The sequence below is a fragment of the Salminus brasiliensis genome, chromosome 10 (genome assembly GCF_030463535.1).
Source record: "Salminus brasiliensis chromosome 10, fSalBra1.hap2, whole genome shotgun sequence".
NCBI lineage: Eukaryota > Metazoa > Chordata > Actinopteri > Characiformes > Bryconidae > Salminus > Salminus brasiliensis.
The window spans coordinates 15,931,221-16,075,399 of record NC_132887.1 but is presented as its reverse complement, the minus strand read 5'-3'; the positions used below and the strand labels follow the sequence as shown (position 1 = coordinate 16,075,399).

The window sequence follows — 144,179 nt, the reverse complement described above, 5'->3', positions numbered from 1 at the left end:
TGATGGTTTATCAACATCCATTATCACCCTGACCAAGCTAAACCACCAGTATGACCAAGCTTGAATATGCTGGTTCACCAGCATGACCAGCAAAACCAAGCATGTCGACCAGTATGACCATCATGACTAAGCTGGCTTACCTGCAAGATCAGCAGGACCAAGCTGGTCAAGCCAACCTGACAAATCGAAACCAAGCTAGGCCGACTGGAGGACTGTGTCGCGGGTCAGCTAAAAAAGGCTAAAAACTAACCCAGTCAACCGGCTACAATCTCTTCACCTAGCTGACCACATATCATGCCAACTGGACATGGATAGGACTCAGAAAGGACAGTAACACTAAGACTTAGACTCATGGCAGGTGAACTGGTTGTGCTAAATTACCCCAAGCTGCGAGTGAATGGGTATGTGTGTGGTACCCTGGGAATGACTGGTTCCTTATCTAGATTATTGCTACTTTGTGCCCAGTGATTTAGGGTAGGCTCCAGACCCACAGACCAGCTGACCATGAAGGGTTTTTAATGGGCTTGTTATATCTGAGTATTTTTTGCCCCAACCAAAGTCACACTTACTATTTATGCCTCACAAAAACAACTTAAAATACTTACTAAATTCATTCTTTGACATTCATTCTTGATTTTTAAAGAAATAATTATTTTAAATGCTAGTTGGAAATTTGGTGCAACCATTTAATGCCACTGTATCACGTCATCGATATGGCAGATCTGACCATAGATGTGGCCTAATGTCTATATTTTCTCCAAGAGAAGTTGATCTTAACCTATGTCATGTCAATTGAAATGAATTTGGTTTTCTAATCGACAAAAGTTCAGATGTAATTTGCAGTTAATAACATTTTAGCGAGCATGTAGTGTCTATCTTGCTATGCAATACATTCATTTGGACAATTATGTAACAGAAAGAAGAATTATGATGGGGTTGTGTTTAAACTGTTTAAATTGTTACAAGGCCAGTACGGAAAAGCTGTTCCCAAAAGCCACCAAAAACTGTACTTCTTTTGTCATTTATACAATGTTCTTCTTGGAAAAGTTATGCCCCTCTCTAGTACTGCAGTGTACCACCAAATTCTCAAATCGGTTCTGCAGCCTTGGATGAAACAGCATGCGCTTGTCAAAGAAAGCTGCATCAATCAGAAGTGACTGTTCGGACAGAGCACATATTTCTAAGTCTGAACTTTAGAGACTGGTTAAATGTTGGAAATAGATAACACGAAACAGTTTTCACTAATTGAGAGCACATGTGTTTGGAGGGATCTGAACCGGGATTATAAACACAGAGGTTGTTATATCAAACAGATTCTTCCTTAGGACATTTTGTTATTAATTATTGTACTACCAAATTCAGCAGGTGGCCATAAGGGTTTCCTAGACCAAATATGTTATGATGATGCTTGTTAGTTTGAATATTTTATATATTGCTATTTCACCACAGGTCTTAAATGCCTTATAACAGTGGTCACATCAAGTCAAATAAAAATTAGGCACATGATTCATTTGATTACCTGCAGGCCATATAAAACCTCTAATAGGCCCTGAAACACTGAAGAACTGTAAAGTTGAATATTAGCAGACCAGGGTCAGTACAGAGGACAAGTGCTGATTTCAGATCAGATTCCTCTGTATTTCTGACTTTTGTTTTGTGACACTGAGTGATTCTAGATCAGCACTACACTTTAAGAAGATTAAGAAGATTACGATTATTCATAGTGTTACCTGTTGACATCTGGAACACAACTGAAATCAGAGCTCTCTGTTAGAGCCTCTTTTAGAGCTTCTAAAAGAACACTACATTTCATATGTTTGGTCTGAACCTCAGCTCTCTTTGTTAGTTCAGCTCTCTTCAAAGGTTCTATGAGCAAAACGCTTCGATGTCATGAGAAAATGTTGAACGCTGAAATGTATGAGAGCAGTGCATTCAACCGAATGGGTTTAACAATAGGTCTTGTGTATTCACATCAGATATCACATAATGGCTAATTATGGCTTTGATCTAAAGGAAACCAGTAAATGCCAGTGGTTTTCTAGGCTGTTAGAACACAGATAATACAAAGTATTGTAAAATGCCCCTTTTTACAACTACCAATTTGTCAATCTATTATCTGGGCAATACAGATTCAGTGTTTTACTGATGTTACTGTTTATACTGAATTAGTTTGTCCTTTTATGAAACATGATCATGCAGAAGGATGCATTTAAAGTGAGTACATTCATAGATTGCAGGTTTTTAAAAAATCCAATGTGATTAGATTAATGAGATAAATGGAGCTAGAATCGTGAGTATGCTTTTTATGAGAAACCGAAAGGGGCACTCTATGACTAGCATTTAATGTTATTTGTCAGGAATCAGAAGGGAGTTTTCCTATTTTTGTACCCAGAGAAGCCCACTCTACAGACTATTGCAGCACCACTGGGATTTCATCTTTCATGTTTCAAGATCATCTCCCTTTATCTCATTCTCCCTTTTTAAGTTTTCTAAAAACTGTTACAGAAGAAAGGTCAAAACAGATAGACTGACACGGGTTAAACATTTTCAGTAGTTTTATTGAAAAATGCCTCTTCTGATTCAGAAATAAATAAGAAAAATAATGCTGTGGAATTCACAATGTGCAGTTAAAACATAAAGGCGCAATTCTATGACCATAGCCTTGCAACAAATTCCAACTGCATTTGAGATTGATAAAACAAAAAGAAAAACTATATTCTGATTTTAAAATGTACTTACTAAATATACAACACAGTCATGCAATTCCATCTTTGGTAACAAATGAGCTGTGAGTTGGTATACAACAGATAAATATTTTAGGATAATGAAACAAAAGCCAGGTCTAACAAGGTTTTAGAAATGAGGATGGAATTACAACCAATAGCCTTCTCTGATGATAAGGAAGGTGTGACAAACTGCATTGCAAGAAATAAGTCTATTCTTTTTAAAAACAAACAAAAATCTTAAAAAAAAAATGGGAATACTGTACTTAGGGTTAGTGCACTGCACATGAGTCTCATATAAACATAAAAGGCAGTTATGTTACAAGCCAAAAAGCCAAAAACATGTTTGTGGACAGTGAGAGAGCACACATGTTTCTAAACAGGAAATGAGGGTTGAATATCAGGCTTTTTTCCACTTAACCTTGTTATAAATTTGAATATGCATGAAGCGTGAACCAATAACGACATTCAGTTTCAGATGTTGTCCTTCATGCAGTGGAAATGTAAAGATACTTTCTTCTTGGTTTATGTTTCTATCCTTTTAGCTTGCTGTGTCGATAGTGATCTCTTTCCACGCTGGTTTCGTAAACCGGGGGACTGTATCTCTGTCACAGTCTCTTCTGATGGTTCCTCAGGAATTGGCACTACGTAGGTTTCAGGCTCGGATGGGTAGCGGCCTGGTTGGAAATATTATATATTTGGCCAATTCAACATATGCAGTGTGCTTTTGAATAGTTCGCTGAGAAGCGGACAAAATTTCATTGGCACTACATGCAGCTGGTATGGGTTTACAGTCATTGGTGGTTCTATATTGTGAAACTAAAACCTATCACTTAGTACACTGAAGAAAGAAAAAGTGGTCATGTCAAATAAAGACTATCACCCCTTTTCATAGAGCCAACAATGCTCTTCCTCATAACACGCCGAGGTATTATAGAATAAGATAAATTACAATAACAATAAGAGCAAAATGTGACTCTTTTTTAACACAGCATTTTGCAAAAACAATCAAGGAGAGCGTGGTTACATGTACAAATAGCACATGCTACATTTTTCACCTGAGCAGAGGCTTTAATCATCAATGAAAGCAAAAAAAGAAAATAATAATGAAATTAAAGGTATAAAGGTTATGCTGGCAGTCAGCAAGAAGCAAGTTATGAGGCACAAGCTTGATGACGGATGTTAAACCATTTTAGTTGTCTGTGTAACTGAAACTCATTTACAAGGCACAATTAGTTTATTTACAAACACCTCCACCCTCATTCACTTTTGAACTCAGTTATGAAATCTTCATGGTTAGTAGTTTTACATGCTTCTTCAGCAAAAGGAAGCACACTCTCGCTGTTTGTTGCTTTGGAGTTCAAGATGCATCAAGGCCATTGTACGTGGCCATCACTGTCGCCTGCCTGACAAAGTAGCGGTCAGCTGGTGTTAGTGGCAGTCCAGTCCTTTCTTTGGTTTGATTTGGTTTTAGAGTTGGTCAGCAAATGTTCATTAATCAAATCCATGATGGTTACCCTTAAAAGCTTATTAGCAAGTGTGCTGATCTCTCAGGCACTGATCTCTTTTCAGGATTTCAATGTTTAAGGGCAGGCAGGCAGCTTAGAAAGTATATTATGCCGAACCTGAAATGGGTTAAAGATGGTGTTAGTGCATTATTCTCCTTCATGTGTGAAATCAACTCCAAACATGCACTGGTAGTACCAAGTCACTGTTCTTTCCTTGGGGAACTTTTGGCGGTTCTTCAGTTTGAAACTGTGGAGGAACTTCTTAAAATGCTTTGAGGAACCTCCAAGAAAAAGGGTCATTGAAGGTTCCTCAAAGCACCTTAAGAGGTTTCTCCACAGTGTCAAATTGAAGAACTCCTAAAAGTGTCTCAAGGAATGTATACTTTTTACAGTAACTGTATCAACATTGTATCAAAATATTGTATCTCCAAAATGTACATTAATGGAACAAGATTTGGTTCAGAGTCATTTTGAACCATTTCTGTTGATCCATTCCTCCAGAAAGGTTCAAATGATGCATAGGTTTTAAATGGTTAGGTTACAAGGTTTTGATACAACAACAACACTATGTTCATTTACGTTAAATCATTCAGCTAAATTCCCTGTCACTGATGTTCTTACCTGGGTATCCTTGCCCGTTGTAAGGAATGCCTACGCACTGAGAGGAATCACAGTAACCAGGAGGCCCAGGTGGTCCTCTGACTCCCGAAGCACCCTGACGTCCTGGTGGGCCACGGGGTCCAGCAGAGCCTGTAGGACCAGGGGGGCCAGTCTGGGACAGGCCTGGTGGCCCTGGAAGAAAGAAAGAAAAGGGGAGGGGGATCAAAAACCATCAGAGATCTACTGACATCACTCTTAAATCTCAACTGGAAGTGGAAAGGGAAAACTGGTTTCTAGCACTGTAATTTAAATATTTTGACTGCTCAATTAAAAGGGAGTAGGGGGAGAAAAAAAGCTCCCCCTGCCCCCCTGCCCCTTTCTGTCTAGACAGCATAAACCAACTTTGGAATGATTTCACCCCCTTGCTCTCAGTCTCACACACTCTGCAGTCAGCACATGTGTTGTCAATGAGGCCCCTGGAAGGAAAACATTCTGCAACAGTCTGACCCCCCCACTACAAAAGGTGAGTCATCGTGAGCTTCCTCTTACTGTACTTATACAGTCTTTGTCTCAATTCATTCACTGTGAAGTGAGACAAGAGGTCTTGGCTGGGTTCGTGCGAGGGAGAACAGCTTTAGTGGGTTGCCAGACGTTCGCAGTTCTTCTCATCTTTCACTGATAGTCAACCTCTGGGACCAGGAGTTTTCAGGCTAGCATACTGAATAGTAATTAAATTTGGGGACTATGTAGACTGCCCAGGAGCCAAAATGTTCTCGCTAAGCTGTGCTTGCTTTACACATTGCTGTACTGTGGAGCTAATTTTCCATTTTTAGCCCTTGTTCCTTATCAACCCACAAAGGCTGCATCAGTGGTCCCCTAATAATAAAATAAAACTCCACAATAAATGTTTAAAGGTATTATGCTTACTAAAACACACTTCGTCTTATAACTGAGTACCATGGAAACCACCATGTTGTTATAATGGAAACTCCTTGAGTTCAAATAATGGTTTTATTTCAAGATCGTCATGTGTGTCCAGAGCCCAGATTAATAATAGAGTCGACTCCAGAGAGGGGACCAGGCGGGACCGACATAAATTTCAAAAAGAAAGTGTTTTGCTGGGAATACTTGCACTACATGAAATTTATGAAGCACAGCTGCCCAAGTTGAGGTTCATAAGATGCATCTAGGTAAATCTTTGGCCTATGGGGCCACCACTGTGTCTGAGTTAGACTCTGGTGTTTCAAACAGATGGCCTCAGCTTCTTGATTGGGATGGGGGGTGGGAGGAGTCATGATAGGGTAACTATATTTAGAAGATAAGTGAGCAATCAGGGAACTAATTTCTGTAACATTTATAATAAAATATATAAAAAATAAAGTGAAATAATAATTAATTCTTTTTACAGAGGTACATCTGGATTGCAGTTCTAAGAAATTTGACTTGTCCAGACAAACCAATCATTACTAGTGGAGTATCCTTGTACAATCAATGTCCTCTGGTTTAGTGACTGTATGTCTGCATATTGGGTCAATTTGAAAGGCTTACTGGTGAGCAGAGATGACCACTTCTAACTAGCATTTAGCTTAATCAACAATTCTGTTTCCACTGGACTGATAAAACTAGTTCACAGAAATGCGGGCAGTCAGGGATAGTTGAAATCCGGGCTGAGAGCTAAGATTCTGAGAGCTGTGTTGATTTTAGTGCACGATTTACATCAGACAGTACTGTACTTCTGTTAGCAGACTGTCTCAAGCTGAATTGTTCCCTGCAGGGCAGACCTCCCATAACTGAAAACAGCATCTGCTGTTAAGTCAGCTCTTATTAGGAAGCTACTAAATATTCCTTACTGAAGTACAGAAGAGTCCTATTAATTTTTACTATGGTAATAACAACTAGTCAACTAGTCAAGGCATATTCTATATAAAGCTGGTTTACATAAGAAGGATCTACATTTTTAAAGGTCTAAATTCTGACAGGATGCCCTGTATAGTACCTCATTTAAAAAAGTCATCCAGGCTGAAATGTAAAGAAAAAAGTCTGTGTTCAACCTGAAATCCCTAGGAGCACCAGTATAAACGTGACACCTAAAGAATAGATGGTTTCTGCAGCTTACTTTAGACAAAAGACATTAAGGGACCATTGCACCAGCAGAGCGGTGGTGACTTATATTCTATGCTTTGCAGCTATGCTTTACTACGCTAACCGCTCTGTAACTTTACATGGTCTGATACTTTGTAGCTAAGCTACTGTGATTTCCTAAATGCTTTCAGTTTTTAGTAATACCACTTACAGTCGATGGTGGAATATCTAGGAAGAAAGACATTTCACCAGCGGACTTGTTGCAATGATGGCTCCTATTACAGAACCATGCTAGAATTCAGTGGGCTCTTTAAAACATCCATTCTTTTACAATTGTGTGTAAAGGCAGACTGCATGGATAGATGCTTAATTTTATACATGTATGGCAATGGGAATGAATAAGGCACCTTCATTCAATGTCCCAATACGTCTTGTCCATTTGGGTATATACAATGTGCAGATATACATTTCTCATTCATTCTTGTCTTTTTCATGATTGCGGCACAAGATTCAGACCTATCATAAGATCAGGCCTATCTTTGTGTGTAGATGCAATGAATATGCCGTGCAAAACTCTGATCCAAATAGTCAGCCTGGAGGCCGACTTGGAAAAGCTGAGGATGTAGCTAAATACGCACCAGGTGGTCCGGGTAATCCTCTCTGTCCCCGAGTGCCAACGCCTGGACTGCCTCTCTCACCCTTCTCTCCTGGCAACCCTGTAATGTTTGAAGATGTTAAAGCACCAATCACAAGATGTATCCGAGAATCAAAGTCAGCTTTCTCAATGAGATTTATCAATACTTTTTAAGACATAAATATGCATTACCAGAAAAAAATACTGATTATGACAAAATAGCACTCAGGCACACATAATCACCATCTACTAATATTTCAGAAAGGAAACATGTGGATGATATTAAGGCAGGGTGGATGAGATTTTGGCTTCAAAATAAAGTTCAATGAGAACGGCTACTTGGAATAAATCCCTCTATAGAATGGTTATTGGACCACTTATGTACGTATATTGCAGTTTTAGTGCTATTATCTACCATCCAACATGATCCAAATTGGGTATTACACAGAGGAGAGCAGATCTCTTAAAAGGCTCCATGTGTTATAGTTTAACATTCAGTTTTCAATGGACAAAGGGTTTTTTCCCTTTCCTTTTACACTACATGCACACAATAATTCACTGAACTATAAATCAATCAATGGCCAAATTCCAGTGTGTCGGGGCACTCGAAATTGCAGTTACATGTACAAAAGCGGACTGCAATAAAATAATTTTTTTACACTTATAAAACTTGTTACTAAGATACACTTTACACAGTAGAGCACTGTAACCTCATAGCCCCTCGTCTTGCCATCCTCAGGCTTAGCAAGTGCTGTAAGTCTCATCATAAACCGCTCTCATCAGTACTCGTCTGAGCATATATAAAGCACTCTGCCATCAATCACTTGCACAGAGCTATGTAGACTGTATTTGTGGTACATGACCTCTTACCTCGTTCTCCCTGAGGTCCTGGTAAACCAGGATTTCCAGGGAAACCACTGCGTCCAGCCTGGCCTGGTTCTCCACGGGGTCCCTGGTTTCCAGGAGGTCCTGGAGGCCCAGCAGGACCAGGATTGTTATTACGGTATCCACTGGGGATCTGGTTCAGCATCATGTCGATCCTGCTCATTTGTCCTGAGAGCAAATAAAATGTTCACAATTTTGTTGGGAAGCTCCAACATAACAAGCCAATATTATTAACTATTCAGAACAAATGTGTTCAAAGATAATGTTAAGGCGCTAACTCACTATTAACTATTTGTTCACAGACTTGTCTTGCGATGGATCTCATCATGTTTTGGGAGGACGCATCTCCCTATAGAACAGAGACAAGGCCAAATCAACAAAAATCTGCATCAAATAACGTCAAGCTTTCAAATTTGTATTGGCGTGAATGATAATGGTACATACCCTTTCACCCTTTTCTCCTTTAATTCCAGCAGGTCCCTATAATTGATGCAGGATATAGTCAGTGAAGTAAATACATAAACATGCTTTATTAATATGTATATGAATGAATATGTACATATATTATAGTATTGTTTACATAGTTCATGATCAGCTTTACTCTTACATGGCTTAAAGGGACAAAGTAAACTTATTATAATCTCCTTGTTTTACAAGAGATTTTACATACTGGAAGTCCTGGTTCTCCAGCTTTCCCTGTTTTTCCGCTGTTTCCTGGCATTCCAGGAGCTCCTGGACTTCCCTAAAAGGATACAAGAATCAGCATTTATGTGTATTCATGCCTATACATTCGTAAACACTGAATCACACATTGCGTGCAAATGCGCTATAGCTGTTTTACTGGAGGTGGAAAAAGGGAGAGATTTAAACAACATACAATGATCCATAAATCAGGCTTTTGCCTGGCCGCAAACATATGAGACTCTAGATTGGGGCTGGAGAACATTCAGTGTTTAAAACACATAAATGTATGTGAACAGAGTTCTGGCACAATGCCCAAAAGCACTGTGGGGCCATTAACTGGAGTTAAGCAGAAACTGCAGAACAGAAAATGAGATGCATGCAGAATCAGGATCAGAACCCTGGACCTGTCTTTTATTGCTGATGGTGCAGAAAAATCCTGGAGCAGATTACTGTTGTTTTTCATGCATCACAGACCAAAACATTCTTCGAATAGTAACTAAATAGAAAAGACAATGCTTTCATGCTACACACCATTTGTCCAGTTGGGCCTCTAGGTCCAGACGGGCCTTCTGCTCCTGGTGGTCCCTATACAAATAACACAGACCAATGCAAACTGTCCAACATACACATGATAACAACTCTAGACCATCAAGTCATAGAGAATGTTTAAACATTTCCCAGAGCAAAGCCTCATCCAATAGTAACTAGCGTGATGTAAACATAATGATGTTGGAGTCCACATTATGCACAAAGGCAAAGAGCTGAAAAATAAAATGTGTGGGTGTGTGCGTATGTGTTGTAAATGTTGCAATGCAATGTAAATGTACTCCAGCTGAACTGAAAAGCCAATCTTACCCTTGCTCCAGCTGGCCCAACAGGACCAAGAGGGCCAGAAGGACCAACAGGGCCCTAGAAAAGAATGAAGAAAAAGACACATTCTGTAAGCGACCTTGTCCAAATCCAGTACACTGAACATCCATATGTGTATCTAATGTTTCTTCATCTTATCTTCATTCAGATCCATTTAACAAAACTGTGTTTTAAGAGCAACATGGAACAACATACTAAAGTTTTAGAAAGTTGCACTATTAATGGACAGTAGTCCAGGAAAATGAACTAACAAGGGGAAAGAAGCATTTTACTTCTACAGAGGTGTCTAGTACTGGAAAGGTTTCTATTCAACCAGGTTTCTTTTAGACCTCCAAGACCAAATAATGAACTTACCTCTACACGATATAACGATCTGTAAATCACTTCTCAACCTTTTTCTGATTTTCTGATTTCAAACATACTGTGCATGTAAGTACAGATATCAGATATCTACTTTTTGTGGTATCATAAGAGTATGCTCTAATAAATCTAATAGCCCATTATGCAGCAACTATTGGTCAGATAAATATCAAATATTAATATCTCAACATTGCTTTCCGTTCTTCAGCTGTGAAAACTATGCCATATGGAAGCTCTCCAGGGTCCAGTATTGTTGCTGCAAATCTTTTGATTTCTTGGAATTCTTCCAAGAGCAACGATCAAAATAAGCCAAAGAGAAAGAAGCACTTACTCTCTGCCCAGGTAGTCCTGGGTCACCAGGGTCTCCCTTTGGTCCAGGCCGTCCCTGGAAATTACAGGAAAGAAGTGAACTTGTACAGTGGAACCACAAATCTGCTCCAGTAAAACTAAAACACTCTTCCCGGTTCAAAGAGGATGACAAGGAGATGGAGCCAGTGAGTGATGCCTTAGCTAAAATAAATGGGTCTGTAGTTTTGTGATTTTGGCTGTGAATCAGGCCCATGAATTACAGTACAGCTAGGCTTATATTTTCAACCAGCTTACAGCATGCAGCTTCTACTGAGACAGAAATGAAAATGCTAATAACGACAATGGGGGGGTTCATGAAAGAGGGGACAGACAAAGTGTGAACAGACAGTCAGCACAGCTGTGCACGCTCAACTCACAGGTTCTCCAGGAAGAGAGAGTCCGTTGGGACCCTGTGGACCCGGTGGTCCCATTGGGCCTGGGAGACCTTGCTCTCCACGCTGGCCCATTTGACCCTGGAAAGAGAAAAGGGATGTAGTCACACAGCATGTACTCAGAATTAATCATCTTTAGAGCACCCACAAGGCAAGATAAGATTGAGTGCAGGTGGTGAGGTTTAAACAACCTATAGACCTGCAGGATTTATTAAAGAGCATGGAGCTGGTTAGGGAATTGAGGTAATGGATATCGATTGCTCTTTTTGTTGGTTCAGGATCAGTCACAGTGGTCACAATGCACTGAAACTAAACATCAGTGGCTGTTCTTACCGTGGGGCCTGTCTCGCCTCTATCACCACGTGGGCCTTTCGTACCAGGGTTACCCTGAAAGAAAAAGCACAGTCAGGCTCAAACGTTCAACAGCAGATGATTACAGCACTAAACCATACTGTCAAGAGGCCTCTTAGGGGATTAGAATTCTGCTCAGTTCACATCTTCAAAACCTCTGCAGGTTTCTACTCTTTGGCTCCTATAGCATCCGCAAGTTCCTAGCCCACGCTACAATGCCTGTGTTTGAACATCACCAACACGCTGACTTGCCTCCAAGCATAATAATAAAGAGGTGTCCCCTCTTTCATAGCTCTGGACTTAATGCAAAGAGCAGAGCAGCAATTACCGCACAGGGAGGGGAAATGCCCCTCCATCCCTGAAACGCTACACCTCTCTGTCTTCATCATCAGAGGCGAGATTTGCAGAGCTAGCATAATGACTTTAGAGACCAGGGGAAGACGATGAGAATCTAATGGGTTTACCTGAGGACCAGCAGGCCCTTGAGGGCCTATGCTATCCTGAGCACATGTGCAGGAGTGGGGAAGAGCTGGACATTTGGCTTCATCTCTCTGCAAAGAAAAGAAAAGACAGTTGCTGACACTTGAACTTTAAGAATTGTTTCAAGAGTAGGAGAGAAAAGCAGTGAAAGAGAGCAGCGAACAAGGTGAACAAGGGCAACAGCTAGAACGACCTCATTTGGTAACCTTGCAGACTACAGCCCAAGGGCAGTTCACCCCTTGGTACTGCAGGGTCAAGAGGCCTGTAGGTCAAGGCAGCAGTATTGAAGGGAAAATATAACTGATCATAGAGAGCCGGACAAGAAAGGTCTTTACTTGCCTGTTGGCTTTCAAAGATTCTTCATAATTCAACCGTCAAAATGTAAACAGTCATTCAGAGTGTTTTAAATAGTTCTTTGGAGAAGACTCTTCTTTAAAGGTTGGTGACAGGAACCAGTGGTTGCATTGCATACAATGCGAAAAAAGCTTTTGTGAGTTTTATATTTAATGTTATACATCGTATAAAAGGTACAATAGCTTTGGGAATTTTGTTACCTACAGTATTAAAAATGGTGGCATCTTTTAAGGTGTATAGGACCATCTGAATTTCTAAATGGTTGGCTCTTCTTTACAGCACCACATAGGGTTCCATTATTGTTCGAGTCAGTACTACACTATTTTTGCTAAGAGTATACAGCACCCTATAAATATTTTGCCGCCTTGAATGTTTTTTAAAAATGCATTTTAGGCCAAACCTTTATCTCAAAACTGCCAAAAAGTCTCAAAGAGCAAGTAGCATATCTGTAACAATTTAATGTATTAACTTTCTGTGATGTAGCCTTTAGAGGCCTTTCTGTAATAGAAATATGATTTCTTCCAGATGTTCTTCACCAATTTTATGGTAGATTTAAGAATCTAAGTGTTATTAGCTAACACAATTGACAAGCCCTTGAGTAGTAGTTTCCCTTTCATTATGATGATTGATTCTGGCTGGGTTACACAGACTGAAAATACACAGGTTGCACTGGAAGGCATATCTGGTCACATACTAGTATTGTGCTGTACAGCTGACTAGAATCTTCCAGAATTAGTTTCAGTTGTCATTGAACCTCGTCACTGAATGGAGAAAGTTCCTCAAGAATGACAATATTTCACCATTATTTCTGTTCCAAAGAAAAAGAACATTCATTTCCTTAATGACCTGAGGCTTATTGCTGTGACATTGTTAATGAAAGTGTTTGAGAGGATTATGAAAACCCATCTGCGTAATACCATTTCTGAGAAACTGGGTCCTCTGCAGTTTGCTTACATGCCAAGCAATTTTGTGAAAAACACAACACTGTTTGTAATAGATCATATTCATAAGCACCTAGACGTCCTAAAAGCAAAGACTAGTTTGTATAGTTAACTTTTTAACTATTCTGCAGGTTGATATTTTAGCACAGAAATGAATCGATTTTTAGGATTGATCAGCTAGTTTTATGGATTACAGGTTTTAATATAATTGAAATAATATTTAAATTAATAGTGTTTTATCCACATTGCTTTTGATACTTTACACCAACAATTGCAGGATACGTGTTTGTGAGGGGTTTATTTTTGTGCTGTTGGGATTGTGTTTTTTTTCAATAAGGGACAGAGAGATAAATAAGATTTTTAGTCTTGAACATCTCAATTCAACTCAATTTCTTGCTTTTATTATTATAACAACAGTTGTTTCCACTAAAAATAACTGCTTTCGACATAAGCTTTACACACAATATCACCTTGAAATTTGTTAATTCATCAGTGTATAAACAGATTCTGAGCTGTTCATAAAAGATGATGGTGATGTGTTTTCAAAAAGATTTTTGAAAAATATCTTTTTGAAAGCATCACAATTCCACAAACATTCATAAAAGTTCATATGTGATCACATTATTCCACAGGAGTGTGACACGTGCTTTGCATTATAGGATCTGTATGTAGTCCTAACCCTATAGGTCATAGAAACCACATTCCACAGACAAAAATTCATATGATGATCTTGACGCCAGAACGTCTTCAAGAAACAGGTGGCCTAAATCACGCACTCTGGCACTGACTCAGAATGCATTGTATTCCACAGACCAGTACCATGCACCAGAAAATGGTGAGCTGGACACAAGCACTAGTTTCCATATAGCTGCAGCTGATTTATCAATAGTGGCAAAAGTACAGAAGCATTTCATTTAAGTTGCTACGGCTCATTGAAAAGCCTCTCCATCCAAACAACTTTACTGACAACTTGAACCTACACATCTGCAGTGGCTTACTGCATTTGCACGATATGTGATTAAAGCTTTACGCTACCTGAAAAATGTAATCCGCTGAGTCTGATTGAAGTTGACTGATTGAGCCTACAGTGTATGAGCTATTAGAGAATATAATAACACTCAGCCAAATGCAAACAAAAACAAAAGGAAGCTAACGTAAGACACAGGAAAGAGAGCCCTCCTTGTGGGTCAGTCTATACTGAATATCATCTTACCGTTGCTGGCAGGTCACAGCATTTGTCTCGACTTGTCCAGCCCAAGCTGCAGACAATATCAAACATCTGGAGCTGGAACTACAAGAGAGAAAAAAGGGGAATAGAAACGGATGTTACAGATGGCTTCCATTGAGCCCCAGGATTTAGAAACAAAAAAACATGCCCACATGCACAGGACCCACAGCGAGCTGGAAAAGAACATAAACGAGAATGCTGATGGTTGAGCTGCTCCAACCGTAAGGCATTGTCTAGCCTTAACGGTTCAAAAAAAAGTTTGGATCCAGAGAAGTATTGAGAAAGCTTTCGAACTGTTTAAACCTTAAATGTTCATCAAGAATCCATGTTTGTTTACACAACCTACTCACGCCAGCAGACTAAAGAGCAAAGACTAAATCTAAGACACATTCACAGCTCTGGTATGTGGACTCAGTTAATGCTGCAAGCTGCAAGTATCTAAAAAATGAAAACAGTCAACGGCCAACTTTTCCATCTTATGCTCATCTAAAATGGAGCGGTATGCCCGCAGATGTTCAGTAACTGCAAAAGCAAATGCCAAAAAATGAAAGGGGCCAAAAATCTCTACTTTTGTCCTTACGTTTTTACAGAGATGATAAATCTGACGTCACTGTTAAAGTGATTATGGATAGCACTGTATATACTCTGAAATGATTGACTCAAACTATCAAAATGTTCCTTAAGGAAGCAAATGTGGCTCTACTATGGCATCGCTCCAAAGTACCCTTTCATAGGGTATGATCCTTTCATAATTAAGAATTTTATGTAATGTGGAACTTATACTTACGGTGGCTGACTGTCTCCTTCCACCACCAGATTTTGCCATTTTACCAAGGACTTCATAGCCATCTGTGGTGATGTTGTTGGCCTCTTTGATCGGCTTCTCTGCAATCTCTTGGCAGTCGATGTTTAGCTTGACATTTTTCGGTGAGATGGAGATATGAAGCTGCAAAATAGGACAGCATTAGTGATTTAAAAAAAAAAAAAACTCTCCATCAAATGGACTTTTCCTCCATGTCAGACACTGATGTGATCTCACACTTGGAATCTAATGAGCAATCACACGCAACCACATCTTTTCCTTTTATATCTGGATCCAATTTACAGACTGACTCAGCCAATTCACCAAATGTTCACATGCCAATGGTCTATTCAAAACCCACACTGCCTTTAACATACCAAAAAAACTTTGATGAATTTACATCCCCAGTAATCTATATTTAGAAATATGTTCAATCTAAAAGATATTCCTGCCAATAGCAGCACTGCCAGCAATATTTCCTCCTTGTAATTATGTTAATTATAGATTATTGTTGTTATATGTAACCTGGCACTAGTGGTAGAAATTGCATAAGGCAACTCTGGCAGCGACATTAATTATACTTTAAAACCTACAACTACTGTTATTTTCCATTTGCATGAGCTATACATACGGCTATTCATTTGATCCAACCTTCCAGATGCCTTTTTCCATGCTGTTCCTGAAGTTATTCTTTCTTCAGACATTTACAGTCCATAGCAGAAGAGCCACATCTTGATGTTATGTCATTTTGTGATTTTGTGGCTGGCCTTCAAAGGTACCCTTGTTTCTCTACTTTCTTGCACCATTGCATTTTTCAGCTTAAAAGCCTGGCGAGCAGTTACCCAGCTAAACTTTTTACTATGCATCAAACAACTCCAATCCACAAGCTGGCCCATGCATCTTGGCAAACACATGCTACATTACGGTCAACATCTTTGGCAAGCAAACCCACCATTTAACTGCCCACTAGGGGAAGGGTCTGAGGTTCTGGTTTGGAAAGAAGAAATCACACTGCACTTAGTGGCCTCTGAACATGAGCAGTTTAATTACATAGCAAGAGCTGAGAATAAGACTGATATCATCTTCCAAATAAACTTAGAGACAGTAATAAGTATTGAAAGTCCAAGTAGGCATAACCTAGACGAATGGTATATGTAACTGAAGGGAGTAACGATTTACAAAATGTATTTGATACAATGCAACGTCAAATCAATGTGATGAATGTTCAGCAAAACTTTAGACGTTTATTAGAGCGTTCAACATTTTAAAAGCACAGCATTCTAAATAAAAGTTGTGCATCTAACACTCTAGCCACAAGCTAATATCTTAGCCATAAGCTAGCACACTAGCCACAAGCAAACTTGCTGGATTTGATACAGTAATGCTGCGTTCCATTTGCACTAGGATGTCAAATTTTAACCGGAGAGCCCCAGAAAGCCGGATTTACTACTTGGAAAGTTGTGAGAGCCTCATCAACCCAGAGTTCAAAATCCAAGATGGCTGCACCACACATCAACAGTAACAGCAGTGGTAATATACAGTTTATTAGAATTTCTATCTATATGTGTCTCATTGCATCAGTCGTACACACAGTACTGTCCAACTTCTATGTGTTTTCATGGTTATCAACTCGCATTACTAACTTAAGATAAGATAAGATAATCCTTTATTAGTCCTGCATTGGGGAAATTCTCAGTGTCACAGCAGAAAGGGATAGCAAGACACTCAGTTACAAAAATTTGGATAAATAATTTACACTATATAGACAATATAAATAAGAATTAAAATAGCAATAACGATATTATTTACAGCAAATGACTCTTAATTGCACATGTTGGAGGGGAGGTAAACGGAACACAGAATAACATCAGTCATTAGATGGGCTGCTGATACCTTAAAGCAAGATATTCCAGATCTACTTACTGAATCTTGCATTTATGGCCACTGCTCTCATTGGCTGTTTCAGTAGCATGAGCAGGACAAGGGTATATATTGTACAGTGATGGAAAGCTTAACGAGACCATATTATTAGGCTTTTTAAGCTTGTTTATGGTAAAAGAATCATAGAACTCTTGTAATTCAGCTTTGTGTTTTTCTAAATAATGCTAGTCTATGAACAGGGATATTTCGTTGGCTAGAATCCAACAGTGGTGAAAGGCATTTTGTAGAAGCTCACTAGATTAATTGTAGATATTTGTGCTTCTAACAGATATTTAAGTAATGCGTTCTCTGCTTTGGGTGATACAAGGGGTTTGATTGTTGACTCCTTAAGGACACCTTAAAGATTTAAACTTAGCCCCTCTCTCTTAGCTAAGCCATATGAACAAAATGCCCAATTTAGTTTAGCGAGGATAGAATGATGTCAGATGATATCGAAGATCAGACGAATCGAAGATCAGATGATAACACAAAAATGTATTGTTTGTAAGCTGTGACACTGCATCGCTGTTCTACACTGCCCTGTCCAGAGATATCTGTGCAGAATAGGGTTGCAGCTGCAACACTGGGAGTTTGTGAGCTGGCTTAGTGAGTGTGTTTGCTTGAGGGGGCAAGACACTTGCTCACTATAATGTTGGAATAAGCAGAAAATCCAAACAGCCTGTAGAAGCACATGCCTTTTGTGAAAGGGAAATAAACTAAAATGACAGAGATTTCACATTTTCCAATTTCTAGGATGGTAGATCCAATGACAAGTAACGTAAATGAAAACTGGCACAGAAAATGCAGACTTGTTTACTTGCTCTCTTTTACATGGACCAGGCCAGGGCAGAGTAGAGCGTAATCCTTTACTCATGCTCTGCTCAATTCTGTCACACTTTCTTGAAGACTCCCACTCTGGCTGTTGCATGTGCCTGCATGCAACCAGCATGTGGTTTCATTTTGTCTGTATTCTTTCTAGCTGTCTCTTCTATCGCTTTCATAATGCCACTATTTCACATTTGCTGGTTAGCCTGCCTAGTTTCATCTAACTAGAACTTTAATGACAACTGAATCAAAACACTCTGTGTCCGTTACCTATCATCAGGCCCACCCTTCCTCAGGGTTTAGCAAGGAAAGAGTTCACAGCCAAGGAAGTGTAAAGTCTTAGGACAACCTCTCTTCTTGATAATATGACAATAAACACATGTAATATTACACACTAAAGCAGCTGATCCAGCTTTGGGCTCCGAAAGTAGCTTTAAATGTGGAGTGTTGGGGCAGAAAAGCATTATATTCACTCATTTACTTTGATTTGTGTAAGTGGGTTTATGAGTCATCCCACCACGGTTAACTTCATTTAAACAGAGGGATTTATAAAAGGGCACTGAATGGAATATAGCAATGTTAAAAAAGAGAAATGGTCTGTGCTATGAGGTATTGGGTTGGGTCAATCAAAGAAGGCCTTTAAAAGCTGCACTGAAATGAATGTGAACACTGGCAGAGCGGATCAGGAATATGAATGGAAAAAATGAAAGCTTGAAACCACACTGCAAATAATGCAGCAATTGTAAGACTTCTGTCTGGGAAAACATACTGAACAATGTAGCCAACTACTGAAAGTCCACCATTCAAAAGAGAAATGAAACCAGCAGTCCGGGTCAGCTCTATGTTAATTGGGATAATATCAGAGCTCAGAATTTCACTGGTTCTGTGGAAAATGTCAGCCCAGCATTAGCGGTGTAAGCAAAACCATAGCCAACAGCTACAGAGCTGCAGGAAAACCACCTGGCTTGAGAACAAGAGGGACCCTAAAAACCTTCCCAGTAGATTTACTAGTAGGAAGCCCTAGAGAGTAAGAATGGTCCTGCAAATATTATTTCCAAGAGCTTCAGTCACATTGTTGAGTTCTGTGTTACTCTTCCAAAGGAAAACACGAGGTAAAACAGTCTGGACTCCTACGCATCATGTAATTTATAGCTCGCACCCTATACAGTTCACTAGCTTTGGCAGAGGCATGAAAAATCAGAACTGAGCATACAGTACCTTAACATTACAGAAACAAGCCCCCACAGGATTTTTCAGTGGCACTTTATGATACCTGGGAATGCATGTTCTGGACATAGCTGAATGTAGCCATAAAACAGAAAAAGGCCACTTCTTCTACAATAAACAGATATATTATGGTTGTTCTTCAACCAGGAGGTTTCCCCACCATTTAACCAACGTGCAATCTTTTGGCTATGCTGGTTAACTAAATACATGAGTCTCTCTAGAAGCTTTCTCAGTGCTGCAGTCCCCAGCAAAGCCTGCGGTGAGAGCAGAGGAAGTCACTGAATACAGTAGACCACAGTAGCAAACCAAAGGCCTTCGATTCCAAGGACTGTGAACTCTAGCACTGGACCACAGCCTGATGACACCACAAGCTTCAATAACCTCCCAAATGCATTAGGCACTGTACTGAACTTTAATTCCAGTCCCCAAGAATTGATTTTACCACAATACGTACAGACATAATATATTCATCAATTAAAGTTCTACAAGTTACTCCATGAGAGTTAAATGACTGACTCCGATGACAGATACTCCATATGTATGTGTGTGTGTGTGTATATATATATATATATATATATATATATATATATATATATATATATATATATGCACAATAAAATAAATAGTTATAATGCCATACAAAAACACATCAATAGTTTTAGTTAAACAAGTTGCAGTTTCACCAGAGATACAAATAATCTGCTAAAAATGTTTAATATATGTAGTTTGCTTCTGTAGTTCAGATATCTCATCTCAGTTAGTTTTGCCCCACACCCAGACCATCATTTGGTTTTGTTCAGTCAAATCAGTGTAGTTTAGAACACAGTTTAATTGTGTCAATAAAATATTTGAACATGTTTATGTAGCTTTTCATGAGATTTTTGAAGTGATTTCTTGTGTGAGAGATTTTAGCATGTGCGTACTCAGACGAGATTGGTGACAGCTGGCCAGTCCTTGTTAGCCACGTTAGCCTAGCATCATCAGTCATAAACTGAAGAAGTTCAATATTGAACATATGGCTGACTGACTATGTTTGCGCTGATAAAGTGCTAATGCATGTTAACTTAACTGTTAATGTTAATAAACATTCTAACAAATGATACGTATATCCTAAGACAGGTCTTTAGGAACTGAAACAATTACAAGCAAATGTAACAACCTGAGCCACAATACATTCTAAGACCTTCTGAATGTTTAACATTAAGACGCAATCCTCAGTGACAAATTACAGCCTGACATACGATTACACAAACACAAGTCTCTCCTTAAACCCTTCACGAAGCAAAAGTAACCCTGAAACCTAGCAGAGTGCTAGATTTATGAACACAGTCACCACTTCAAAGATCCAGTTGAGCTCCTAAGAAACTCCCTAGATTCCTATTAAATTCTGACGGACACATAATGGCTCACAGTAATTGCTATGTGTCTAAACACATCACATTATCTTTCCTGCCATATGTTTTGAAAACCTGTGGCATGTTTGACTTTGGTTCTTTGCCACATCATGTTTTATCTTGTGTACCGTACTGTTAAACACTGCCTTGTATGATATTTTTACAACAGATCTTACCTTGTGGAAACTTCCGTGAAAGATTTTCTTCACATGGTCATTATCAAAGGTAACCTTCTGTATTTCGCCTCTAGTGTCCTTGTTGTAAAATGTGATGGTTCTGCTGGAAGCTAAAAACAAAAGTAAAGAAAGAACATTGGCCAGGCTTTAACAGTCTGTACAGACATAACACAAGACTAGACTGTATAAAAAACAATGATATCAATACTTCCCAAGTCTGCCAAGTCATGATGGGACTGCTCTCAGAAAATCAATTTCTAAGCATATTAACCCTGTCATGAACGCTGTAATCCATTTGCATGGTCTAAGTTCATAAATGCAGATTTATACCAAACGAAGGTAAACTGGTAGCTTAGAGACTTAAAAAACTGGCAATCTGGATATACAAAAGCATGTGTGATAATGCAGAATGAAGAAAGTGGCTCTTACGGTTAAGAGTAAGTCCAACTTCAGGGTTATCATTCTTATCAGAAATCTGCCACAGATCAAAGGCATCTTTCGTGGTGTCAGGAAGCAGGCGGAAGAGGAGTATAAGGGTGTAGGATGGAGGCAGTCCATCTGGATGAATTTCCCTAGAAAGCAAACCTTCTTTAGCATTGTTTCTATATATGTAACAAGACCTCAACAAAAAACCTACCAAAATATTAAAGGGGCCATATCCTACACTTTTCTTGCCTTGTAATGTGTCTCCTCTAAGATCTACCTAACACACTTTAACCAACACTGTGCTTATTATAAATGATTATTTATGTTACCTCACAAGGGTAATTGTTTAAAATACTGGAAAGTGAATGGTACAATTTGGACCTTTAAAAATGTTTACATACTTTATCAAAAAATGGGATTTTCCATTATATTAGCCCTTTAAAACACCCCCCCCTCCCCCAAAAAAAGGAAAAAAAAATTAAAGAAAACTATATCTAATTGTTTCTAACAGTCCTCCCATTGTCATGCCAATAACAGTGAACAGAGCACAACAGATTTTTGCAGGGTAAACTATTAGGGAATGTTCCACATGTCTGCTGAATGTTAAGTGAGAATAAGAGACCTCACTATCCCTAATCCCTTGAGGTGGAGAACCAGACAAAAAGCTGAGTGTGGAGAATGGAGAAAGTCTCCCAAACTATCTTCCAACTAAGACACAGAAAAAAAAGCTCTCAGCCTTAAGAAATTGCAACACATTGAAAGCATTTTCCCCTCTGCTGCTAGAAGTGTTTCCATTTACACAGTCGTCTACCCACGCACAAATACCAATCATTATGGACAAATTAATGGATCATGCTTTGGCCAGAGACCTTTGGACGGAATTCTCGAGTGGCTTCCCAACTGCCTGAACACGTTTTAACAGCCACGATAAACTACACTTCCTGACCTCAAAGTGCCTAGAGTGCTTCCACACTGATATACAGTACATAGTATAGCTGACCCTGAGCTTTTTTTATTACATGCACAACAATCATTTTCTCCATCTGGCACCTCATTTCTATAAGCTGTAAAAAAAAAAAAAAAAGAAAAAAAAGACAAACAGGGCCCTGTGCTGCATCATGCGGAAGACACCACAATTAGGTGAAATCTTCAAAGATCTGGGAACCATTACAGTGTGTAAGGGATCTAAATGTAAAGAGGAAAGAGACAGAGGGGGGAAAACACACACTTCAACCTACTTTGTGGGCTGTGAGATGAATGAATCCTTATGAAGTCGATAGGTGATGAAACTGTTGAAGGAGCCTGATTCCATAGACACTCCATTCATACCAGCAAAAGTCCGGTCAGTGATGTTAAAGGCTTCAAGCATTCTAAAACCTGGATACGTTAAGATTCATAAAGTTATTCAAATGATTATATTTAAGATGTAGAAAAGTCTCAGGCATCTAAGAACATTATAAATAAAGGTATTTTACACACTATTATAATAAATATAACATTATAAAACAAAATCTAGATTTTCAGTGTGTGAGTGTGATAGCATGACTATTCAAAAAGCTAGTCAGTTCCCATCCAAAATCTAGTTTATAATCAGTCCTTCATTTAGAGAAAATCAGGTGAGCTGCTGGACAAATCCATACAGTGTCTGGAGTTCACAGATAAGTCAGCAACCAAATCTTCTATGTTCTTCTACTCAACATACTGATAACTTTTTACAGACAAACAACATGTTACTGTCGTTATTGTTTATTTGTATGTACTGTAATATAATATACTGTTTTCTATGCAGAAAAAAACATACTGCTGATATCCTGGAAACTTTTTTTGAAGACATCTGCACAGTGCTGTACACAATCCCTTGTAATTTCATTTGCCTACAATTAGCAGCCATGTGGAGTATTTTATCAGCCGAAATGAGTATTTTGACCAAGACTGACCTGGTGAGGTAAATCCATCCAGGTAGATCAGAGGACATGCTGTAGGAGATAAGAGAGTATACAGAACACCATAGTCAGTTCTATTCTCCTTTCAATGAGAGAAAGTAAAAACATAAATATATATATACATATATATATATATATATATATATATATATATATATATATATATATATATATATATATATGCAAGAAGAGCAGCATACTTGATGTTGCTGTTTCACAGATAAATGTAATGAGGTTGTCTTGTATCTTTGCAAATGCGTCGTAGTCATCAACAACAAAGACATGTCTCTCGCTGGGCTTGCTTCCAATGTTCCTCAATTCCACCATGTCCACATCGGCAACACCCACGACGAACATGCTGTATCCTGGGTAGAGAGATGGCAATGGTATGTTTAGAAGCTTGCCAATTGTTTATTGACACCCATTCTACTGAACATATACAGCTACTTTGAGTTGAACCCATTGTTGCGATACATGTGCAAAAGCGCAGACACAGCTTGTTTACTCATTGTAGAGAAGTACTGCCAATAGAATCTCTGGAGCAGATGATAGAAATGAACCATGCCTAATGCCATTCTAAAACAGTGGAAGTGTGTTCTCTGTAATGATGGTGCTCCATCTAATACTTTTAGGAGGAGTTGGGGATAAGGTGGGGTGGTGATTATCCAACGTCCTGATTACAATAATGTTGTTGTAGCTAAATGCAATCAAATCCTCACAGCAATGCTCCATAATCTAGTTAGAAAGCCTCCCCTGGACAGTACAGACAGTTACTCCAACAAAAGCAGAATAACCTATTTTTAAGTTACTGTTGATTTCAGAAAAAAACAATGGATGAGCAGGTGTCCAAATATGTTTGTGCATCTAGTGTATTTATGAATGTCTGAATGCAGAGACCGAACATGTTTTTAACCTAGATCACAATTTTGTTGGCATGTCTTTGTAATTACCTGAATGCTGCAGTTTGGAGGCACTCTTCTTAACATCGTCCTGAGAACGGCCATCGGTGACAACGACCAAAACCTTTGGAACGTTCCTCCTCATGCCACTGTCTGAGGTGAAGACCTTATCTCCAACGTGCTTCAGAGCAGCACCTGAAATGTTTTTTTCACAAACATTACGAACACTCCAATCCATAACTCATGACCAACAGTACTGACAGTGATTAACACTGCAGTGCAAATCAATACACTGGGGTAGTTTAATTGCTATCACTGTACTTTAGTAAGGAAACTTCTCAAAGCAGGAGTAATACTAGGACCTATTGCCTTTAACCTTGAAACTCCATGAAAGCCTACTGTCTAAAGCCTCTGAAAACCTTTTGTAGACCAATTCAATATGATTAAATGACAGATGATAAAATCGTCAAACTCGGAGATTAAGAAAATAACCTGTTTTCGTGTTTCCTCCTCTGTAGCTGATCATCTGCACAGCAGACAGAGCCACCCCTTTGTCGTGGTATGTGTTCAATTTGAACTCTGTCTTGGCATCATCACTGTACTGCACAAAGGAGACCTGTTTCCCAAAGGAAAGGGTTCAGAGGTTTCCCAAACAGAACTTGGATGGCACTTCAGCAAGCATGAAAAGAGTTATGTGCACACATTGATCAACATGAATATCACTGACAGCTCAATTACCTGCATGCCCTCATGGCTGATGACATCAAAAGCTCCAATCATGCTGAACACGAACTGGAGCACCTTATTGAAGCTCTCGTCCCCAATACTCCAAGAGCCATCAATGAGGAACACCAGGTCAGCTTTAGCACCTTTGCACACTGTGTTGAACAAGAACATTTAGTAAGGCCAGTAAAACCTCTGCTAAGGCAGACTGAGTAAGAATACTCAGTGCAGTCAAGTAAAATGAAAAAAGAAGTTAGTAGTCACTGAGTTCATCTAGAATTCTGAGCTCTTCTTACCCTCAAGGGCATCAGGGATGGTAGGCGGAGGAGGAGGAGTGGGAGGTGCTGTGGGGGCTACAGTGGGCTTCACCACTAAAAGAAAATAAAGGCGTCAATAGAGCCACTATAGATGGGTGAGATTAAATGCTTGTTGAAATTCACTTACGAGTGCGCTCTTTAACACTGACTCCAGGCCCTTCCAGGTTAGGTGTCTGAGTGTACACTGTGGCATTGTAGAGCGCATCCGGGGTCAGGCCATCAAAGCAGTATTGGGTCTCTGCAGCTGTGATTGTGACCTCTTGGGCTCCCCTGTTAGAGGCTGGTAATGACAAGGAGGAAGAGAAGAAGCCAGAAGTGAAAAAAGTGAAGGACATGATAGTACCAACAATTTACACAACATCAGTCACAGGATTTGTGGGTTAATGCAACTTTGACCCTTTTTGAAGAAAGATATTCGACTTACGGTCAAAAGGGTTGACTTTAAGTCTGTAGGAGGTAGCAGCTCGATGTGGAGTCCACTTAAGGCAGAATGAGTCATAGCCAACGTTGTATGTTGTAAGGTCAGTAACATTCAGGTACACTAATTGGGAAAGAGGGGGAAATCAGCAAAGAGTAAGTGTACAATGTTCATCTTTAATAAAATAAAAATATAATGTAAAAAATATATATATATATTTGTAAGCTGTAATGTGAACATACAAGTGGTTCCTTGGTCGACAAGAGGTCCACTCGGGCCAGCATCATACTGGGCGAAAACCTTCAGATCGTATGTGGTGCCAGGCTGGAGATTGTGCAGCATATGGGTGGTCACATCTCCAACAAACACCTCCGTGAACTGGTCAGTACCTGTAATACCCAATTCATAACATGTCTTAGATGCTACCGTGGAGATCACAAAGGATCTGTGTAAATGGAACAGCTGAGAACATGTGCAAGACTTAGCTCACCCTCCACGGCATAGGCTAGCTTGTACCCATTGACTCTGGCAGGTGCAGGGTCCCAGGAAGCACGGAAACGAGTGTACCACTCATCTGATACACGCAGGTTTCGCGGGCCCAGGAGCCCCACTGAGAACGAGACAGAAAAAAAAAACAGATTAACTATTTAACAGTAAATTTAATTATATAATTGACAGTTTTTTTTATTATATTAAAGTTAATTAAAAATTCTGATTGGCTAAGTAATGTTTTGAGCCTTTGTTAAATAATCAATACACACACGCACACACACACACACAAACTGAATAATGTATTAATATGCCAAGATGTGACAAAATGTTTGGTGTTAGTGGAAATTTTTTTTTGTTTTGTTTGGAAAATAGTTGTGTTGTGTCTAGAATTCCAAGCCAAACATCTGCAAAGAAGAGCCTAAAGGAGACTGCTGAGTCTGAGGGAATATTGTCTTTTTTGGTTCAGGGATTGAGCGCAAGCACTGTACTTGTGTTCAAGCTCTACATCCTCAGTTCAGTCAGAGGTCATGGCCTGATTCTAAGACAACAAGAGAATGCTTTGGAGAGGAGCCATTTCTGGCTTCCTCACAGACAGTTGTCTTCCCAAGGGATGAGATTTTAGATTTTTTTCTGTAATTCAGTCCGAAGTTCATAATTTATTGTTTCTATTCCAAGTATCATCTGGAGGCTTCCAGTTCTTGTATTTATTTTTGTGCATTATGTGTTTGTGCAGCATGTGCTTCTGTCTGCGTTATGTCTGAAATGTGCACGCATTTCTGAATTTGGGTGTGATTACATGTGTGTCCATCTCCAGAAAGATCTCCTCCAGCTCCATCTGGGTACATAGCCACCACGTTGATTGTGTAGGGCGTGTCTGGCTGCAGGTTCTGCAAGATGACGTTGTTTCTGTTGCCAGGAACACTTGTCTATTGGAAATTTGAAACAGATACAAGACCATTTTTCTAATTGTACAAAATGAGAGTGAAAGAAAAATTGAAAGAATAATTAAAACCCACATCACAGCTCAAATCAAGGTCACAAGTTGTTTACTGCTGTGTGGACTGCTTGCACTATTGCCAGCTACATTTTTCCCCACTTACAAACTCCTCGATGGGATCCCCAGTGGTCGGTGCATAGCTGATCCGGTACTGCTGCACAGGCCCGACTGCATGCTCCCAGCTGACAGTGAGAGTGTTGGTAGTGGGGTCATACACACGCATGTTTCTGGGTCCACTCCGGGGCACTAAAATGAGCAGCCGCAAACAGTCGTTATTCAACAAATGGTCTGTACACTCAGTTAGAATCACTTTTATTAGTTATCCGGTCAGAACCAGGACGTACGTGTTTTGCCGTTATCAGTTACTGCTTCACCCTCTCCGTCAGGATAGATAGCAACTACTCCAACTGAGTAATCAGTGTTTGGCACTAGCTGCTCCAACAGGGCGGTGTTAGTATTCCCTGGTACAAGGACCTGAAGGACGATATAAAATAAATAAAAACCTCAGGTTTACATACTGATTATTAATGCAACCTTATGAAGGCAATTCAACTCAAACGATGCATATTCCAAATTACAAAGAAGATCTGATACAAGATACATGGTGACCTCTCATTCATTCCTGTAAGAAAGTTCTAGAAAAAAAACTGAGCTAATTATTCTTATTGAAAGAGGAAGAATATTCAAGATTTTCTGTAAATCTTATCTTTTAATTGGACTTTTCCAGGCTATGGGTTTAAATGTTGGCATTTCCATTACCTATAACTATGATATCTGAGAAATGACCAATCAAATGATTTTTGCTGATTCCAGTTTGCCAATATCGTGCTAACTTTGCCTCAGTGAAATACATTGTGCTAACTAAACCACTGCTCAGAAGCTGCAACAAATACGAAGCAGACTATAGATGAACATACTTCATCACATAACCATCATATTTCTCTCAAACTTGTAATCTGAAACAAAAGATTCATATGCTTGGGACAGTTGCTACAGTTCTACTTAGAAAGGATTTTAAAAAGGTTTCAAGAGAAATTCTCCCACTAAAAGATTCTTTGAGGAACCAAAACCATCTCTTCTATGGCTTCACTCCAGAAGATCTGCATTTTTAAGAGTAAGTCGATATTGGTGACCTTTGGCAATAACAGTAGCTGTTATTCTTGAGGTCTCTTGTGAAGTTAAAAGCAACAGGTGTTGCTATAACAGTGAGTGTTGTTGCTTTACAACAGCCCAAGCTCAGCCTCAGCCCTCAGCCCTCAGCCAAAATGCCTTCCAGCAGTGTCTCTGAGATACAGCTCAGTAGCAGTGACTAACTCATCTCTCTCTCTCTCTCTATCTCCCTGTCCGCTAAGACGTCACACATGAAATTTAAGCTGTTAAGGCACAGGGTCAGCTGGCATCAACTGATGCTAACCCTCCACTCCACTCCACTCCACTCCACTCCACTCCACTCCACTCATCAACCAGTCTTTATGACTGTTCATTATTTCTGACAACTAATCATATCTCCTTAGTACACAGACTTTGGTGTTAAGACTGAAACAGTTAAGTCTCTTTCTGCAGAAAGGAGGCTTCAGTGTGAGCAGAATGTCTGAAGGCTAAATCTGTCAGCATTATGTGACACTTGTCACATTCAATGGAAGTGGAAAACTGGCTAAAACATTGGAAAAACCGAATCCTACATCCATAACAGTTTTCTCAGAGGGGAAAAAAAGAACACCATGGCTATGGATAAGAGAGCACTCATGTTAATAAAGTGGAGCAACACCCCTGTTCAAATCTTGTTTTCTCAAACTCTTTAATAAAAAAAAGTTTGCGCTAAATATTTCTCACAGATGTGGATATTCACGTTCATGTGAATGCCGAATGAAATGAACAGCACGTTCAGTCTTCTTATGATCTGATATAGAGGTTATGCTGAAATGTGATGGCAAGCCATAAACATACACAATTCCAATCCAAAGAGTGTGAATCTGTTAACAGGATTTGGTCAGACATGTGATAAAGTTTTAGGACAAGCATAAGTGTCCAATTCCAGTCCAAATCCAGAGAGGGTTGGCCTAGCACAGTTTGGTTATTCACATTCTCAAACACACCTGATTCAACCCAGCAGTTTGTTGCCAGGTTTAGTAGGTATGTTTGAAAAGGAAAATCACAACACTGTGGTGGACACCAGCCCTTCGAGACAACTGCAGGGCTGTAGGGGCTGAGAAATATGATGGTATTTTGTCAGCATGATAAATGACATCTCAGCATGAAGATGCTACAAAAGGTTATTTGAATGATGCCATAGAAGAACCATTTTTGGTCTCATAAAGAACCATTTTTGTCAAGGAGCTGCGAGTATAAAGAACTTTTAAATTGGTAAAGAACTTTTAAATCAACGTCTTTAAACCTTCCAAAGGTTCTTTACATGCACCTTTTTTCAAAAATGGTCCATAATGGAACCAACAATGGTTCTTTTGTGGCACTGCCAAAAGAACCCTTTGTAGCACCTTTATTTTTAAGACTGTATTGTGTATTCTGATTTAATATTCTTGCTGTATCACTCAACCCAATGCTTAAGCCATTCAGACTGGGACAAAATGTTATTTAATAATTTTGTGCATCCATATCCTAACTTTTAATAAGATGACTTCTCAATCTTGTTGGAGCATGTATCGTACATGTAGAGCAACGTGTTGAAAATGTTTCAAAAACTCTAATTCCACTAAAGGGACACAATGTTTGTTTCTGAACTACTGCAGTGCATCCAGCAATAAGGGTAGCTTTGTGATATTTTATGTAGGGATAGAAAACACAGGTGTCAAAAAAAGCTACAACTCTACATGCTGATCAGTTTTACCTCACCTAACATAAAAATAATATCATGATATCTGAAGTCAATGTGATGATACACAATACTGCATGTTTCTAAAAGTTTGGTAAAGGTGGAACAGAAAAAGTCCTGCTGTAACATTAATAAAAAATAATACATGCAGTATGGTTTTAGAAAGCATATTTATATATATATATATATATATATATATATATATATATATATATATAACCTGGTAATCTTCACTGTGGCAATAAAACATCATCATATTGCCCACCCTTACAGCCCAGCTACTAGTGTAAAAGACACTGTGTGGACTCACTGATTCGGATGGGCGAGTTCCAGTGAGTGGGGCGTAGTCGACCCTGTATTGCTGCACAGGACCCGATGCATGCTCCCAGCGCACATTCAGAGTGTTTGTGGTGGGATTGTAAACCTTGATGTTCCTGGGAGCGCTACGTACCACTGCAGGGAAGACACAAGGAAGTGTCGTAAAAAGAAAAAAAAGCAAGAGAAAAAAAAAGGTTAAGAGTTGCCAAGGAAAGAATGTTCTTCATCATTTAGTGGCACCTAAGCACAGCTTTCATGGAAAAATACAAACACGTGTCATTAAAGCTGGCATTTAGTATTTGCAGCTGTGAACGAAAACCATGAGGAACCTCAAAGCTGATTTAATTCAAATGGAAACCAAACAAACGTCTCTGATCTTTTATTTTAAGCAAATGTCACAAATGTTTCTTAGTGTTAGCTAATGTTATTGACGGCTTACACAAAGCTATCTCGATGTTATCAGTTAAGCTATATCACTGCGATAATCAGTGTGAGAGTGTTGTAAAGGTGAAACCTGAAGGTGTGATGAAATGGATCAGATCTGTTTGGTCAATTATCAGAATAATAAAGAAGTTAGAATAACTTTTATCAGTTAGAATAAAGAATCATAAAAAACAACTATTTATTTTCTTATTTTGGTAACAGTAATCAATTTTGCCTTTTATACTCAGAAGTTTCAAAAAAGCCTTTTATACTCACAAGTTTTCCCATTCTCAGTCAGGTGTCTGCCCTCTCCTGATGGGTACACTGGCACTACAGTGACAGCATACACGGTGTCAGACTGAAGATTCTTCAGTACAGTGTTAAAAGTCTTTCCAGAGACTTGAACCTGACCAAAAAGAGAAAGCAAGCGCAATGGTTTATGGTCACTTTTGCATTTTGCAAGTTTTCCCAAGGTGCTGAGGTGATTCTTGACAGTACAACTGGAACCTATGAACAGATGGTATGCAACTGGCTGGTATGCACTAGCTGCACTGGAACTGGCTGGTATGCAATTAGGTCAACATAAAATCTCAGACTTTTGAAATGCTGTTAAGATAACTGAAGAGATGCTGTGGGCTCTCATACCATTTCTTCTGGGCCTCCCTGAGCCACCCGATATAGGATCCTGTACTGACGCACGTTGCCCTCAGCTGGCTCCCACAGTACATTCAGAGTGCTGGGTGTGGGGTCGGTGACTTGAAGGTTCCGCACTCCTCCAAGTGGCACTGAGAAAACAGATGCTCCAAAAGGTCAGCTCTAATTCAGCTCAAATAAATATGTCACTTATGATTTCCATTTTTTCCTTATTAAGCAATAGCATAACTCTAAATGTTCTATTGCTTTAATACAAAAGTTGCAAAGTATAGGATATAGTAAAGCAAAAATGCCCAAGATATCCATTGATAGATCTGTATATAGAATACTTTTCATAGAATAGAATACAAATAGTATCATTCAGAACTAACTCGAGATGTGCAGCATTACACAGAAGACACAATGGAAGGAGGGGTCTTATATGTTTTGAAATCTCGATCTCCAATATTATGACCCATTTGTATTGAACAAACTTAACAAAAGAGAGATGTTTTACGTTCATGGACACACAGTGTCACTGACATGGAGTATTACTTTTTAGGTCCATGGCCATTTCCATGATCGAAACTTTAGCTGAGCCCATTAAACCTGGGAAGTGTGTCAAAATGTCTTAAAGCATTGGCATATATTTTTTCCAACTCAAATAAGTAAAGAAATGTTGACGATGAGTCCGGACATCCAACAATTCGAGGAATGTCCGCCACCCTCAAAGGTGCTCAGCCAGGTTTGTTTCAAACCTTTCAGAAATGCTGCAAGGAAAAGAACTTTCTGCATCATTTGATGGAACCTAAGCACAGCTTTCTTGACTGAGAATAATACACAATGATGCCATTAGGGCTGGCATTCAGTGTCTGCAGCTGTGAATGAAACTGCCCTAAAATATGAGAGGACTCAAAGCTGATTCAAAACACCTCACAACCAAAGAAGCTGCTGCTTTGACGGCAACTCCCTAGCAGACAGTGAAAATGCTAAAAAGGGACGTAAATAGGACATTTCAAATGAAAACCAGACAATGTTTTTGAACTTTTAATATAAACCAAATGGGTCACTCTAATGTTCAGCAGGTCTACAGTACTAAGAAGACCACATCACTGCTTTTAAAAATGCAAAGCACAAGAGCTAGAAGGAATAACAGACTAGGATCTGTGACATGCTATACTCAAAATAATCACTAACACAATCTCAAAAAGACAGGATTTCAGTCTAAATATTTCAGTGTGTTACAATTCTTTACATATTAGGAGGTCTTGTCAGTATCTATCTCTCAGTTGCTGGTGATAAAGGTACTAGCGTTGCAAATGCTGCAGAAGCATAGGAATAAAGTAACACATATTACAGGAAACCCAACTCTGACATAACTGAGCAACTGGAAAACAATGATGAAGATTAACTTGTTAGTTAGAATGAGGAGCAGACATCTGAAGTTCAGTGAAACAATGTCTTTTATGTCTTTGCATCTCCCACGGTTTTCCATTTAGGGAAGGAGATTACTCATGGATCCCTTAAACCCCTGCAATGTCACTACTACTCATTACAGCTGATAAATCGGGCCTTGTTAACCCCAGCATGTAGGCGCATTTGTGGAGTCACCAGCACATCAGTAGTTCTCCCCTACTGATCAGTCCAGTAAAGCCTACTCACTGTGGGGTAAGGCTTTAGAGTCTTTATTTATAACCCTAATGAACAGCTACCACAAGGATGGAAGCTGACCATGCACAACATATCTGTATTTACATGGAACACAAAGGTTTGACTACATGTGTGCGCAGAAACAACATACTATCTGATTCTCTGAAGTGTACTGTATTGGAGACACTGTTTAACATTAAGCCTCTCAGGATATGTGTTCTTTAATTTTTTAACGAGAGTATCCTTTCCTCTTCTGACCAATTGGGTATGCATCATTGATTTTTCTTTAATGTTTTTTGGTGTTAATAAAGGCTATTTTGATGTTATGAGTTTAACTCTCTTGCTATGGCAACCAGTGTAAGTGTGTTGTAAAACACTTGCAATTAACCCCTCACTAAGAGGCGCAATTAGGCAATTAAGGAGATTCAGCCGCAATGTCCTTTAGTTCACCCCCTTAGCTCAGGTAAGGTACTTCAATGGTACTTCACTAGATAGTACAGCACAATGTAGTTTGTACATGCAGATGCTCGTGGAAACTTGACTGACTGAAAGAGGTGTATTAAATTAAAGGTTCACATATAATGTTTGAGTAACGCCGAATTTACACCAGATTAAACACGTCAGAATTACGTAGGAATTCAGTCTACAATGAGTGGTGAAACGTTCTGTAATAAAATGAACTTTTTCTGTTTGTTTCAGATATAAACGTTTCCATTGGAGCTTACCTAAACTACAGGGCCACCAAGAACAGTTCAGTATATTATAATTTAGTTTAATTTAGTATAATTTAGAATACTATAGAAAGTGGGAATGTGCAATTTGACTGGATCTCTATAAAACCTCACAAAAAATATGAAGGCGCGTGTTTAGAAAGAAGTAAAGGAAAGACTATATTGCACGTGTATCTGTTCCGTCAGATGGACGACTGAAAAACACTTCAGAAAAACACATCTGGTGTGATGTGGTGTGCCCTTTAGAGTACATCACTGCAAACTAAAGAAATATTTTTAAAAATTAAAAACGAGTTAATCTGAACTCCAATAAATGTGTTGTGTTGGTTCCTGGGAAATATATTTGGAACCTTTTTCAAATATGGGTGAATAGAAAGAAAGAAACTTTTATACTCACAAGTCTTTCCATTCTCAGTCATGCGATTTCCCTCTCCTGCTGCGTATATCGGCACTACAGTGACAGCATACACAGTGTCAGCCTGAAGATCCTTCAGTACAGTGTTGAAAGTCTTTCCAGAGACTTGATCCTGAAAAATATAGAAAGAGTTTATGGGTTACTCATTAAAGCTATTTATGGTAGTAACACTATAAACAGACTTTTGAAATGGTGTTGAGATAATTGGAGACACATTCTGTGGGCTTTTTCATACCATGTCCTCTGGGCCTCCAGTAGCAGCCTGATAAAGGATCCTGTACTGGCGCACATTTCCTTCAGCCGGCTCCCACTGTACATTCAGAGTGCTGGTGGTGGGGTCGGTGACTTGAAGGTTCCTCACTCCTCCGAGTGGCACTGAAAAAACAGTGTTCAAAAAAGGTCCCTCCTGATTTAGCTCAATTTAAACTTATGGTCCCATTTTACTGTTGATTTAAGCAAAAGAGTACGAGAGAGAGGGATAGGGCGTGGCCTCACCAGTAACACTACACAATCAGATATTTTGATGTATAATTGGTTGCTGTTGACACAAAGCTGTGAATGGAAAGACGTAGGATACATACGTGTTTTTCCTTGACCAGATATGTCCTTGGCATCTCCGTTTGCATATATGGCTGCCACAGTGATGGAGTAGGGGGTGTCAGGGTTCAGCTTCTGCAGAGTGATTGTGTTCTTCTTTCCACCGATCAGAGTCTGCATAGGAAAGGGTGACAGTCGCATGAAAAAATGCTCTCAGAAGACTATTGGGTTTGTTTTCGTTTGGGTTTGTCTGCTGAGATAATGCAGGGATGAGTTAAGAGTAGAAGAGCTCTCTTATCAGCCATGGTCTAAGGCCAGTCATTACTTCTCTGCATTTCTGATAGCTTAGCAACAAATAAACCATCACCCGCACAAAGAGCTGCTTACAATGTCTGTCATGAGAGATCATCCACAGACTGGGTGACTCAATGATAGCCCCAGCCTAAGCCAGCTCTGAGGTCAGCCTGCAGTTGAATTGATATGTTGGATTTTCTATTAGAGCCTGAAGAGACATTAAGAAAAATGAAGTGGGGGAAAAAGCCTTGTTTGCACAGTGCTCTGGCTAAGGGATGCAGAATGCTTCCTGCTCAGATAGCCACTGACAAGCAATACATTAAAAGTATATTAATTACTCTATTGATATTAACAATCAATTTTATTTGCTTTAGGTTCTATTGACTATATTTCCGCTCCTTCTACCAGAATTCTTGATTTTTAGTTTTTGGCTTTGCCAATGTTAGTCTGTGCAAAACAGCAAGACTGTCTGGCCAATTTGACTAGTTCATTTGTAATTTATGTTTAGCAGAAGAATAAATGCTTTTTGTCACCTTCCAAACAAAACTTTGCATCTGCAGAATCTTAACTTTAGAGAAAAAGGGAAGACTTTACGTTTTAGTAAAAGTTATTAATAAAATGCATGATTCAGTGTTATTCTGGGCTGTTCCTGCTGATCCAACCATTATAGAACTGTGTAAAAATGACAAAGATGGAAAAACGAGGCTTTGTTCTGACAGAGACGTTATGAAAATTGATCTGCATTAACAAATCAAATGTGTGTCCTCGACAACCTTGCTGTTACAAAGAGAAGAAAGTATTGTTCCCAGTGGGCCTTATACTTGGTAAAAGACTAAAAGGACAAGAAACTTTGGCTGGCTTCAGCTTCTTTACTTCCAGATTTCTGGCAATGTCTCAAAATTTAGCTGTTTTTTGACTCCACTGCTGCCATGGACTTAGTGCTATCTTGACAAAATAGCTTTTCTCTCATCTTAAAAATCCACTCTGGTCCAAACTCAAATTCTATGTTGGATTTTCTAAATCACCAAATAAGGACATAAAACAGCACTGGGGCAGTTTTACATTTCAGAATTCAATTGGTTGACATTGAAAAATGATAATGATAAAGAAGTATTTGGCCGTAGCTGTACCTGAGTAAAAATCAGACAATAGCCAACGTGACGATGTGCACAAATTAAGAATTTCTGACAAAAACATAATTTTGAAGACTGCTGAAGGGTTTCTCATGTATTCAGTCTGTAAAGCTAACACATTTGTTTAAGCAAACACAGGCAAGCACACAGTAAAGTCAATTTATCAGATGATTTACCGACTGGGTCCTGCCTCCTGCTACAGGCACATATGAAATTCTGTAGTTCTGTACTCGGCCTGGGGCATGATCCCATTTCACTGTGAGCGAGGTGGTGGTGGCATTGTACACCTGCAGGTTCTGAGGGGGGCCGCTGGGAGCTGTGGAGGAAAATAGTCTGATTAGTTCCTGCATGTCTTATAATCACCACAGCCTTGTAATATATAGTGCGTGAGATCAAAATACTCACGAGGTGTAATTACTATCTTGGATACTATAAAAGGCAGAGAAAAGAGAGAAATAGAATACTTGTTAAAATTCCAAATTAACATAAAATTAAAAAAAGACAATCCCCCTTTCAGATGAAAGTCTTTGTGGTACTTATAGAAATGTTATTTGCATAAATTGGTAGATATATCTAGCATATCTAAAATTGATCCCAACTTGTCTGATGAACCCAAACTACATGTCTTACATGTGCGCTGTCTTCCAATAAGGTCCTCGCTTTCTGATTCATCTGGATAAATAGCAGTGACAGAAACATCATACAGAGTATCAGGCTCTAGGTTCTCCAATAGGTGAGTGGTATCTTCATTGCTCAGGATATCCTATGAGAGAGACAATAAGAAAAAGGTTAAGACATCAAACAACATTCACAGAGCTACTATCCTTATCTCTTATCTCATTAAGGGTTCGTACATATATGTAGTTGTTCTCTCCTGACTTTGTCCAGCCAATGCGGTAGAGCGCTACATCAGGGGCACCATGCTCCCAGTGTGCCCTGAAGCTGGTCTGGGTTACTTCAGAGAACCTCAGGTTCTTTGGAGCTGGGACAACATCTACAAAGTTGAGGACAAAGAATATGATATATTGTAATATAATCAATAAGAAACACAAAGAAATGCCAAATAAAGAATTCTGTAGAGAGCCTAGAGCCTCTAGAGAGATTGCTTCAACTTCTAAGCATTTACCTGTGATAGCCTGGTTGAGCATTGGACTGCCAGTTCCAGAGTCATACACTGGAGTTACAGCCACATCATATTCAGTCTGGGACCTGAGGTTATCCAGGCCTGTTGTCGTCACATCTCCATTTACTTCAAGCTACATGAAACCAGATTTAAAGTTTTAAAGAATGTACAGATTTTAAAGTAATCTGTTTTTTTGCTTTAAGAATTTGGCTCCCAAAAGTGGTCCAGCTGCCTATGCGTAGGCACAAAGAGCCTCACTCTCTCTAAGGGGGAGTCCTAGCTTCTAGGTAGGAAGACTTTATATGAGAGAAGTTGCAGAACATCACAGCCCACATCATGAGATTAAAAAAAAAAAAAAAAAAAGAAAGAAAGTTTGATGTTTGATGACATACACACAGGTAAAATTTCAAAATACACCATTAAATCTTCAGTCCACACCATCAATGTATAAAAACAAGCCTGGAAGTATTTATGTGACATTTATATCCACCTATTCAGCCTAAAACAGTTTAGTTATAAGGAATGTTTCTGTCTGTGCTTCTTTTTAAATAAGATGTTAGTAAAAAAATATTATTTTCTATAAAAACAGTCTATACAAACTTCAGTATGACAATTGTTTTCATAGGTGGGCATCAGAAACCTCAACCTTTAGATTAGGTACCAAAACATCCATATTTTAGATTATTAAAATATTATGAAGCTAACTAATACTTATTAAATATAGTAAATATTAAATATAGTAAATATTAAATATAGCGGCCTTCACAATCACAGGCTCACTTTACAATACAGTGCAGCAGTATTAACAAGGGAAAAAAAACCCATGAAGCACAGGAAGAAGGGAAGTGTTGTTTAAAGAGGAAAGTCCTCAGAGGAGATCTGAAGAAGGAAATAGACACACAGTCTCAAAGAGTTTGGGGTGGGAAATTCCAAAGTTTAGGAGTTACAACACTAAAACATCTGCTACCCACTGAGGAGAGTCTGGTGTAGGGGACTGCGAATAGAAAGCGTACTATAACTCTGTAGCTATTAGAGTCAAGAATGTAACTGTGTTCCAAGAGAAGTCCCTTGTAGTTTAAGGATTTCAAGCAATCTATGTCTTGACATGTGCACATGTCTCATTCCATGCCAGTAATTTTTGTAAAGCTCTGTGAGGGTCTCCAGCATTTCAAACTCGAGTAAACACATTGTTTTGAGAAGTCTTGGAAAACAAATAGAGAACACAATCCACAATCCATAAGAACAACACTTGTTGTTCTTATATAACTAGACTTTGTGATTTAAATGTGCTCTACTATCTATCAGGTAAGAGGAGCTGCTGCTGCTTGAAGGCTGAAGGTGCTTTCTCGGGCCCGGTCCACCTGTGATCCAGCCTGTGTGGGGGTGTTTACTTCATTTTTTCGTCCCAGCGCTTAGAGTTACGAGCAGCGCAGTACTCAGATTTATGCCTCAGGATGTAGCTCTTCTCTGGCCAGAGCCGACCCAGCCAGCTCCACAAAAAAAAAAGATCCAGCAATAAAACATACATCCAAAAGCACAGAGACTGACATGGTTGCTGCATGCCACTCAAAAATCCACAAGCTCCCATCCTCATTTGGTGGCATCTGCTCTCTCCATTTTCTGCTGGTAGCATGATCCCTTCTTTGTACCTGTCTTTCACTCCAAAAACAAAGGCCCTGGAGATTTGCTGCATAGCCTGTCTGCAGCTGCTGCTTCCATTGGGTTGTGTAACTCATTTGCTAGGGTGATAAGTTAGGGGACTCGTATCCATCAACAAATGTCTCCTCCTTTGGTTGTACGTCTGGTGTATTGCACAAACAGGTGAGGATCTTTCCAGATGAGCCACTGATGAGCCATGACCCATCGAGATGTGCTATGTCAGTAGATATAGACAATGGTGACAATTCATGGCTTTGGCCTGAAAAAGTCTTTTACAAATGTATTCCTGCTGACCAAAATTTTGGCCATGTGCTGTGAGCCTCTGTATGGGTCACTCCTTAATACATTACCATTCAAAAAACTATGTGGTTGCGATAAAATGGTTGTTATATGCTCGTTCTGTGTAACTTTACAGGTTTCAGATAATTAGTTGAAACCTAGAAAGCTGTAAAAATGAATTCTCAGATGAAAGAAGATGAAAATGAATTTGAAAACTGAATACCATTGAGAAAGTCTGGTATTTTAAAAGTGTTGTTAACCTAAAATATTGAATAAATCATGGGAAAAAATTGCATCTAGTTTATAATTTGTTAATAAAGTTCAAAAATTGTAAATCAAATGCCAAAATGATTTTACACAGAAGCATAGGAGTGTTATTGGTTCCAATCTGGTCAGTGACAGGCTCACCTCTTTTAGCTCTCCCTCCTCTGGTTTGTAAGTAATGATGTATTTGCGCACAGGTCCAGGTGCAGCGTCCCAGTCCAGCAGCATGGAGCTATGGGTCACATCCGTTATCCTCAACTCACCGACCGGAGGCATGGGCACTGTGGAACAGGGAGAGATAGGCACAAACACACAAACAAACCAGCAATGAGAATCTCAAGGCCATGGCAAGCGTCCTTGCTTGGGGTAGCATGCTCTATCGCCACCTACGGGTCACCCCCTGATTTGTGAGAGGGTCGCTGGTCGACGCGCCGTGCATGGCGAAGACGGTGATGGCGTAGGCTGTGTTGGGGAGGAGGTTCTTCAGCTGGACGTCTGTGATCTTGGCTTTCACACGCATCTGTGAAAGTTAACCATATCATCAGTCAAAGCCTGATGGTAAGTATCAAGCACTTGTGGGATCACTCCAGGAGAATTCGTCTAGGACAATGATGCCAAACTGCATTTCTGGTGGACCACAGATTCAACACATGAAAAGTTCAGTAACTAGCTTGTAGGTTCATTTGATTGTGTTAAGTAGCTGCCTCACCAATAATGCAGTTTGAAACTTTGTCTTGAATAGAATTAGAAAGTCATTTTTATGTATTTTAAGCAGGGTTAAAGGTCTAGGTCGGGAGCTCATAATGTATAATGTATGTTTGTGAATAATAATGCATCATGTATGTGCCTTTTAAATGCTAATATTTGTTCTTTTACAAACACCTACAGGTACACAAGCCATCTAAATTTTGAACCATGTGTTTGGAATCAGTGTTTTCAACACTATAAAACTGTTGGTGGATAAACGATCCTATAACCTCATGTAACTTCACACTTTCATCTAATTACAAATAATATAATTGAATGTAAGAAAGTAATCAAAGCAATAAATAAATAAATATAAATAAAAACAATATTTTGAAATTCTAGATGTGTCTAGGACGACGAACCAGGCTGCAGATAATACTGGGGTTAGGGCTGAAGTTAATGAAGATTAATATTCATTAATCATTAGTCTTTTAAAAGTGGTGATCACAGATAATGCAACACAACAAATCTCATAGAGTTAATTACAGTATATTATCTTTTCTTTAATAAATTCCTCTTGTTACCAAAATATTTAGGCACCTATTATTATATAGTTCAGAACTTGCAAATCTGCGGTGTATTTTTTGCATGGCTGTTACTGTGGTTAATATGATTAATATGAACCTGATTTTATTGTAAATGGCACATAATGGTAGTGTATATCCCTGTAGGTATTTGAAAAGGCCAATAAAAACAATCACACAAATGAGAATATATTACTTATTCACATGTTCATAAGATGGAAAGTGTGAATGTCTATGTATAAAGGAATAGTATGATCTCTACTCATTGCCCTGACCTCCTTTTTTTCAAACTGAAATGAATTACCACTTTCTAAACACCCTAAAGTCCTTGGTGGAAAGCTGGATTATGACTTGTGTATCAGACAGATGTCAGCATTGACCTCAAAACATAGTTTCCTTAATCTTTTCATCACATAAGTGATGGCTTCTCTAAGATTTAAAACCCCACCATGGCCTTATTATTTGCCTAAAAAAGACAGAAATGATTTGTAGGACATTAGAGCTGTGCAGTATCTACATAATCTTGTTACCAACACTGCTGGCCACTGTTTAATATGTTACTAAAGCAGGCCATATTTGGTTCTGCAAAGTCACAGTGGTAAATAAAGTCTCATAAAGTCTCTACTGTAAATTTACTATTATTAGCAATAGTGTGACTGTATTACTACACTGAGGTAAAAGACTTTCCATGTGGACGGATCTTATTGAGATTAAAATCTGACTGGAGGAAAATACAGAATCTTTGAAGAAATGTAGCTACACTGAACCTTTTCATTTGGTCAGTGTCTAAGTCTGGATCTAAGTCTTCATTTAATTTCGTTAAAGTTCTGCTGGCTTTTTGGACATGTCCAGCTAGTGTATCAAACCAAAAGCAGTGCTACAACAGCTTGTGTTGATGAAATGATGAATGATGTGGGCAGCAGATGCAGCAGCACCGCAGTGGATGCTGTACCGGAGTGGAGAGCTATAGCACCGGTCGTACCTCTTGCTCGGAGGTGGGTTCAGTGGCGTTTTTAGCGCTGTAAAGCACCAGGTAGCCCGTGGCTCCTTCAGCGGGCTCCCATTTCACCCTCATGGAAGTGGTGCGCAGTTTGTAGATGGTCATACTCCTCGCCGTATTTAGAGGCACTACAGAGGGGGAACACGTCTTTTCTCTTCTTCTTTAGTTCATTTTCTCCCGTCTATCTAACTAACTGTACCTTGAGACTAGCAGAGGTGCGGATGGATGAATGACGCATACTGCCGTGGAATAATGGGAACATGGACACGACGGAGGCATGGAAGACAATGGATGGATGGCTATGGAGTTTGCATATCCACAATGATGGATGATGAATGATGATGACAGACAAACACAGCACACACTGAAACTGAACAGATAGACCAACAACACTGCACAGGCCACACAATGACATGAACACTGAAGGCATGGATAAATCAATGACACTTTGCCGTGCCATGCAGCATCATGCTGGTAACATTCATGACTCTGTGAAGGGAATGATGATGGTTATGTTTAGGCCGGGGCTCGTTAAACATAACATCACATACAGCAATAGCAATGGACACACAGCGTAGCATCTGAAAACTCTTTCCTAGTCTAATCAGTATCAAGCTGAAGTAGCAAATCTTTGTTTGAGCTCAAACTAAACGAATGTACTTGAATGTAAGTTACATTAGACAGACTAAAGTATGTTTTAATCTCAGAGGATGCATTTACAGCTGGTATTATTCAGAAAATATTCATATCTGATTATAAAGTTACATGGTTATATATATGGCCATTTTACTCTTCGCACCAGTTACCCCTTATGCATTTATATTTTGCATTCAAATCCATGCAAATGTGTCTTTGCTACGAGCAAAATGATCAGATTGTTGTTGTCCCTCCAGATTTCCACTAATAGAGCACTTTTGGAATCTTTGCAAATGTACACTTTGTAATAAGGCCACAATGCATCCTGGGCAGCATCAGTGAGTGGGTCTAAATGCTGAAAATGCTAATTTTCATCTATTTATGACTGGATTCAAATACAATATTTTGACCATTTACACTACATCTGCCTATGGACATCCCATTCTCAGAAGCTACAGGGACATATTTTAATATCAGCTGTAAATAAGCCCCAAGTTTATAGGAACAATGTTTTATTTAAAACAAATCAGGTATTCGATATCTGCTACTGTATACTGGAAAACAGTGTAACACAAAAAGAGCATTAGAAAATAAAGTCAGGACTGTGAAATGGTTTTGCAGTCGAAGCAACACTACTTACAAAGATTTGCTACATCAACAATGGTTCACATTTTTAAGTCAAAGGAATTGGCAACTCTGAGCCAAAGCCTTGAAAATTACACAGAGAATTGAGTTAACTCTGGATAATATTTATATATTTACTTTTCAGAATAAGAGTACTTATTCTTTTTTTTACCATTAGATGAGAACCCAATGGATTCAATGGGGACAGTATTAAGGCTTTGGCTCAGTTTCTATTAAAAATATAGATAGAACTGAAATTGGTCCTTACATGTGGTCTCTACGCCAATCAGTGGCTCGCTGCTTTCTTCTCCAACCACAGCGTAAACGCTCACTGAGTACTCGGTCAATGAATCCAGACCCTCCAACACCACCGTGGTCACTGCCCCATCCACAAATAACTGTAACAGGGCACACAGGGTCAAAATAAAGCAGCAGAGCACATGCTGTAACTACAGACGTAATGACGAAAATTCGCTAATGGAAACGTATGCTGGAGACAAGCATAAGAGAGAATTCCAATCTAGTACCTAAACTCACACAATCCAAAAATGTGTGCAATTCAAAGCAACTGCTTTTAATTTCACCACTTATCAGCTCAGGCTGATCAGGCCTGCCTGAGATTATACTCAGACAGAAGTCAGAATCCTACACAGTACCGTGAATACCATGAAGGCAAGTTTAACTAAATCATATCAAACTGAAACTTGGCCCTAAACCACTGTTCTTCAGCGTCTGCAGCCAACATTCTGCTGCTCATTTAAGAGCTGTCTGATAGGGGAAAAAAACACAGGCCTAGCATTCGTGTGGACAAGTGAAAACTCTTTTCCTTTTATCTCTCATGTTTTTGGCCATAGAACAAATGTGCTGTACATATACTGCAGCGAAGGTGGTTTTATCATTATTCATATCATTTATAACTGGACATAATGAGGCGGACTATCGTAAAACTATGAGATCACAATCAATTACACACACATTTTTGGATCAAAGAAAGACTTGGACATCAAAGTCTAGATCCACTCCGTAGATTTTAATGTAACCAAAATAACATCATGGAAACATAGTGGTGTGGTAGTGACCCATGTCTAAAGACACTTTAATTCACATTTATAGCACTTGGAGGACAAAAGTGCTTTAATCAATAAAAGGTTCTCTTTAACATACAAAAAAGAGCTGCCTTACACTGCTTATCCACTGAAGGTAACCTTTAGTGAGCTAGAAGCACATCTCCAACCAATAACTCCTAAAATAACATTTTGGGAATTCCTTGCCGCCCCTTGCGAATTTGCACACTAGCTCGGCAGGCTTCCACTGCTCAGAGTGATTACAATAAAAGGGTTATTGACTAAACGAAGTTTAGTAATACCAGCTACAGCCATCAAACCCAATTGTGCAAAACCATGTTTTAGTGGCTTTAAGAAGACATACTTTGGGATTATGGTTTCTTTGTCTGAGAAGATAAAAATAATACCTGCTGAGTTTGGCCTCCAGCCACTGGTACATACTCCACACGGTACTTTTCAACAGGGCCCTCAGGTCCGGTCCAGGTGGCGCGGAAAGAGTAGTGGGTCACTTCAGAGGTCACCAGGTCAGTAGGTGGTGCCACTCCTCCTCCTAAAGTGGATTATGGTGGCAGTTTAACATCTGACCTTTTTAAAAGCCCTAATTACACTGAAAGGGGACTCCCTTGCAACTAGGCTTTTTAGGTACTATCCTTTCTGTTTTGCATAAACATCACTAGGCAGAATTTTCCTCTACACCATTCCATGACCTTTCACTTATGGGCTTAGACAGACTCCCACGAAAAGAAAGTGTGCAGCCACTGACAAATCCTAGCTCGATTACCCAAGAGGCTTTGACAGAAGAGGAATCCCTGCTCCTTTAATGGAAACGAATCCTCTCTTAATCCAAAAGTATTTCATCATGACGTAGAAAATTATGAAGCATCCTTAGGAGATAGAGGCTTGGCCACAGGACAGTCTCTCAGATTTCCTCCCTCGGTGAGGTAGACAGATTTACTCAGCACTCACTGCTATTTCGACAACGATTATAAACTCAGGACATCTCAGGCTGAATATCTGACCCAGCCATCTGACGTTCTTTCATCAGCCCTTCTTAAATACATGAATAGGTTCTATTTAGTCCCAAGGGCTCCACATCTTTGTGCCAAAACTAAGATTAATACACCAGAGTACCTTTCATTACCTTGGTCATAAGAGCATGTCCTTAGACTTACCTTCACCTTTGACGCTCTTACAGAGATTGTCTGACAGCTCGTCAACGATGTCCAGAAGGAAGGAGAAGTCCGCCACGTTATACATGTGAATTTCATCAGGATCAGAGGCGATGGAGCGCAGCTCGTTTTCGTCAGCATTCTTCACGCCTACATTCCACAGTGAGCAGACAAGAACATCACTTCTTTCGTCCATCCTCCATAAAAAAGATGGATGTCCAGATAAAACCCAGGCACCAATCATTAGGCTCGCTTGTATAGTTACATCAACCAAAGGTTGGTAAAGAAATAATACCCAGGTTAAGGTCAGTTTTATTAAAGTCATATTGTGAGTCAAGATCATCAGAGACCCTAGTCAGTTTGTTTGGCCCAAATATGACTGTAGTTCTTTTTTTATTCATTGCCCATGATGGATACCATAGTTATCATTATTTAGCCTATCACTTGTCATGATTCTCAAATGGTCAGTGATCGTTTTCCTACCCATTAGCCAATCAGATTTATTCTACACATGATAGTGCTGTTGCAGTTGGCAAATATTTAACTCAGCCTTGCTTGAAGCTCCACAATTTTAAAAAGTATTCACAGGCCTAATGTATCTAATAGGCCTGTTTCTGTTTGCACTAGGCTAACTCAGTTAAAGGCCGGTTAGCTTATTATGCAATGTCTATAACCAAAGATATTTTAACAATGAATAGTATGTTAGAAGATTAGCCTAAGCCTCCTTAATACCAGAAACTACACAGCATGGCAGCAAGGTGAAGGGTTACGCTTGTGTGTGCAATGCTGTGGGAGTGTATATTCTGACCACACAGAAGTACCCTACAAATTTGTGCATGCATGCCATTATTGCAATGCGTGCCGCTAGTGGTTAGTTTAAAAGGACACCACTCAACACAGCAGCTCTCTGGTGTGGTGTTGGGCTGCTTCTGGTTTAAAATGTGCTTCATTTTATTTGCAATCAACTTGCCTTGAGTACATTTTTCCGAGTGCACTTTACTCCAAGACCAAATGACGAAATAATTACCCTTTATTTCAAAACAGAGACAGGTCTCAAGACCTGAGCGCTACAACACTAGTTGGAAAAGTGAAAGTTTTCTCACCAATCGCATAGAGCTCAATGCCCTGGTCACGCAGATTCTGAGAGTTGGTGATAATGTCATCTTGAGATTTGCCGTCAGTGACAAGCACACCGATTTTGCGGGATTTTGGACGCATGCCCACATTTGCTTTGAAATTGTTCTGCAGGATATAATTCAAAGCAAGGCCTGTGGAAAAGAAAGAAAGAACGAAAACAGGACAATCAGTTCGGTCAGGCATCTGTAACAGGATTGTAACAGATTTCTAAATGCACAGTCAATAAGTTGATCCAAATCAGGGCTGCAGTAAGTGGTAAACTTTATCTTTAAAGTTACTTTATCTATCACTGTTAAATGCATACAGCCCATGATACTGAGTGTATGATGCATATGAGACCTCATTACAGCGCCAACACACCAGCATATTATATAGGTATAAAATACCTGTCAGTGTGTTTCCTCCTTTGTAAGGCAGATTGGCTACAGCCTCCAGCAGTGATTCTCTTGTTCTGTGTGCGTTCAGATGCCATTCAGTCTTTGGATCTCCACTATACTGGGCCAAACCTGTGCACAGAAACAAAACATAGTATCTGACACTCATCTCTGGGCACACATCCATTATGCACCTGGACCAAACGAAGCGTAGCCTTACCGATCTGGACACGATCTGGACCAATGTCAAAAACGCCCACCATGCGAGCAATGAAGGCCCTGATTGTCTTGAAGTTCAGCCGCCCGATACTCCAGGAGCCATCCACTAGCAGAACGATATCAGCCTGGGCAGTGGTTTTGCATTGTATTTCTGAGCAAGCAGAAGATAGAGGAGTCAGAGTGGAAATAAACAGTGCTCAAGTTACTGCTGCTATCTAGCTGAAGGAGTTCTAGAAGTGTCAAAGGTCAGAAGACACTTAGAGGAAAGAATTTGTGTTGTGGGAAGATAAAAACACACACACACACACACACACACACACACACACACACTTAGTGCAGAAGGGAAAAAATACCAAACAAGCCAAACAAAAAGAGTAGTTTATTCAGAACATTTTCATTAATCATTTACATGGATAAATTACAGGCAATGCCAAAGGCCAATCAGAAGAGTAGTGGAAATCAATGTTGACTCTTCATCACGAGAAGAGAATCACTGCGCTCCTCATAAATGGCTGCACATTCTCCAGTCTGCATCGCCCTTCCACTTCTGTGCAGACACCTGAATGAAAGCGAATCCACTGACGTCCATCTGCCCCTGCTCAGAAAGAATGCAGCCGCATGCAGCTCAAAAACAGGACAAGCTCACATTCAAAACAGACTGTGACCCTTTTTTTTACTACGTCTAAATTCCCTCTGGTAAGGAAACAAAAAAAGAAGCCATAGCAAGAGGATGGGGAGAAATAGCATTCGCAACAGTATTGCGAAAATATCATGATCAAAGTTTCTCTGAGATTTTGTACACGTCAACATGTTTTCATGACATGGCTGCGGCCGAGCTTTTCTGCTGCGAATAAAGAGAATTATCCAAGGCTGTCAAAGAGCTGGAGAAGACATACCAGCTAAGCAGATGTTTTTTTCTTGAATAATAGTACAGCTCTCAAAATAAATAAATTGCACTCTCAAGTGCATGGCACTTTAACAATGCATGTAAATAATCCAATGATTCCCAGGTTATTTTGATCACTAATGCATGACAATAATTATGCAGCTGTCAACAACAAGCTGTATTTTAAGATTATTACGCCTGACTGCTGACGGACCCTCACCCTTTATGCAACTGATAAATGAGACGATGTTAGGAGTTGCACAACACAGGTATGATGAACTCCCATGTGTGCTTCCAGGCCACTTCAGAATGTGCAAACACATGCCCTGCAGTTAGCTCTCTTTATCAGGCACATAATTTAAATGCCACATAATGTGCTAGACAGCAAAGTGCAGCACAGGTGAGAACTTGTAGGCAGCAGAGGTCTCGTGTTTTATATTATGTTCGCCCTTATGCACTGTTGTCGGCTAATCAAACAGATGTAGATGCCTTATCTGCAATAGGAATGAACTGAAGTCGTTACCTCGATTAAATATCTTTAAAAACGCCTTTCAACTGCTTCTGCCTCTCACACATCTTACACACGTCAACCCCATAACCCCTAAGGGCCCATATTTCACCCGACATGTTTCTCACACTCATAACTCACACATAGTTTCACAGTAGTCACTGAATAATGAGCCTTACAACATACTATTGATTAATAAGTCTGGGGTTCAGGGGGTTAAACATATTTACCATCCGACTGCACTCTCGGTTCAGCTATGTAGCCATGATGAGCTACACGCTGAGAGCAATATCAGCCAAAGTGCGAGACAGCAGGATCTGCCTCAGTCCATCTTGTCTTCCTCCCCAGCTCATGCTGGCCAGTGAAGCCCAGTCACTGGATCTGCTCCCAATTAAGGAGCTGCATTCCAGACCAAGGTCACAAATCTGTGCTCAAAACTTTCACTGAACAAGTCAGATTTTCCCCTCTTCTCGCTCTCTCAGTCTGCCTTTCTCACACGCATATTCACATGCACATGCGCGCGCACACACACACACACACCAGGCTGTAAAACACAGATAATTCTGAACAGATAAGGTTTTTGTCACGTCCGATCCTAAAACCCAAAAGCAGCCTGAGATGAAGTCACAATTTGAGCAGCCTGAGATGAAGTCACCATATGGGATACTCATTGCTTCTGCTCTTTCCTGACAAAATTAGCCAGGTGGAAAGGCATGTGCCATTACACAGCTGTCTCATGGCTAACAGAAATGATTTATTTAGTCTATATCATTTATTTAGTCTATATAATTGGCAATGCGTTGATTTGAGGACATGCTTTTATTGTCAAGAGCTGACTTTCAACTAAATACTCTTTTAACAACACCTTAGATTTACATACCCTAAATCTAAATGAAACACTCAGTCTAACCCTCAACATTACCTCAACCAACGTTTAAACCTTAACCTAGGCTTAGGTCAAACCCTGACACCAAACCTAACACTGCTAAGACTCAAGCAGAGCTCACCAGAGTTTTCATCTATATAGCATAGATCATCTAAAGGAATCTGTCCAAATCAAGTGGGACCATGTAGTTTATTTCTTTCCTAAGGTTTGCCAATGGATGAACATTTACAGATTCAGAAATTTGGGAAGCGTGGACTAAATCCCCTTGAATTATCATTACAGATTTACATTTCTACAGGTTCATAAACACAGTAAACCAGCCCAGTAGCTCAGCATCACCTCAACACCCTGCTTATAGTAAATACAGCACCAAATACTGGTTTAAAGTATCAGTCAAATCTAATAGGTACGGACACCGACCAGCCATAATATTACTACATCAATATTCAATATTCAGTATTGCCTAAAATTGAGAAGGTCTCTTTCGTGCCACCACAACAGATCTGACCCTTGAGGCATGGATTGCACAAGACCTCTGAAGATGTCCTGTGGTATTTGGCACCAAGTAGCAGATCCTGTAAGTGTCCTGTAATTGTGAGATGGAACCTCCATGAGCATCAGTGAGCCTTAGGTGCTCATGACCCTGTTGCCGGTTGACACAGGTGGTTCCTTTGGTAGGTTCTGACCAATGCATACCAGAAACCCCCCACAAGACCTGCGTGGTGTTTTGGAGAGGATCACATAGCTTTATGCTTAAGTATTTGTCATGCTTTCATCACCTTCAACTGTCATTCCCACCCCTTGACAGATGCCACTTTAGATGAAGACAATCAATGTTTTTGACTTCACCTGTTAGTGGTAATAATGTTATGGCTTATTTGTGTTTATTGAAATCACACTGGGCAGTTCTATAAATCTCTACTTAACTTAAATATGAAGTTATGAGTTTATGAGTTTCACATTAAACTGCTCAGGATTTAAAACTAACCCAAACAAATCATTATTTAGACTGTCTATAAACAACAGTTATCCTGAAGAACGTTAGTGGATCGGAAGATGGAAAATTACCGAATTCATTAGTTTTTGGAGGATCAGGCTCGTCAGAAAGAGTAGTCTTCTCTTCACCAGCCAAGGGCATACTCTCTCCGCCGTCAAACACTCCAAACACACTCACAGTGTACTTGGTTCCAGCTCTGTAGTGAAAGAGATAAAGTTCTCAGCTTTTATTCCACTCAACACATCTATCTATAGGATAAAAAGAGGTTCATTTATAGAAATGGAGAAAATAATGAATGAATGATTTGTGGGAACTAGAATGAAACATAAGCTTGTAAATGACCTACCTAAGCTCCTCTAGAACAACTGTGTTGTCAAAAGGACCAACTATCAGCTCTCCCAAATCCACGTCATTGTCGATAGGATGGAAGGTCACTTTATAGCCCTTCACATCTCCAGGCGCATGGTCCCATGACACCCTGAAACTGGTCTTAGTGGGTTCAGATGTTTGCAGGTTTCTTGGAGCTTTGTACATTGATACTGGAAGAGAGTTCAGGAGCAGGATATGTGAATACCAACCATGCATGAAGATAGTTCATAAGTTTAAAGTCCTAATCAGGGTTAAAGCCAAAATAGTAACAAACGTATCAGTTTTGTTATGACTATTGCACCTGTTCCCACCTTTAATCTACTGAAGAGAGTCAAAATCCCTTTACTGTTTAAACTAGTGGTTCTCTCTAAAGTGTTCTCCAGATGGTCCAAATTTTTGTCTAATCCCCATGTGCTGGGACCTGAGTTGGAAATAAATGTGGACCATCCACAGGGCTCTGAACACTGGTTTAAGAAGCATTTATTAAATTATCTACATCAGTGCCTACTGGTTTGTTTGTTTAGAGATGTGCTGTTCTGAGACTATTAAGTCTCTGGATGAGCTGAGCATTAACTGAAATTCTTTATTTACCATATTTCCATGTAGAAATCAAGGAAAATTAAATATCTTAGAGTTTACTTAATGAAATACGTACATGTGGTTCCCTCTCCTTGCCTTGCTTTTCCATCTCCATGCTTATAGACAGGGACCACCACAATATCATAGGTGGTCATGGGTTGTAGTCGCCGCAAGACAACGGTGGTGGTGCCGGCCTGTGTTTTGGTGACCATTGGTCGTGCTCCATCATGAGGCTTGTATGACACTCTGTAATTAACTACGTTGCCGGGCGCAGGTTGCCATGTGGCCCGCATGCTCCTCTCCGTCTCCTCGGTTACAGTAATGGCTTTGGCCGCAGCTGAGACTGTGGAGCAAACGCAGGAGAGCAAACGGTTGTGTTAAAATGCTGAATGATGACCTTTGCCAAATCAATTCCTTAGCCATAATTCCACAAATAGTCAGTACAGTACATGACAGCCTATTTATATAAAGAGGAGAGGTTTTGCCTTAAGCTGCTGGTAAACAACCACTGGAAAACCTAACCGTACTGCTGGTGAAAACACATCTGCCAAAACGCTCTCCCTGCAGCTGAAAAGACTCTATCCAGACCTAGTGAGAACAGACGCTTTGGGTTGCACTTCAAGCCAAACATCCTGAGTCTGCCCACAATGTTCTCTTTCCATACCGTGACTCCAGGGTGTTTTTCGTGCAGGGGGAAGCCAAATGAATCGTCGAGGCCTTAAATGATCCACGGAACACTTTCAGACCCTGAAGCCGTTTTCAAAGTGAGGGGGTTTTATGGTCGGAAAATACCACATCCAAGTTTCTGAAAATGTGGCCTGACCCAAGTGGATGCAATATGTTACTGGGAAGGCGTTGGTTTCTGAAAGGTGGCGTTGGGAATGGAGTGACCTAGGACATAAAGCACACAGGCCCCCAGTGCTGCCTGAGGCATGTTTCTGACTCAAATGGCACCTTGTGGAGTGGCCAGAATCAATAAACAATTGGGCGAAGAGTGCGTTTTTCCATTCTAACATTTGGTTTTGGTAACCATGATTTAAAATCCCCGGAAATCAGGGTGAATTTTCCTCCATGTGCTTTTCTCATTTCATCCTAAGGTACGTCAGGGAGACCCTGTCCTTCTATGATGCGTTTATAAGCTCCACATCTTCCTTCTAACTCAGACCAGGTGTGACACATTACATCAACAGTTCACGGATACACAGATTTTGTATGTCGGTGGCATTTCAGAGGGGGTGGGAATGCCAGCGACAATGACGCTATTCTTGGTCTTGTGAAAGGAGTCGTAAGTCAGTTTTTTTTTTCTGGATCAAACTGGACGAGTAAACAGAAGGTTCTATGTGAAAACATTTGTTCCTTGTTAAAATACTGGCCTAATGGTTGATGAAAAAGCAGATATATCTTATCTTGACTGTAAACACATTCAAACTATTGTGCTATGATGTGAGCTAATAAATTAAATAAATGTTTGCCATGAACTATATATGAGCTGTTTTTCTGCTTTATACCTTTATAAGGATTAACTATAAAAAGGATACACTAATATGGGAACAAAGACAATATCCAAAATTCCTCATGCATATCTCTGCTGAAGCTAATGCTAATACATACACTTGAACATGCAGAAACAGGGACTAAAACCACCTGGATTAGCATTAAAAATTCATTTTTAATTTTAAGAAATTTTTTAAGGTATATGAGCACAGTAACATACAAAAAGGTAGACATATATAGCCTAGCATCTGATAAATACATGCAATGTATGAGTCATATGTGTACTAAAATGCTTTGGAGAAACCCTGCCCAGGTCTTATGGTACACTTTAGATAAATGTTTCGTCAAATACTTATTTGAGAAATCCATCCATCTGTCTAAAGCCAACAATTTTAAGCCATTTTCTGTCCATACCATAGTGGTTCCATAGCCTTAATTCCATAAAGAATTGTGGTATTTAGAATCACATTATAATTTGTGTACCCGTCACAATTACGCCACATATCTCCAGAAAAATACATTTAACCCTTTACCCAGACACTACTAAAAGACTCCAAAAAGAGCACCAACAAGTTCAAATATAGATAAGCTACTCAATTACACACCTTTCTACAGCAAACACATCACATCACTGTCTGAGAACGAATCAGACAGCTGCATTTTTCCCAGTGAGATTATGGAAAAGTTTCCCATTATACACAGTATATTTTTAATATCTTTTCTCCCTGTGTCAGTACTGAAGTAAGCTTGGGACAAGGGGCCCCTCACAGACAGGAGAGAAAGGTAAAGAGGGTTTGTTGGTCTGGAGGACACATTACATGGGTGAGAATGAACTTACCATCTGTGGTCTCCTCTCCCACCAGTGGCTCTCCCTCTCCACGGCCGTAGGCTGCATACACTGAGACCTTGTAGCGTGTCTCTGGAGTCAGCCCGTCCAACACTGTGGTGGTGACATCACCTGGGACCGTCTTCTCCCCAGCCTCTTCAGTGAATAGGGATTTCCAGGCGACCCGGTAACCACGGACATTGCCAGGCGCCGCGGTCCAGGACGCAACAAAGCTGGTTTCGGTGACATCCTTAGTGACCAAGTCTTTAGGAGAGCCAAGGACTGTGAAAGAGGAGAAGGTGAAAATGTGAAAAACAAATCTGCAGATGAGATATGATTATCATGAGGAAAAGCTTATCATAGTGGTAGGTGATGTGGCATAAACACAGTATCACAATACTGGAAACTGTTAGGGTCCGTGATATGTCACAAAACTGACTTTTTCTCACATGTAATGTCAAAAAAAGGACCAGTGGTGGCATATTTCAAAATCATGTACAAACTATGAATACTAATCTCTTATTCAACATTTCACAAACTGCACTGCACTAGGCTGGCCACAATAACTATTTTGTAGGAAGATATATTGTTCCAGTAATAATTGTGATGACAGTACTGTTTATAAGACCATTATATGCCACTAATACAATTATAATATCATAATATAATAATAAAAGCACAGTTTTTAAAACAAAGTGACATACTGGCACTTTTACTTATATTTACTATTAATGGGCTCTCCTCACTAAGTAAACATAACTGGCAGGATTGAGGTCAGCAAAAATGATTGAGGTTAATAATGTTAATAATTATCGCGACAAGCCTACACTACGCTACGTCCAATCTAGTTACCAAGTAAGGGTGTAGGGATATGTGTAGTCCTACCACACCATCACGGTACAGATGTCACAGTTTGGTGCACACAATCGCACTATGCGGTACAGTGTGAAGACTGCCGAACGTAATGTGAAATCAAACTTCACAAACATGAGCTCCCTCCGGAAACCTTAAGCTGTAAGCCGTTAGCAAGTTAAGTCTTAACTTGCATGGTATTGTGGGAACTGTAGCGGATGTAGGAGCATCTATCTTTCCCTATGTTCCTCCTGCCACAGGTTTTACTTTTTTATTTGTTCTTTAATACTTACTTTTCTGTTTGCAAGTGAAATGCGTGACAATAAACACGTGTTTCACCAACCTTTATCCCTAATATTATATTTTATTTTAAATCATTAAAACATGGTGGATCGAACAAAGTGTCTGGGTGGTTTGACAGTTGCAGGGTATGTGTGCAGAAACACGTCGAACATGCTGACGTTTACATTTTACTGCTGAATTAACTACAGGCTGTACCCACTATCTCAGGGAGGACGATACGAATTTAGAGGAAAGAAACTGTACTTAACCGAACAGACCTTTGTGTACCATTACATCTCTATTATTAACCAGGACTAATTATGTTATCTGGTAAAAGTTCTAGTAGTGCTGACAATTTCCACAATATACTCAGAAAAGCACATTCTGACATACTGTGATATAATTTATAACAAAAATGCGAAACATCATAATATAGCCCACTAAGCTATACTAATTTCACTTAAAACAACACTGATTGGGTTTACTGCAAAATTACAGAGCAGGTAGTCTACTCTCACCAAGCGCAGTTAATATCCACTATGTGTGTGTAAATCACAGTAATGTGGCAGGTAGACACGTTCCGTCTGAAACAGTCTGTGTTATCTTATGGAGAAAAAAGGCCAGTAATTCCGCGGACACGTCGTTAAATCGAAACCAGTCGTTGGCCTCCTTCCGTTTAACCCTTTGGGTGCTTTTGATCAAAGTGATATGGTCGGTTAATAGCACGTCACCCCAGAGAAAGCTCTGCAGAACCGTTCACTCTGTGCGTGGATCTGAGCCTGTCACCACTTTTATTTTCCATCCAACAAGAAACTCGAACCATTAAATGCTGCTCGCTAAAATTGCAGATGCTGCTTTCTTTTCGACCTCACATCCTACCTCACCTCCCTGTCTCGCTCTCTCTCTTAGCTGGAGCGTGTGTTGAGAGGCCAGCAGGGGAGGGAAAAGAGGGGAAAGAGAAATGATGGGGGAGTGATTTGCGGCAGTGTTGACAGGTTGCCAGCGAATATTTGGCAGTGTGCGACGTCCTCACTGCAAAGGCCTTTGGCTCTGCAATCCGTGAACCTCTCTGACCACACGGTGGCTACCTGACTCCCACGGTCCCTCACAACCACCCAGTGAGCTCTGCTCTGTTCACACAGGCTTTACCAGGTTAATCAGTAGCTAAAATTAGGAACTAATATGGGCCTTTGTCTGAAAAATAGGGAAATAGAGTAACAGTATTCAGATTCAAAGTTTCAAATGATGAGATTATTGGTTTGGGAAAAGCATGGCTGTCTGCTTGGTTTAGCGAGTTCTTCTAAATTTCGAGCGGGTGGGAGGTTAGTAGGGGGTGTGCCAGCAATCTCAGAAGCTCAAATAGTTGCTATTCAGCTTGAGGTTATTGCACTCACTGGGTGGTTAGGTTTACTGTGAGAGATAATCCAGGCATGAGCAGTAATGAATTCTACAAGGAACTGATGGAGAATTTCAGGCGTTTCAAATTAACGTACCATGGCAACTGCAGCTGCCAAGCTGACTTGATCCAAGCTAGGCTTCCACATCCCTGCTCAGAAGTCCACCAGACTTCACCAGAGCACTGCAGGGGCCAGACCGCATGCTAACGACTCCTGCAGACAATGCTCCCCTTTTCATCATTAATACGTAGACAGAGCTAAAGAGCTAAAGCACATGACTGCTCGGGTTACATGTGCCGGAACTTCTCTGGTTTCTGAGTTCTTTTCAGTATCTTCATCGTAGTGGAGCGAACAAAAAGGAAACTAGAGACTTAGTGGATGTCCTAATCCCACTCAGACAACACTTACTGATTCTGCAAGTTACAATCTATTGCTTCTAAAAACTAGGCATTTTCCAAAAAAATCTTGCCTTGCCAAACTCAAATGGGCGTCAGCTGAGTAGAAAAATGGAGTTGGCGCTAACTAGGAATGAGGTGATTCCTTTTGGAGCAGTTTGAGTGACCAGTGGGAAGGAGCATGGAGCATTTGTTTCCTCATCTGGCTCAATGCACGCACCCAACCCCCACAAAACAGTAAAAGCAGACCACCTCAGACCCATTAAAGACCCCTATTCACCTTGATTTATGGGAAACAATAACACGGCACAGCATTCAGCGTAGCTAGTCCCTGCTGCATGGCCTAAGCCTCAAAGGTGTAAGCTCAAACAAATCTAAACAAGTAACTGATGTATATGTGAGCATGCCAGCAGTTCTGGATCCGCTGGAAGTTCATACTGGTGCAGTTCACAATCCTCCATTCAAAACGAGCATGGATGAAGCCCAAACTTTTAAGAAGTTGGGGTAAAATATTCGGTAGTAAACCAAAAGCAGAAATCCCAACAGATGACTGCCAGGTTTTTAGAGAACAGCTTACAATTGTTGATCTGAACTCTATCAAACATACGCATTCTTGGCAAGTCCTGTTTCAACTTCTGAGAAAGCTGGAAATTTCTTTTCTACAGCAGGCAAAACTCCATGCAGGAGAGCAGTGTCTTTGTGAGGTGAGTGAGAGGTAAAGCCATTTCCTGGCTCATTCGCTCTGTCTATAGAAGAAACTCAGACAGAAAGCTCTAGCCTGCAGGTACAGAGGCTGGCAAGGGCACAGCCCACGCAACCACAGCCCAGTTTTCACACAACAGGAGCATGAGGAGACAAAACGGAATTCAACCTCAACCAAATATACCTGGTGTTCATCCACATATACATATAAACATACACACTTCTGGATTAAGGAAACAGGCCAGCTTTTATTGTACATACTGCTATCATGTCTACTGCTACCAAGAGCACTGAGGTTTTCCTCCCTTAAATCGATAGTTTAACAAAAAACCCTATTCACACATTTTACCCTTATGAAGACAAGCGTTCAGGTTTTTTTCTGTCCTGGCATTGAAGTGGTGGAACAAACTTCCTCTGAGAGTCTGAACAACAGAATCGCTTGCTGTCTTCAAATGCAGACTGAAGACCCTCCTCTTCCGAGTGTACTTGGGCAAGGAGTAGAGTATTATGGTCTCCTTATTGACTTGTGTTTAGTAGTATCTAAGCTTAGATGTATCTTTCAATGTTTAGTGTATTCAAACTAGCTAAGGTTATTCTTGAAATAAATTTAAAAATTATAAATAGCGAAGCACTTTTGTAAGTCACTCTAAATAAGTAAGTCACTCTAGTCACACACTAAATGTATGCCTGTGTTTGTAGTATAGTTTATTTCTGTAGCACTGAAGCTATGTAGGCTATTGTAGGCTATGCAAGCTGTAATGGAGGTAATGGAGGCTTTTACCTAGCACCTATGCAAACTCATCCAAATCATCTCACACCTCTCCCAAACCACATCGACTTTTCAACTAATCCTAATTTGCTAATGTACTAAACTTGCTAATGTGGTGTCTGACACTGAAACTAGGATGTACTCTTAAACATGGACAACAGTACACATATAACAGCAGCAGAAGCCAGCTTGAGACCTGAATTCTGGCTATAGCTTTTATTTTTTGGCCAGACTATCACTGAAGTTAAAGTATGTGGTCATTCAGACACAGCTAAATGCAACATGATCATCAATTCCAAGAAAATACAGAAACAACGACACCGTTCCCTATTCATTCAAGTTTGTAAAAGGAATGTAAACAGTAAAATTCCCAATTGCTCTGACCAGGTCACTATAATTACACAACACAATCTCACCATTGTGTAAAGAAAAGCTTGCAATGAAACTATAAACAGAGGCATACTGATTCCGGACCGTGACACGTCCGGCTTTCAGGAAGAAACCAAGGCCACTGAGACAACACAGCAGGCAGCTTTCAGCTTCGCTCTATTGAATAACTGCTTCCAAATGCCTTGGCTTTCCTTCACGTTTTAATACATCAACCATCTGTATATGCCCAAAGGCATTTAGGGTTGGCTTTTCTTTTCCTCCTTTGTCTCTGATCATTGCAAACTGGTAACAGTGTTCATTTGTAAGAGCTGTCGGTGGTACTCAAAAATTATGAGTTTTCCACAGGGGGCCACAGTGGAGGGAGACTGCCCACTTTCGACCCATCCTGACTGGCCCCTGCTGGCCCTAACTCATGGCCCTTCCAAATTGTGCTGACTGGGCCTGGCCTTCCATCAAGGATTCCAGGAAACTGATGCCGTCTAACACAAAGAGAGCTGTGTTTGCCACCATGACGTGGAGCTAAATGAGGCTTGGCCTGGAGACAGCGTGTCATCAGAGAGAAACGAGGCTTTTGACCCCGTCTGTGTGGGAGGCATCCGACACTGAGTCAGCATAAACATCGGCTGCTGCAACAGGCAACCTACTGCTAAACCGAGTTCCTCTCTCACCCGAGCAAGGAGAGTAGAAAATGTCCCAGCAAAATTCCATGATCTTCCAATATGAAGAGTGAATAGGAGCCATTGAAGTAGGAAAGTGCAACACTCACTGTGTCCTCCAGTAGGAGAATATGCTTATTTTCCACAGTGTAGGGAAAGAGGCTGATTTCTTGGACGAGCTTATTGGGTTTGCATCAAAAAAGCCCACTAGTTAATGTCAACTCTAAATACTGCTCTTTCTTCCAGAGCACAAGCAGCAGATAAAAGTTTCAGACCTTTCACAGCAGCATTAAGGCATTGCTATTGTGTGATTCTGTGTACACTTTGTTTGCTTTGAGTTGAAAAGGGCTTGGTTTCTGGCACTAGAGACCTGCGTTCAGGCAAGTCTCTCATTTAGACTGAATTGGGTGGTATGTGTAGCAATGCCAAAGCTCCAAGTGCCATGTCAACAGTAAAGAGGTCTCTCTATGCCTGACCATGTAAGATTTCTTTTTTTTTTTTTTTTGTATGTGTGTGTGTTTTCCATCAAAAAGAAAAGAAGTAAAGGTGTGACCACAATAAAAGTTAGGAAACAATGAAATGACTTGCAAAAAGTCTTCAGGATGATAAGGCTGAAGCATCTGAGAACAATTATCTATGGCCACGGTTTCATCTTAAAGATGTTTTTATTTCTTGAAAAATCTTCTAACCCCTTAAAATGTTAGTTTACGTAGGCTACAAAACAGTTATGTCCCTTCACCTACGCAGGAATGCTGCCATTGTTCAGCAACTATGGAGAGAGATGTCCAGAAAAGGAAACTGCCTTTCCCAAACAGCTCCATATGGCAGATGATGGGGGGTGAGGGAATAATAATGATAATTAAAATAAGTAAGTTATAGGACAGGTGAGGGTAGTCAGATTTTCAACATTGGGGAAATGGAAATGTGAAACATTAGTATATTTACTCCGAAAAGTCAGTTTGATAGAAACTGGATGCTGGCCCGCAAAGGTCACAAACATTTGAATGCATTTTCAGAAAGTCAGTGGAAATGTGTCTTGTGTCTTTAAATCCCATCTCTTCGGCAACAGATCAAAGCACCAACCCAAATTCCGGCAAATCTCAGCAGAACAGCACCGTGCTTCCTGTCATCACTCACCTCCTCAACTACCAGCAGGCCAAACCACCTCAAACTGAGCATGTTAGCATCAATGCGTAACTGAATGCCTGCCCTGCCACTGGGGAGGTATCCGTCTGTGTAGTCACCTCTCCTAACACTCTCTCTCATTACCTTTTGGCCGTCTCCTCTCCAGCCACAGCCGGGCCATCTAATGACTTATATGAACACGAGTGTGTAACTCAACACCAGCAGAGCTCACTCTCTTCCTGCCCTTGCACCGCATTCACAGCGTGCTGTAGAACATAATCAAAGACCCAGCAGGGGGAATCCCAGGAGACACCCCAGGGGAAGTCCTCAGTCCTCCAAAGTGATTTAGGTTCTCATCAGCTAGAGCTGATTTAAGCATGACAAATCAGAGGAGCTGACGCTTCACTGTGGGCTCAGACAGAGGAGCTGTTGTTACAGGATGACCAGGCACAGACCTTGTTTAACCCTGCCAATAACCTAATGCCACCAAGGGCTTGCCTTATAGCAGAAACAGATGTCCCCGCAGCACAGACTGTTTATTATTTCAGTCCTGAGGTCGTCCATTTGTGACTTCTCAGGGCACAAACAATCTGGATGATGTTCACAGTGACATGGACAATTACAAATGTGTCATAAGTGGCCTTGCTGTTTGTATAGTCTACTGCTTTCTTAGCTTTTTTGGCTTGGGGGGCCACAGTGATCAATGTTTGTGGTGGGTCGAAGGTCATCAAGAAAAACAAATACACAAATAAGGTTTTAAAACTTTAGTGTTGGCACTGAACTGTATTGTTACAAAAAGAAAACAAGAATTTTAATAAGTGTAAAACTATGTTCCAGGGTGGGTCGGGGGCTTAGGTTAATTCTCCCATTAGCCATATCACAGGCTTATGGGAGAACCCTCACAGGCCCTGTTTGGAGTATTGTACAACAGTGAGGGACAACATATTAAGAGCAATGAAAGCATGTGTTCTTCCTAGAAAAGCAGTCTCCCTTTTATGAGGCTTCAGCTGACTCCACCCAAATTTCCTTTAACAACAGCATGTGTGCAAGACAGAAGCAACTGCTGTGTATGCCTTGCACAAAGCCTGCTACTCAAGCAACATGTGCCGAAGGTCTTCCATGGCTTTTGCACACACCAGCTAAAAAGCAACTGCTGTGGTGACTGGGTCACACAGCATCTTCATCCGCTGCTTAATAGTACTTCATTAGATGACCTCAGCATAACATCCAACCAGACAATGACCAGTCGAACCCTCAAGCATTACTCATGGTCTTTAAAAGCAGACACCAAGTCATCTCTTACCTTCTAATGTGGTGCCTTTTCCTAACAGAGGGTCTCCAAGGCCAGAGGAGTAGCGGGCACTGACGAAAATCTCATATTCCGTGCCTGGCGTCAGGTTTTTCAGCATGGCCGCCGTGGAGTCTCCCTTAACGGCAATCTCTTTCCTCTCCCCGCCCTCAGGTTTGTAGGCTATGCGGTACTGAAGCACATTTCCAGGAGCAGCCTGCCATGAGAGCCTCATGGTGGTCTCTGCCTCGTCAAACACCCTCAGATCGCGCGGAGAGCCCCGAGCTGAAAGGAGATTGTTTGCATGAGTCAATGTGTTGGTAACTAATACTTTCGTAACTATCGCTATGGCTTTCTTTTACACAACTGAAACTCATGGAGTTGCTTTAAGATTTAGGCCTAAATAACCTCTGAAGTCAACCTGAAGTCCCTCAAAATGGACCATTTTAAACAATGATAGTTTATTTCCTTGGTCATATGATGCACACTTCATCATGCAGTATTATTTAATAGACAAAGGTTTTATTTGTCTGTAATCTTTTATCAAAATGTAATCAGAATGGTACATCACTATGCACCAGTGGGCAGGGGAAAAACAATATTAGCCAATAATATCATATCTCACCTTCCACTACCAACATCCCAACGATCAACAAAATACAGGACTAGCTCACAGATGTTCCAAAAAGTGGTACCATGTGACAGCCCAGAAGTACAACATATTACTGCCTTTATGCTTACGTAACCCCCTTAAACAACCTATAATATGACCTCATTAGAGATAGAGAAGTTCAGTTCAGCTTTCACTTTTCATGACAAGCTACATGATAAGCTGGGAATGTGTTTGTGGAAAGCTAACATATCTGCAACATCAGAAAAACAAACATTGCATGTGCTGACCTTCTTTGGTGGTGCCAAGAGTATTCAGAGAGGGCCCCATGCCAGATGCATACTCAGCAACAACAGTCACACGGTAGGTGGTGATGGGAAACAGCTCCTGCAGCACGATGGTGGTCTCGCTGCCTTCGGTCTCTGCCTCCAGCTTGTCTCCGCCATTCACAGGCTCGTAGAACAGCCTATAGCGCAGAACAGACCCTAGGGCTGGCTGCCATGACACTCTGAAGCTGTCGGTGGTCTCCTCTGTTACTCTGAGGTTGCGAACACTTCCTTGCTCTGTTTGGGGAATCAGAGAGACTCAGACTGATGTCTGTATCCAAATTTTGCTACATGGGTAGCATCAACCTTACATCCAGTTCAGACTCAGTTTATGATTCTAGGAGTTTAAGAATTGCTTTATAAGGCAGTTTGATCAGTGTGAGTTTTAGACCCCAGATGTTAGTTACATCATTTCTTGACCAATTGAGGGGTAACATGAGCCTCTCCCACAGAGAAATGCTGTCATGGAATTTCCTATTTTTGCACTGCTGTATGGACAGGTGTCATCAACCCAACAACTAAGGCCTGTGCCCAGTGCTGTGTACAGCATTGTAAAACTCCACAGTCTAGTTTTGGATTAGTGTGGACTGGGTATCAAAGGTAGATTATATCCTGATATGACCAGATTGCCAGGGTTCTAGTTTAGCACTGAAGGTTTCTCATTACTAAAAAAAATAGCTTCAACATTTAAGGGGTCCATACCTTCTAAAGTGGTCTCATCTCCTGTTAATGGAAAGCTGTCGCCTTTCTCATACTGAGCAAAGATGTTAACCTCATAGGTAGTAAGCGGGGTGAGGTGGGGCAAGATGGCAGTGGTGGTGTCAGCAGGCACAGCCATAGAGATGTAGTCTCCGGTGACATCAGCAGCTGGGCGGAAACGCACCAGGAACGATAGGACATCTTGGGAATCAGAGACCCAACTAGCCCTGAAGCTTCTGGATGTCACCTCAGAGAATGATAAGGACTTGGGTGGAAGCAAGCCTGGAAGGACAATTATGGTAAAATCAGTCAAAAAAACTCAAGAATAATAATAAGAAACATATGCTCCAATCAAAAAAGAAAAATGTGTCCACAGAAAAACATGCTGACATCAAAAGAATGTTTGCATTAGAAACTACAATCACAGGAGCAGTAAGAAACATGAAGTTACTCTGGTACTAATAATAGATAGGCTAGGAACTACGTGGATCTCTAATAAGGGGAAAAGGTTATAAAAACACAGACCCTGCTGTTGCCATAGTGGTGAAATACTATATGAGTGATAACATATGCTATAACAGGGTCCGCTGAGATCCCAGCACACAAGGGATCGCTCTGGTAGGAGATTTAAAACAACCAAAGCCTCTCTAGTGTGGACCAGACAAAAAACAGAAAAATGAGAAATTTCTGTTATGAGAAAACTCTGTTAAGATCTGCAATGAAATCTTCCATCAGTCCTCTGAGTCATCTTTATTTATCAAACTATTACCATAAAAGCATAAGAACCAGTTATCCTTAATGTTTTTGAGTTCTACAGCTTATGCTAATGTAATTCATCTTGACTGTCCTCTTTTTTAAGACCCTTCAATTTCCTGAGTGCTTAACAAAACATTTCGCCACAATATTGCACCTTTTAATTAATTTTTTTCGAACTATTTATAATAAGTATAAATAAACATTTTATCATGACTGGCTTTTTTCTTTTTAAGGTTCATTAACAGATGTTAAGAATGTTTTTACCGTCTGTTACAGATGACATTTCAGATGACTTGCTGCACTGTGACACACTGTACTTCTTGATCATAACATCAACAATATCCTGTGTTTTAATAGAACAAAAGATGGCTAAAGGGTCACTGAGTGTTTTCCTACTTCTCTTTTTGATGTTAAGGAGCTCCTGCTCAATCCTGAGACAGATGGACTGGGTCAGCTCCTTGGAGATTCTCTCGAAGGCATCAAAGTCCTCCACCTCAAACACATGGTTGTCAGCAGGGGGGTTGGCGATGGCCTCCAGCTCAGATCGCACAGCGTCCTTCACCCCCACAGCGAAGATCTCAACGTCTGTGTTCCTTAAGTTAGCTGCAGGGTCTTTGAAAGAGTCGGAGGACTTGCCGTCTGTGATGAGCACCATGACTCGTGGCACGTTGTCACGGGCACCTCGGCTGGCCACAAAGATTTTCTCCCTCACGTAGGTCATGGCCTTGCCAGTGTTGGTGGAGCCTCCTCGGTAAGGGAACGTGCGAATGGCCTTCACCACCGCAGCAATGTCATGGTGCTTGTTGAGGGCGAACTCGGTGTGAGGGTCCCTACTGTACTGCACCAAACTGATCTGAACTTTGTTGGGAGCAATGTCAAAGGAATTGACCAGCACCTCCAGGAAAGATCTCACTTTAGCAAAATTAGCTAGTCCTATGCTGTACGAACCGTCAACCAGCAGAACAACATCGGCTTGAACGTCCACTCCCAGAGAACACTCTGTGGAAGACAAATGTATTCGGAAATCAACAGAGGGAGATCTTCATAATAGGGAAAAAGTACACAGCAGAACAGGGTTAAACACACAGTGGAACAGGACACAGGGAACACAGTGTGAAGCATTAAAAATAATACTACAATTTTGTGCAATAAACTACCCATGCCTTAAAGAAGAAGGTAAGGCTCTCATTCTCTTAAATGCTGGGTGTGCATCCAGAGTATATACACTTGGGAATGCTGGCATGGTCAAATAAATGAACCGACAAAACCACACAGAGAGAGAGGGGGGGGAGGAAGAGAGAGAGAGATTTGCTAGATTTTTGCAGTTGTTCTGGCTGAGTTAGCGTTAGCTTGGTTGTTTCTTTCATTCGCCAAGTTTCTCTGCTTCAAACACAATTTTGTTAAAGCTGACCTAACAAAAAGTAGACATACTGCCCCCTTATAAGGACCACCTAGTACATATCTAGATATAGCAAAATATATGGGCCATTTATTGATTAGAATGTTATTTACAGGGCATCTTTTGCACATGTATGTTGTGTGCCCACATAAGAAAGATGAACCTAATTCGATTTACACTTCAATGAATCAGTGTAGTTATCAACTCATTAAGGGTAGCTACCTAATAATCTAACACTTGGCTTGGAATGGATTGACCTTACCTGTTGACACTTTGACAGGCTGCGTCTTCTCCATGGCCAGTACTGGCTCACTGGGGACAAGACCTTTAAGGGCAAACAAACTGATCTCGTACTCCGTCTCTGGGGACAGGTCTCTGACATTTACAGACGTGTGGGTGGCTCCTGTATACAGCTCCTGTCTCTTGCTGCCAGCAAGCATGGGTATGAGCTGCAGCCTGTAGCCAGTGATATCACCTGGGGACGCGTCCCATGTAACTCTCATGGACTTGGAAGAGATCTCTGTCACTTGGAGGTTTGAGGCTGGCTCAACAACTGTGGATATGATCGCATTGAGTAGTTAAATCAACTGAATTGTAGGAATGAGACATTAGTACAACTTATTAGCTTTAGTAAACAAATCATCTAAGCAGAGTGATGAAGATGAATGTGACTGAAGTTTGCTCTGGGTCATACCTTCTTCTCCACTCGCGAGGGAGCTGAGCTGGTCCTCTACACCAGAACACACCTCTCTGATGAGCTGCTGTTGCACTTCCTTTATTAAATCAAAGTCAAGCACATTGAATATATGCTTGTTGTGAGGGGTAGAGGCTATTTCCCTTAGTTCATCCTCATCTGCACCTTTGATACCTGAACAGTGAACAAAGAACAAAGAACTCCATGACATACAATGCAATGTACAGTCTATCTCACCAATTAAGAGTTCTTAATAGCTTTATAATGATGCAGTTAGGGTGAGAACACTTTGCACTTTTTAAAGAGAGAGACATACCCAAGACAAATATTTCTGCTCCTATGTTCCTCAGTCTTTTGGCATATTCATCCACAGGATCCTGAGATTTTCCATCTGTGATGATCATGGCCACTTTGGGAAAACTTTTCCTGGCTCCAGCTGCCTCAGTGAAAGCGTTTTTCACCAGATACTCCATGGCTTCACCTGGTATGAAAATTACAATGAAAATGAACGGGGAGAGATTTGTTAAGCTGTTGGGGCAAGTTCAGTCCTTTCCTTCATCAGATTTACTTTAGGTACCAGAAGGGATTCTCTAGGCAAGAATTTAGTGTCATAAATCATGCTGGAGCTTGGGGGAGGGGGAGATGCTCCCTAAGTTCACGCCTTGTGGATCAAACAGAGAGACATGTACACAGACACACACCTGTCATGGTGTTGCCCCCTTTGTAGGGCAGGTTCTTGATGGCCCGGAGAAGGTCTGGTCGTCTGTAATACTGGTTGAGGTTGAACTCTGTCCTGGTGTCTGTGCTGTATTGCACCACAGCCACTCTGGTCTTGTCCTCTCCGATGTCAAAGGCTCCTGCCATGGCCCCAATGAAACTCCGGATGAATTTGAAATTTTCCCTTCCCACACTCCAGGAACCATCCACCAGGAAAACCAGATCCGCTATAGTGCCCACTGTGCACTCTGCTCACAGAGGGGGGGAGGCAAAAGAGAAAAGCAGAGCATGATTGTACAACACTTAATACTAATAAAAATGGAAGAAAAAAAATCATCTGAATGCATCATCTGAAACTATGACCAACAAGGCCTTAAATGATCAATGTGACAAAGCTGTGAATAATGGTTGCTTCTTGTGGAATTAGGCATTGGTCAGCCAAAAGAATATGCTTACACATTTCGCTCTTCCAAAAAAGGCAACAATAAACCTAGGATTTTATGTTTGCCTTAATGAACCTGCTGCTTTAGCAACGACCTTTCTCCCATGGGCAAATACAGATCGAGCATTCTCAAAAAGAACGGATCTGCGTCTAAGTATCTCTTACCCTTTATGAATGGCTCTATTGAGGTAATTTGCATGAGTCATTAGTAAATATGCTGAGGTCAGTCTGCTGGGATCTTTTCAACCCACAATCCACAGCTGTCCATGGAAATAAGAACTTCCACTGAACATATTTCAATTTCTTTAGACAAGAATTCACAAGTGTCCCAAATTCAACTCGGAAATCCACAAGTATAGGTCCACTGTGTCTTTATCCAGGCCTTTAAGCACATAGTAAAACTGCTGCTTCCACATAATTTATAACTGTACACAGCACAACCTCTACACATCTTGTGTACACAGTCTAGTGGGGGCCAATGGTAAAGCCTTCAACTCTCCAGAAAAATCTTCTGTTGACTCATATTGGCCTTTATGAAAGGTTTTACTGCAATTATTATTTGCATTTCCACAAATCTAAATTTGTTCTCTTGGCTACATCCATGCCAGTAGTAGGAAACTAAGCTTCTATTTTATTTCCCAAAAGTCAAATGTGGTAATACTGGTAATTAAAACAGTACTGCTGTTCTGGATAAACAAAGATTATGCAAAGACGTGTTTATATACAGAGAGTTTCCTGTTTACAAAAAGCTGATTTATCAAGTTTTTTTTTAAGGGTTAAACTGACTGCCCCACTGGACTGCTTTAGGCCCAATGAGTAGTTGCAGAGGTGATGGACATTTCTCAGTACTAAAGCTATCAGTGAAGTTAGTGCTGTAGAAGATTATAAATTATGTAAAACAGATGCAAAAACAAAGTTTTAGTTAAAAGAATTTAGCACATAGCCACTATAAAAAGGCTTATTATTACAAATGTACATTTCTTTGTTTGTTTCTTTGGCCTCACATAAAGATCAATAACCTCTTCCTACGGCCTTTACTGATGCCCTAGATTCATATGCAGTGACTCTAATCTGTTCCAAACTCATACAGTATGTACATTTCCAACCACACAAGACTAAATTCCTTTTTCCAACAATAACAATCGTATGCAGAGTGAAAAGCATTCCAAAGGAAATTCATAATATAGTATAATACTTTTTCCAGTGGTGAAAAAAGCTTTTACAGGAAGCTACTCAGTGGTAAAGGAAAAAGTGTCAGAGGTTGTTTAAAATTAAGAATCTGGATACACTTACTGATGGCATCTGTAACCTGCGGTTGCCTTGCTGTTCCACTCGCGTTACTGGACTGAACTGAAACGCAAAAGATTTTAGTAGGTTTTAGGACAGAATCCTTAAAGTGATGTGTTCCTTTACACTCAACTCTCAGTCACAATCACCCATCTGTCAAACACACCATTCTGGAGTCAGCTAAAAAGGTGGGTGGGTGGATTATTATTTTTCATAATACTGTGGACAAGGGTTCTCTCTAAAGTTAATCTGCTCTCAAAGACATCTTTACCCAACATCTAAAAGCTGGGTGAAACCCACCATAGTTATCAGACACTTACTTGTTATTTGGCCAAATATGGGTATGCTTTCATCTGCACCGACAAAGGAGCTGATTGATACCGAGTAATCAACGTCCGGAGTAAGGTTTGTAATATCTGTGCTTGTGGCCGAGGCAGGCAGAGTCAAATCTTTGGTATCATCTGAAAGAGGGACCAAAAAAACATGTTACATGATAAGAAGATGACAGATGAATCTGCATGAGCCATTACCCTACCACTGCAGAAAGAAGTGGAAACTCACCTGTATCCGATACGACTTGTATTCTGAAGCCCTGTATCGGAGATGATGGCCTCCTCCATGACATTTGCACTGTGTGTTCATTTAGGATGTTAAATTTCAAGTCTGAGGGAGGTTCCACTGCAAACAGAACAGCCATATGTCAGCACACACATCAAGCAACACTGCAGAAAATGTCAAATAAATGTATATTGTATATGAGAGAGTAAAAGGACGACTGGAACAGTCCCAACAACAAACACTTCAAGGCTGAAGCTGATTCGTTCGTTGTTGGGCAAGACGTGGAAACCGACATAGCGGAGTGGGCAACAAAGAGCAACACGACGACAAAAGAAATAGGTGAGGGAAGCCATTTTTGGGCAAAATGGCCTTTGCTTGAGTTGCCTGACCTCGAAAAAACCCTCGGCCAGCAGCTCAAGCAGGAAGATCAAACATACTTCATTCAGACCCATTCTGAACAGTTCATCCACCAAACCCCAGTGCAGACATTGAGTGGACCATCCAATACATGCTGTATGCAGTCAATTCAAGGCATGCCCATTCAGCCACCAGTAATTTTGAATCAAATCACATTAACTCACATTGATTACGTTAACTCATGACAACGTAATGCTTTCATTCACAATGTACTGATTTTACAATGGAATTCCAAATGACATGCCTAAATTGTGTCAAAGTGTCCCTATAAGAAATCAGAACCATGTGTTATATATACACAGTCAATGAGTGTGTATATATATATATACATATTTCATATTTTAAGACTTCAGTACTCTAATACTTTTTGCATACAGAATATAAATCCAGTGTATCATCCATTGCAAACCTCATAAAAAGAATACACAATTTGTCATGAGAGACTCATGTGTACTTCCTTTTCATTGAGACACACACAACACGGTGCAAGGTGACGGGACAGTGCGTGAATGCTCATATGGAGAGTACAGAGGAGAGTGCACATCATAAAAAAATAATAAATAAAAAGATAAGAGGAACAACGAACCAACTATATAAGGTAAGATGTGACAACAACAACAAAAAAATAAAAGAAAGAAAATACTATTCCCGTGACTGGATCTCACAGCGTCATGCACATGTACATGAAAAAGTTGCTGAGGAACAACTTCATTCATTGGACAAAAGTTTCCATGTACATGAGGGACCACACATACAGACACCATAAAATATTTCACAATGATATTCTTCTGCAGAGGAGTTTTACATGCAGTCGAAACTTGCAGTTTCTAATGGAAAGTATTCTAACAGATGTATACCTCAGGTCTAACGTCCAAGGTGACATCTGTATGGAAGCTGGACATGCTTACGCATGCCCCAACAGAACAGTGGGAAGGGCAAGGTAGGGAAATAGATAATACAGTATATAAGAGCAATCTAGGAGATAAAAGAGTACATCCTCTACTGTTCAAAAGGTTTGGATGACTATTTTCAATGATATTAAATAAATAAATATGTCTTTTATGATGCTAACTTCAACTAATTTAAAGGCAACTTGAAAAGAATTGCTAAGATTTGGTTAGACTGATGAGCTGGGCTGGGTTTTCTTGAAAGTCTTAGCACAATGATGATTCATAAATGGACGAACAAATACCCAACTAAACGCCCTTTCTCCCTGCTTAGAGAACCTTACTAGTAAGAAGATTTTGGGAAACCAGAGCCAGAACTGTAGATGATGCCCTAATAACTAATAAAACTACAGAATTCAGTAAAAATAAAGATAATATCCAAACTGCCTTAGATTTGAAATGTGGTCATTAAATGAAAAGCAGATATTTCATCAATAAATTACTCTAATTACATTGTTACAGTGTATTTTATTTACCACAAAATGTAAAAATGCGGAATAAAATGTGGTGCCTAGCCTACTACATCTACAACTGCACATATATTTTTTAAAAAAGCAACAATAATTAATATTACAAGTGACTCCAAACTTTTGAACAGCATTTCATTATGGTGAGGAATGTTGTTAGTAGACTAGTAGATTAAAGAGGCTTACTTTGTTGACATACTACGTTGGGCAAATAGGTCTAATGGGTTAGTGTCTGGCCCCCTGAATGACATGGCTGACCTAACTAATCTACATGCATAACCTCTAACTTGGCCAGTTATTGAAACTGTGGGACAAGGAGTTAGTGACCATGCCTATTTTGGGTAATATGCAACAGTTATGCACCACACAGAGTGACTGGTTGAAAATCAATCTACCTAACAACAATTGTGGCTTTACATATTTAAAACCAGCATTTCTGCTTCACTTGTATCCTAACTCTGCATAACTGTTGTATAAAAGCGACAGAACACTTGAATCTGTGTGTTATCATGAATGACATCTTCATATCTGTGATATCACTTTTAATAACACACTTACTTTCACGTTCTATTGCTTAATTGTACGGCATTTCCAGATATCACTGGCTATCCTATCAAATAATGGTACATCTCCATTAAGATGATTTCTAAGATACGTTCCATGCATTGACAAGCTTGGGTAGTGGGTCAAAAGCATGCAGACCACTGAAGGTGGGTATAATCTCAGAATATCATTCTAAAATACATGGTGAAGAAAGCCACAGCTCACATAACATCAAGTGCACAGGCAGGTGACAAAAAAAAAACACAACCTGAGCAACAAGCTTGGGATCATGGAGGCTGGAAAGGTGGCTCACCAACCTGGCGCATCAACCTCACGAGGCCTGAGCAGATTCCCCTTGTGTCCGAACAGGCCCCATCTCCAAACCATGAGTCTTCGCGGACTCTCAGAAATCAAGCTGAGTGTTCTTGCGCGAGGGTTTCAAGTCACCAGCGTGGAACAGCCATCAATAAACTCGCCTTGAGGGCAGCTAAACTAACGTTGCCAATAACAGTACCATGGAGAAAAATCGCTGGTTAACCCTTTTTAAATTAACAGACGTCTGAGTGCAGTGGTGGACGGTGGTTTTTAGAACCTAGGTAGGAACGAAGGCAGGTAGGTAGGTATGTAGGAAGGAAGGCAGGTAGGTAGGTATGTAGGAAGGTCGGTAAGAAATGTCCCATGAGGAGCACACCTCTTCCACTCCTCAGAGAGACTCTGGCCAGTGTCAATTCCGTTCATTTCCACACTGCCAGGCATTCTTTTTGGCTTGCATCGATGCCAGGCAGCTCCGAAAACAGGCTGGAGACTCCCGGAGAAGCCGAACAGATGCCAAAGTAATTCCACAGCACGTGCTGACATTAAACATTACCGCATATTAACTTTCCATATGGCTTGCAACTCAGCATTTTTGAAAATGGCCACAAAGGAACCTAAAAGGCCTCTTTGTCTTTGTGCTGTCTGAGGTCTAATTTGGCCTTCTCCTATTACATCTTTCCATTCTGTTACTGAAGATACATGGGAGAAGACATCAGATGGCCACAAAAAAACGCTTTTAAAGGAAAGAATTCGATGTTTCCACTCTGAAGTCCCTAATGAATCGAGCTCCACTTTATTTCTTTAAAACCATATCATTTCCCACTCCGATAGTTGTCAGTGCATTTAAATGATGCTGTGTGGTAGCGTAAAAAACACATTCATCTTTAGATAAAACAACTCGCAATTATATGGAGGAACACTTGTTCATTTTTTAACAGATGGTGAACTGTGTAACTGATGGTGCTGAGAGTGAATGTATTTTCATGTTGTATTACCATCATTCTAACCATTTTATGGCATCTTAAAAAATGCCATATTAACCCCTTTAAAAGCCTATGGCCTTGCCAGCGTTATTACTAACTTCTATTCCGAAAGAATAGCCCGACCAGTCTGTAGTGAAGTCCCTGCAGATACTGAATAATACTCTTTAGTGTGTAACAAGCCTTGCCGCGTTAAGAGGTTATTACCTGTGTTTTCTACCATGCCCTTAGTGCCAACAAACACGTCTGTGGGGCTGGATAAATTTAAATTGAATAGCAAAGTCTTTGGATTAACTTAATAGTTCCCTCTAAAGGCGTATGCTAAAGCAAGGAGAGGTGCACGTTTCACAGTAGGCCTGAGGCTTATATTAATGGGTGAAATTTGGGCGTTAGCACATTTCAATCAGCTTTTTTTTACCTCTCTAAATCAGTAAGTAAAGTGGAGGTCCTTACAGGCAGCCAGAAGCAGCAAGCCCAGATTGTTCCACTAACTCATTAGACAAGAACCAACTTGTAAATGGAGACAATTACCAGCCCAAAGAGATGACCTCATGTCTACGGCATTTCTTAAAATCTTTGGTGATGTGCTCGGCCTTACCCTTATAAAATTTTTATATAAAACTTTTTGGTGTGTTTTTTTCCCCCTCCCTTTCTGAAAATCCCCTTTAAACAGGTTAGAGCACATCACTGATACAACTCCCATATAACAGTATAAGAACACATTCAGAGCTCATTTTTAAATTCTGTATGTAACTGAAGTTGACCCAGGAAGACAAAAAGAAGAAGAGAGTGAGTGAGAGAGAGAGAGAGAGAGAGAGAGAGAGAGAGAGAGAGAGAGCAAAATGTAACATTTTACATACCTTGTTATATAACTGTGCCCCATATGTCTATGGGGTTTATGTACTCTGAATTTAATGAGAATCAAACACTGGACATGAAACTGTGTTATTTCTCATTACAGCAGCAACACAAGTGTACAGTTACAAGTACCTTTTCATCAGAGAAAATCAAAAGGAACATGGGGTGGGGGGGTTAATTTAGAGTGAGAGAGGAGTGATGCGGTTGTCATACCTTGAGCCTGTGCTGTATTCAGTAATAGAGTGAGGAGGGCCGCAGCGGCCACCGACAGCCTGATCTTCATTTTTAGACGGAGAGTCAGCAGCACATGAATTAATCTAGAAAGACGAAACCCTCATTCAGCTCAGAAGAGAGACATCATCAAGACTACAAGCTGTCCAAATGCATTAGGACTGAGCCATTTCAGCTCTTTGGGGAAATTCCCAGTTAATCCATGAAGTCTAGCCAGTCTCTAAATCAGGGGTCACAGGTCTTATCCACAAGGGGCCAAACAGTTGATGATTAAGTATATGAGGGGCTCCTGCTTAACTGGAAGGAGACCCTGCAGCCACACAGGAATTTTTTGAGGGTATGACTGCTGACCCCTGGTCTAGATCTCATGACTAAGCAAATATGAGGACAGAACTTTGCCAAAACCAATCTGTGATTCTAGTGATCTAGTCTTATATGCGACTGGTATGAAAGAGATAGACGCTAGTTAACCCAGCGGTCCTCAGAGCCTTGTCTTTGATTTCTAGAGCAGCTCTAGAGCGCCTCCTTATGGATCATGTGAAACTAACAAAAGTTCAAACAGTTCGTAAAAATTCAGGAACACGAGAATACCTAAATTACAGCCACAAAAATCCAACTGCCTCTAAAGTTCAACTGTAAACCGATCATCCTCACTGACAAACAGTTTAAACATAAAATATGTATATATATATATATATATATATATACGGAGAAAAATTAAGAGAGGTTTCAGCTCGTGTATTGGGAACGCTAATAACATTAATAACACTAATTCTTAAATTAATTTAATGAAATAACAAATATATAAAAAAAATAATTTTTGCATCCCTTATTTAGCCGTAAACCCCCAAAACACAAACGGCACAATTCTTTACAACCAACAAAAAAATAAATAAATAAATCAAAATGATTATTGTTATTATTTAAAATAAGAGAAAAAAACAATATGGAAATAAAAAAGAAGTAAAGGGTCCTAACCTGTTGATGGTCAGAGGAGAGAATGTACCGTGAACAGGCGCCTCTCGGCTGCACAGCCCTCTCTGAGCAGGCAGAGAATTCAGACAGTGAAAGCTGCTCCTCTGCCCATGTCTTTAAGGGGAAAGCCTCTGTGAAAAGGGGGAGGTATCTGAGCACAACCTGCTACTTAATAGGGGGCTGTTCCCGCATACTTTTCCACCGGAGACCCTGACGAAAGTCTTCAAGAATGGCACCCCCCAACTTTTAAGTGCTTTCAGAGACGCGGGGCTACTGGAAACCCCTAGAGCCAAATGGTCTGTCGTGATTTGACATATGAGGTCTCCTATTTGCTAAAGGTTTGATTAGATTTAGTGCATTAAACTCCACAGCACTACATTTTTCTAAACCTAACACACAGTCAGGTCTGTGTTCACCACCACAGCTTTCTTTCAAGGGCTTTGACCAAACATATTGCATTAACCGCCATTTTCACACAGCCCCTCAATTTTACAGTCTTAAGGGGCGAGGGACTACTTACTGACAAGCTTTTTCATGGCCAGGAGAGACTTTACTAATGATAAATGAAGGAGATTGGGGTCTGGAGTTGATTTTAAATGTGTGTAAAATTTACACGTGGTAGCCATTCATTCAGAGAGGTGCCAAGGCAAGTGAAGAAGGCCATCATTAGGCTGAAAAAACAAACCCATTAGAGAGAGCAGAAACTGTAAGAGTGGCCAAATTACCAACTGGGTACTTAAAGAATGAACGCACAAAAATATATAAGCAACAACTAAAGTAGTTCCAGCTTTCTATCAAGCCAGGAACCAGGAGGAGGAGGAAGTCTACAATCAAGAGATGTAAACCACTGGTGACACTCAGGAACAGAAAGGTCAGATTGCAAGGACTGCAAGAAACCATCTGGGGAAAGAATCTGACCATTTAAATCAAGATTATTAGATATTTAGCTGGAACAATTAAACTTCAGTAACTTCAGTTCGTGTGGTCATCTTCATTGCCTCACTTCAAGCTAACTGAGGTGTAAAGAGGCAAAACCACCAGCTGCGCCATTGTTCAAACGCTTATGGACTGGACTGTAGTCAGATTTCACATTTGCAAGCGTTTAAGGCCCCCTAGAGGACACTTTGAGTAAGTGCCGGTCTCCTCAATAAAGAAATGGCTGTATTTATATGGCACAAAACATTACATGACTAAAAGCATCACCATCACTTAAGAACCTTTTAACTTCTTGATATGATGTGAAACTGGCAGTTCTTTACATTGTGTCATCTCATGATGAAGAGACTGATAAAATCCTCCAAATTGGCTTAGAAAAAACATTTTTTACTTCCATTGAAAAGTACACTTTTTTTCCCTTCTCTTATAAAGCTTTCATGTTGAAGATTGAACACACAGGTGCAGAATGAGCTAATGTGTCACACGTTATGCAGGTCACTGAAACTGTACCACCACAGATGATGCAAAAATCTTAAAAAAAAAAAAAAAAAAAAAAAAAAAAAAATTCACACAAATTTGAGGTAAATCATTATCTGCTGTATCACAGTTAGAGACTGTCAGAGCAAATCTAATGGAATTTGAACCTGTATTTTACCCCTACAAGTAATTCATGAAAACTAAAACTTAGGTGAATTAATATCATTTTTCAGCTACATAAACTTCAGTTTGCAGTGGCTTTGTAATCCACATTAAATCAAAGTTAGTCAGTCACATACACAGTCGTACACACTACAACTAGCAGTCACGCTTTGACAACAGTCCAGTCACAAAACAAGATATAGGGTAAATGGAAAAGTATAGGATCAGAAAGAACCAGAAAAACAGAAGAGAAGCGATTTAAAATAAGAAATGCGTAGATAGCAATAATGCACATCTAAAAAAATTAACACACAAATTTGAGGTAAATCGGACACTTTATTACATATGAGTGATCCACAGATCAACCAATAAATATTGATCCCATGTATGCATAAGTAAATGTTTACAACTGGATAAGGGCAATCGGACACATGGATAAAGAGCATCTTTATTTCTTCTTAGGCATGGCTGCGTTATACAACTCGAATAGGACAGCCCCCGTTCCTGTAGAGGGAGGAAGGACATCAATTAAAAAGATATTATGGAAGGCACACAATGAATGATACCAGTTATAAAACATGTAGATGTGTACATTCTATACAATATTAATGAGAATCTCATAAGCAACTCACCAGCTACTGTGAGGGCCATTGTTATCTTGTATAAGAAAACATCTTTGAAACCTCCTTTCAAGTGAACAGGAATCCCGTTGTCATCCTACGAGGGGGTAGGAAAAAAAGAAAAAAAACAACACTCATATATCTAGTCTGCATCACCGTTCACACTTACTGAACACTGGTCTCTGGGCACGTTCACATGCATACAAAGAGAAGGTATTTTTTAAACTGATAATGACAAGAATGCAAATGCAAAATTATTGGACAGCTACAAAAAATCCTTAGGACAGAATTTGTGCATTTCTAACTTTGTATTCATCTATTTTTTTTTTTATTGGTGACAAAAAAAAAAAAATGCCTTTAAGCTCTGGCCAACAGAAGCAAAACGTGGCAGTATTTGCTGCAGTGAGAGAGCAGTAAGTAAAGCATCTAAGGAACAGTAAGTAAAACCCCTAAAAGCAAATTCCAGCAATATATACTAATCTAAGTCCCTACAAAACAGTAAACTTAAACGCTGCATTTTGTAAATCACTTTATAAATCAACCAAGAATGGCCTCAGATTGTCTCGTACTGTGTACAACTGACCTTAGGTTGACTGACAGTCAAAGGCTAATGGACCACAAGCACTCACCTGAAACCATTTCTGCTTGTCCGGGACTTTGTTTTCAACCTGCCTGCGAACACTGCTGGAGAACGATCTACTGCACACCTGCCTCAGAGCCTGAGAACACAAGGATCAGTAAGATATACAGCACCACAAAAACATGACAAAAGCTTCCTCCATCTGGGTTTCTGAATTTGTACACATTTATCAAAATTTCACTGAGTCAGGTTTTACAGCAGACTGCACAGTATACAGATTGAGCCAGGCAGCAAAACTGACACTACATGGTTGTATCCAGGTTAGCATGTTAACTTGTGCCTAGAATGATAGCTTGGGGCAATAAACATTAGCTTGATGTTGGAGCTCTAGAACTGAAAATGGAAACATTCATGGTATTAATGTATTTTCAGACACTCATTATCTGCTGTATCAACGTAAGAGACTGTCAGAGCAAATCTAATCTAATGTATTTTACCCCTACAAGCAATTCATGAAAACTAAAACTTAGGTGAATTAATATATCATTTTTCAACTACATAAACTTCAGTTTGCAGTGGCTTTGTAATCCACATTAAATCAAAGTTAGTCAGTCACATACACAGTCGTACACACTACAACTAGCAGTCACGCTTTGACAACAGTCCAGTCACAAAACAAGATAAAGGGTAAATGGAAAAGTATAGGATCAGAAAGAACCAGAAAAACAGAAGAGAAGCATTTTGAAATAAGATAAATGTGTAGAGAGCAATAATGCACATCTAAAAAAAAAAATAATAAACATACAGACAATAGATGGGCAATGTAGAGAGGTAGCACTAGCTACATCCCACTGCCAAAGTAAAGGGACACAGCCTCAGGTATACCATGGCTTAATAACTAGCTACGTTTGGAGCAAGGGGAACAACTGGGTAACAAGTTTTTCAGTCAACAACAGTCAATTCTGGGTCTTTCAATATGTGGATGGGTCAACATACACCAAACGGATTAAACTTAACATTAAACAAAAGCCTGGTCTTCTGAACCCTATGACCTGCGAGTCATTAGGGTTAGTTAGTGCCTACATTTCACTATTAGGCTAAAAGGTAGCTACAGCTAACCGGGAAGTGAACCAAAATACAGTACAATAAAGTACAAATCTAAGTCTAACAAGCTGATCAAACTATGGCACTGATATGGTCGTGTTTAATAAACCTCACTATAACGGTCCAGGTGAGAGGATGCAGGAGGGGGAGTTAGCCGCACCGCTAGCGTTAGCCGCCCAGCTGCCGGGCAGCGGTGGAGGTCTAGCTGAAGAGCTCAGTGACTCTGATATGTACAAAGTCAGTTACTTATGAGGAAACTCGGCTGCACCACACTAACGACCACTGGCCATACTCACCATGCTGTGCCTGAACATGATGGAGCGCTGCTGCTCTCCTCACACCAGCAGCACAAGGACACTTTAAGGAACTTCCTGGACCGACTCTAATCGCTCCTGTAGATTACACTTCCGGTTCGCCTTCTCGGCCGGTGAGTGGTGGTGTCTCCGCCTAGAGGAGCACAGCAGAAGTGTTACACCTAGGTGACTGGACCTGAAGGAGCATTAGTCAATTAGTCTTCCCCCCTTTCTTACTAATTTAAAACTGCTAAATACGTGTAATATTATTATTTAAGCAATGACATTAGCATCCCAGCTGAACCTGGTCCGGCCCCTTGTCTGTGTTTATGCTGATCTTCTGTCAATCAGTGGACATGTCTGAAAATAAAGAAGCTCTGCCTCCTCAGACAAGATTCTGGGGCAGAAAGGCACCTGAGGTTTAGTAATCCAGCCTTCTGTTTTATTGGCCGGAAATGCTAAAGGCTAATGGTGACACGGCTAAATGCTCATATCTAGCAGGGGCTGTCGATACCTTTGTGATTCAGTCACAAAGACCTTCTTGACTGCACCGCCTTCAACAACACTGACTAGTGAGACAGTGTGGGCAGCAAGGCATCAAGTTAACTACCTCCAGGTTCAGACGCAGCCTGTATTAGACACTCTTCAGCGCCCTGTTACTCCACCCACTTCCTCAACACCTCATTACTCCTCCCTCCATCTCCCTGATGCTCCATTACTCCACCCCATCTTCTCAGCATCCTATTCCTCTGCCCCCATCTCAAAGGAGTTGGAGCCTTTTCTGCTGAGCGCCAGGTGACGGTTCAACCAGCACATCTGAAAGAGGCCGGCACACCTTCCAGCACATCCTAAAGCAACCGGCACATTAACCCACACATTCCAAAACAGCTGGCACTCATCTTAAAGCAGCCAGAATGCCATCCGGCACACCAACCGGCACATCCGAAAGCTGCCGGCACACCAGCCGGCACTGGCAATCCAGCACATGCTAAAGCAGTCACCACACTATCTGGCACATCTTAAAGAAGCCTGCACACCAACAATCACCTTCTAAAGCATCCGGCACACCACTTGGCACATCTTAAAGCATGCAGCATGCCATCCGGCACACCAACTAGCATATTCTAAAGCAACTGGCACACCATCTGGCACACCAACCGGCACATCCGAAAGCTGCCGGCACACCAACCTGCCATTCACCTGGTTGAATGGTTCTCTCTTGCTTAGTTCTTTAAAGAATAGTTTAATAACAATCCCTGTTGCTGGACAGGGATATGAGATGTGACAGTGCAGAATTTTTGTAAGGTTTTAATGAACCTCCACTAGATGGCAGTGTTCCAGTACAGACTGGTACAGAACCTTGAAGGCAAATCGCTACACTTAAAACTATGGTGTCAGTAGAGCTGGACTCTCTACAGGATTATTATTATTATTATTATTATTATTATTATTATTATTATTATTATTATTATTACTTTCTGAAGTTTATTTCGCTCCTCATTTATTTTCAATCATCAACATAGCTGAACCGACTCCTTTAGCTCGTGCCGGTGTTCTGTCGAGTTTATGTGACCATATACTTTCTCTCATGTGCTTCATTTAATCTGAGTTTACTGTTAATATTTGCTTGAGTGTTTCAAAAGTATAAACTCCTAAAATGAAATTTTAAAAATACAAAAAATCACCTTATAGTTACCCTGATATGGTCATTAACGCTACCCAAATATCTTCCCTATACTTCTGCTGGGCTTTACATATACATATAAACTGTGAGGAAATAAAAATTTTGCTTTTTTATTTTTCTTTAAAATGCAGTTCACACTTTTGAAACACTCTATCAAATATTAACAGTTAAATCGGATTGTATTAAGCAGAAAAATGAGAAAACGATAATTATCACATAAAAACTGGGGCTCGGTAGGACATTTCGATGGGTAGCACAACTCTACAGAACCCCGGAACCTCTGATTCCCTTCCCTTATTGTAATCGAGTCCAATTCTGAATGACTAAAAACGCAACGTGAAAAACGTTAACGTGGTTTATTGTAATAAAACAACGACTTAGGATCACCCAGCATTTCTCACGTATAACCGGTCATAAGGGCTTTCATAAGGGCTTTCTACTGCTGAAAGGACGAACTTGGGAGCCGAAAGTAAAGTAGTGATTTTGGCGTTAAAAAGCCCAACGTGACTGAATGTACTACAGCATGTGAGAGACGTGTCCTGGTGATTGTTCTTACTCCACTAGAGCCACGTGAAGCCTTTTCTTTTTAATAGGTTTAGCTGGGAAGAAAAAAAGCTTCTAATTGTATCACAGGTTCTTCATTTCAGCAGTAGAGAGTAGCTTATGTATGACCAGTAATCTGTGAGAGAGGTTTGGGGTTATAATATAATAATAGACTGTTGTTTTAGTACATTGAGTCAAGTTAAGCGTTTTAGGACTTTCTAATCTTTTCAGCAGAGCTGGACCCTCTGCTCTCAAAGGCTGATTTCGCTCTCTGAAGGTATTAAATCAGCTGTATGTTTAGTGAGAGTTCGTTTAAAAACATATAAATACACAAAAATTACAGTTTTTACGTTTTCCTCGGACTATTATAGTTATAGACATTTAACTCCAGTCCAGACATCGCACATCTGTATTGCAGATGAATAGTTGGGATTAGGATTAGGTGTAATTATAGGTGTGTGTAGGTGTGATTATATAGGTCTTCCCAAAAAGGTCCAGCCTTACTAAACTGTATGGGGTCACAAATCCATTTAGTAACGTGCTTGGTTTTCTGCAGAGCTGTTGTGATTTTAGTCTGGTCGCTCTCCAGGGCGTTTACGCATGGCTCGCGTTTCCACGCGTTTTGTGCGTTTTCTACGCCGCTACGTTTTTACGCATGGCGCGTTTTTACGCACGGTGCGCGCAACAGAAGTACACTCAAAGCTTAATGCATTTGTCGTCTCTTTCTGCTGTAGTGTGTTGAGACCACCAACATCCAGCACTTCTAGAGTTCTACTTTATCCAAGCTTCTCAAAAAACGCATGCATCAGTTTAGCAGTGTCGAGTTTAACTGTCAAAGCATTATAATCCATTATATTAAGATTTAACTCAACTTGTCACTCATGTTCACTATTTATACCCAGATATCCAAACAAACAAACAGTTCCTACACATGTGATCAACTTGTCCTCTATCCCTCTTTTCACAGCTTCAGAATGGGTTACTTTCCTCCCACAAACAGCTCTGTGTTCTCTGTTGGTTTAACCATTTTTAACACAAATGCAGTGTTTACAGCAGGTCCCCAGGGCTCAAACCAAGATTAGACATTCAGAGTCATTTACTGTTTAATCAATCTGAATGAATCCAAGAGGGCACATCTGGGCAAGAAAAAAACCATTTTAAACACCATGTTCTGATATTTGGCTGCTTTAAGGTGTGCCTGTTGGAGTGCTGTCTGTTTTAAGACTCGCTGGTCGACAATGCCGGCTGCTTTCGGATGTGTCTGATGGCGTGACGGCTGTTGTGTCAGTTGTTGTCTTATGTATCAGGTTGTGTGCCGTCTGCTTTATGTCTGCACTATATATCAGGGTAAAGTGCTAACACTATCGCACCCATCAGACACAGAAGCTTGACTGCCTGCTCTGGCCAAGTATGTGAAGAGCCTGATTAGACTAAATGTCTTTGCGAAAAGAGGCGTGCTAGAGGCTGTTTCTTGACATGTTTAAATGCACTTGTGTTCATGAAATCACAAAATAAAGAATTCAAAACAGGCTGTGGTTCCAGCTTATTCTCCAGTTCTGGACTGGGAAGGTGACGGTATGTTCTAAAACTTTAGCACACCATTCTTGATACTTTGATACAAAGCATGACATTTTTCCCATTTCAAATGTGGGTGTAAACGTAACAGAGACAGAGGGATTTTTAAATCAAACAGAGGTTAACTCTTGGTTCCTTTATTTGAAAGAAAATGTATTCAGAGAACCAGGGGCAGTGAGGTACACTTTTAGGAAAAAAGGCCTGCAAAGACCACAGGACACTTATTACTGCTTTATAACAAAGCCAGGGCACTTAAAGGGCATACAGAATACAGCAGCATGTGAAAAAGAATTCCATCGCAAGAAATCAGTGTAAATATGCTTAGCCCTTACGCTAAACAAGACCAGCACATACAAATGACTTTGGTCCTATGCATTAAAAAGTGTTCACATCAGGAATGTCTGGCCTTTTGACTGATATAAACACTGCAACATCACCTTATACAACAGACTTCCTTTTTGAACTGATAAAAACCTTCACTAAACTGTTTTAATAAATCTTGGATACTGCCCCAGTACTGAAAAATCATGTGCCTTTCCTTTAACGGAGGTAAGAAAACAACTGCATGTGCCACAACCTGCAAGAACCAGTAAAACACAGACAGGCAAGAAACAAGACAAGCAAGATCAGCTGAAACAAACATAGATCATTGAATTTTAGAAATTTGGTGACCGTAAATCTTGTTAAAATGAGCAATGAAAAACAATGAACGATAATAATGACGATAAGACTGACCTACAGGTACTGTAAAGCCTACCAGCAAGTCCATGCAAGCAATTCTTCATCACGTTATCACACAAATGTAATGCTGGTAGAGCTAGTGACAGCCAACACTGTTAAATAGCTGGGTTTCCCCCCCCCCCCCATTACTTGCACACAACTGTAGCGACTATGGCATACTTTTGGTCAAACTGGGACCAGCACAATCCTGAACAAGGACACAAGGTTTAAGGGACACTGCACTTCCTTAAGCAAGGAATGTTTTACATGCATAACCAAGCATTCAGGTTCAGTTCTCCTCCTGGAGGGCTGATGTCCAGCAGAGTTTGGGGTTTTTCCTTCTCAAACAGATTTGATTCAACCGATTTGGTGATTTTCAGATTTAGTGAGTGTGTTAGAATAAGCAAACTGTGCTGGACAACACCTCACTAGGACAGAAGCTAGCCAAACAGCTCACTGTGTTCACACGCATCCTTCAGTTTTAGTTCATTGCAAAATTTGCATTTGAAATGGCGAAACATTCACTGATCAATCAGATCCAAGCAGACTACAAGCACCTTAAAGTTGTCAAGCTGTCAAAATGACAGTCCACCAATTTGTACAAAAGCATTAATTTAATTTGGATTAATTTAATTTAATTTAATTTAAATGCAAATTGCCTTCTGATGCAGCCTCTCAATTTACTGATTCGTTTATAGGGAGCAAACAAAGAGATTCCAATGTTTTAATGCTAGTGATGCACAATAATATTGGAATCACAGGCAGATCATTTCTTTTACAGGTGATCTGGTGATGGTGCTAAACTACAGTGCTAAAATATCTGCAGTTCATTCATTTTACTGCATTTATATTTCTCTGTAATTCTAATCCAGGTCGATATAGTCCCAGTTTCTGTAGTCTGATAAATGTCCATGTAGAGATACAGCACATCCCCACGTTTTGTACAAAAATATGTAATAACTGCCATATCTCTTCAGCACATCAGACACTTTTAAACCAAACGCATCAGCACTTTTTTTTTTACAGCACTGCCCAATCTCCAGGTTTCTCCTTCTCCAAATAACATTTCATTCACTCCTGAAAAGAACACTACTGAGGAACTTCATCATGGCCTTAGATCAGAATATATAAATACTTAAACCACATTACAGACACTTAAATATCAGTGCTTGATTAAATTAAGATATGTATGCACACAAGATCATCTGGCATGAGATAACGAGGCAATAAAGTGTTGTGCAACAGTGTGTCAAATACTTTAAAATATCATGTCATTTAGCAGGTCCAAGACAGGAACTGCAGCAGTCTTGAGGCTCTAGTTGGGAATGTCAGCATTGTTGTTGCGGTTGCCATATTTGTGGTGGATAACCAGTAGGACCACACCTAGGAAAAAGCACACAGAACCCACAGTGATGTAGGCAATGCCCAGGAATGGGTTCTTCCCACCCATCCAGGAGATTGTGCTGAGGATCATGCGTTTGCGGCCGTCAAAGCTCCGTACTGGGTAGTCTGGATTAATGAAATTAAGGAATATTTGTGTTAAAGTTTACTGTTCTGAACTACAACTACATTACATATTATATATATATGCTACTCTGGGCTCAGCACACTACTAATTGCAGTGTGTAACTTTTAAGAAGTGGGCAGGATAACGTTTGTGTGGACTGCACAACTCTGTGTAACTGGGGTCATATTTGTGTTAAGTCTGGTAATATTACCGCCTCAGTCCACATGCTTCTTCCTCTTACAGTCAGAAACAAAACAAAAAAAAAACATGTTCTTTAGCGGTGGCCCAAAGCGTGAATTATACTACTGACTGCAGGGGGTGCCCAGGAGCAAGACATGACAATTGTCCCTAGTGTTGCTTTACATCTGGAGTAAATAATAAAAAATTCTTATGAGTTTTGAGCATTGTCTGTAAGGATACTGTAGGCAATGTCCAGGCTGTAGTTTCCACGTGGTAGTGTTAGAGTCAGGTTATTCTTCTGGATGATGCGGTACAGTTTCCTGAAAGTAGGCAAAGCGGCTGTTCTCATCCACACAATGAAGTCCTCATTGATGAAGCCATTGTTGTCAGGATCAGTGGGGTCTAGTTCATAGACAGGCTTGTGCCAGTTGACAGGTTTGGTAGTATCTGCGCCAAAAAACCCAAACAAACAAAAAAAGGTTTTCATGCCTTATGTTTTAGAGACTTTTAGTATAAATCAACATTTTATTTGGTATAGTAATTAACAGTCAGCTAAATGTCATAGACTAGAAGGGTCTATGGGCTACGACATTTAGATGTTTCTCTATCACTTTGGGTTTAAAAATATTTAAGTAGTTGGGAATACCTTGGAATGTGACTGTGAGGTTGTTTCCAGCAGGATTCCTGAACTTCACATGCTTGTCAGTCCACCAAGCAATGCCCTTCTTCACAAGAGGAATAAGTGTTCTGGTACCATTTGGGTAAAGATAGTATAGCTCCAAAGTGTCTGACAATACAAGAAGAATTTGAGAGAGCATGTTAGGCACACAATAGGATATAAAACTAGAATCACATATCTCATATATATATATATATATATATATATTTTTTTTTTAGGACATTATTACCATTAAAAAGACTGTTGGCAATGGCACCACATGGCGCAATAGGCTTCTTATCACTTATGTGGTATGGCTCACACTCGTTGCTGGGATTCTGTTAAAATAAAGTAACCTGAAATAAAGCCATAAGCAGTGCAGGGTGGCGTTTTTTAGGCATAACAAGCAACTTCCATCAACTTACGGTTAAAGAACTTTTGTCTCCATTTAGTTGACTGTCATCCCTTGACTTGACATATCGTCTGTGGTTCTGGTAGAAATTGGACAGTCCGTAGTACATAAAAACATTGTTCTACAAGAGAAAAGCACAAAACTAATTACTATACACTTCCAACATCTTGGATCTAGCAAAATTCTCTACACCACAAGCAAAGCAGGCTGTCAGTCTGTTTTTAGAATCCCGTTCCACTAAACAGAACTGCTAAAACACTGCGCAAACACTGTTAATAGAAAATTCAAAGCCTGAATCATGTGAGTGGTCAAGAATACAGCCTTTAAATGCAACTGAATAATGAATGACATCCAAAGCAAAGGCCTTAATGCTCTTGTTCAATTCAAAAGGATTACAATGAGCGAACCAGTGACTAAATATATCCAGCTATAAATAAACTGGCTGTGAATTTGGTCATCACGTCCATGATTGAAAGGTCAGAAAGCATGGTCAGTGTACCTCAAATGGCTGTTCAAGAGAGAAAGGCACAGAGCATTTGCAGGAATCGTTCCAGCTGTAGGCCTGAGAGCATCTGAAGCATGGACTGTTCATTTCAACACCAGTGTAATCGATCTACAACAAAGCACAGGTCAAATTAGAGTGTGTTGACATCATACCGTGTGTGTGTGTGTGTGTGTGTGTGCCTGAAAGGTAGGGGGACACAGAGTTGGTTATCATCTGGTACGCCAAGTAGGGGGGTGTCTAGAAATACTTAAAGAGTCCATTTCTCAACAAACTGAATTGTCACAGAGCATATACATACAACATATGTGAAATATGGTGCAAAACCCAAAACATACAGTAAAAGGAAGTTGAATAGTGTCGTTTACAAAATATCATCGTTTGAGCTACTTAGCAGGGTTTAAACACATCATATAAAATACAAAGGAAAATGTATGAGATGTTTTTTTGTTTGTTTTGACAGCAATGGTTTCCTCCTTGCACCCCACCACCATGAAAATCAAACCTGTGTGGTCTCTAAATGATGGTAGATGCTTGCAGTTTGACATGAACTGTAGGCTGTAGGTCTCATTATGACATTTTAGGATTGTTGGAGACATCTTTACACATCTTGCCACCTGCTTTTGTGCCGAACCTGCTAGGAATAGCCTGACCTGGCCACATTTGCAGTTCACTTGTAAATTATTTTGTAGAAAGCAAGATGTCAGATTGCAAGATTTACTGTTCCAAGATCTTTTTTAACCCCCTCCCAGACTCATCTACATGTATAATCTTCTTTCTGAAGGAATCAGAGAATCTTCAGAGCTCCCATGGTGAAACCACCCACTGCAACAATCAAGATGCGGTTAAAGGGCTGATCTGCTTGGTGCATCCCATTAAATTTTAGGTAGATTTCATGCAGTAGTGAAAGAGGGGATGTCTTAACCTTTTCCTCACTAAACACTGCATTTCCTTTAAATACAGTTTAGAAAATATTTTCATCAGTTTTATTTGTTTAGACAGATCACCTCCATCTCTCTGTATTGTTAAAATGAAGTTTTTACTGTTTATGTTTAAAAAAAAAAAACAAAGGTTTTAATGGGGTGTCCTAATCTCCCCACCTTCTGTTAACTCCAGTCCTATAGGGTTGTCCCAAATACTCGCTTATTGTGTGCAGGAAAGCCAGATGTGTCGCAACATCCATGCTTGGATTATATATGGAAAACTGGATTTATGAGACAAGAGAGCCACACCGGAAAACCTCACAAGTCCATAGATCTCAGATGTAAACAAGTCGTTACTGTGAGCAAATAATAAATAATCATGACTTAATAACATAATTTCCCACAAAAAAAAGTGACTTCCTGACTTCGTTACAGTCCTTCCTTACCTCAAACTCTCTGATGTTATCCGACGTCACGTAGAGCCCGATGCCGATGGGGATGAATATGAGACCGATTACAAAGAAGGCAGGCAGTACGGTACCGGCCGTAAGGATGGGCTGCCAGGCTGGCAGACGCTGTTGTTTAAAAGCTGTGTTGTCTGGTTTCTTGCTCTTCACCGAGCCCGGGCCACCTGAAGCGGTGGGTCCCGAGTGGTGGCCGTCCCCCTCCTTCGCAGTGTAGCTGGACGCCATCATGGCTGCCTGTGGTTTAGCAAGCTGACTTGCTAGCTAGCTAGCGAGCCGGTGAAAAGCCTCTCAAAACACAACTACAAAACTTTCTCTTAGCTGTTTATGCTGGTCGCTGAGTTAATTTCAACGTCCATAGACTCCTCAAACCTACACAACACAGTGTGCCCGGGACTTAACCCCACTTCCCTCCGATCAGTGCAACTGACAAGGCAGTAAACAAGGAAGTGGCGGATACGCGGCTCAGCCAATAGGTTGCTCGATGCCGCTGGTTACGTCACAACGCAGGAATATGTAATGAGCTCCTCTGGCCACGTTTCAGATATCTCCATTTATTTTATTATTACTATTTTAATTGTATGTAACGTTTTATTTAGGACTTATATAACGTATATTTCATTCTTCCCTATTTTATACTTAATTTCTGGTCGTTTTTGCATGCCTACAGGTATGTAGCTTTCTCTCTAGTTATGTTAAAAATAACACAGAACCACCACAATGTGGTATTTACAGGTGGGAATCTCGAATATGCAGTAAGCCATGATTTTCAGTTGGAGCTTGTCAATAAAAAAGCAGAAAAAACAGTATTATAACTGGTAAAATAGAAGTGCTAGAAGTGTAAGAAAATAGTGGTGATGTTTTCCTATGTATAAAATGATATATAACAATTTTCCTAAAATTTGATTTTTAAAATATTCCAGTTTATTGCAATATATTGAATCAAACCCTGTATTGTGATGCATATTATATTGCCTGGTTATGGCCAATAACAGCCCTAGGTACAAATACCTGATTATTTGCTATTAATGCTAGATAAAAAAAATAAATAAAAAAAACAGATTCCAATACCAATACATACAGATATGTGTACGGAAAAGGAAAAAATGCAGGTAAAAGAAAAGAGCACACTTAAAAGAAGACAAAACACTTTATTTCAGTCATCTTATAAACAGTAGTAAAAACATAACTCGTTAAGAAGCTTGGCCTCCGTTATATCATTAACCCAACACATATACAACACTGAATGAGTTCAGCTCACTATGTGAGCATGTCATTCATTCATCTTAAATGGATGGAAAAGTACTAGCACTGCAAGCAAAACTGTCACCCCTGCTCTCTTCAGATATCAAAAGCTGACCCTAATACATAAGAAAACTGTAATACTGACAATATGCAAAGGATTTATAGAGGGAAGCCAGTATCAGCTTTGTTACTGGGGAGAATGGCAGCAGTTTGTCCTTTTATACAATATGATTCCTTAGTTGTTCCTAAAAATAAGGGGGGAAACAAATCAACAGCAACAAAGACATTATCAGTATTTACAATCACACATAGACTGTGCATTCACTTACGATAAAGAACTGTTCGACTTTCTTTTAGAAAAAAGAACTGAGTGAGGAAAATCCCTTCAGAGCTAACTTCTTCTCCACTGACTGATTCCATCACGCAGGGCCTGACTATTTTCAACCTCTACAGTGAACCCCCCTTGTGAACCTCTTTTTCCCTGTTTTTGCTCTTCAGCTTTTTCCACCACTCTGAAGAGTGGCACTGCCTGTAGGCGATTTCTTCACCTCAATACGCATGGACTGGCCCTCTGCCTTCGACTCCATCTTCACACCAGTGGTGATGCCCAGCGCCCCTAGTACAGCCTTTCCCGTTTTCATCCCCCGGGACATAGGAATGCGTGTGAGCCCAGATCGGGGTGACTGGGGATCCATAACAGGCTGCTGTGGACAGAAAACAAAGAGAATAGAAGGATGAGAAAAGGATGCAATACATACAGGTTTAACAGAACATCATAAGGAATTCTGCACTAAACATCTGAACATTTCCCCATATGTTTCAAAAGAGCATCAAATGTCCATAATATATTTTAAAAGACAGAATTTCATGGGGTGTTCTAACTTTTTCACATGACTAAATACACCAGCATGCCCTAGTCTAATGCTGCATTGGAGTGGTGTCAGAATCTGGGAAATACTGTTTGTACCACTTGTAAATTTCACTCAAACAGCCAGTGTATTCACAAGTGGGAAACTCAGGGTTTGAGATGATACACGAGTTTATGAAATGTGACAAATATTGCAACCTTTTACCTTTTCAGTCTGTTTTTAATATGTTTTATCATGTTTTTATCTTTTTTTTTACTCCAACGCTTAGCGGACTAATTTAAATTCATTTAGGTTGATATTTTGCAGTGTTTGTGGAATGCGTGTATGAATGTTGTTGTTTTCTGATATCTTACGGATCTCCACGCTTAGTGGGCGGATCTTCCAAAAATCACCTGAATGGACCGAAGTTGTATTTACTAGTTAACCATCTGGCATAACCTGAGCACTCGAATGCAGCATAAGATGGTAGCAGGAAACAGGCCAACGTCTGAGAATATAATGTTTTTTTTTTATTGTTGTTATCAGTTATCAGAGAGTGTCATTCTCAAGTGCATCAGTAACACTGAAAAGCCTGTATATCACTGCCAGACTCACTAGATTTAGGACAATACGTAACCTCGGGTTGCTACATGAAGCAGGCCTTGTTACAAAATAGAACATCTAAAGCTGTGCCAGAAAAAGCAAAACCACAGGAAGCAAGCAGGTTTCCATACTAGGCTAAATGCTAAACTAGCCTAACAGCATTTCAGATGAGGCCATTCAGGTAGCTGGGCTAACACAATGGTTGCGATGAATAGCAGAGCTGCCCAGGCAGTTGGAACAAAATACCTGGGACGTAGTTTTACTTTCTGGACTTGAATTTGTCATCTCCACTCAATGGATAGCAGTACTTTTAGGAAAGACTTACACTGGCAGGAATAATTACAAAAAATACTTATGATATTCTTGTTAGAGTGCTAAAAACAAAGCTATGCCTCTGGCAAGGCTGTGGCAATACATGCTGATTCTGTGTAAACCGTTGCAGTAAATCGCTGTAAACACTGTGAATTTTTAATGTGTGCTCGGTTCAGTCTAAGAATAATCATAGGGTTGTAAATGGGCCAAAATCACATGCCGTCTATGTGAACATGAGAGAAGAATTGGAAGAATTGCTGGATAAATGCATTCATTGGCACCTTTACCTTTAGGTTTGACACATTACTTACCACAGAAAGTGTTGGCCTGGCTGGTGCTGTGGTGACCTGTGTGATGGTCAGGCTACTTGTAACTTTGTTTGATGTCACTTTACTGATGGTGCCTTGGCGTGGTGAGCGCAGCACAGTGCCTGTAGAAAGGTCTTTGCTCTCGGCTGCTACAGTGACAGGCCTGACCGTGACCACAGAGGAGTTGTTTTCGCAGGTCTTTCTGAACTGTGAACCGAAGTGAATGTGGATCTTATTGTCATCTGTGGTGATGATGTTAGCATTCGGGTTACACTTCTTAATGGGTGTGGGCACCATTCTTTTCTCAGGAGTCACTTTAAATACAGCCCTGCCTGTGATCATTTCCTGAGGCTCGGGGGAGGTGGATATATCTGACAGCGTGGAGGTGCTAACTGACATAAGGGATGTGGGCGACGTAGGTCTGTCAGTGGAGGGGGCTTTAACGCTCTCTGGGCACTTAGCTCTTGAGATAGTTGTGATGGTTATTGGAGATTTGGCTCTTTCTGGACATCTAGGATCTCTGGCTTTCTCATTTGGCGAAACAGCCGTGGAAGGAATGATTGTTATTCGTGGCTTCTGAATACCCTGAGAGGGTGTGACTATGGCACTGCTGAAGATGTTATCTGCAGGAGAGCTGCTAATCTGTAGGGTTGCCTTACTATTCTGGTGGTCAGGAGTCACTCGTATGTGCAGTGGTTGGCCTTGCTTTGGGGTCATTTTAATCTCAGATTGGACGGTCTCTCCATTTATATGCCCAGGCTTTTCTGAAGCACTCTGGGTGTGGCTGTCCTTCTTCCTCATCCACGGGATCCAGGATTTCTTCAGCGTAAGGTCACTAGGTGTTGAAGGGTAAAGCTCACGGACCGGTGGCCTTTCACCAGGCTTCTTTAGGCTTCTCTGTCGAAGGCTGCTCATGATGTGGTTCTCTTCTTGGACAGACTTCTTGATGAACACAGCAGGCGTGTCATCATCATCATTTGTTTCATTTTCAACAGCATCAGTCTGCACTCCTGTAGACATCATTGGAACGTCCATCATTCTCCTTCCGTTGTTGCTGGGCCTTAGGGCACGACTATAACGTTTAGTGATCTCGAGTTCTTTGGTAAGATTAAGAACTTCGTTGCTCATGCTCTTTTTCTTGTCCTCTTCCTCAAGAAACCTTTGTTGTAGGACAGAGTAGTCCACCTGAAGCAGCGAAAGCTGGTCCTCCTTATTCATAAGCTCATGGATCTTTTCCTTGAGAGCTTGAACATCTGCTTGCAGGTCTTTGTTTTTGGCTTCCTCTAACTTGCACCGCCTCCGTAACTCTGTCTCTTGAGTGATCGCCTCTCCTCTCTCTATTACCTTGCTCAAAGCCATCTGACTCCTCATTTCCTCTACCTGCTGTGAGAGGGAATTTGCTTTTTCTTGCTCACTCTTGAACTTCTTCTCCAACATATCATACTCATCCTCTGTCTTCATCAGATCTCCCTCAACAACCTCAAGCTGCTTGAGGCGATTTCTCAGCCTTTCAATTTCCACAGTTAGCTCTCTTACTTTATTGTCATCCTTTCTGCTTGAATTTGAAAGGCTCCCGGCATCTTTGCTCGGCACTTTGTTTGTAGATTCCTTCCCTTCTTCCTTTACCTCATCACTGATGTGTTTCACCATACAAAACTTGGAACTCAAATCTCGACATTTCTCTTCTTCGGTTGTAAGCTTGATCTTCAGCTCATCTTTCTCTTTGACCAAGGTGGTTATTTTTGACTCCATCTCTGATTTCAGCTTTAGGAGTTTTTTACTCTCCTCTATCAACCTCTCAGTGACCTCCATAACCTTCTCCTGTTCTGCCTTAAACAACTGTTCCAGCTCTTCTCTCTTTTTCTCCTCAGACCTCATCCTTTCTGCCATGTTCTTACGCTCATTAACCATTATTACAGTGACTGACTTGAGCTTCATCAGCTCCTCTTTCAGAACCAACTCTGCTTTCTCCAGCTTTAACTCTGTCGACTCGAGTTCTTTCATGCGGATTTTAACTGTCACCAGCTCGTCCGCCAGTTCTTTCGTCAGGCATTTTTCTTTCTCCAGAGCATTCTGCAGCTGTGCACATTCAGTCCTGCCCATGCTAAAGTCGGCTTCCAGCTTTTCTAGCTCGGTCATCCGTTTTTGTATTTTTTCCACTTCCAACTTTATCTCCTTGTTGTGGATCTCCTCAGTTTGGAGTTTCTTCTTTAGCTCGCTGCACTGAGTCTCCGATTTGGTGATCTCTTCATCCTTGCCCTCCATCTCCAAAACTTTCTTGCGTAAGTTCTCTAACTCTGCCATCAGGTTGGAGTTGCCACACTCCCCCTTGCTGATTTTGTCCCGCAGCTCCTGTAGCTCCACTGCTGATTTCTGCAAAGCAGCATTCGTCTCCTCCAGCTCCTCACTTTTTTGAGACAGCATTGCGTGTTTCTGGCACAGCTGCCTATGCTGAGTCTCTTGGTTGGCCAATTTAGCTGTCATCTCTTCATGCTGCCGTGCAAACTTAGAAGTCCTAACCTCTAACTCAACCTCAAGGCTCAGAAGTTTCTGGCTGTCCTCTTTCGCCTTGGCCTCAACTTCACTCAGCTTCTTTTCTTTCTCCTGGACTTTTTGGAGAAGTTCTTGGATGCTCTGGCTTTGCTGGTCTATCTGCTCCAGGTGGAGTTGTTGTTCGTCAACCAGCATGAGTGCAAAAGACTTCAACTTGACCAGCTCTCCGCGAACTTTCTGCAGTCGTCTAGAGTGTTCCTTTTCTTTGCGTACTTGGTACGCCTTTTCTTGCTTCAACAGCAACTTTAATCTGAAGAAAAGGAAAAAGGCAGATAATGAAACAACTGCAAACACTTACAGACGTTACACTACATACTGTAACATTACTGTGGTTGGTGTAGCATCCACATTGTGTACAAGACACCTTTTTCCTTAAGCATACTTTACTTTTCTGCTTTTAGAACATGATCGTTGGTTTTACAATAGTACCGGAAAATATCCTGAACCTCAATTTATAATGAGAGACTGTGGAGATTGTTTTTTTTTTATTATTAATTCTTGTGTGTGTGTGTGGATGGGTGAATGTTTTAAACATGCTTCTCACACTTGAATGAGCTGGAGACCCCCACTAGCACAAATAGGCTGCTTTGCCAGACAAAAGCACTTCCACTGTTTCCACCCTTGCTGCTGGAACCGTGACCAAAAATCCAAAATGCAAGTGAATGTTTAACTAAGCACCCAAGCTTGGCTGTGTTCCCCATTCTCTGGTTCTCACACTGTCCTTCCATAAAACCATGCTTTATCTAGGCTTGCATCTGTTTATCCAATAAAGCACACAAAATATCTGCTTGTTTGCACTCCTTCTACTCCACACTGAAATTCACCCTAGTGAATAAACTAATAAACTATAACTGTGCATATCTGCTATTTCTGATGTAACCAAACTGTAGTCAAAACTTACCCTTACAGTTTTGATGTCCCCAAGCAGTACCCATGCTTCTAATTGTTTAACTGTCATGCATTTAGGTTGGAATCCCTCCGCCCGGCTTATTACTCAGTGGGGAACTGCCCATCACATTCCACACATGCTATCACGACAACGATAGGTGAAATTTGTGCAAAGCTCCCGAGACCAGACTAGCTGATGATGTCATGCTGCCCATATATGGAACAGACTTGTGAAGCTCTGCATTGACAGGGTGGGACTTTAGCCCTTTCCTTCTTATTTAATGAATTCCCAGTGTTTTTTACATTTAAACAATTTGCAACTTACTGGTGGAGTAACAATTTCTATTACCTGAGTGTAGGTATGCAGTGTGACATACTGTGAAATTGCAAGGGTTGGAAAGGGAGTAAGTGTACTGTGTGTCCACTTTGAGCCCTTATTGCTGTTCACACTGGTTACTATGAATGGCACAGTGACCCTAGAGCTCATGTACTGTGATTAAGATACAAAGTAACTACTACTCACTTAGCAACACTATACTTAAGGATGAAGAAAAACATTGAAATGATCCTATGAGCTCAGGCTGCTTATATATATATATATATATATATAAATATATATATATATATATATATATATATATATATATATATATATATATATATATATATATAGGATGATGCTGCTCATCACTATGAAAAGTTAACCTTAATGTAAGGTAGTGGGGTATTCAAAGTTACCGAGGACTTCCTGCAGAATTCATTTGGCTGTACACAGTTGCGCACTGGAGAAATTATGTTCCCCCTGGACTATGGTGCAACAAGGGACAGAAACAATACAGTACACAATGCAGTGAAGTCACTGATAGTAGATAAAACTGGAATGATCATGAACAAACTCTTACAATATGTGTCAAACATTTCTTATGCATCTCATAATCTATGATCACTTTTCACTTTAATGTTACCCTATTACACATCAGTGAGGCAAAGATGTTGCCGTAAATTCCTTCAGATTGTGTTTTAATTCAGTATTTCCCAGTATTACTTTCATGGTTTATTAGCCTAAAAGAATGTCAAGAAAAACACTTTAGGCTACTGTCTGATGCACTAAATTCAGGGGAGTTTTATGTCTCTCTTCATCACCTCTGCTGTTCTCACATGGCATGAAAAACAGGTGTGAATGTAGGAGATGAGCAAATATTTTCCCACTCATACATGTTGACTGACAGGGATGTGTGTGTGTGTGAGAGAGAGAGAGAGAGACTTCATTGCAAGTTATGGTGTGCAGTTATACAGTCCTGTGCTAATAATTATAGGATAATATTAGAAAGTGCTCTAAATACAATACAATCACAAAAATCACATTATTATGTCTCACCAGTAACTGTTAGCATAACTTAAACACTACAGAAATTAGGGATCACTTAAGCTGATTAAGCCTCAGAACTCAGAAATGAATATTTGAGATAGACACTCAGTTCAAGTTGTAAGAACAACTTTTTAAATTTATTCAGATGAGTTATATTGACTGAGTGAACCATGTTTCAATGAAATATGGTAACCTTTAGGGTTTGCTTGAACAGTTGACCGACCTTGATGAATAAAACTCACCTTTCCCATTAGCTTCTCGCACCTTACCTTATGTGTTTACTTGTAATCTATATTGTATTGTACTTCCCCAGCCGCAATGTTGAAGGCTATAAGAGCAATTTTCCACATTCTCTGCTGCTCAGTGTGGCTTTATGTTGTCTGAATTCTACAGTGACGTGACCGCTAACAGAATTATGCAGAATTTGGCATTAGTGAAGACAGCAATTGTAAATATGTCAGTTATTAAAAGTCCATGATCCTAACTGGAAGCAACTAAAATGTGAATTTGAGTTACTACAATTCAGCCAATATACTAACCATATGACACTTCTCAAGTACATTGTTTGTACACAGTTATTAAACTTAAAAGGTTTAAGGACATGATGTGAATTTGGCACTTTTTTTACATTGTGTCAAATTTCCATTAATTAAAGGCCTAATTTGCCATTAAAGGCCTAATGTGCCTTGAGTGGTCCAGTGGAATAAGGCCCTGTCACTATGACCGGAGGATCGCTAGTTCGAATCTCGGTCATGCTGCTAGCCGTCGGCAGCTGGGGCCCAGAGAGAGCACAGTTGCTCTCTCCTAGGTGGGTAGATGGCACCACTAGAGGTGGTGACTGGCTGTGCATGTGTCTCAGAAAGTGCATGTCGGAGCATTGCCTGTCATAGGGGGAGAACATGAAGGGGTTGCATATTTGTGGATTCAAATTAGGGAGAAAATTTTAAAAAATCTGAAATAAAACTTAAAAAATTAATGGACTAATAGAAACTCACCAACAATGACACGTGAGAAGTAAAAAGTAGTTATTGTGTTGGTCTGAAGAACACATTTAGAGGACCACAGGTTTTGTTACTGTGAACACTGCATGGATTTGTAAATAAACACTTTAAATACAACTCACTGATAAACACACTGACTGCATCATTTTCTCAGATAAGACCTTTCCCCTGATGGTATATGCACACTCTATTTGGAGGTACAGATTGTGAGTCTTGGCAGATGCTTGTTTGTGTGAGACGGGTGGCGGGTGTGTGACAAGATCCATGGACTATACTGAAAAGTATCATTACTGGAGAAGGTTCATAATCGTGGTTCAGTGAGGGCACAAGATATCACCTGGCACGTTGGGCCGATATGATGTCCAAAAACTGCTGTCCACATTAACTTTCAAAGGTCATGCTTCTCAAATGTGAATTCTACTACCTACATGAATGTGATGTAGAAGACTGAGGAGGCAGGATGCATGTGCAGATTTGCTTCATTACTACGTTTAGAGAGTCCAAGAAGTGGTCAGTTAAACAAGTAAACAAGGGTAAATCAACAACAAAAACACCAAACACAAAAGGAACAAATAAAAGAAAAAGAATTACAACACTAACACAAGGCCAGATACCAAAACCAAAACCCCTCAGAGGAAAAGCACAAAACCAGTGACCAGAACAACAAACACAAAACAACAATGTGAACCAACGGTGCAACCACAGAGTGTGCTGGGACTAAACAAGCAACAACTGGAGATAATGATGAAGGGGTGTGGTTACAAAGGAGACTCAGGTGGGAAAACTAATGTAAGGTCACGTCCTCTTTTGGCATGTGAAAAATGTGTCCAGCTCGGTTTTCGAAATTGTGTAAAATGGACCTTTACAGCTTTAAACACGTTTATATAAGTCCTGCCTTCTCATCGCCACTATGGGTCTACATGGCGCTGCATCTACATGCAGCCATTGGTCAAACTGCATTAGTAACGCTTTCTCACCGCCATTGTTGATCTACATTACCTGTGTCTACATGCAGCCCTTGGACGAACCGCTTAAGTCCCACCTTCTCTCTGCCGCTATTGGTTTACATTACCTGTGACTACATGCAACCATTGGTCAAACTGCATAAGTACCGCCTTCTCACCGCCACTATTGGTCTGCATGTATCTTCATCTACATGCAGCCATTGGTCAAACCGTTAAAGTCCCACTTTCTCTCTACCACTATTGGTCTACATTACCTGTGTCTACATGCAGCCATTGGTCAAACTGCTTAAGTCCCACCATCTCACCGTCACTATTGGTCTACATGGACCTGAATTTACACGCAGCCATTGGTCAAACTGCTTCTTACCGCAGCTGAATACCTGAACGCAAATGTAAATAAACACAAATCCGACTTTTTAAATGTATTTATGTATTTGATAATATTGACATGAAAATAAAAATGTAACATAAAATGTGGTAAAAGTAAACCTTTGCTTGTATTATTTTGCTTGTAAGACTTTTAAACTGAAATGAAAGGAGATAGTTTGACCATTTTAGCTATTAAGGCAAAGATATTTAACTCCCTCTTATTCTCATACAAACACACTGCCACAGTCCTTCAACTTAGGCCTACTTGAAACCCCCCAGCCACAACATCCTATCCATGATGGACGCCCAGATGTGTCCTCTTTTTTGAAAAACCAAATACTAGGCAGGGCTGGGGGAGAATAGAATGAAAACAAACAATGGTGCTCAAGGTCCTTGGATGGGTATTTCACAATTACTCAGATTAGCTAGTAACTTAAGACCAAAACCAATCCTGATCATTAGGAAAAGAGCTGAGGGACATTTCTCACCTTTGGGCTTAAGTTATCTCTAACTGAAAAATCCTGCATTGTAAAACACCTCTCAGGAGCACAGGAGCAACAATAAGTGACAGATTAATCAGAATTCTACACTGAACATCTTTCACCCATTCACTCTGGTCAAGTGCTGTGCAGATTCTTTTATTCTGATCCCACATACTGTAGCATAAATCATGTCAAATGTGTCCAAAATGTCCTGATACTCTAGCTGTAAAGTTTGGTTTTAGTATGTCTTATTCTCACTAAATCACAATTGGAAAATCTGTGAGGAAAAAAAGCCAAACAAACCAGATGGTTGAACTTGCAGTGAAATACCACTGAAATACTTCCTCTCTGCCTGAGAATTTTTACGCAGAGGTCGCAGGCCAATAAACTGCAAGCCACACACATAATTGTGTGAAGGTATTCAGTAAAATGCTTTATTGCTTGTAGGTCAAATCTGATGTTAACTAATGCGTAGTGGTTCCTCCAAATTACCACTCGTCTCATTTGATCTGCTCATCTAGTTAGATCTGTCTGGGCCCAGAACTGCTTAACGTGAGGGCCGCACTAATCATAAATTCAACAGGACTTGGAAGGTCATGTGGAAAAATGGCCAAACAAATGGAGCTAACCAGCAAATGGAAGACATCACAGAAGCTGAATATGAATTTGTGGTATATGTGAAAGAGCCAATCCTCTTTTTAACCTTTACCATATATGTGTGTTTGACTTTTCTTACTCTGATAGTTTTGTGGTGAAATGATCAGGCTAGGCCAAGGCCAAGCTTTGGATTTAGTCACTGGAGAGGTTAGACTATTCATTTGCTTACAGTCAGCACTCATATATTGGCTTCATGCCTGCTGACTGACCACACTGACCTTAACAGGGCCTCTGTCTGACTCTCCTGACCTCTTGAAAGTGCACACTCTATGTAACATATGCTGCTCACTCTTGTCTCCATTCCCTGCTGGCCTCTCAGTATTCATTGTGTCCTCAGTGCCATGTGCTTTGTTATCAGAGATGCACTGGACATTAAACAGAACCCCTCATTATGCTACTGAGACACCTTCTCATTCTTCGTTTCTTCCGGTTAATAAAAAAGAGTAACGGTCTCTTCTGTCCAAGGAAGGCTTTCTAGTAGATTTTGAAGCCTTGCTTCAGGATGTTGGGTGTTGGATCACCACCCTACATTGTCCTCAGCTCCCCAACCCATCCTAAAAGTATTCGATGGAGCACCATCCATCATTCCAGAGAACACTGCTCCACAGCTCAATGCTGGGCATGGTACCAGTAAGTTCATGTTTTTTTTCTGCCCCACAGAGTCCCAAGCTATTGGCAGTAATTCTCTGCAGGGACTAGACAAGCTGTGTATGTGCATTCCCACATCAGTGTCAACAATAGGTTCAGCGTAAAATAGCTGAATGCATTCATTAAAAAAGGGTGTCCACAAACATTTGGACATATAGTGTATTTTACGCATCATATCTTCACACGTCACTGCTGACTGCTATTTCATATTAAAATGACTCTATATATTTTCATTGACTCTGGGATTGTTAATGTTACATGTAATGTGTTTCTTTGATCAGGCTGAAGTGCAAATATTCTTTAGCTATTTCTGACCACTACACTTCTTACCTTTCTCTCTCTTGCTCCAGAAGGTTGGTGAAGTCATCGCTCTTGTTCATGTAGTCAATGTGCTTGCGCTTCTCCGTGTCCAGCTCATGAACAGTGCGGCGATGGCATTTCTCAGCCAGTAGCAGCTGCTCCAGCATGCGCCGATATGTCTCCCTGTGCTTATCCTGAAGCCTGTCCAGCTGAGTGACATGTAAAGAACACCAGTACACAATGAATTATTGTTAGGAACAAGTGACATTTATGCCCATCATCATAATGTGCATATTTGCATTGTCAGCAAACAATAAAACATTTGGTTTCCTTAACAATATCGTTATAGGTCATCCAGAATGATGAGCAAAACTGGTGATAAGTAGGGATACTCCGATAAACTAATACCATTGTTGAAACTATATATCTTGCCATGTGGGAGAGATGTAAGGCATTAGGCATTACTTTTCAAACTTTATTAATAAAACAAAATCTAATAATTAATTCAGATATAAATGAACTTTTTCACTAAAATAAATAACTAATACCTTGACTAATACTAATAACTAATACCCTGACCTTGGCACAGTGTTGGCTAGGCTCGCAGAGAGAAGTCTGTGAGAAACTGGCAGTAAAAGAATTCAGTAAAAGGATTGGTTCCATGGATCGGCCTAACTATCCGATACACGATCCAGCTAATTTTCTTAGTTTCGGGACCGATATCCGTTCCTAGTATCTCTGCCCTGGAACTGTCTGAACAATTGAGTTGCTAGCTGTCTTCAAACACAGAGCAAAGAGCCATTTCTTTTAAGAGCACTTAATGGAGATCACACCGATCTCACACTTATTAACATGCTTGTGGTTGCAATTGTGAAAGGTCTTCTCTATGCATTTTGTATTTTTGTATCTAGGCACAAGATATTGTGTGGTTTGTAGCTAGCTTGTATCACTTATTCTTATTTGTGTCTGGCGGTATCTTAGCTCAAAGGTATCTTTAGACCCTTGCCTGCTTCCAGTACCTATGATTCTTTATCTGAGCCACTCTTCTAAATACCTGCTAAATGCTGAAGTGCTATAGTGTAACAATGCTGCCCTTTGATTCCTTGCCTGAGCAAGTCCATGCTGTACCAATAAAAATCACTGGGCAAGACTTAAAAAATGCAACATTCAGCTATTTATGTAATATGATCAGACTTGAAGTCACTCTAAGTTACAGCTGAAGAAATGCTATAAATAAAGTGTATGGAAGAGCATAATAATATGCATTACCTCAGCCATTGGCTTTTCATACACGTCATCATGGTGCGTGTGGTTGTTCATGAGTAGCCCATCTCTCTGCAGGGCCTGCAGGGGTCTGGTGGGCCCCGCTAAGCCATATCGAGACTCTAGCACCTCTGGACGCTTGAGTGCAGACCTTAACAGCCGTATCACATCCTCCCGAGCCTGAGAAATCAGTGTGGAAAACACATTGATTGCAGTTATATCTCCTCATCTTAATGCAAGATGCTTGTCCTGAATGTTTTAGCAGTTTTGCTGCTCTAATACATTAAAATATCCAGCAAAAATAAGCCATTCCTGAGCAGACATTGATGTGTTAAAGCAGGGAAAACACTAAACCTTTTGACAGGAGTACTCCAGAGCCAGGCTTAAGAGCCACAGCTTTATAGAGAATACTCTTATGTATGTTCAGTCCACTGCAGTAAAAAAAAAGACAAAAGCATGAATTTAGGTGACACTAGATGGAGCCAAATGGCCCCGAAATGTGTTGTTAAAAAGGTTATCTAGTCTTAAATGACTCCAAGAGGTTGTTTATGAGATACTGCAAAGGAGTTTGGAATGTAGAGAGAAAGCAAAGAGGATGTTCATGAAAGTAGTTACTGTTCTTTCAGTGTTTCCTAATACATGGTTGCTTAAATACTTGAGAAAGCATGAGCAATAGCTGCCTAAAAGAAATGCTATCAACGTGTGCATCAGCCCACTATCATCATCTTACTGTCATCAATCCCTGCTTTTCCTGCTTTGAGTGTACGAGGCCGAGGAGTGACTTGTTCCGCCTGACTTGCTGTGTTCACACTCTGTTCCCATTCTCTATGTAGAATAATAAAGATTCGCTCCACAGGGAAGCTATAGTGTGATGAGGTGCTAATGGCTCTCTGTCAGGACCTGAGGGCAAGCAAGCTGACACAGGGCCAAGTGCTGACTCGGCCTGGAGCCTGAGCGGCCGAGAGAAGGTCCAGACCGGAGCCCAGTTCTTTCCCTATCCTGAACACACCATAAATCCTTCTAATGAGAGGCTTGTCAGTGATATGAAGGAACCCTGCCAGCATGTCAGTTGTCAGGAAAATAAGAATGTGCACCATTAGGATCAAGATGAAGCATTTCAGTTTCAGCTTATCAGGCTGCAAGTAAATCAATATCCAAATGGCACAAAAGATGAAGTATTATATTGGTCTTAACCATTTAGCATGTTTATTGTGTATACTTAACATACAGAATGTATACTTAACCATACTGTAGGTGTTATGTATACATATTATACTGACAACCAATAATAATAGCTCATTTTGTTTGAAAGGATATATCCCTTCTTTTCTGGGGGACAACCAGCAACAGAACAATATGGCTGTTTTCACACAGAAGGTAAAGTGGCCCAAATCTGATTCACACACCAAATCTGATTCTTCTGTAGGCTGTTCACACTATCTTTTAAATGTGACCTGTATACCACGTTCATATGAACAGTTCATTGTCCTAAACTGATGCACATATGCAAAAGAGCAATGCTCCACAAGCTAGTCCATTTTCTCCTCTCCAAGCTCTTGGATTGTGTGTGTGTTATTTACTACAGTGTGTGTTATTTGCTGTTCACACTGCCACACTGATGACACCCCTGCGTCACATAAGACGAAAAAGTCCAGATTTGGGCTATTTTTCCTGCTGTGTGATGTCATACCACTCATCAAGTGATGGAATGAAGAAGTTCAGTGATGTCCTGGACAACACAATCACCTGATTTAAACACAATGGATTATTTGTGGGATTGTGTTGAGAAAATCAGTGAAAAAGAAAAAAATTCCACCACTTTAAGAGTGATTAGGAGAAACAGTCATCAAGGCTTGAAGAGGACATACAAAATATTTGTTTGTTTTATTTGCTTTTAGTGATCATGATAAAAACCTATTAGCACATGTTGAGCTATAACAGACCTTACCTGAATCTCCCCCTCCATGATACCCAGCAGCTGGAAAAGGTCATTTTTGGACAGATCCTTCAGGCCTAATCTTTGGTCATCTTTCTTCGTGGAGTTATCAGTTTCGGTCTGGAGCTTCTGCTCGTCTTCCTTCTGTTGAACTTTGGCTTTGATATTCTTCTCAGTAGCCAACCGTTTCTCCTCACCCCCCTCCTCTTCACTAATCTCATGTATTGCATGGGGGACGACCAGAACCCCATTGGCGGGACTGTCCACTCCATTGCTTTTGGAACGCATGTTGCCTCTATAATAAAAAAAAAGACGTCTTTGCAGTTTTGTCCATTAAAAATCACTAAAAATAAAAATGCTAAGGGCACTTAAAGGTGTGTCAAACATTAAACACAAAATGGACCTTATCCCACCGGTTACAGTTAATGTGAAAGGAAAGAAATTCAATTACCCCTGCCTTTATTTAAATAACACCTCTGAGTCATAGTCTATCTCCAGCAAGGGCATAGAGAAGTCTCCTGTGACCTTATAAATCTCATGTTGTCTCTGGTTGCAAGCCTCTCTCTGCACTTTTTGATAGGTTAAGTGAATAAAGGAACATTATCCTGACACAGTGTCCTTTACGATTCAGGAACTGCATCACGACATGCACTAATTAGTTTCAACCCTGTCTTGAATTAAACAGGCAATAGTGAAGTCATGTGGCCTGTCACCTCTGAGTCATGTTGAGACCATTCCTGGGTCCATTTTTGCACAGACGGATCAAAGAAAAGCCTTCCTCAATGCTATTAGAGGTTTACAGTTACTGTCAGCTGGAAGTGGGTCACACATTGTTTGCAGAAGAGTACAGTTATTAGCAGGAGGCCGAGCAGAACTGTAGCCAACTATGACATACTGCCTACCTAAGACCATCAGTAGCAGCCCACTGAAGTTGTGTTCTACTAAATGAGTTGCTGAAAGTGAAACAAAAAACAGACTGCTGGCAGACGGGTATTGAAAAAGCCAAGGGCTTAAAAAGTATATGTTAAGAGAAAGTATGGGTTCTGTATCAAAATCTCACACAATCTCAATCAAAGTATGGAGGCAAAATGTTTAACAGATACCATTTAGAGTTAGGGTATGTCAAACATTTCGTCCAACATTACAGTAAGTTAAATGCTGGGTACATCCTATGTAACCCAAACTAAATACATTTGATCACATTTCAATGAACTAAAATAAAATGGTAGTAGCAGTCCTACTACCATTTTACAGAAAGAGACAAGCAACTGTCTTACATACAGAAAGAGACATTAGTTTAGATTAAATGAAATGTTCCAATAACCTTTCTTTAGTCCTGCTAATATTCAAAAAAGTGTTTTACTCTTTCAAGTAGACGTACACTGTTTAAAAGGGTTCTTCAGAGGTTAGTGAAGGCAGTGGTTCTAAAGAAAACCATGGCAACTCGATGCTTAAATGTTTCTTACCTGGTTGAAAGATTATATATATATATATATATATATATATATATATATATTGCTGCATTTATACAGCAGGAGATCACTACTGAGATCATTACTGTCCCTACTGTAGGAGAATTGTTGAGTCTTAACACAGAAGAATGACCTCACATTGCACTCTGACACATTGTAGTTACTAAAGAGGAGCAAAAATGTTACATTTCAACAATACACTATGTCCAAATGTTTGTGGACACCCCTTCTAATGCTAGCATTCCACTAATTTAAATTACACCCATTGCTGACACAGATGTGCAAATGCACACACAGCTTGTCTAGTCCCTGTAGAGAAGTACTACCAGTAGAATAGAACACTCTGTAGCAGATATAAAGCCCCCCAGTATTGAGCAGTGGAGCACTGGAACGGTATTCTCTGGAATGAAGGTGCTCAATCTAATACTTTTAGGATGAGATGGGGATGAGGTGGGGTGGTGATCATCCATCATCTTGACCTCACTAACGCTTTTGTCGCTAAATGCACAGCAATGATTTAAAATACAGACAGTTACTCCAACAAAAGCAGGATAAACTCTTTTCTAATCCACTTGACTTTGGAAGAAACAACGAATGAGCAGATGTCCCAATACTTTTGTCCACAGTGTAACTTGACTAAAGTAAAGATCTTCCAAAGTATCTTACATGCCTACTAAATGCTCGCTTCACTTTTAATTAAAAGACATTAAACACACATCTAAAGGACGGACGCTTGTCTCTCTTTCTTTGAATGCACTGATAAAAGAACCTGAAAGGAATTTTATCCATTTTTTTTATCTCTATTGGTCTCAGAAAATGGTTCCAGATGTTGGCTGGCAGGTATAGCCATCTGAGAGAAGGCTGCTGAAGGTGACATGTTATGGCTCTTTGAACTGCTTGGACTGATCTCTATAGTGTTATGTGGTGCCACCACACCAGAAGCACCACACAGAGGAACATCTGTCACTGATGTGAGATTACTACGATGATGCTGTAGCTGCTGACCACCCTCAGGACAAGACGGTGTGGAGAAAGGTTTAAACATCCGCACATGGCTGTTGAGATGGCATGACACAGCTTTCTCTGATACTGATTCTGATCCCTCATATTGGCTACCATGACATTTTTCCTTTAAAAGTTGCTGTTTTTTACTAAAGTATCTAAAAGTAGAAGGAAGCCATACAGTACGCCGCTAACATTCAGGTTAGATGTGCAATATTCGATCAAGCATTTTCTGCTGATATCGACCTCATACCAATATGCCAGCTGCAGGTGTCTTCAGACTATCCCAGTTGAGTTACAGTAGCTATAGTTAGATTAGCTATATAAGCAAAAATGGACAGCTGCAGCCTGAATTTCTGCCTTGCCTTGGATGTTGACTCTAGCTTTATTTTTTATCTTGGATGTTTAAAAAAAGTTAATTAGTAAAGTATAAAATATTATGTTGACGTTTACATCAGTTTCTTAAACAAATTTTAATCTGAAAAGTCAATCTTACTTAACCTCTTAACACTCTTAACAGCCCTTTTTTTTCATTTTCCGCCTAAAATTACACACCCAAATCTTTCTGCTCAAGCCTTATATAAACTAGAGGCAATTTCATGAAGTAATGTTGCTGAGAAGCCTTTATATTTGTGATAGAAAACATTTACAGATATTGAAATTGATCTGCAGTGGTCAAAATATGAAGAAAATTTTATTTTAAAATCTGGATTTTAAAGACACACCCATTCTAAGGCTTGTTGGGAACTACAGCTTTTCTTTAATGGTATTTTACCACAGTTTACTGGCACCTTTATTTTTAGGGATGTAGGTGTGAAGCATCTGTGTCTGCCATCTACACCCTTACCCTTGTTAAGTGTTCTTTAGTGAAGCAGGGCTTCTTTTAGGAGCCATAACAACTCAAATAAGTAGTTGAATGCCAAAATGGTTCTTTGCCTGGTTAAATGGTTCTTAGCATTGGTGGAACACCCTTTTGTAGACCATATGGGTTCTACAATCATTAGTATTTTTTTTCAGTACTACATAAAATATTTTTGCTTTGGGTGTAGGTCCTACACTGCTAAAAGTTTTAGATCACTGAGGAACTTTCAGAGGTCCATCAGTTTAAAATAGTGGAGGAACCTCTTAAGGTGCTTTGAGGAACCTTCAAGGAACCTTTTTCTTCTAAAAAAAAAAACCTTAAAGGGTTCTCAAAGCACCACAGTTTCAAATTGAAGAACCTCCTAAAGTTCCTTAAGAATCTTATACTTTTAACACTGTACCTAGGCAGTCTCATTCTTGAAAACAACATCAACAGCGTGGCCCATCCACCACAAATATCTGGCACAAACACTCCAAAACTCAAAATCTACTCCCTGTTCCAAGAATCAAACGACTCTGTTGCTTCAAGAGGGAAGAGCTCTGGCTACCAAAAGGCCTAATTAGCCGCGACTATAAAAATATCACTTTGGAGAACGTGCTAAGTGACCTGCGGAAGCCTGATTGAACACTGTAGTAATTTTCTTCGGTCAGTCTAATTTGTGCACTGAGGTATCTGTTTCTGTCTATTGTCCAGTGGAAACTGGCCAGACAAGGCTGAAAATACCAGTGGTGTTTACTCAAAGAGGGTGTATTAAATATCCAAACCAACCACCAAGGTTAAGACAACGAGTTGACAAGCAAGCCTATGTTTAAGGGCGCCGACATGCTCTGGTGGAGAACTACTCCAGTGAACGATCACTGTAGAAGCACAATTTCTCATGATCATATACAAAAACAAGCTTGATGGGATCTTTTCTTTTCGCAGCTTAGTCTTTCAAAGCAGTCGGAACATGCCGACTTTGAGCTAAACTACAGCAGAGAACATGAGAGATGCAATCCATCATCTGCAGTTGCTTGTCCAGAATATGGGTTTGAGTGCAGTTGGCTTGCCTCGAAATTACTGGACTCAAGTTTCAAGAAAATATTGGGACTCTTTATCCTATAGCACAATATAGCCTTCAGAAACCCCCTGAATGAAAGACCAGATTGTAAGTTCTCAAAAGTTCTATATGGACTCATTAGAGAGGGAGTGGCAGTTCCATGGTTGATTCAATCATTGTTCAGCTTGTAAACATACAGATCATATGAGCCCTATATTGTCAGCACAAGTATTTGTAGATGTGTCTGAGGGTAGGGTTTATCCAATTGGATCCTTAAATGTGTGTCTGGTTTCTAGGTTGTGTGATGATTCTCTACTTGAGGTTTACGGCCCACAAGATTACTGGGTTAAAATGACATGGTCTGTATTTTTTAAGGTTTACTGAGGTCTTCCCTCTGCAAAGTAAAACCTGTATTCAAATGAAAGATATATGTTGTTTCCTATACCGTAGATACATGCCTATCCTTTCATGCTGGGATGCCCTAACAACTTGTTTTGGGGGACCGAAGAGCAATTAGGTATGAAATAACACTACAGTATATTTAGTTACAAAAATTATTTAAAAAAAGACTATGTAATATATAAGACTTTAATATATACATTATATATAATATCAAAATATGGCTGGTCTCTCTTTGCGTTAGGGTAACTGTCCAGTGGACCAAATAAAACAACTTTGGCCCCCAGGTCACACTGGGCAGCACTGCTTTAATGTATGTGCATGAAACATGAAGCCCAAACTGCAAATGTTAACCTACTGTGGTTAGTTTTCATACCAGCTATGTTGCCTTTGTTGTTTTTAAACATTAACGTATCATTTAGAGCAATATTGATCTCCAGAAGAGAGATGTTTCATCTAGTGTTTATGGTCCTCAGGGGGTTCCTGAGCTTGCAGCTGGCAGTGCTGTAGCCCTAATTTGGCATCTGAAGTCAGCTCTTGAAGATAACTAAAAGACCCTGCTGGTGCCAGCAGCTGTCCAAATTCCACATTCCCGTGCTGCCACTGAAGATATGAAAGATTTCAGTGGACATGTCACATGGTGACCTCAATGTGTCTAAAGAAGGGCCTGGAGATTCGGCAATAGCTCAGTTCTGGCAAATGGCAAGACGGGATGTCTGTTACCGCGGGACGTTAGCTGTTTTAGTGTCGTCTCACATTAAGGCCTGTGATGGAGAGGAGGATTTTTAGAGGGAGGCAGTGTGTGACCTATGAATTCAGTGCTTTTTAGGTAAGATAAAAGTGGGTGGATGTACACTGATTCACTGATGATACAGGAACAGCTGAATTCATTAACAGCTCACAGCCCCTTAAAACAGTCCATGAATTCCTTTAAAATGCTTTTTATTTATTTCTTTGCTGTTCTGTTACAGAATCTAACAGCCTTCAATGAACAAAAAATTATAATTGTGAAACGTGTCCATGTCCAAATACCTTTCACATAGCGCTGGGATGTGTTGTTTTTGGGACTTTCAATTTTTCTTCTGCTCAAGTTGACATATTCCTCAAATTTAGTATTCTATCAGTCTGATGTATAACTGTATGAACAGTTTGGACCATGTACAGCTGCTATTACTGTATATCACAGCCTGCTTCTATTTATATCAGACATCTGTAACTTTTACGCTGACATGTCCACCCCAGGCAGAATGACAGTTTTCATACTGGGTTTCAACCTGTAGTATCCTCCTCTGAGCTCATAAATATAGCCCTCCGATGTAGGCTGCAAAATACAACACAGCTTTGCCCCTTGAATATCACCATATACATCAGCCTGCAAGCTATTCACTCAATAACACATACTGCATGAGTGTGGTGCAGGAACTGAGCCATACCGTGTTCTTTTGACCTCAATGTTACAATGATAACAGTCTGAAGTTTAAAGAAATGTGAGTCTGTGTCTTCACTATGCATCTACTCAATGACTGACATGCCAACACACTGTTCTTTTAATTACACTATAATGTAGTCCTCAACGTGACCTAACAGTGTAAGCCAAGAATGAAACTGATATTCACTGATACTCTGCCAGACTTCTGCATTGCATTGCAACCCCAACTTCCTTAAACTCCTGAGAGAGCAGAATGGAGTATGTCACTGGTAAACTAAAACCAAACCATTTATGCTTCTCTGGTTACGTGACATCATCACGTGAAGCTTTAAATGGATGCTTGGAGGGGGGTGGAGTTAATAAAAAAAAACACAGGAAAGTTCAAGCTGTAATATTAATAGCAGCCACAAGTGACACCCGGGAGAACATGTCCAATCAAAAGTCTTGTAGATGACTTCAGACTTCAAAATACCAAAAGCAACAAAACAACTTCTTTATAAAGACTGAGCACAGAAGCTGACCTACAACCGTTTCCTTTGCGTCTGTAAGGAAGTATGTGAAATTTCTGTGGTGCTAGGACGTAAGTACATAGTAGTCCAAACGGCTAAAATCACAGCACAGTGCTGTGGGTGCTAACAAGCTGATGAAGACATAGGTCTAGAAATACCAACTTCACATCACAAGAATGCTGACCTCACACCGAGGAGAATTACAGGAACTGATGAGGCCTGATCTTAGTACAGTTAAAGCTAAAACCAGGCTGGCATTGTATTTTGTCTTTTTATTTTTTATTGCTTAAACAAGATTGAAAAGTGGACATTTTAGTTATGCAATTGCATGTTTCTATGATAAACTTATGTATGTAGGGTCGGTTTTCCGGACAGGGATTAAGAAAGAGGATTCTGACTATAAATGAATCTTTGCCAAAGTATTATTGAATATAGAGTATTATGATACTACACTGGGTATCGCTGTGATATTACATGAAATTAAAATACTGGTACCGAGACATGCCTGCATCTGAGATCAGAGTCCTAATGCCAGTTTTACACTAAACAACTTTTCAAGTGATTTCCACTGTGGCAGACAAGTTCCCATTTTCAATCTTGCTAAAGTTGTAGTGTCCTAACATCAGGATGGTGGTCAGGATAGCTGTCTTAACCCAGACCTAATATTCACTTAAAATCAACTGTGTTTAATATTGTCACAAGTTTTTAGTCTTGACTCACACAGATTGTGAAATAACCAATAAGTGAGCTCCCTCTAGCACCAAACAGGAAGCAGCAAAGCACATTCTGTGTTGTCCTAAAACAACAACAAAAAAACCCACTACTGCACACACAAGGGCTGCTTCTGTTTCTGCTCCATTGTTCAACTGTTTCTCTTCTTGTAAATTCCCACCAGGAGCATGATGGGAAATTAATCTAGTTGCATTCTTGCAAATAGTGAGCCTGCAAGATTCTCAGTCTTGTCAAAATTGTATTTAGATGTAAGAGCGTGTCAGACTTTAGTCTTTTAAAGGTTGTCTAGCCTATGATTAGCATTACTCTGACATAGTGGATAAATGTGGACCATTAATGATTATTTGACATTTCTCTTGTTTTGTGTGTTAACTGTTATTTTTATTTTTATTGTTATTTATTTATTATTGTTGTTGTTGTGTTTCATTGTAAAACCTTGTCTTGTTCAGAAAAAGTGCTATATAAATAAAGACTTATTAATAATATTAATAGATAGTTATGGACAACAGCAGCAATCGAGAGGTATTCAGATGCACAGTGATATCGGAATCATATCAGTTGCTTTACCAAAACATCAGCATTGGACAGATGTTTAGATTTGACCAATATATCCAACTGTCATCTGAAGATGTATTTTCTGTACTCAACAAAAGTAAAATGTCTGCATTATATTCACTTTGCTGCATTTGTAACCTTACAGCAGTCAGAGTTGAATTTCTCTTCAATGCTAATTAAATTGAGTCTCATTATCTATGTTGTCTAAATGTGAGAGACTATAAGTCTAGTTGGTATGTACCTCAAAAAATACTGGGTATTGACATTTGCTCACAATTCCTCATTTTAGTCCATCCCTATTGTTCATTATTTCAAATGTTCCACTAGTCATTTAATGCATTGCAGTGATGGTCTCCAACCCTTTGTCTGTAGAGCAATCTTCCCACAGCCTTTGGATTCACCCCTAATCCACCACACCTAAACAGGGTGTGTTAAAGATGGGTTGGTGTCGAAACCTGCAGGAAGGAGCTCCTCAAAAGAAGGTTCGGGGGGCATGGCATTACAGCCTAGTCTTCTACTTTCTACACACTCTGCAAAGCTTGTGACAATTTCCATTATGAGTGTGTGTGCCTATGTGATGACAAGATATAAAACCAACGGTGCAAAGCAAAGCTACAGTAAAGCTACAGTAATACTTGCTAAGACATGGTGAGCCAATCATCGCTTACATTTATATAACGCTGATCTCCATCGTACACTGCCACCGGTAATTTAGCTCAGTGTGATTTCTTTTCCTAGGAGTCTCAACAAGTGGAAAATTTTAATCCAAGAAAATAGTGGCATTCCTAACCAAACACCTAACTGTCCAGCCTCCATTTCTCCATGTCAGTCTCCAGAGGTATTACTATGGTCAATTCACCCCAAGAATGTGGGAGGAAAGCAAGGAGAGACAGAAAAAAAAGACAAATTGTCAGTGTCTCTGTGTCTCCCTTTAGGGGGTTAACAGACCCTGTAACAGCTCGATCAACGTGAAAAAGCTGAGTAACTTCCCTGGTGTCATTTTCTTGGCAGAGAAGTAAGGTCTGCTGTTTCGTATCAGGCAGCGGAGAACAAAGGTCACCTGGAAGTGCGGGAAAAAGTTTGCAGCAACTCACTGATAAATTTGATACACCAGAAAAGCACTATTGCTAAATTCCTGTTATCTGTTATTTTCCTGTAACATACAGACTAATGCTTAGGCATGCACATCATTCAGGTGATTACTGACGGTGCAGCATGTGCAAATACTTTATAAATTAACTTCTGGGAAAATAAGACTATGTCTACGTCACTTTAACTCAATACAACTAGTCTTTGAAAGGAAGCACACCAGTGCAGTTCTATAGCTCGGCTGCAAGTGTAAGCAGCTTCATATGAACCATATGTGTCAGTGACAACTGTTGCTGGGTAAGATCAAGTCTTAGGGAGCTGCTATTGTATGCTTTCTGGCACCACACAGACGCTGAGCTTGAGTATCAGCCCCACTGCCGAGGCCCTCTTCAATGCCCCACTTCCCAGAGACCCCTCCCCTGGATACAGTGTCAAAGGGCTAACGGTTTTACAGTCAGGCCTGTGGGTCGTAAAGACAGTCAGAGAGATGCAGCAACTGGTGTGAGCACCATGAGCCAGGGCAAATGACCGTGCCTTTGGTAATTTAATCTCTAACACTGGGATGGAGATGGAAGCAACCTGCCTCTATTTGCACATTGTAGTCTTTGTGTTGGGTTTTGCAGAGATTTGCAGGGTTTTCAGCACATTAGTGAAACCAGAGATGCTTGTGCGAGGCTCACACCTTCATGACCGTTTTTGTATTCTCTATGGAAAAAGAGTCGTTGAGCATTTCTGAATGCTATCTGTCATGTCGTCATACGCAGTCAAAACAGAGCAATGATCTCACTAGCTAGCTATTCATTGTTCATCCAGGCTTATGGAGGTGATGCTGGAACCCAAGTGATAAAAGGAAGATAAGACTAAAGCAAAAGCTAAAGAAAAAATACTGAAGCTTCCTTTCATTCCTTTCTTTGCTGAACAGTTTTGTGGGTGTTCTGTATGCTAATGTAATGATTTTACTAAATATCAAAAGATATATATATATATCCTACATAATACATGAAACGATGAGTATATATATATATATATATATATATATATATATATATATATATATATATATATATATAAAGATATATAGCCTACATAATACATGAAACAATGAGCTAACCTTCTAATGAGAAAGCCCTAAAGGAGAACATTTATGATGGCACACTTACCCACTATGGTCCCTAAGCCCTCAGAAGGTCCTTAATGAACAGGTTCCAGATCTCTTCTCATTAGCATTCCATCAGTACAAGCAGAAACATCAAAGGGCAGATGAAGAGCGGCTCCTCGCCACACTTTCTCTAGTCCAACAAGTAAAGTCACAAAGGTAATGTAACGATACACACAGTGAAGCAGGTGTCTAAACACATTCACTCTTTTGCTCTCTCTCTCCTTTCAAGCCATGAGCTAACCAAAGAGGCAGCAGCTGGGAGGGTAGCAGAGAGCCCTTATCTATGTCTGTGAGAGAGACTGTGAGAAGAGCAAGAGTCAGAGGAAGTCACACTAGCTGCCCTGAATGAACAGAATGCAGAGGAGGCAGTGTAACAGTGTGTCCTTTGAGAAAAACTAGAACTCAAATCCAACAACAGACGCTCTTCAGCTTAATAAAAGATGCAGCTTTCCCGGTAGTCCAATGAGCACTTCTGCGTGCACCCACTCTCTGATTGTTCTCTCGCAGTGAGAACTTGTAGGCTGTGCTGCTCAGCAAAGCTATATTTAACCACTATTCCCTCGCTTCCAGCTCTCAGCATGGGAGTGAGTCTGGGGGGCAGGCTCTCAGACCTGACAGCTGAGCTTTCCCATTCTCACATGTCCAGTTTCGCCACTACATCGTCCCCACGCGCAGTCCAGGAACTGCTCAGCGGCCTGCTCTTCGACAGACTTGAGACACAAGACAGAAGAAATGATGGATGATCACTCTGCAGCCAGTGGTTTTCGAATACTTCCAATTCAGTATGATTTAAAATACATCACAACCAAAAACAACACGAACCCTCCGACCGCTCACCATAGTCATCGGAGGCTTAATGGTCAACTTTGGTCCTGCATAGTGGCTCCCTGTGTCCATATCTGGAAAAAATAACAGCTACTCTGCTCAAGCTGAAAGGGTATCCACTCCCTGTTGCTTTCCTGTGTTTCATCACCGCACCCATAAAAAAAATCCATCTACACACTCTCCCAGTGTTCTGTAGGAGTGGGCTAACACATTTCCCTGATCCCATTTAATGCTCAGCATTATTTCCTGTAGGCCTTCACAATACTGCTGGAATCCAGGCTTTAAAATTGCTGCCCCTTGCTTTGTTTTTTGTTGAAACATGAGCCTATTAACACAAACCCACAGTGACAGAGTTCATATTTTACTTGAGCATCATGTGCTGCTGTATGCCACTTTAGCTGAGACTGTGCAAATAATCAGCAAATGTTATTCAGCCTCCAGACATTCCCATGAACAACATTTCAGATCTGTCCAAATGATGAGGTAACAGGACATGGTGTATTTTGGATATCATGGCGTTCCTTTTCCCACCCAAGAGAAGTGCTGTAGTTGCAGGGATGTACCATTTCCAGTTAGGGAGAGTCTGTTTACTCAGACTTTTGGCGTTGAATTTCAAAGATTCAGCACATACCTTATAGATTACAATGTTTCAGAGTTAAAACCAAACCTCCCCAAACATAATAAATGCTATTAATGCTAATAGCCCACACCACTTTGCTGTGAGAACATGAATAGGCATCTTCTGGTTCTGGCCTGTCCAATGAAAAAGAAATCGAATTCACTGAATCTGACTACAGGCCTATTAGCCTTTAACCTATGAAAATGACATTTATGAGTTTAGGAGCAGGTCATGATGAAGCCTTTAGTCTTCCCAATTGCCTCCTCTAGTGGAACCTTGCAGCAGCACATGTGATGGAAAGTGCATGTCAGTACATTTTACAACAGGCAACAGAGAGTTGTACAGCAGTGGTGTCCAGCAGTGGAGGGGGGTCAAGTGGAGAAATCCCGGTAGGGTCCTACTAAACACACTTGCTGGTCTTGTCATAGTCAGATTTCAAGTCAAGTCAGATTTATTTGTATAGCGCTTTTTACAACTGTTGTCGTCACAAAGCAGCTTTACATAAATAGTAATTTATAAAAGACAGAGACAAAGAAGAAAGAAGAAAATAACGTAAGACATGATGGATCAAAGACCCCCAATGAGCAAGCCAACGGCAACAGTGGCAAGGAAAAACTTCCTCAGAGCTGGAGGAAGAAACCTTGGGAGGAACCAAGGCTCACAAGGGGGTCCCATCCTCCTCTGATCATAACTATTTAAACATTAATGATAAAAATTACCAAACCAGGTATAACAGATAGTTAATAATGGTGGTATTAATAATGGCAGATAATTACGAGTCCAAGTAGCAGATAGTTACGAGTCCAGTTTTTTTTTTTTTTTTTTTTTTTTAAGATTTTAACATGATCACTAAACAGGTAGCAGTGGTTGGCGGGTGAGCCGCTGGTCTGATAAGGGTGGTGGTGGGTAGGGGTCCTGCTGGTTGTACCGGTGGGTGGCAGCTGGTTTGATGCAGGTAGAGGGGACCTCAGCGGGCAATCTTCCAGCAGGTCAGCCTGGGTGGCCATTTACTGGGAGAAGGTAAAAAGAGAGAGTTAGTTCTGAGAGGATTTTATGGAGAGTAGAGAATGTTGAGCAGTATCAGAATGTGTCTGACGACTTCGGCAGGTCTGACTATAACAAGAAACATTCTTAATTCTAAGAAACATTAATTACCAAAAGCTAAACTAAACAGATGAGTTTTCAGCTTGGATTTAAAGATTGAGACTGTGTCTGAGTCCCCAAACATTATCTGGAAGGTTATTACAGAGTTGGGGGGCTTTATAAGAAAAGGCTCTTCCCCCGCTGAGGTTTTCTGAATTTTGGGAACGAGTAAGAGTCCAGCACCCTGAGATCTAAGTAGTCTTGATGGTTCTTAATATGTAATAAGATCCCGCAGGTACTCAGGAGCGAGGCCATGTAGGGCTTTATATGTTAATAAAAAAATGTTGTATTCAATACGGAATTCGATTGGGAGCCAATGAAGAGCTGATAGAACTGGACTGATATGGTGTGATATGATATGAAAATATTCTAGTTTTAGTAAGGACCCTGGCTGCAGCATTTTGAACCAGCTGAAGTTTATTTTGGTTCCTTTTGGAAAAACCTGACAAAAGTACATTACAGTAATCTAGCCTTGAGGTAATAAAAGCGTGTACTAGCTTTTCTGCGTCCTGTAGAGATAAGGAGTTTCTTAGTTTGGCAATGTTCCTAAGCTGCATAAAGGCTGTGCTACTAATATTGGCTATATGTTGCTTAAATGATAAATCTGAGTTGAATATGACGCCAAGATTTTTAGCTGCTAAACTAGGAATAATGGAAGCATCAGCCAAGTCTAACATTAAGTCTGATAGTTTATTTCTAGTGTCTTTTGGACCTAAAAGGAAAACCTCGGTTTTGTCACTGTTGAGGAGAAGGAAGTTATGTGACATCCAGAGTTTTATATCCTTTACACAGTCCTCCATTTTCTGTCATCTACATTTATCGTCAGCTTTGGCTGATATATAGAGCTGTGTGTCATATGCATACAAATAGGATTTAACGCCATGTCTGCTTATAACTGAACCCAGTGGTAACATGTATAATGTAAATAGTAGCGGTCCTAAAACTGAGCCTTGCGGAACTCCATATCTTACTTCTGTGTAATTTGAAGATCTTTTATCTTTACGAACTGATAGAGTCCCGTTAGATATGATTTGAACCATGATAGGGCTGTTCCTGTGATTCCAACTATTTTCTCTAATCTTTCTAGCAATATAGTATGGTCTGTTGTATCAAAGGCTGCACTAAGGTCTAGTAGGGCTAATAAAGATACATAGCCTTGATAGAGGCAAGAAGGAGATCATTTGTAATCTTCACTAGGGCTGTCTCTGTGCTGTGATTGGGTCTAAATCCAGATTGGAATTTTTCATACATGTCATTCTTACTCAGGTATAAGCAGAGTTGTTGGGCCACAGCTTTTTCTAATATCTTGCAAATGTTAAGTTGGAGATGGGTCTGTAATTAGATAATACGCTAGGATCAAGATTTGGTTTCTTGATTAAAGGTTTTATGACGGCTAATTTAAGGGTTTGGGGTACATGTCCGAGGCTAAGGGATGAATTTACAATTGTTTAAAGAGGTCTGATTATGATTGGGAGTATTTCTTTTAGCAATTTAGAGGGAATTGGGTCGAGTGGACAGGTTGTACAATTTGATGAGGAAATAATTTTTTCTAGTTCCGGCTGTGGAAGTGGGTAGAAGGCTTCCAGCCTTTGTTCTTAAACTAAGATATGTTCTAAAACAGCTACACCAGGTGACGGCCATGTTTGATTTAATAAGCAGGGTTGGATTTGTTGTCTAATATTTTCTATTTTATTATTAAAATAGTTCATAAAAACATGACTTAAAAACATGGTTAAAGATGTTGGAATCTGGGGTTGAGTATCTGCCTGGCTTTTAGTAAGTTTAGAGATCTCACTAAAAAGTATTCTGGGATTGTTTTTGTTTTTCTCGATCAGCGAGGCCAAATACGCTGAGCGAGCTTTAATGAGTGTTTTTCTATATTGACTAAGGCTGTCCTTCCACGCAGAGTGGAACACCTCTAGTTTGGTTGTCCGCCATTTACGCTTTAGTTTCCACACTGTTTGTTTTAAGGTACAAGTATGATCACTGTACCACGGTGCGAGCCTTTTTTGCCTTGTCATTTTACTTTTAAACAGTGCTACTTTGTCTAAGGTTGATCAAAGGGTATTTTCTAGATCGTTTGTTAATTTAACTAGCTCCGTTTGGTCTGACGGAGTGTAAGCTAAGGTGGATAGGGGTGGCAGGTTTTTAGTAAACTGTACAGCTGTCTTTGGGGTTATTGTGCGATTTAGACAGTGTTGGGGGGACAAATTAACATTAAGCCTAAGATGTAGCTCAAAGGACATTAGATAATGGTCTGATATTACTGAACTTTGCGGTACAATATTTAGATGATCAATGCTAACACCCAGGATCAGGACTAAATCTATATCCAACATATCTGATGCAAATAATGAACTAATTAGCAAGTGGCCGTAAAGAACCACTGTGAGAACCACTGAACCACTGAACCATTGATCATGCAGATACCATTGCTCTGCGCATGGATAAAAAGTGTGATTCCACATCTGGAGAAAAAAAAAACATGCTGATATACAAGCTAGCCACAAAAAACTCAGGCCAGTTGCGGCTTTAACTTGTATGGCACCCTGGGCGAACATTATTTATAATAGCATAGCAAGCAACATAAAAATAATCAATTAATCAATAATATAACTAAATAATATAGGACCTATAAAGCAGAAAAATACAACATTATGTCAAAGTGAATTAACCCACATGGTGACATGATGATAATGTGGCATAGAGTGCTCCCATGATGCTTTGGGGTGTTTTTATGAGTTGTATTTAGGTAATAGGAAAGGACTTTTGTAATAGTGATGGTTTTGGAAAGCATTGCTATTTTGTGGCAATTTGTGTTCTAATTGGGGGAGTTGATCACAATGCTAGTGGCTTTGCGGCGGCAGCACATAGTGTAAATGTCCATGATGGAGGGGAGAGAGACCCCCCATTATCTACTATTTTACTACTGTCCTCACTATTTGCTGTAGAGTCTTCCCAAACCAGACAGTGATGCAGCAGCTCAGGATGTTCTCCCCAGTCCCTCTATAAAACATGGTGAGGATCAAAGGGGGAAGATAGCTCTCCTTGGTCTCCTCTGGACAGACAGCTGGTGTTGAGGGACCAGGTAAGTTTCTCTGCAATGTAAAGAGGAACTTGGAGGAACCCATTGATGTCCAGCAGGAGGTGGTAACCTCGTACATTCCTAAGGTCAACAACCATCTCTTCAGTTTTGTCCACGTTCAGAGACAGGTTGTTTGTGCCAGTCCTTATGCTGCTGCATCTCCTCTCTGTGTGCTGTCTTGTCGTTCTTGCTAATAAGGCACACCACGGTTGCGTCATCAGCAAACTTATGACGTCACTTTGTTTCATGTGATCATAAAATTATTATTGAGGTAAAAAGTAATGCAACATTAGCCTTGCTATTGCAAGTAGAAAGAAAAAAGAAAAAAGAAGAAAACAAATCATATTTTAATAAATATTTGTCACCCAAATACAGCTTAGCATGTTTTGCCAGATTAGAAATGAGTAACTTAGGAAAGCAGTTAGCAGATTTAAATGCTAGTGCTAGATATTTCACTATGGTAGAGAACCAACTAGAGAGTAACTAATAATAATTAACCAATCAGAGAGCATGATTCAGTCAACCTATAGCCTATAGCCTATGTACAACTAGGAGAAGAGGTCTGCTGAAAGTTAGTTGTTATTATTATTATTATTATTAATAATAATAATAATAATAATAATAATAATAAATATCAATACATTATTACATAGAAATATCTGCTCCATATTTGATATTTATTTAATGATCAAATTTCCAAATACAATATATTTTAGAGTATATTTTATCTACAAAAAACGCCCTTTGCCAAGCATGTATTAACTCAGTGATGTTTTAGTATGGTGTTTACAGTGTGTGTGTTTCATGCTTTCAGCAGTGTTGTTAACAGCGTCGGGAAATATTCAACGGCATTGTGAAGAGCTGCCTGAACGCCTTGCTTTTCAGTGCATCGTTAATAAATTGTTGTTAATGTTAATAAATTGTTAATCAATGTTTTCTGTAAGTAAATTTCGGATTTTTACTTTGTGAGGAGGATTTTTCCCTCCAGTCAGTTTAGTGTAAACACTGTAGTGTGTGTGTGTGTGTGTGTGTGTGTGTGGTTTAACGCTGGGGTTAGTGGTAGCGCAGCGTAGTGGTGAACGTGTGCCGCCTGCTGGTGCGGTTCCGCTGATTGGCGGAGAGCAGAGTCCAAACAGCTCATGGTTCCGCCTCTGTGTTGTGTCGTGCTGGTAGGCGGCACTTGCCGGCTGTGTTTGACTGAGAAAATGACATATGTTTCTGTCTTTCTATCGTCTTTACTTTTATCGTCCTTATGCCTCGCATTCGGGGCGGAAGTTTCCCTGTGGACTTTAGATGTCTCTCCGGTAAGTGTGAAACACGCTCCGATAACGATTTGCTGGTCGCCTGTTTTAACAGTTTAGCCTCTGTCAGCTAGCCAGCCAGCTAGCTCTCTGCTACAACAGCGTGTACACAAGGCGCATCCTCAGTTCCTGTTTCACTTCAGCTGTAGCTAAAGTACTTGCCATGCAAAACATGTGGACGCTTTCGACTACTACTGTTATTATAGAGTGCCCTTAGGCCTATAGGGTTGTTAGGGAGCTGAAATATCTATCTCCACTTAGACGGGCTCTTTACTCATGCCATATGCCCACCTCCAAACAATCGACGTGGCTAGTTGTGTCAGGTTAGGACTAGGAGAGAAAGGGACAGAGGACAGTGAGGGTGGTTTTAACATCAGGGTTTTAACAAGGCAGTCCTGGTCCTTAAGAGCCACAGCACTGTAACGTGAGGGACTAGAGAACCTGGCTGAGTGTGCACTCTTTCACTGACCTCTGGAGAAAGCTAGGAAAGCTGCTGATCAAATACTAGCTGCATAATTCCAGTGAATCCTAACACACTGAAGTCAATGCTTTCTACTGGTCAGTCCAGGAGACTGCTTATAACAATTGACCACCATATGGTTAAATATGTCCAAGAACAGGATGCTTTTGGTCATCCTCTCATATTCTAATAGCGAGGCTGTCTGTAAATGTCTTAATTCATATGTGTCTTTTTGCAGCATATCGGACATGTTTTTCGCAAGACCCTATATGCCAACTCCACAATCTTTATGAAATGTAAGTTTTGCTATTTTTTTAAATGGAAATAATGTTTAATTCCTAACCAGCAGCATACATGATTCAAGATGTCATCAGTTTCACAAGCGTCTGTCTACTGTGAGGAACAACATATCAAGCTTTCAGAGTCCTTCTATCATACTAAATATGACCTTAAAAGGGTTTGTTATTCTGTGCAGTTGCTGTTAAACTCCAAGTTAATAAAGTTAACATGTTTAATATGTTGAAAGAACTGTACTGGGTGAGAACAGTTCTAATAACCTTTGTCCATTTGTCTGTAGTTCAGGGACATTTGGCAGCATGTGAAGAGAAAAAACTGGCCTTTAACGTGAGCTGGTACCTGCGGTCCTCCGTCTGCTATAATGAAGTGTTCAACACCCCAGTAAGTGTGATGCATCCACGTCATATGCATGTAAAGAGCCCCAGCTTTGCATACCTAAATCCTCACTGAGGAACTTGTGGGACAGACTAGAGCCATGCCCAGCATAGTCTGGGTGTGTCTTAATCAAATATGTCCGTTTCAGCTGAAGCACTGAGCTATGATGTAGGAGTGTGTCAATCACAGGCAACAAAAAGGATGTGCCTTCACATATCTAGTGTATTCTTCCTCCATTGTGGCACAACATGGTAATATGCTTCCTATCATGTTTATTCAGTGCTTAGGTGTTTAACTGGAGATATAATATACAGTTTACAATACATTTCTTATAATTTGTTGAACTACAAACATAAGTGAGCCTCAGGGAACAATGCTCATATAAAGGGAAACACTACGGAAATGCTTGTGTTTACAGTCGGTTTTCTCATAGTTCTATGAGTTTACTTTAGTGGAGTTGATTAAAATGTTAGCTTGTTGTGGATTTGGAAGCAAGTTACTTGTAAATGTTTCATTAAAGTCACTGCTGGTGTAACAGATGATGAAATTCACGGTTTCGATGAGATCACATTTTTTTGAGTCATGGAACGGATAATTTTTTTGATCAGCAAAAATGAACAAGAGAAAAGGTCAGAGTATTTTTAGCTTTCTGTTTGAGAGTATTTCGGTACTGCTCTGTTTGTATTAGTGACCATTTTGATATGGTCTGTTTCTGTTGTTCTGTGGTTGACTTACTCGAAGATTTTTTTTTTTTTTTTTTTTTTTGACAATCAACCATATGAGACTCCCACGCCTCACACTAGAAGAACTCTGCTCGTCATGTCGCACACCAGATTGATGACACTGCTGATGTGTGTTGCCTTATGGCTCTTGTGGCACAGTGTTTACAAATCGTAACGGTTTCATCTACATGCTCATGTTCATGTTACAGACAGCTGCTCAGTCTGTATGTTTTCACTGCAGCTCTGTGTCCAGATGGTGAATTATTACTATAGACAGTAACTGTGGTAGTAAAATGGCGATTAATTTGTTCACATGTGTCCCGTTCCATGGGAGGGGCCATCCTTATGGGTCACAGATTATCTGTGATCTCTTACACAGCTTAAAGTCACTAAGTTTCTGACACTGCCTTTTTTGTAGATGATCATCTCACAGTGTATCTTTTCTTTCCTTTAGGACAATAATGCATTGTCTATGTTTGGAATGGATCATAGGCTGAAGGAGGACTGGACTGGCTCCTATAGCCAGGGCTACATCTATTTTGAAAACTGCTCATCTCTATTAACACCAAAGGTCTGTGTTGGTTCCCTCACACAATTGTATTGCGCACTGGTAATGAAATGTGTTGTTTATTAGATTTATAATAACAATAGTCATCTTTACAATGTAACACCATTTTCAGAATAGTAATCCGCTGGAAGAAATAGTTCTCCATCCAATACGTTTTACTTCTAATCTAGTAAAAAAACGCACCTGGCCAGTATAGACAGTTACATACAATATAAACCCCGTTTTTATGTCCCAATACTTTTGTCTGTATAGTGTTCAGCTTGTTGTGAAAGTTTGTTTGTTTGTTTGTTTGTTTGTTTGTTTGTTTTCCAGGCCTATTATAAAGTGTTTCAGCCAGTTTTTCCTCTCAACAGTCCTAATCCCGAAGTAAGCATCTCAGCTATCACTGTTTCTCTTAAATTCGTATGCTGACCTAACATAGGCACAGGGTCAGTATGTAGTGAAATAAAGGGTAACTATGGGAACTAAATTGTTAGCATGCATGGGTGTTTGCATGAGTAAAGAAAATCTGTTTACTGTCGAAACCAGTTTCTACAACTTTTGTTGCTTTTAGGAGGACAAGGCCTCAAACCAAACAGGAAACGTGTGGGAGAGTGAACCGGTGAGATCCTTCTCACTGACACCTAACTCAAATGTCCAACATCATATGTTTTATATTGTTTATAAAAAACACAGTTTTGCCGTGTGTGAATTGGTGAATAGGTTTTGGTTTTCTAAGTAAAGCTATAGGTCACAAACAGTTTATCTAAAGTAATTATCTGCCTATATCTTTTTCTTTCAACTCTTGAAGTTTGATCATGCCCAAAAAGCATGCATATTTGTTTGTCATTCCTGATTACTTGTAGTACTCTGATCTTTGGTTTTATGTGTCTTTCAGGATGTTGGTGCAGTTGCTAAGTCATGGTCGCAGAGCCCCTACATGTTTATTGTGAAATTCCAACCAGAACCACTTCCTGATGCCAGTAGAGGGCGCAGAGAGGCAGAGGACAAGAACGTATCCAGTGATTCACTGAGCAAGTTATCAATTACAAGTAAAGGATACATTTTACAGTAGCATGCTTTCTGTACTTGTACGGTACTAAATACACGCCTAATCCGGATTATGAAGACCATATATGTGTGTCTGAGAGTCTGCATCCATTTCTGTCTGCTTGTTTGCAGTGACAGTAGAAATGAAGCATCATGATGACTACTCCTCACCTGCTGACTGGCCTCTAATGATGGTGAGTACTGTGACTCTCATTTGAGACCACAAGAAGGCACGCCATCTCTTGCCTCTATATGGAGTCTTCTTTTTTTTTTATCACACTTTCTTAAGTAGACCACTGATATTTTAAGTTAAGTTAAGTTTGAGCAAAAAAATCGAATCTACACAATTGTGGTGTTACCCTCGTTATAATTGATCTGGCTTTTTTGGTGTGTAAAGTGACATTTTATAGTTGACAATAAGTCACATAGCTAAAATGATGTATGTATGTATGCAAGTACATGAAAAGCTACGTTTGGTTTGTAACATTGTACTTTTATATACAGCATAATAATCACATTGTATTTAAGTGTCTTTCAAGTTATCCAAGTTCACTGTACGTCGCTATATTTCAAAATATCAGAATCAAAAACTATAGAATATAGACTGTATGTCAGAAGTTACAGATCATCGCTGAAATGGCAAATTCATATTGCCATGTAAAAAACCTTTTGCAGTTTCAGTGGTGATCATGTAAAAATAAAGAATAAGTAATTTTGGAGCATTTCTACTGGTCTATTCGTCATTATATAATAATATAAATGTAAAGAACTGCCAGATTCAGATTATATTAAAAAGGGTAAATTGGCAAAAATGTAAGAGATTTTTGCATGTCAGCGATGATAAGCAAGCCTATCTGAGCTTATTTTACAACACAGTGTGATTTGAGGCAAATGTGTGGTGATTTACTCACTCTACAATTTGTGGGTTGATATGCCTTAATTTCATGATACCTACAATCTTTCAAAAAAAGCAAATATGTCATCACTGATCCACTACCCATCTGGGGTAGGAGGAGAAATTGTGACCTATTGTTATATGTTATAAGTTTTGAGGCCAAAAAGACTGTGCTGAAGCCTGACTGTTTCTTGCAGTTTTTCATGGTTATGTGCATCGTGTACGTGCTGTTTGGTGCTCTGTGGCTCTTCTGGCTGATCTGTTATTGGCGAGACTTGCTCAGGATCCAGTTCTGGATCGGTGCTGTCATCATCCTGGGCATGTTGGAGAAGGCGGTCTTCTACTCTGAGTACCAGAGCATCCGATACCAAGGAGAATACGGTCAGTGGTGTAACTGTCGCTCTCTGCTTTCCTAGAGATGCTTGCTTAGTAAGTACTGAAATACGCTGATTCTCCGTCTTTCATCAATCTTTCTGTTCACTCTCTTATCTCTTCATTTCAGACCAAAGTGCTGTTATCTTTGCTGAGCTGCTGTCTGCACTGAAAAGATCCCTAGCTCGAATCCTGGTGATCATAGTCAGCCTGGGCTATGGCATTGTAAGGTGAGTGCTGCCATTATTCAAACTCCCTTTCTTCCAGACAGTACGTTGGGAAGCAATTACTTATCATAGTGATGACGCACAGCAGTTTTCTCAGTTCCATCTCATGAAGCATCTCTCCCCAAAGCTCCCCCTATTTGCTGTTGCTGTAATATATTGTTACAGAGCTACAATGGTAGACCCCAAATGATCCTGGTCATTGAACATTGTGTAAATCTGAAACATAAAGTGTGTTTTGAGTCTGTTTGTGAATATTCCCTGTCTCTGTTTCTCACAGGCCAAGGCTGGGGACTACAGTGCCCAGGCTGCTGGCTGTAGGCCTGCTGTATCTCATCTTCTCTTCTGTAGAGGGTGTCCTCAGGGTAACAGGGGTGAGTGTGGAATTAAAGGCATAAGCCTTGCCTCACCATGTTTGCCATTTTGACCTTTTGATGTAATTTTAAACTTAAACTTGCCCTTTACATTGTGTCAGAATGATGAATGGACCAATGGAAATGCTTCAAAATGGCTCAGTAAAATCTTTTTACATTGGGAGTTGTTTTGCTTTTTGTGTTGCCAATTTGCAGATGGTAGGTTTAGGTGTGGCAATGACATTATATTAAATTACATGATCTATTATAGTTGTGTGTTTTTGATGTTACTAAGTGTGACTTTCTTACTGTCATTTTCTGTGCAGGGTTTCTATGGCACAGTGGCTCTCGTTGCTAATCTCAGTCTCTCTCTTATTGATTCCTGCGTCATGTGGTGGATATCCTTTTATAAGGCAAAGGCATGTCTTGGCCAATTGATATATTTTAATTAAACATGCCATAGAATGTGTAAAAATTACAAACTGTATGTGCAGATGTGTCTTATAGATATTGTGCATATACACACAGAAAGGTGGACAAACTGTTTGGAAATTCCAACAAGAATATACATAAGTAACCATGTGTTATGTTGTCCGCTACTAGTCTGTTTATAACATGGCCTCATTTTCATCATTGTGTCCACCACTTGTGAAACACTGGACCTGTCAGAGTCCTTAACAGCTGGATTGCACATTTTCATCAGCTTGTCTCAGACAACTCGACTCCTGAAGCTGCGCAGAAATGTGGTGAAGCTCTCATTATACCAGCACTTCACCAACACACTTATATTCTCTGTTCTGGGTAAGGGCAATGTGAGAGCATGCATGTGAGCATAAGTGAACATGAGTTTAAAAAGGCTTGTACATATACATGCAACATACCAAATGTTGATGTTCTTATCATTTTTATGTTCATAAATCTACAGCATCCATCATATTCATCATATGGACAACTAGACAGTTCAAGATTGTGGGCTGTCAGAGAGTGAGTAGGACATTTTCTTGGGTGCTATTGTCAGAAATCTATGCTATGATCTTTTTGTAATAATCTCTGACTCAGTGACTGAGATGGTGCATTGTTTTTGGTTCGTCAGGCATGGAGAGAACTGTGGGTGGATGATGCTTTCTGGAGGCTGCTTTTCTCCACCATCTTGCTGGTCATCATGGTGCTGCTACGGCCCTCTGTCAACAGCCAAAGGTTAGCTTAGTATGTATGTATGCATGTATGCAATGACATTGTATGCAATTCTAGAGTGGATATGTGACCTTTCACTCTGTGTGAGGGTGGAAAATGCACAATGACATTATTCTGTGTGCAGATTTTCTCATTCTCCACTCATTGATGAGGAAGATGATGAGGATGATGAAGCGAAGGAGCCTATGCTTAATGAAGCCTTTGGTAAAGATCAGTTTATTCATATAAATCATTCAAACACAAATACAATAAATACTGTTCAGAACTTCTTTAAGTACAGAATGGTTTATTTGTTTTTGTTTTTGTGTTTTTTTGGCATTTATAAAATGCTGACTTCTGGGGGTGAGCAATATGATACATCATGTATTTATGCACATCTGCAAGCACTAATAGTCAAATTGCCCCTCCTGTTGACAGCTTTTAAATGACAAGAGCAATGGCTATTTTTAATGTTGCCATGTCTTCTGTTTTCAGAGGGAATGAAAATGAGAGGAGCAAAGTCAGAGACACACACCAGTCAGAAACTCCTCAGCAAAGAGGTAAGAAAATCAGAAACCTGATTTCCACATTATATGCACATCAACCACATGTCGGACGTATACAGTGTAATCAAATTCTGTGAATATTTACATTTTAGAGACTTCACAAATAAGGCATTCACCTCACTTTTGTTTTTTTTTCTTTCTATTACTGCTATGTGTTCCTTAGAGCTCCCAAGATGATGACCTGAAATGGGTGGAAGAGAACATTCCTACAACTGTAGTTGATGTGTGAGTATAGCTCTACCACAAAGTACTCATGCACAATATAAAGATATCTCCTTTTTTATGTAACCAAGACAATGTGCTATTATGATACTGTTAATTTGACATGTTTTACAGTTTAATTATTACCAATTTACCTCAGAAATTTAATTTTTTGCCTTGTCCAAATCTGCTATATCAGATCAGTTTTAATTGACTACATGTACCTGTGTCAGTAAAGGTTTCAGCTTCTTTTGCCTTTTATAAAATAAAACCGTATGGATGGAGTGGTATGGACACACTTGAAGAAGCATTACTCTTGCTTTCTATGACTAAAATGTACTAAATTTGTATTGCTCCAACTCTAGTACAGGACTATGAACATTTAAAATGTGTAATTTGCACTAAACAAACTGTCATGCATGTTACTGGTGTAATCGTAATCAAAAATCAATTAGCTATTCCCATCTATCCCAAAATTACATTATCCCACCTCACCACAGAAAATAATCTGAATCTGAATAAATTGTACTAAAGTAGGACAAGAACATAAAACATAGTTGAAGTTACCTAGTCACAGGGATGCTAGTCCTCCAGTTTAGCAGTACATTTATGTTCAAGAACATGACGTGTCTCTTTTTTTGTTTGTTTGTTTTTCTACTTGGAAATAATTTGATTTACTGTTTTGTCATTTGCTGCCCAGTTCTTGTCATGGTGTTGCATAGTTCTGATCTATCACACTTGACTTGACTTAAATATTCAGATGGCCCTAAAGGCCTCCTTTAGCTAGATCAGGTGAGTTAGCATTAGAGCTAAACTCTGCAGGTTGGTAGATCTCCATGACATTGAAGCATTGGGCAGCCCTAGCTTAAATATTAAAGTCACACTCCTGCAGTGTTTAGCTGGGGTTCTGCATTGTGCCGTTCTGTTCACGAAAGGAAGTAAACCTATTTATTGTGATTCTAATTCTGTGGAACACTTCCCTCTTTTCCCAGAGCTTTGCCTGTGGTGTTGGATGAGGAGGAGGTAAAGTGACTCTTTCTTTTTGTGTCTCATGATCATGGTCACATTTTTATCCATTATATGCTCACAGTCAGATGTTTCACAGTAACATTACTCAGCAGCCCTTAATCTTGCATGTGTCTGTCCACCCTTCCTCCTACCAGGAACTTCTCAACACCAAGATGGAGAGGTCCAAAATGGAGTAGGCTTGAAGCAGGGCCAAAAAAGCAAGATATTTATTTCTCCAGTGCAGCTGAGGACTTGTAAAAAGATGTGAAACGTCTTTCATTTGAAACCCATAGTTGGAAGAGGTTTTTATCTGCGATCTTTTCTGGCCTGTGGCAAACTGTGGAAATGAGTCTCAGGCTTGATGTGAAATCTTGATTACTTTCATTCTTTACGTTTCTGATCTCTCCACCTCTTCTTTCGCTTATTGTTTTTTGTTGCATATTTTGCTGGGATTCTAGCTGTGCAGGAAGTCTTTCTAATCTACAGCATCTCTGCTTCCTCAAATGTGTAAAGGGATTCCACTAAGACTAAGACTCTATCATTCAAACCTTTTCAACACCCAAGTCAATACTTACCTTAACTTCATTACCGATTACTGAACAGTACGTTTTTTTGATGCCTCATTCTAAATTACACACTGGACGTGGGTGTGGCTGAAAGCATAATGATGTGCTGACAGTAGAATTATTATTGAATCACTGATTCTGATAATATTAACTTTCTTGGGTATTCAAGGCATTGCCACAACTCTGTAGTATTGAAGTTGTTCAGTTGGTACCAAGACAGTATCCCATTACGATAACCAGTCCTCAGCTTTTGCATACATGCCATGAATGCGGACTACATAAAGGTACAACACTGGCTATGGGTGTTTGCAGATGGGTTTGGGAGACATGGCTTGCCTTTTTTTTTGTTTTTTTGTTTTTTGGATTGTCACCTGAAATAAAACATTTATCAAGCATATAATTATTATAACTTGCATATATTTATGTTTTAAAGTTGATAATTCTTACATTTAAAAAATGTGGTAAATATATATATATTTTGTATCTCATATACTTTTTTTGTATTTTATTGCCTTAGCTTTTCTGGTGCCATGGGAAGTGAGTGTTTGTTTTCTTTAAGGTTTGGCTAAATAATATTAAAATTTACTTTGTCTTTTTAACCATTGTGCCTTTATTCATTGCAAACCTTGGTAGAACTTTAGTGTTACATTTATTGAATTGAATTGAATATTGAATATGTTGGTGCTTGGGTGTGATGGAATACAAAAGGTTCATATGGCTTTTATGAGGGTCAGTTTTTGGTTAATAAGAGTATTACATGTAGAAAACCGCCAAACAACATCGACGAGGAACGTGAATTATGTACAAGTGGTAGCAGAAGTCCTCCGTCCAGCTCTGTGTAGGTCGCTGTCTGTACCTCTGTAATGTGTAATTCGGCTCTCGTGAGCTTTGACTCATATCACGTGCCTGTCACGACACTGAAAGCGTCCACAAAGCTGAGCGAATCACGGGATGTTTGACTCAGTTTACAGAATCGATTCTTTTGAGAACCTCCGAGTCAACCCGTTCATCTTCCCCACATAACGCTACAAAGGCGTGTGGTTCAGCGACTGATCGTGTCGATAATTGAACTCCCCAACCATTCATTAATTCCCCTCCACTCACGCACTAATCGACCGAACCGGTTCACAAGTGCAACTGAGTCAAATGCAAGGCAGATTGAAAAGGACGTTTTACTCGTGTTACACAAGTTCAAATGAGTCAAACGCACCGCAGATTGCTGTAGACGTTTTACACAGAGACTGACTCCTTGTAGGTTAGTTGAGTCTAACCTCAATTTTCAATTTGTTTTGCGTGTGACTCAGTTGAACTTGTGAACCGGTTCGGTCGGTTTACCAAAAAGAATCGGTTGAAAGGAACAATTCGCGTACGAGTCGGACAGTGCTCTCAGCGAGTTAGCTAGCTAGCTTACCAGCTGTCAACACCTCGAACTAGTCTGTTTTACTGGGTTTTTGATGGTCTTTGAAAAGACGCAATTGATGCCGAGGTTAACACGAACGACCCTAAGTGGGAATATGGGATGACATGACATTTAGACCAGTAAGCAGGGCGGTACTGGCGGTTTGTTGACACTCGCACTACAGTATGACAGCAGCACACAGCAGCGTTAGCTAGTGCTAGCTAGCTAGTTAGCTGCGCCGCTAGCGCTCAGTGTATCCGACATAGAGTCACTTCTGTCGTTGTCACACTTTTTCCGGTCGGCGTGGGAACTCGGGGGATGGAGCGGACGGGCTAACAGTCTGAACTAGAGTTAGTCGAGCTGTGTAGCTAACTGATGTGTGAGCTTCGTCTGTTTGCCAGCTCTGCGCACTGTTGCTGTTAGCTAGGTAACAGTTAGTGCTAGCTCGCTAAGGGTTTCAGTTCACCAGCTTCCCGGTTCGCAGATGTCACCATAGCTTACAGTTCCACTTTTCTTTAAAGCCATTTTATTTGCCAGCTTTTTTTTTGTGTAAATCTACACAGTTAGCTTTACTGCCACCATGCATGACGCCTATGAGCCCGTCCCTATCTTGGAGAAACTGCCCCTCCAGATCGACTGCCTTGCGGCCTGGGGTAAGATTCTTCTGTATCCCTGTGGGCATTTGGAAAAGGCTAGCTAGCTGCCTGTATCAGATAACTGCGAGTTTGCTGCTTCAGTTATATTTAAATGGTCCTCTTTAGTAACCTGTCATTAGTTGCATTGGGGTTCCAGGTTTAATACAATCTAGGGCTCATTTCTGCCTTTGTTGTTGTAGTAAACAGTCTTGCCACACGTTTGTGGCCTCGTGAAAAAAAATCTGACACACTTTGATAATAATGTTATGCAGAGGACTGGCTGCTTGTGGGGACAAAACCTGGCCACCTCCTTCTCTACAGGATCAAGAAGGATGCAGGTAGGACATTAGAGTTGCACTTGTCCCTGAAGCTCTGTCTGTTTGCTTTTTTTAGTCATTCCTGTTTCTGTCTCTTCTGTTCATGATCCTCACCTCTCACAGGTACAAACAGATTTGAGGTAACGCTCGAGAAATCCAACAAGAATTTCTCAAAGAAGATCCAGCAGGTATGCAAATGTTTCTCTGCAAGAAGGGATTAGACATTTGAGCTCTCTTAATAAAGTCTCTGTATCTGATGCATGCCGGCATTCATCAGTTTCTTGCTGAACATGTTGTGCCATATTCTGTGGCTCAGCTGTGTATCACTCAAGTCTGAATTCACATCAGGTTTTTAAAATGTGTTTTCTGATAAAATTATCTGGAGGCTAATAAATACAACCTAACAAGCTAGCATTAGAGTTCTCCTAACAGCAGTGGGTTTTTTTGTTTGTTTGTTTGTTTGTTGTTGTTTTTTTTTTAAACAGAGAAACAGTTCAGTTACAGAAATTCCTACAGATTCATAGGTAGAGAGTTTTACCAGTATTTATTTGAAATATAACTCTATAGGCTATACTGTCACTACTGTAGAGTAGGTGAGTAGGCATGTTTACAACAGATGTAAGATGGTTACATTTTTCCTTTTTGGCCAAAGTGCTCCTTTAACGTAAAAGTGTCACTTCTGATCGTCCTCTTTTTTTTCACCTCCAGCTGTTCGTTGTGTCCCAGTACAAGATTTTGGTCAGTCTGCTGGGTAAGGCTTTGTGTTTATTTATTTATTTTTTTTTTTTTACTGTATTTATTGAATGTGGTGTACCAAGTACATTTATTGAATGTGGAGTTGCTCACTTGTTCAGTTTGTTATGGAAAGTGTCAGTAGTCTATATACTTTGTCTCAGATAATGATCAGTGCTGCAAACTTGTTTGTTTCAGAGAATAACATCCACGTCCATGACCTACTCACTTTTCAGCAGATTACTGTGGTATCAAAGGCCAGAGGTGCCACGCTATTTGCTTGCGACTTGCAGGTGTGTATGGATTAAAATAGCTTTATCTAAAATGTTTTTTACAGTGCTGTGAGATATTTAATTTCTTAGTAATTTAAGCATTGGAAATCACAAGAATACATTTCTATGTAGATATGTATATGCAAGACTGAAATTTGTTGTATATGCACTTTGTGTATTGCATATTGCTATTCTGAATTAGTATGCAGCACCAAGTGTAGCCCTGGCTGTAACGTTTGTCCTGTACATTGAATTACACAGTCTTAGTCATTGCATTTATTAACCTTTGTTATATAACCTATGTAGTCAAACCAGGATATGTCCAATGCATATTTTCTCATAGATTATCACTGCATGCAGCATTGCATCCCTTTTTTGATCTGTATTCCTTAGCAGTCCACCTCAGGTGAAGCAAAGTTGCGCATGTGTGTTGCTGTCAAGAAAAAACTACAGCTGTATTACTGGAAAGACAGGGAGTTCCATGAATTACAGGTAAGCTTAAAGGCAATGATTTTAATGTTGTTGTTTTTTCTAAATAAAGAGGCTAATGTTGCTGTTTTCGTTTAAGTAAAAATTTTATTGTATCTTACAGGGAGATTTTGCAGCTCCAGATATTCCCAAGTCCATGGCTTGGTGTGAAAATTCCATATGTGTGGGTTTCAAGCGTGACTACTACCTGATTCGAGTATGTTAAATCAATGCACATGATTTTCAGAATTAAAAAGAATTTAAAGAATGGTTCAGCCAAAAATCAGATGTAATCAGATGTAGTAGTTCAACCAAGACCTGTTTGGTGACCACTTTGTTCTGCTACTTTAGCACTGCAGCTATGAGACTAACCTTTATGGTCACCTAAATTATTTTTGAAAGTACACTTTTAAACCATATCTAGATCTTATATAAAGTGCCCCAGACTTGTTGATGTGTTTAGGACACACTATGACTCACTGCCAACTGAAAAATGAACAAAACTACTTTAAACTTAAAACTGGCTTTTTTCAAGGTTTAGCTATGTTGTTCATCTTTATTGTTAATGGAAAGTCATAGTGTGCCATACACCTTAACATCAAGTCTGTGCCATCTTAAAGAGGACCTGGATGCATTTTAAGTGTGTTGAGAGACATGTGTGATTGGATAACTGTTGATTTATAGCGTTTGTTAGCAAAGTTAGCCTTGTACACCATTGTGCACAACATTTTTTTTTCCCTATGATCTTGCTAGATGGACGGGCGTGGCTCAATTAAAGAGCTGTTCCCAACAGGGAAGCAGTTAGAGCCACTGGTGGCCCCACTTGCTGATGGGAAAGTGGCAGTGGGTCAGGATGACCTCACAGTTGTCTTGAATGAAGAAGGAGTTTGCACCCAGAAGTGTGCCCTCAACTGGACTGACATCCCTGTTGCAATGGGTATGGCTTCCTTTCTTATGTGTTATACAACTTCATTGTTGTTGGATTGAGAAAAGTCCATCATCCAAAAGTATCCAGCCAAGAGGTCATAAACTAATGGTCATAAACTTAGCACTGGACAAGCAGAGTAGGTTACTTGTACAGCAGATATTGCGTAATGATCTAGACAAAAATGAATAGATGCACAAATTGCAATTTACTTATCTACCAGCAGAGGCAGTATATATCTGTGTTCTCAGGGCAAAATGTATTCACTTAAGAGAGATAGAAAGTGCAGTGTATATTTTAGTTTTTTGCTGAATAAATTTGAAAGCATTACCACAAGGTTATTTTTATAAGAACAACTTGTACATGTCTAAAAATTTAAACTTTGTTTTGACAAACACATTTCATTCACTGTAATTCTGTTGTTTGAAACATACAAGCTTTCCAACCTAAAATCATAAATAAACATCATAACAATCTTTACAGTCTTGACTACAACATAGTTCAGGGTAATATTCTACATCGTTTTTGTTCATAATATCTGAATGTATTGAATATATGAATATATGCATTTATAATCTGTATATTATAAATCTGTGATGAATCCATGCATGTAGTCTTAAAACAGTAATTGAATTTATATGGAGGAGATGGACCTCTCTCATCATTTATTTGAGTTGACTTGATTGTACAGCTGCAATACAGCTAACCCCACCATATGTAGGGTGGGACAATGTGGGGAAAATTGCCTATAATGCTTGACTAATCACATCTTTGTCAAATCTATTGAGGTGATATACAGAGGCAAAAATACAAACATTGTGTTGCTGTCCCAATACTTATGGACCCAATTGTAAATGTGGGAGGAAAACAAGAGTTTTATTTTTCATTCTCATAGTGTAGATTCACTGCTTTGCAAAAAGTACATAACTGTTATTTATGTTTGTCCTTATTTTCCTTTTTGAAGCACATTCACTTTGAAAAGGGAAGTGAATCCTTAAAGCTGAATGGAGAGTAATTTCCTCATTCACATGTAGATCACTGGTTTTGGCAGACTGAAGCATAGCATGCCCTCAGTGTTTGTTTCCTCTCTGCACAGCTTGTGCACAAATAAGATCTTTAAGGGCCCTGGCTCCAAGTTAGTCTCTCATTGTGATCAGAGACCTGCCCGTTCCTGGGCTCTGGCTCCAACTGGATTTCCTGCCCCATGTGCCTGGGGGACTTTAGATTCGCTGATGGACTACATATTACCCATAGATGTATTTATTTTTGGCACTTCAAATCAAATTCTGTAGCCTGCATTCTTAGTTTTCCCCTCTTTTCCCTTTTCTCCTGTATTTCTCATAAATCCCTCATAAGTGTATATAGGTGCTATGTCAAATGACTCTAATGAAGCCAATTAACTATTTAACTATTCAAAGGTCTCCACAACTATTTAAAAGAGATCAAAGTTCTCATGCTGATTGGTTATTTCCCACCTCCATGACTGTCTAGGCTGATTGTCCAGTAGGTCATAAATAATATCTCTTAACTGTCAAAATCTGCAAACGGTGTGTGCAGGGTTTTGACACTGCCTTTCAGTCTTTCATTTTGTGTCTGTTTTCTCCACACCAACAGAGCACCAGCCTCCTTATATCATTGCGGTGCTGCCACGCTATGTCGAGATCCGTACCTTTGAGCCCAGGCTGCTGGTGCAGAGTGTGGAGCTTCAGAGGCCACGTTTTATCACATCTGCAGGGTGAGACATCCATAGCTCACCAAATGAATCACTAATATGGATAATTAAAAAAACTTCACAGCTAATTTCTCTTTAAACACTGATTGTGTCTCAATTCAGGTCTTAAGATGGTGTTTTAATGGTCTGTAATTTTCTCTCCCTACCCTTATTGTTTTTGGGTTTGTTTTTTTTGTCCCAGGCCCAATATAGTGTATGTTGCCAGTAACCATTTTGTGTGGCGACTTGTGCCAGTCTCCATAGCCAGCCAGATCCGGCAGCTTCTACAGGACAAGCAGTTTGAGCTGGCTCTTCAGTTAGCGGTGAGTTAATCCAGAACAAATGCAGTCAGTCACTACAAACGCCTGTGCATGAAATGCTGTTCAGCAGCACTTTCATTCAGTTCAAAAACCATGCAGACCTGAGCTACAGTGTTGCAGAGGTGGTACAATCAGTTATACTCCCTCCCTTTTCACCAGTGTGTATTCCTTTTCTCTCTCCTAGAAGATGAAGGATGACTCAGATGGCGATAAGAGGCAGCAGATTCACCACATCCAGAACCTATATGCCTTTAATCTCTTCTGTCAAAAGCGCTTCGATGACTCCATGCAGGTGTTTGCCAAGCTTGGCACAGGTGAGGTGGGGAGGATCCGGTCAATAACAATGTCTGACCAATACTGAATCTATTATATGTATGTATTTATTTATTTGTATATGCTGTTGATGTATTGGAAGTACTGAATAATCTGTATAGTGTGGGGAACTCGTCAGCTGTACTGTTTCATAAGACATTTGGTAGAACTGCAATGACAGTTCTGATTGTTGGAAGAAGAATTTAGTAATCAGGTTGTGCTCTAGTTGAGGTAGCTTATTGTAAGTACCCTTTCAAACACTTCTGCATCACTACAGTTTATGTCATCAACTTTGGCAGCATACTGCTCATTCTGATAAAGCTGGATGTCCTACTCTCTGTTATAGATCCAACTCATGTGATTGGGCTGTATCCAGACCTCCTGCCCTCTGACTACCGCAAACAGCTGCACTACCCCAATCCTTTACCCACTCTCTCTGGAGCTGAGCTTGAGAAGGCCCATCTAGCTCTCATTGACTACCTAACACAGGTACATACACATTTCCGTCTCACAGTTTACTATTTTTCCTACTCATTCCCTTTTTGTAAATGTTTATTATAGTTTTAAAATATGTTATTTATCTGGTCTATATGGTCCATATATGGATATTAAGCTGCATAAACTACTAGGGTTTTCCACAAAGCAGGATTTCTCATTGTATAATTTGATCCCAAAGTTGTTGATTGTCCAGTGGGAGTGTCCCATGGGAATGTGGCTCTTGTCATTGTTTTTGAAGAACATTTAATACTGATGATTATATACTTCTTACTACAGTTTTCTTGATTTAATTACATAGAAACGCAGCCATTTAGTGAAGCAGCTGAATGACTCCGACCCCTCCACCACCTCCCCCCTTATGGAGGGTACACCCACAATCAAAAGCCGCAAGAAGCTCCTTCAAATCATAGACACCACCCTGCTCAAATGCTACCTCCATGTAAGTTCACCTTCATCTATCCTGGTGTTGGTAGAGTGGTATGAGTGTGGTCTTTGGGTGAAAGCAAGTTGCTAATGTAATTGTTGTAACGTTTCTAGACCAATGTCGCCTTAGTATCACCCCTCCTGCGCCTGGAGAACAACCACTGTCATGTCGAGGAGAGTGAGTATGTACTCAAGAAAGCCCACAAATACAGCGAGCTCATTATCCTCTATGAGAAGAAGGGCTTACATCAGAAAGGTAAGCTTTGCATGCTGTTCAGTGTAATTCAACACACTACAGTGCCCTTGTGGCACACAGATTGACACTGTAACAGCTGTTGTAGTTGCACTCAGCTTCAAGCACTCTCCATCTCAGTGGTACTTGGATTTGACATATTTTGTTATCATTGCTACAGTTACCAATTGGCCAACCATCAAACATTCAGGGAAAGTGTAATTCAGGGTTTCATGTAAGCATTTGATACCATGCAATTTATTTTTGCAAGTAATGTCTGGTAGCAGGGACCGCTGGGCTTATCCCACTACCAAACACCAATAGTAAGGGTAAGGCAATGCAATGTTTATTTAGTAGAATTTCTGAATGTAGTAGATTTATTTTATAAGCTAAAGCAATAAAAACAGATTTGAATTGAGAATAAATATGCATTAATTGAGCTTAAAAGATGTTAAAAAACATTGAGCTTAAAAGAATATATATATTTTACAGTACCATATGTTGGTAGTAGCTAGGAGCGTAAGACGTTACTAAATTCAACTTATATCTCATGCTCATCCATTTTAATTCTTTTAAGGAATATGAGCAGAGTGCATTATCAAACTGGTGCTAGCCTATTTTAAGAAGGGAATGAAGGCACTGAAAGCAAGAGTGATCAGCTGTTGCCACGTTTCAGTATTCTATGTAATTATCAGAAAGCTAAAACCATTTGTTCTTGCACTTTATACCTGGATTTTTTCTTGTTTATAATTTAGTCAAAATGATTAGATGAGATTAGATGTAGGAAATATGGTTATAAAGCATAACAGTTTCTGAAAATAACACCTTGGAACAGTTTCGTGCAGTGCTGGCAGCATGTTGCTCTAGTGTAAGTGCTCCACAGAGACTTAACATTTGTTCAGCTTTTGATGAAGGCAGGGGCATCTTAGTCATTTGGATGTTTAATGGTATTTGGTGAGCATTCAGATGTGCTCATGTTCACAGTGAGTGTTTTTAATCAGACCGCTGCAGCAAGCTGTGCTAGTGACGTAATGCCCTACAGACAAGGCAGCTGCTAATGACTCTTATACACTTATTCACTTGCACCATCTCTCTCTCTCTCTCTCTCTCTCTCTCTCTCTCTCTCTTTCTCTCTATGCTTATTTAAACAAGTCACAGCATTCTGCCTGCTGCAGTTGCATTGCTGCCAAGGCTGTGTCCTGTATAAACACATCGATCATAAAACTGTCTGTTCGTCATGTCATTGATATCTCTGAAACATGGTAAAGTGCTGAAGACGCATTTCAAGCTCTGTTCTAATGGAAATGGTGGTCTGTAGCCCTGCAGGTGCTTTTGGATCAATCCACTAAAGCCAACTCCCCCCTGAAGGGTCATGAGAGGACAGTGCAGTATCTCCAGAGGCTAGGTGGGTCTGTGCTCAAACTGCCTCCTGCTTGGATTTCTGTTCAGTGAACACCTGTTCAGGATTTAGAATACATCATCAAATTATAGGCTGCTGCCAGAGTACCCTGGGCAGTCAGAGAATGAATTTGTATGGATTTATGCGTTCCTAAAGTGTTTTCTTAAGTGCTTAAGTTCACAAGCAGTTTCTTTCACCCCACTTTTTTCTGACAGTAGTCAGGGCTGAATTCTGAGTCGGAGTTTTGCTTTTTTGTGTGTGCAAAATAAACAGTTGATTGCATAAGTATGGAAGTTTTACCACTTTGTTGTTCAAATGCACTCCACATTCATACCTGCAACCTGCTTACTGTATGCTTTTCATCTTAATAGGGGCAGAGAATCTGGGCATCATCTTTGAGTTCTCCCCGTGGGTGCTGAAGATTTGCCCAGAGGACGGTCTGAAGGTGTGTGTACTACTGGTTTTGTGTAATTAATGGTAGAATAACTAACAGTGCTTCTGATAAAGTAAAAAGAAGGGTGGCCAGAGTTTGCCTTTGTGTTCCATTACAGTATTTGCCACCTGAATTATGGTTTAAAGTGGCAACGTGATGCCCCAAACTAAATGCATACATGATGATATAGTGCATAATGCTTGTTAATTGTCTCCACTGTGGTCCTCTTTGGCAACAGATTTTCACAGAGGACCTGCCGGAGGTAGAATTGCTGCCAAGAGATAAAGTGCTGGACTTCTTAAAAGAGGGCTTCAAGGAACTGGCTGTGCCATATCTGGAGCACATTATCCACGTGTGGGATGAAACAGACCCCGAGTTTCACAACGTGCTGATCCAGCTCTACCTGGAGAGAGTACAGACCCTGATGAAGGAGTACCTCAACTCTCTGCCTGAAGGTGGGAGCTGGAGCCGTGTGTGCTATTTATAAAGAAAATGTCATTTAAAAGAACTAGATTTTGTTTGTGCTTGCTGTATTTATATATTTATTTTCTCCCTCTTGTTCCCTAACGTTATCCTCTTTTGTTAGGTATTCCAGCTTTATCTGCCGGCAAAGAGGAGGGTGAGCTTGGAGAGTTCCGGAACAAGCTGCTGTGTTTCTTAGATGTTTCAATCTACTATGAACCAGAGAGGCTCATCAGTGACTTCCCATTTGATGGTGAGTCTTCAGCGAGCCTTTCAGTGGCGACGTTATTATATCTGTGCTGAAATGAAAGATATAAAAGCATTCAGACTACTCTTAATTTGATGGTCATGACATGTCTTATTCCTTTTCTCATCTTTTCTCAGGTCTGCTGGAAGAGCGAGCTCTGCTTTTGGGGCGTATGGGCAAACATGAGCAAGCCCTATTTATCTATGTGCACATACTGAAGAACACTCACATGGCAGAGGAGTGAGTAGGCTACTGTTTTATAAATTAATGGTGTAATTAGACAATTTTATGATATGCTGTCTAAAATGTTTTTTGGGTATGTTTACAACATGTTTTCTCCAGTGTTGGATGGCTCTAACTGTGTTTTTTTTTTTGTTTTTTGTTTTTTTAGATATTGCCACAGGCATTATGACAAATTAGCAGATGGAAGTAAAGATGTGAGTGTGGCTCCATAAATACACACATGCATCACACATTGTAACTCTGTAGCTATTTGTGAAGAGTAGAGAGACATGTTCTACATGGTTTAAATTAAGATGCTGATAGGCTTCATCCAGGAATAATTTGTTTGGCCTTATAAATCTACTTCCTTTTTGCTTATAGTTTGGCTGTATTAGTTTGCTCAATCTCAGGTTCGGAATGAGCAATATGGATCAGCTTTTTAGGAATAAGCAATATACACTATATGTCCAAATGCTTATGGACACCCCTTCTAATGAATGAACACCCATGGGATGAGCAATACGTTTGTCCATATAGTGTATATCTCAGTATGGATTTTTGGGGAAAGAAATACTAACTAGATTTTAATAGAGGCATTAGAAGTAAACAAATTGGTGCCCTGTAGATTACAATGAATTAATACAAAAATTAAACAAATAAAATTAAATATTTCTAACAAATATAAAAAGCCAAATGATATGATTCTTTTGTACAGCAAGGGATGTTGTGTGAGCTGTTGACTAAATCTTTACCCTCCCCCTCTCTCCCTCTTTGTACATCTACATTTTAACTGACAATCATACACAGAGGAGCTTAGCATTTTGTACAAACGGGGAAACAAACTGCACTCTGCAGTGTGTATGGCACTATGTGATACCTGCTTAACCTCAGCTTTTGTGTACTCACTAGTGGCAAGGTTGTGTGACTGCCACGGCCCCTAAGAATCCTTACTATGCGCATAAATATTTATTTTTTATATATATATATATATATATATATATATATATATATATATATATATATATATATATATTCCTTATCTTGACCTAATCTGGATCATTCTGTCAAGTCTTATTTGTAAACAGACGCTTTAATGTGTCTCCTGCCTCCAAATGAATTGTGTAAACAATGTGCGTTTCTGCTGTATTGTCTTTGCAGGTGTACCTGTCTCTGCTGCGCATGTACCTGTCTCCTCCAGACATGCATTGCGTCGGTCCCATTAAGATGGAGTTGTCCGAGCCACAGACTAATCTCCAGGCCGCCCTGCAGGTCCTTGAGCTGCACCACAGCAAGCTCAACACTACCAAGGTGAGAGTATATATATAGATATTTATACACATACACACACATTTCCAGACATAAGCACAAAAAGAATCATTCAGAGCTGTTTTCCAGCAGGACACTTCATTAGCCACTGTCCCCTTCCTCTTCACTCTGCACGACGATTGTTGCACTACAGGACATGACTCCTATAAACCTTCAGGTGTTTGAGGCGCCAAGTATCTGCAGTTTAGAATGTAGAGCATGGGTGTGCTGTGAAAGGCGCTGCTCCCTCCTACTCTCCCCGGCTCTTGCTCATTTGTTTTTATGTGATGTTGCTTTCATTTCCCCTGGCTGCTGGCCCAAGGCCTTCCTTGCCAGACAGCATGCAGAGAAAGACCACAACTGAGGATGTTGGGAGAGTGGAGCGAGTTCAAAAGTGCTGCTGCACCCAGCCGTGTGCAACGTGGAATACAGTGCCACACAGCTCTGAGCTACATGCAGCTCATTTAACCCTTTACTCTTCTAATCTTCTTATTGTTTAATTATTTATCCTAAGTTCTATTATTCAGTAACTATTATTAATTATTCAGTATTCACTGTGAAACTAATATGAAAGTTATGAGAAAGAGGAATGGACTCGCCCACAGTTTCTTGGAATTAAATGGGTTGGGTAAAGCTTTTTCTGCCTTTCTACTTTTAAGCATACTAGAGGAGAGTTTGAGAATTGTAGGTGCATTGTAGTAGAATGCTTTTAGTTTTAAAACCCTATACATATATATCTTGCAACATAAGCCAGTTATAGGTTTGAGCAATTCATTAAGATATATATTTTTTATTTTTTTTTTAGTAGTGATTTAGCAGACAGTAAAACACAGTTCAGTACAACAGAGTTTAGTGCAGGTACTTATACTGTTGGTACTTGACATGTCCTTCTTCTCCCTGCACTAGGCCATCAACTTGCTCCCAGCGAACACTCAGATCCGAGAGATCCGCGTGTTTCTGGAGAGTGTTTTGGAGGAGAAAGCTCAGAGAAAACGCTTTGACCAGGTCCTCAAGAGCCTGCTGCAGGCCGAGTTCCTGCGGGTGAGTTACTGAAGAGGTTGAAAGACCTACTACTTTATGCATATATATTCAGCATTTTGCAGCTGTGCTCCTGCTTTAACAAACCCATTGTGTTTGCCAATTTTGAAGCAAGTATTCTAACTGTGTGTTTGTTTGTATCTGTTTTTATAGGTCCAGGAAGAGCGCATCTTTCATCAGCAGGTAAAGTGCGTTATTACTGAAGAGAAGACCTGTCGGGTGTGTAAGAAAAAAATTGGAAATAGGTATGTCAATAATGGACACTTATATGCAATCGATTTTACAGTATGTAAGACTTTGCTTGTAAATTGGGTGTTTTTGTTCTATATATTTTAAAGGTTTAAAAACTACCATGCTTCTTGTCTTTTTCACAGTGCCTTTGCCAGGTATCCAAATGGTGTAGTGGTCCATTACTTCTGCTGTAAGGATCGCAGTCTGTGTCCCACCGAATAGGGAGATTCCCCCAAATGGATGCACTTAATACACATCTCCAACTCCTGCGAAGACTCTTATGTATGACTCTGAAGAAAAAAAAAATATCTTGATGCACTATTGAAGGAACTGCCCGTTTGGAATGGTCTTGCTTGGGTCAAATGTTATGGGACTTTGGACAGATTACTGCTCACCTCTTATGGCTATGGATGGAGACCTAACTGTGTTGCGGTGCAAGTAAGGTTCCTGTCATGTTCTGGCTTTGAAGACAATTATGTCAATGCACAACATACCATAGATCTTACTTTCTTGGGAGGAAAATCTCAGTGCCTCTCTTTCACTCCTTTGTTTTTGTTCTTTTATTTTGAGGTACATTTTTTGACAAAGTTTGCCATATGTGTAAAATTAAATGCCTGTATATCACGCGTTAAGCTTGTTCTCTGTTGTGTTCCAGCTCGCACAGTACATACAGACTGTTATGCTGAGCTCAGCTTGTGAATGGGCTCTCTGCTTCACTGTATTAGCTTTAGGATGTTCTGGCTGCAGTGTTGGAAGGTGGGAGTGGGGGGGGGGGGGGGGGGAAGACACCAGCTTGAAACTTTGATCTGGCCCTTCTTGCAAAGGCCAGCTCTCACAAGGGCCCTTTGCAGTGGGCTGGCTGCACAAATGAGTAGGTGGTAAATCCTTTATTGTTTCTTCTTTCCTTGAACTCGCTCTGTTTTTTGGTCTTAGAGATGTAGCAAGAACATACCGAATTTGTTAACAGCGCGAATTCTTCAGCTTGTAACTAATACAAAGCGTAAGCAGTGTTTTTGTTTTCTATGTTTTTGCTGGAAGCTTAATAATAACAACAGCAGCTGTTCACCAATCACAGTAG

General features: G+C 40.1%; 6 protein-coding genes across 12 annotated transcripts; 2 read left to right on the top strand and 4 right to left on the bottom strand.

The window, feature by feature from the left end:
- Positions 1 to 2,537: 2,537 nt before the first annotated feature.
- col12a1a (collagen, type XII, alpha 1a) lies at positions 2,538 to 74,483 on the bottom strand. 5 transcript variants are annotated; one of them, XM_072689469.1, is made up of 68 exons: positions 74,408 to 74,483; positions 73,412 to 73,515; positions 68,675 to 68,791; positions 68,434 to 68,574; positions 68,120 to 68,176; positions 66,369 to 66,632; positions 65,984 to 66,148; positions 65,668 to 65,841; positions 65,236 to 65,526; positions 63,971 to 64,573; positions 62,822 to 63,100; positions 62,084 to 62,356; positions 61,199 to 61,468; positions 53,340 to 53,609; positions 51,084 to 51,350; positions 50,406 to 50,598; positions 50,131 to 50,255; positions 46,784 to 46,933; positions 46,576 to 46,695; positions 46,156 to 46,320; positions 45,056 to 45,202; positions 44,291 to 44,433; positions 43,088 to 43,217; positions 41,542 to 41,687; positions 39,679 to 39,808; positions 39,433 to 39,569; positions 37,090 to 37,219; positions 36,818 to 36,957; positions 36,594 to 36,726; positions 36,369 to 36,392; positions 36,140 to 36,279; positions 34,581 to 34,710; positions 34,235 to 34,374; positions 33,982 to 34,111; positions 31,216 to 31,355; positions 30,847 to 30,976; positions 30,140 to 30,282; positions 27,344 to 27,473; positions 27,103 to 27,245; positions 26,799 to 26,928; positions 26,001 to 26,120; positions 25,753 to 25,899; positions 25,517 to 25,633; positions 25,220 to 25,372; positions 25,072 to 25,146; positions 24,791 to 24,930; positions 24,545 to 24,668; positions 24,104 to 24,247; positions 23,354 to 23,518; positions 23,148 to 23,186; positions 22,449 to 22,587; positions 21,214 to 21,356; positions 20,785 to 20,894; positions 15,228 to 15,386; positions 14,426 to 14,503; positions 11,902 to 11,988; positions 11,420 to 11,473; positions 11,072 to 11,167; positions 10,678 to 10,731; positions 9,972 to 10,025; positions 9,648 to 9,701; positions 9,103 to 9,174; positions 8,877 to 8,912; positions 8,715 to 8,781; positions 8,418 to 8,600; positions 7,552 to 7,629; positions 4,853 to 5,023; positions 2,538 to 3,400 (listed from the first exon to the last, which is right to left on the bottom strand). In XM_072689469.1, the coding sequence occupies exons 2-68, from the start codon at positions 73,479 to 73,481 to the stop codon at positions 3,249 to 3,251; spliced, it is 9,621 nt and encodes a 3,206-aa protein (XP_072545570.1). In that variant the 5' UTR covers positions 73,482 to 73,515; positions 74,408 to 74,483; the 3' UTR covers positions 2,538 to 3,248. The 5 variants fall into 5 exon arrangements, with proteins under 5 accessions (XP_072545570.1, XP_072545571.1, XP_072545573.1 ...); XM_072689471.1 differs by having other exon boundaries at positions 3,317 to 4,348; XM_072689470.1 differs by lacking the exons at positions 73,412 to 73,515; positions 74,408 to 74,483 and adding an exon at positions 71,363 to 72,850.
- Positions 74,484 to 76,295: 1,812 nt separating this feature from the next.
- On the bottom strand, positions 76,296 to 78,690 carry cox7a2a (cytochrome c oxidase subunit 7A2a). The gene is made up of 4 exons (XM_072690396.1): positions 78,580 to 78,690; positions 77,229 to 77,318; positions 76,612 to 76,696; positions 76,296 to 76,483 (listed from the first exon to the last, which is right to left on the bottom strand). Exons 1-4 carry the CDS (start codon positions 78,595 to 78,597, stop codon positions 76,428 to 76,430), a joined length of 249 nt encoding a protein of 82 aa, XP_072546497.1. The 5' UTR covers positions 78,598 to 78,690; the 3' UTR covers positions 76,296 to 76,427.
- A 3,790-nt stretch (positions 78,691 to 82,480) lies between these two features.
- Positions 82,481 to 88,194, bottom strand: tmem30aa (transmembrane protein 30Aa). Its single transcript, XM_072689468.1, has 7 exons — positions 87,727 to 88,194; positions 86,355 to 86,468; positions 85,869 to 85,976; positions 85,694 to 85,781; positions 85,432 to 85,572; positions 85,026 to 85,232; positions 82,481 to 84,607 (listed from the first exon to the last, which is right to left on the bottom strand). Exons 1-7 carry the CDS (start codon positions 87,973 to 87,975, stop codon positions 84,414 to 84,416), a joined length of 1,101 nt encoding a protein of 366 aa, XP_072545569.1. The 5' UTR covers positions 87,976 to 88,194; the 3' UTR covers positions 82,481 to 84,413.
- Positions 88,195 to 88,906: 712 nt separating this feature from the next.
- filip1a (filamin A interacting protein 1a) lies at positions 88,907 to 113,954 on the bottom strand. The gene is made up of 6 exons (XM_072689467.1): positions 113,740 to 113,954; positions 103,504 to 103,786; positions 101,562 to 101,735; positions 100,323 to 100,501; positions 91,064 to 93,863; positions 88,907 to 89,693 (listed from the first exon to the last, which is right to left on the bottom strand). Exons 2-6 carry the CDS (start codon positions 103,777 to 103,779, stop codon positions 89,484 to 89,486), a joined length of 3,639 nt encoding a protein of 1,212 aa, XP_072545568.1. The 5' UTR covers positions 103,780 to 103,786; positions 113,740 to 113,954; the 3' UTR covers positions 88,907 to 89,483.
- A 6,634-nt stretch (positions 113,955 to 120,588) lies between these two features.
- LOC140564220 (transmembrane protein 87A-like) lies at positions 120,589 to 130,119 on the top strand. The gene is made up of 20 exons (XM_072689466.1): positions 120,589 to 120,714; positions 121,410 to 121,467; positions 121,749 to 121,849; positions 123,020 to 123,136; positions 123,446 to 123,499; positions 123,687 to 123,734; positions 124,011 to 124,164; positions 124,295 to 124,356; positions 125,255 to 125,438; positions 125,560 to 125,659; positions 125,934 to 126,027; positions 126,333 to 126,406; positions 126,701 to 126,807; positions 126,932 to 126,990; positions 127,100 to 127,203; positions 127,325 to 127,404; positions 127,675 to 127,739; positions 127,909 to 127,970; positions 128,939 to 128,969; positions 129,110 to 130,119. The coding sequence occupies exons 1-20, from the start codon at positions 120,616 to 120,618 to the stop codon at positions 129,149 to 129,151; spliced, it is 1,695 nt and encodes a 564-aa protein (XP_072545567.1). The 5' UTR covers positions 120,589 to 120,615; the 3' UTR covers positions 129,152 to 130,119.
- Positions 130,120 to 130,868: 749 nt separating this feature from the next.
- vps39 (VPS39 subunit of HOPS complex) lies at positions 130,869 to 143,858 on the top strand. 3 transcript variants are annotated; one of them, XM_072689457.1, is made up of 24 exons: positions 130,869 to 131,572; positions 131,827 to 131,892; positions 131,995 to 132,059; positions 132,580 to 132,622; positions 132,802 to 132,896; positions 133,272 to 133,367; positions 133,468 to 133,560; positions 134,097 to 134,280; positions 135,883 to 136,003; positions 136,182 to 136,302; positions 136,484 to 136,613; positions 136,958 to 137,100; positions 137,408 to 137,548; positions 137,647 to 137,788; positions 139,083 to 139,169; positions 139,535 to 139,608; positions 139,835 to 140,051; positions 140,183 to 140,311; positions 140,443 to 140,545; positions 140,697 to 140,742; positions 141,686 to 141,835; positions 142,739 to 142,873; positions 143,024 to 143,115; positions 143,245 to 143,858. In XM_072689457.1, exons 1-24 carry the CDS (start codon positions 131,500 to 131,502, stop codon positions 143,321 to 143,323), a joined length of 2,625 nt encoding a protein of 874 aa, XP_072545558.1. In that variant the 5' UTR covers positions 130,869 to 131,499; the 3' UTR covers positions 143,324 to 143,858. The 3 variants fall into 3 exon arrangements, with proteins under 3 accessions (XP_072545558.1, XP_072545559.1, XP_072545557.1); XM_072689458.1 differs by having other exon boundaries at positions 133,269 to 133,367; positions 136,487 to 136,613; XM_072689456.1 differs by having other exon boundaries at positions 133,269 to 133,367.
- Positions 143,859 to 144,179: the final 321 nt, after the last annotated feature.

Coding starts and splice junctions, on each gene's coding strand:
- col12a1a (XM_072689469.1), bottom strand. CDS start 73,481: ATGAAGATCAGGCTGTCGGTGGCCGCTGCGGCCCTCCTCACTCTATTA. Junction 34,375..34,580: donor ATCTGGTCAAGGAAAAACAC/GTATGTATCCTA, acceptor CTGTTTTTTCAG/TGCCACTCGGAGGAGTGAGG. Junction 15,387..20,784: donor TTCACGGAAGTTTCCACAAG/GTAAGATCTGTT, acceptor CCTATTTTGCAG/CTTCATATCTCCATCTCACC.
- cox7a2a (XM_072690396.1), bottom strand. Junction 76,697..77,228: donor ACAAGCAGAAATGGTTTCAG/GTGAGTGCTTGT, acceptor ACCCCCTCGTAG/GATGACAACGGGATTCCTGT. Junction 76,484..76,611: donor AATGGCCCTCACAGTAGCTG/GTGAGTTGCTTA, acceptor CTCCCTCTACAG/GAACGGGGGCTGTCCTATTC.
- tmem30aa (XM_072689468.1), bottom strand. CDS start 87,975: ATGATGGCGTCCAGCTACACTGCGAAGGAGGGGGACGGCCACCACTCG. Junction 85,233..85,431: donor CCTCACAGTCACATTCCAAG/GTATTCCCAACT, acceptor TTTTTGGCGCAG/ATACTACCAAACCTGTCAAC. Junction 84,608..85,025: donor CAGCCTGGACATTGCCTACA/GTATCCTTACAG, acceptor TCATTAATCCAG/ACTACCCAGTACGGAGCTTT.
- filip1a (XM_072689467.1), bottom strand. CDS start 103,779: ATGCGTTCCAAAAGCAATGGAGTGGACAGTCCCGCCAATGGGGTTCTG. Junction 100,502..101,561: donor ATGAAAAGCCAATGGCTGAG/GTAATGCATATT, acceptor CATGTCACTCAG/CTGGACAGGCTTCAGGATAA. Junction 93,864..100,322: donor CTGGAGCAAGAGAGAGAAAG/GTAAGAAGTGTA, acceptor CCTTTTCTTCAG/ATTAAAGTTGCTGTTGAAGC.
- LOC140564220 (XM_072689466.1), top strand. CDS start 120,616: ATGACATATGTTTCTGTCTTTCTATCGTCTTTACTTTTATCGTCCTTA. Junction 123,500..123,686: donor TCAACAGTCCTAATCCCGAA/GTAAGCATCTCA, acceptor TGTTGCTTTTAG/GAGGACAAGGCCTCAAACCA. Junction 124,165..124,294: donor GAGCAAGTTATCAATTACAA/GTAAAGGATACA, acceptor GCTTGTTTGCAG/TGACAGTAGAAATGAAGCAT.
- vps39 (XM_072689456.1), top strand. CDS start 131,500: ATGCATGACGCCTATGAGCCCGTCCCTATCTTGGAGAAACTGCCCCTC. Junction 132,060..132,579: donor TCTCAAAGAAGATCCAGCAG/GTATGCAAATGT, acceptor TTTCACCTCCAG/CTGTTCGTTGTGTCCCAGTA. Junction 134,281..135,882: donor TGACATCCCTGTTGCAATGG/GTATGGCTTCCT, acceptor CCACACCAACAG/AGCACCAGCCTCCTTATATC.